The sequence below is a fragment of the Taudactylus pleione genome, unplaced genomic scaffold, assembly GCF_031769625.1.
Source record: "Taudactylus pleione unplaced genomic scaffold, aTauple2 ptg000016l, whole genome shotgun sequence".
Taxonomy (NCBI): domain Eukaryota; kingdom Metazoa; phylum Chordata; class Amphibia; order Anura; family Myobatrachidae; genus Taudactylus; species Taudactylus pleione.
In genome coordinates this window covers 27,239,748-27,383,926 of record NW_028284418.1, presented here as the reverse complement: position 1 = coordinate 27,383,926, position 144,179 = coordinate 27,239,748, and the positions used below count along the sequence as shown (strand labels likewise).

The 144,179-nt window shown below is 46.0% G+C and overlaps 3 protein-coding genes across 4 annotated transcripts; 1 reads left to right on the top strand and 2 right to left on the bottom strand.

Moving 5' to 3' along the window:
• Window positions 1-12,025: 12,025 nt before the first annotated feature.
• LOC148541897 (uncharacterized) lies at window positions 12,026-34,356 on the top strand. Of its 2 annotated transcripts, none has more exons than XM_088473352.1 (8): window positions 12,026-12,195; window positions 16,049-16,295; window positions 16,383-16,466; window positions 18,789-18,877; window positions 19,861-20,046; window positions 20,330-20,467; window positions 20,941-21,133; window positions 33,917-34,356. In XM_088473352.1, the coding sequence occupies exons 1-8, from the start codon at window positions 12,079-12,081 to the stop codon at window positions 34,189-34,191; spliced, it is 1,329 nt and encodes a 442-aa protein (XP_088329478.1). In that variant the 5' UTR covers window positions 12,026-12,078; the 3' UTR covers window positions 34,192-34,356. The 2 variants fall into 2 exon arrangements, with proteins under 2 accessions (XP_088329478.1, XP_088329479.1); XM_088473353.1 differs by having other exon boundaries at window positions 12,116-12,195; window positions 16,137-16,295.
• Window positions 34,357-41,529: 7,173 nt separating this feature from the next.
• Window positions 41,530-46,368, bottom strand: BIRC5 (baculoviral IAP repeat containing 5). Its single transcript, XM_088473351.1, has 4 exons — window positions 46,059-46,368; window positions 44,773-44,882; window positions 43,877-43,994; window positions 41,530-41,781 (listed from the first exon to the last, which is right to left on the bottom strand). The coding sequence occupies exons 1-4, from the start codon at window positions 46,209-46,211 to the stop codon at window positions 41,686-41,688; spliced, it is 477 nt and encodes a 158-aa protein (XP_088329477.1). The 5' UTR covers window positions 46,212-46,368; the 3' UTR covers window positions 41,530-41,685.
• Window positions 46,369-49,714: 3,346 nt separating this feature from the next.
• AFMID (arylformamidase) lies at window positions 49,715-118,913 on the bottom strand. Its single transcript, XM_088473350.1, has 11 exons — window positions 118,878-118,913; window positions 117,249-117,339; window positions 116,946-117,050; window positions 107,150-107,198; window positions 93,247-93,332; window positions 84,658-84,730; window positions 78,623-78,720; window positions 78,281-78,359; window positions 72,148-72,283; window positions 68,832-68,936; window positions 49,715-49,828 (listed from the first exon to the last, which is right to left on the bottom strand). Exons 1-11 carry the CDS (start codon window positions 118,911-118,913, stop codon window positions 49,781-49,783), a joined length of 906 nt encoding a protein of 301 aa, XP_088329476.1. The 3' UTR covers window positions 49,715-49,780.
• Window positions 118,914-144,179: the final 25,266 nt, after the last annotated feature.

Below are 144,179 nucleotides of genomic sequence, written 5' to 3'. Positions count from 1 at the left end.
AATTGCAATGCGGGCGAGCCGCAAAATGGCGCGCACGTGCAGCAAGGTAGCGTTGCAGAAGGTATTGCCAGCAGTTCACATGCACCACCCCCACCTTATGTGGATGGAGGTGCAAGTACAGTTATCAAAAATACCCATAAAAATGTAACAAGCAATTTGTACCCTCTCTTAAGCAACCATAAAGAAAATGTTCATGATGTGGATGATGAGCCTATTGTAATGTCTGCCATTTCCTATGCTGTACAAATGATAGATGCTACACCACGACAATCACGAGTGGTGCCGCCATCTCCATCGGTAACAGCAAGGGAAGTGCTAACACCCTCTACACCCGTAGAGGAAGTTGTTAATACCATACGTAGCAGCAACAGATTAAACCCCCCAGCAAGATAACAAGGTCAAAGGTAGCAGCGCTACCGGTCTGCATCCCATTCGGACATTAACTGTTCCGAATGGAAATGCAGATGCGAACGGTGTAGTGCCCACGAGGGAAGTGGTAATGCATTGTCCTTGGACAAGAGCAGAACTAAGGCCCTCATTCAGACCCACTCGCGAGCGGCTGTCCGCTCGCAAGTGGGTTGATGGTCTGCACTGCGCATGCTCACGACGGAGGGAGCTGACAGCACGCCCCCTTTGGTGGGCGTGCCGGGGGCGTGCCTGCCAGACGGAGGCGTTCCCAAGGGAACGCCTACCGTCTGAAGCCGGCCCCACTGACATCACTAGTGATGTCAGTGGGAGTGATTTTGGCTCTGATAAAGCCAAAATCACTCCTGGCCTTGCGGTTGAAAAACTCAACCGCATTCTCTTGCTCGCAGTTTCGATGGTCGCGATGGTCAAGACCATCGCGACCATCATCCTGCACGCTCGTATATGCTGTGGGTGGTGACCCACAGCTATACGAGCATCCAGGAGGACGTTCCATTTTAATGGATGTGGGCCCTGATTCAGAGCGAGCGCTCTGGTCAGAGCATCCGGCTCTGAATCAGGGCCTACATTCCATCATAAATGATTTCCCTGATCCCAAAAAGGAACTAGCCAAATGTCAAAGATTTTTGAGGAATTTGGGTAGTTCTCATGAGCCAACTAATAAAGAATGGCGAGTGGTGTTAAGGGTCTGTCTACCACGCAATACCGACGTGACAAAATTTATCACGGATTGTGTATTGGATGGTGACGTTCCCTTAACAGACCAAGTAAACCAAGGTAACATTTCTTGCATTGTAACTCAATTGGGTATATATTTTCTGGTAGTAGTTAACTGGAACAAATTTTCACCATAAAGCAAAAGGAGAGTGAATCTGCAGAAGAGTATTGCGACTGGGCTCTGCAGGCTATCACCCAGTACACTGGGATAGAAGATATTAAAGATAGCACTCACCACAGGGGAATGATAGTCACGGTACTCATGGATGGTCTTAAGGAAAACTTAAAGACTCAGGTTCAGACCTCACAACCTGGCTGGAGGGGAGTCACAATAAATACACTCATAGAATCTGCCATAGAACATGATAAGAACATCTCAAAGAAGAGAGAGACCCAGAGCGAAAAACTAATGGCTGTCAGTATTCAAGCTCTGGAAGGAATGACGGTAACATCACAGCCAACAGACACACTTGCATCTAAACACACACTTACACCTGAACAGTTATATGCCCTCACTAATCCCATGCAACAGCAAACACAGCTCTGTTCTACTAACCCTACACAACCACAGGTCCCACACTACTCACAAACTTCATATCCCCCACAATACCCTTATCCTCCATATCCCTACCCATATCCACCACCTTTTCCCCCTGCTCAAACCTCATAACAACCCGTGTCTTCATCCGACCCACGAATATGTTTTAATTGTAACCAGCCAACTGCAGAGTAAAAAGGGTAGGACCCCCAAACCAGAGAGTACCTGGATATCCCCATAAGGGATATGCACAGAGAACAGCAAATGTCCAGCAGGCACCAGCTCCAATTGTGTCCGTTAATGCTTTATTGGAGAATGGTAGCCAACGCTAGGGGTCAGGTCATACCTGTAGTCTACAGATAGTCAGGTTAACGGGAAGTACTAGGGAAGAACTGGTCATGATGGTTGATATAGCTGGTACTGAATATCCTTTTCTTGTAGACACAGGGGCAACCAGGTCAGTGATAAAATCTCCCGTTAATTTACAAGTGACCAACGAGACAGTACCAACAATGGGTGTAACAGGTAAAGTGGAACATTATCCTTTAACAAAGTCCACAGAGGTTACTATTGGGCCGTTGCATACCAGGCATTCTTTTCTTTTGGCTGCTGCGGCTCCTACTAACCTGCTGGGCAGAGACTTGTTATGTAAGATGGGATGTGTTATATATTGCACCCCTGATGGTGTATTTTTAGATATCCCCGAGAGAGTTGCGCACGAGGTGCGGGATATGTTGGACACTCCCCAAAGGATAATGTATCACTCTACCAGTTTAAATGAAAATCCATCCCAGATAGATCAAATGTTGTCCCAAATTCCAGATTCCCTTTGGACTAAGGATGGACAGGACACTGGATTAATGGCAAACGTAAGCCCCGTAATGGTAAATTTGAAAAGCAGTAGACAAGCTCCAAAAATTCCCCAGTACCCACTAAAACAGGAGGTAGAATTAGGAGTTTTTACAATAATTGAACGATTATTGCAACAGGGAATTTTAGTCCGTACAGCTAGTGTAGCCAACAGTCCCATCTTTCCGGTGAAAAAGAGAGGTGGGAGGGGTTAGAGGCTGGTACAAGACCTTAGAGGTGTTAATAAGGTCGTAGAGAGCCAATTCCCCGTAGTGCCAAATCCAGCTGTCATCCTGATGCAGATCCCACCAAATGCAACCCATTTCACTGTCATTGGCCTCTGTTCTGCTTTCTTCTCTGTGCCTCTCCACCCTGACTGTCAGTATCTATTTGCATTTACATACAGAGGCGTGCAATATACATGGACACGGTTGCCCCAAGGTTTCATAGACAGCCCCAGTATCTTTTCCCAGGCATTGCACGACTGTTTACAATCTTTTCAACCTGCAAATGGATCTGTTCTAATTCAATATGTGGACGATTTATTCCTGTGTTCTGATTCGTTTATGTCATGTTTGAATGATACTAAACTTTTGTTGCTTCATCTCTCGCATACAGGACACAAGGTGGCTAAGGACAAACTACAGCCGTGCCAATCCAGAGTAAAATATTTGGGACACTGCCTAACCCAGACATCTCACAAATGATAGAATCCAGGCCATACAGAACATGATACTGCCGCAGAATCAACAGCAAATTCGTACCTTCTTGGGAATGTGTGGATACTGTAGAATGTGGATCCCAGGTTTTTCTATTTTGGCCTTGCCTTTACAGGACTTAATCTCTTCCTCAAAGCCTGATCGTGTCATACACACAGAGGAATCAGAGCATGCTTTCTTTAATCTTAAGGATAGTCTGACAAAAAGCACCTGCATTGGGAATACCTGATTATGAAAAACCTTTTGATTTGTATTGTACGGAAGCCGATGGTTGTGCTGCAGGTGTCCTTACACAAAAACATGGTGATGCCAGTAGGCCCGTAGCATACTACAGTGCCCAATTGGACACTGTGGCGAGATCACTCCCCACCTGTTTGAGAAGTGTAGCAGCTACCGGTCTATTGGTGAGTAAAAGTGAGGACATAGTATTGGGTCATGATATGATTGTATACACTCTCCACGCTGTATCTGCTCTGCTGAATTCTGCTCAAACTAGACACGTCTCTTCGGCTAGGTTTACCAAATGGGAACTAGCTCTAATCACACCTGCAAACATCACTGTTAAACGTTGCAGCACGCTGAATCCAGCAACGTATTTACCATATGTACAACATGATGTACAAAGGGTGGAAGGAGACGAGCTGGCAGGGGGTGAGTTCAGCGGACATAATGATACACACGATTGTATGGAATATCTGAATCAGACCTTTACTGCTAGACCTGACATACACGACACACCTTTAGAGAATGTAGATGTGACTTTTTACACGGATGGGAGTTGTCATAGACAAACAGACACAGGTGAATTATGTACAGGTTATGCTGTTGTAAATGACACAGACATCATAGAAGCTAAACCTCTTGGTCCTTCTCACTCAGGGCCTGATTCAGAGCCGGACGCTATTTGCGCTCGCTCGTTCAGAAAAAGGGGCCGGCTATTTAAATTGAGCGCTCGCTCTTTGCGGTCTGTTGACGCCTCTATGTCGGAGCAAGCAAACGAAACATGCGCTCGCTATTTTGTAAAGACGCCCCCTGGCCGCTCGCATCATACGTCATCTCCGCTATTTATTTGATTAGTCGAGTACATCGAAAGGCGTCTGAACTGCTCGCAGTGCTTGTGGTTGGATTTTCCTACCGCAATCATGCGAACAGTTCAGGCTAAGAAACAACCAAGTGACGTGGTCGATGACGCTGCTTTGTTAATTATGCACACCCTTAAAACGCCCGTTTTGACCATTTGGCACGCCTGCATTCGGATCTCCACCCCCCGTTTTCAAGCACCTTCCCCTGTTACCACCCACAAACGCCTCATCCTGTCACTCAAATTAGCAGGCACTCGCTATTTTGCGAGCGCTCGATTTCCGACCGCAATGACTGGTTGGCGCATGCGCATTACGACCCATATGCATGCGCAGTTGTGCGAACATCGCTCGGAGCTAACGAGCGGCCGCTTACGAGCGGCTCTGAATCAGGCCCTCAGCCCAGGTGGCAGAGTTAGTAGCACTAACTAGAGCGTGTGAACTGGCAGCAGGCAAATCTGCTAACATTTACACTGATTCGAGGTACGCGTTCGGGGTGGTGCACGATTTTGGGGATCTATGGCATCTGAGTTTTATGACAGCAGCAGGCACACCAGTTGCACATTCCCGACACATAAAACCCCTTTTAGAAGCAATCCAACTGCCCAAAGCGGTGGCAGTAATCAAGTGTAAAGCCCATACATGTGAGGATGATCCGGTGTCATTGGGCAACAGCAGGGCTGATGAAGCTGCAAAATGGGCAGCAGGGTTAAAAATGTTTTCTCCAACTGAAAAAATTATGTCTTTCCAAACAATTGATATGCTGAAATTAATTGAGATGCAAAATTTGTGTTCAATTCAGTAAAAGTCCATTTGGAAGTCCAAGGGATGTCGGCAAGAGTCCTCCGGGCTCTGGAGGGACAGACAAGGTAAGCCAGTAGCCCCCAATGCATATTACCCCAGCCTGGCTGAGGCAGCACATGGTCTGACTCATCTGGGAAAGCACGGTATGTGCAAGTTGGTGAGAGCATACTGGTGCGCACCAGGTTTTTCTTCACAAGCAGAAAAGATTGCAATGTCCTGTCTGACCTGCTTGAGGAAGAACATAGGGAAAGCGATCCCTACCGAACCACATTCCACCGACTGATGGACCTTTCCAGGTGATACAAACTGATTTCATCCAATTACCACCCTGCAGGAATCTTAAGTATGTATTAGTGTGCACTGATGTATTTTCTAATTGGGTTGAGGCCTACCCAGCGGCCACTAATACTGCTGCGTTTACTGCCAAGAAAATAGTTCAGTAATTTGTATGCAGATACGGTATCCCTAAAATCATTGAGAGTGACAGGGGTACTCATTTCACAGGTGATGTTTTTCAAAATATGTGTAAGCTGATGGGTATTAATAGTCGACTTCACATCCCCTACCGACTGCAAGCCTGTGCCAAGGTAGAGAGGATGAACGGGACTATTAAAAATAAGCTAAGTAAAATCATGGCAGAGACTAGACTAGGATGACCAGAAGCGTTACCTTTGGTCCTACATAGCATAAGGACCACTCCTAGACCCCCTCTAAATCTGTCCCCATTTGAAATACTGTTCGGTAGACAACCTCATTTGATTATAAGTCCACAGGAAGACTTGAAGGGTAACAACGAGGTAACTGTAAAGTATCTTATATCAATGAGTAAGCAGTTAAAACAACAGCAGCAGAAACTGAAATTGTTGTCCAATGATATGCCTGAAACTAACTGTCATGATGTTGAACCAGGAGAATATGTTATGATCAGAAATTTCTTGCGTTCAGGTTGTTTGACTGATCGGTGGGAAGGTCCGTACCAGGTGCTGCTGACAAGTACTACATCTTTGAAGGTGGCTGAGAGAGATACCTGGGTCCATTCCACTCACTGCATAAAGGTCAACCAACCGGTGGAGAAACAAGTCGGAGAAAAGGCTGATAGCGTGGACCTGTCGCTCGTGAACTTGTTCTGGGAGTGAGATACCTGAACTAAAAGAAATCTGCAGGTCTTGTTGTGGCAATGGACGGGACTGCTGTGTTCATTTTCATGTTCTCTTTTAGAGTGTCCACCATCCTGGTCGGTTCGGGAATGCCCGGTTTCTGTGAAGGGGGACCGATTGTGGAGAGGGGAGTTGATGGCAGTGCTGATGGAGTGGAGTCAGAAGGAGTATAATGCCAATCAGGGGAGTGTCTGACCAATCTTAGTACTGTTATTGTTAAGAGAGCTGTTATTCCGGATACTCGGGGACGGTGTGGAGGTTTATCGTCTGAAGATTCCTGTATTTGTGAGCTATGTGGGTCCCTAATTGATGAGAACTGTATCCAATGGTGCCAGCCTAAATATAACCCGTACTGGGGTGGGTATCCTTTAGAGGATTATCATAGCATGGTAGGCAAAGTGTTAAATCAAACTGATTGTTGGGTGTGTTCACATGTGCCACAGGGACAGCATAATGTAGGGTTGGTGCCATTTCCACTGAATATCACGGAAATTTTAGAATTACAGAAAGGGAAAACATTGGATGGAAAATTCCTCTCATCCAAACCACCTCATTTCAAACTCTATCAATTCCAAGTAGATAGATCACTTTTGTGTTTAAACATAACCAACCCCAATAAACCCGGGAGTTGGGATGTGACAGGGAATAATCAGACGATGACCTTCTCACAAAGAGCTTATAATGAGTCCATAAACCATGATCTGCTACGCTCAATTAAATCTAGTGGGAGACATTTTAGGTACCGGTATAGACTTGCATGTACCAGATGGAAGACCCAGAAATAGGATTGTTTGCAAGGGAAATGTGCTTAATGATAATGATGCATACCATTCCTTATGTTCTCCCTGATAATGTATATTTTATATGTGGAAGAAAAGCGTATAAGTGGCTCTCCCCGAGTTCCGAAGGTTTGTGTTACCTGGGAAGAGTAGTCCCAGAAGTTATGACCCTCACACATGTTGAAATGCTTGGTATACATAAAAACACACCATCACCATATCTTCAGATGCAATATGAACACAGAGGCAAACGAAATATGATACCCGGTGACGTGCATAAAGCCACTCAGTTAATTAGTGAGACAACTGGCTTTCAAGTTTTAGTCGCATTGGATCCCACCAGGATCGCTCGGGGTACATTAAATTTTAGATATATTCAGGAACTTGCTAAATTAATAGATAATATCACCGAGATGTACGATGACATATACAGGTATACAGGGAGAGAAATGCAAGCGTACAAGAAAGAACTGGTGCAACACAGGTTAGTGTTAAATTATTTAACTGCTGTTACTGGAATTGCGTAACGTTGGCCACCCAATTTGGAGTAAAATGTTGCACCTATGTCACCAATGATACCAGCGACCCCAAGGAGGTGACAGACCGAAAGATGGATGAAATTCTGCAGCTAAAACTGGAATTTCGTAAGAACCATAATGCTTCAGTGGCTGAAGTAGGGGAGAAGATAGAAGGATGGGCTTCATGGCTGAACCCAGTGAAATGGTTCTCAGGTCTAGTGGAATGGGTCCAGGAAGTGATCACCAGCATAGGCAAATTCTTAATCCTTATACTGATTGTCATCATAATAATTGGAATATGTGTCCAGTGTGTTCCTATTGTGTTGAAGTGTGAAAAATGTAAAAATAGAGAAAAACGAAATTATGATGGTGGTCAGTATGAATACCGAGGTAAATACAGAACTGCATTACAACCCTGAACTAGGAAATACCATCATTTAATGTATTATATTTAGACCTGCATAGAATGTATTATTGAAATGTTATTTTTTTTAAAACACCTCAGATAATGTAAAGTCTCAAATTCCCCTTCAAGACTGCCTTTATAGGACTGGTGTATCCCCACACCTTTCACATGATCTTCCAAGATCCGCGGTGTGCGTATAATAGTAGTTTTATGTCCCCACTTAGAGACACATTATTGATGGATTAAGCACCACCTTGTGCCATCCCATAATAACACTAAAATAGTATATAAATGTAAGCCTAAAGATTATATTTTAAAATCAGATTGTGATAGCATGTTGTTCGCTATCAAAGGGTGGACTGTCGAAGCTGGATTATTGGCAGAGACAAGATCAGTTTAAAATTGGATCGCAGCGACGCCATATTACTATTAGCATCATGCGATTGCATCTTACACCATTTCTCATACTCACATTAATACGCACAATTGCGCAGTTAACTAGTCGCATATTAGCGAATGCATAAGATCCTGTATGAAAACGCCATATATTAGCTTCATGCACACGCATCTGCCCCAAGTTAACTAGCGTCTTTACATCAAACCCCACATACTCACACATTACATATCCACATACAAGGTTCCATAAGCTTTAAGGTATAAGATTCAAGTATGCACATTTACTATAATTGCTATGAAATAAAGATTATTTTGTAACTAAGGTTTTATATGTGATAAGTAAGCCATGTTTGGTATTGTACTGATGCGTACTCTCTCAACAGTATTCCGGTAACATCAATGTAGAGATCGCAACAGGCATTCTCAACTTATGGACCGCAGAGACTTCAAGCAACAAAATGTACATTATATGACCAACTGTTAGGATTTGCATGAGACGGGAAACCAGAGACCACCAGTTGTTAGAGCCTGGACTGTGTCTATTTGAACCAACCTGTTAGATGTCTTGTAACATATGCCCTCTCCTTTAGGACCAATGGTATTAGCAACAAACTTCTCTATTGTGTTGTCTATTTCTGGGGGGTATAAATATGTGTGCTCTGACCCTGGGTTTCTGGTCTTCGTGCTGAATGCTGATTGACGAGGGGTTTCTTGCTGATGCCTACATCTGGTCCAGAGCGCTGCGTATGTATAACTGTACTTGGGTCTGTATAATTCCTTTGCACTAAATTGTACTTATAACTAGTGTGTAACTGACTGTACTTTTACTTGAATAATACTTTGTGCTTTGGAACCACAGGTTCTAGGTCTGGAGTCTTTATTTACTGTATAACTGCGTACGCAAAATAGCGTCATCCTTAGAGGTTTATAGGCAGGATATCAGAAGGTATAGGCAGAGGTGTATAGAGGTTCAAAGGCAGTATCGTTAACATCGAGGGCCAAGCGCATCCTGCTCCATAGGGGATCTTCTAAGCACCATCTCCAGTGCTGGCTGGTAACTGGGCATTGCACCTAGAAGAGCAGCTGTGCAAAATGCCACTCAGCAAGCGAGAGATAAGCTGCTGACCAGCAATGCAGGGGTAAATCCAAGTACAATGCTCTTGTTATCATCTCTGGTGGCAAGGCTCTTCTACAGAGATCCATTGTGTACTGGTATCTATAGACAGCAAGGAGCCACTTTGGGCAGCCAGTATATAATGAAGATGAGCAGTGCCAACCCGTGGGAGATAAGAGACAATAAGAGGTCTATGACGAAAGCTGATTGGTTGGTACTTTATCGCTCCTCACTTTGGTGAAGATGTACTAAACTTTAGAGAGAGATAAAGTGGAGAGAGATAAAGTACCAATCAATCAACTCCTAACTGTCTGTACAGGCTGTGTTTGAAGAGTGACAGTTAGGAGCTGATTGGTTGGTACTCTCTCTTTCCACTTTATCTCTCTCTGAGGCTTAGTACATTTACCCCTTTATCTCTATCCAAGGTTTGATTCTTCTACCCCTCAGTGATTGAGCAACTTTATGTCAGGGCTGGCGAGGGGGTTACGGCTCCAACTACACTGACAGAATTGGAGGACTGCAATGACTGGCAAATTGGCAATCGTCTCTCTTTATTCTGAATCCATGCGGGACTTGTGCATATGTGTGCTCGCTGAAAGCGAGGTGACTGAATAGCAACCTCTGCTTTGGGGGCAGCATAAGTGGAGGAGACAACTGTGTCTCCCCACTTTTAAACTTTTGAGCTCTGGGGAAGCTTCCATATCATGTTGTCTGAAATATTCAGGTACATTAATGTTCTGCATACACTGAATGCAAGTAACATTTTGTGGGTTTCTTATATTATGTTGACAGTGATCATGTCAATATCCATATTGTCAACATGGTGATAGCATTTTGACATTAATCATGTCGATACTGATGACACGTCGAAATGATCACAATGTCGAGAATTAATTTTTATTGTATACATAACCCTAACTTCTAAACATAACGTCGACATTTTAAATGTCATTTTGTGTCAACATTCATAGAGATTGTAGACAATGTGACTGCATACCACATTTTACACATGCACCAAATCCAGATGAGGGATATCACAGGTGATAATTATTACACCGCCATAATAAAAACAGCATAAACATGATCACTTGCAGTATACCCATCCTGGTTCTAATAAACGCAGCAAATCTGTTTAAAAGATGCCTGCAGGTGAATTAAGGGAATCTTTAAATGCACGGCTCTTATATGTATCCTTAAAGATACAGGAGATGACAGTCTGCTTGAATAAAAAATAAGTTGGTAAATAGCAGTCTATTGGCTAACTCTTTCCATAAAGCTCTGTCCCTATAAAATACTTGCAAACTATTTTATGGTGATTCCGCATAAGAGTTGAACACATAAATATAAAAAAAATAATAATGTGCATAATATATCTGGAACCAATGATATGGTGCATTCGGATTCAGTATGATTTAACAAATGGCCAGCGGTTCAAATCCCGACAGCGGCATCCCGGCAGCACTGTAAATCACGATCGTCCCCAGGTAAGTATTCTCTAATCTATTCTACCCCCTAACCCTCCCTTAGGGGTGCCTAACCCTAACCCCCCCCTCCCCTAGCATAAAACCTAACCTCCGACCGGGGGGGTGCCTAACCCTAACCTCCCCCCTAGGGGCCTAACCCCCCCTCTAAGTGCCTAAACCTAACCCCCCCTTCCCTGCCACATAAACCTAACCTCCAGGGGGGTGCCTAACCCTAAGTCCCCCCCGGGAACCCTAAACCTAACCCTCCCCCCCCCCGGCTGTCCGCGCCCGTCTTACCTTTGATTGGTAAGCCGAGTGTCGGGCTCCCGCCGTAGGAAAAATAACAGGCGTCGGGATTTCGACGCTTGACATTAAACCCTTGCCGGGATTATACAGTCGGGAAGCCAGCATCCATCAGTTTCCCAGACTGTTTCCTGATGCATTCCTAGCAAATAAAACCTCACAAGTTTATTGTTAAAATAATTCCTGCACATTAGAGGAGTCTTTCATGTTTTCAAAAACATATAGGCATATTGCAGTGACCGCAGCCTTCAGGAACAAGCTCCGAAAAAGCGACACTTTTTGAAGCTTGGTATATAGGGATCAGACTGTAGTCCCCATTGATAATAATGGGGACGGTGATCTGCAATGCTAATTAGCCTTTTACAGGAGATTACTAAAAAATCTCTTGCATAGTGGTGATATAACTGCAGAAACTGTAGTTTCTGCATACTTTTGAGAAAAACGGGCTTGTTAACTATGACCCTAACACAACTTACTTTAGGTATAATAGTATGGGGTGAAAATAATAATAAATAAAACAAGTCTCAGTTGTTTTTATTTTCGTATTATTTTGTAGCTTAGGTACCTACTGCACTGTGCAACACATTCTATCCCAGCCAACATGTAACATGAGCAATACTGCTAAATATGAGCGAAGCCAGTCACTGCCTTGTTCTAGCAAATGCAATAAATAATTTGCATTGACAACAGCTGCGGCTGTGCTGTGCTCCTCACATGCTTACGGGGCATTTATTTTGTCCTGGTGCATCATGGGATATGTAGTCCTGAAGCCGGGCCGTGAGTGCCGCTGCATGATGGGAACATAAGTGGATGAAGTACACACTCTTCTTGGATTCTTGCAAATGTGCCGCCCGCTGTCCTGGCCCAAAGTCCAAATACCATGATTTCATATCTCTGTGTGCACCACTGATGATGGCAGCGCCGGGGGTGAGTGAGGCTCCATGGGGTGACACAAATCTGCCTGTGTGCAACTGTGCACCATGTAATCAGCCTTTAGTATACACATAGAGGTTTTGCACTTTGCAGATTACCAGGTAACCTTACGCTCCGGATCATTTCTCCAAAATCCAGTTCTTTCATTTTAAATACGTCATCTTATTAAAATAAGTGCAGATATACAGGTGAGATTCAGCACATATGAATAAGAATTGTATATTTCCATGCAAGGACTATTATTGTGTTTGGTTACTACTGAAAGTAAGGACAATTACTTCTGGGGACAAAATATTAAAATCTGACAGTCTCTGGAAATGAGCTAAAGCTGGCAACTATGGTTTGGACATTTGAGAAGCATATCTAATTAAGATGGATACACTCTATATACAATAATATGGCGAAAAAGCCGATTTCTGACCATTCCGCCTGAGAATCTGATAATGTGTACCCAGCACCTGAGGCCAACAGTGGGTCCAAAACCAAGTACATTGGGCCCCAATATCTGATAATGTGTACACAGCACCTAAGGTCAACAGTCGGTCCAAAACCAAGTGCGTCAGACCCCAATATCAGGAGTGCTGCACAACACTCAGCAGACCCGACAGCAAATGAATAGGCTGAATATGTAGTGTGCACTGAATTCCATACACCGGAATTCTTGCTTTAGAAAATTGCTGTCTCCACCCACAATTCCTGAGATGAGGTGTAATCATTAATTTCCTTTAGCAAGATTATTGTGGAGCATGCCAATACCTTCTATGCTTGTTAAAAGCAGGCCTTTAGGCTGGGTACACACTACACCGACAGCGGACCCACAAACCGAGCAGATGATTTTGGTAAGCATCCACACTTTCCAATCGGTTAGACAATATGTCTACCAAAACATCACAGCTGGACGGGCATTTAAATTTGCCCACCCAGTTGTGATGTCTGTGTCGGCGGTTTGTGCAGCCAGTGTACGGGTCGGCGGTGTTTTCTCCATACACACAGTCAGATGTACAGTTATATTTGTAAGATATATCGGCATCTGCCATGCTGCAGGGCCGATGAGATATGTCTGTGAACGACATTGTTCACAGACATATCGGCTGTACACAGAGCTATATTGTCCGTCAGCTGTACGAATGATATATCGCCTAGCGTATACCCAGCCATTCTGTCTTTAGGCCTGATTCAGATATGTACGTAAACCTGATGGTTTACTTACATATTCGATGTTTGGGGATTTGCGCATGTGCAGGACCTGTTCTGCCCATGTGTAGAATGCGTCCTGCAGGATAGCTCGCAGTCTTCTTTTAGCCGCAGAATAATTGACATGGCGTTTGCAGGGCAGCGACCAGGACCGATGTACAAATCGGGGACGTGTCACCCTCGTTTTATAGGCGTGCCAAGACTTCCTGGACCTGGCAGAGGGGTTCCAACAGCCAGGCTACGTAAACTTCAGCTTAGGGCAGCAATCATCGATGGTCACGATGTTGATCCGAAGCAGCATCTGCGGACGTTGCACTCAGATAACAGATGCATGCAGGAGGCTCCTATTTCCAACAGACACCACCTGCTACATTTGCATTTTAGTTGGATGGTATTGCACATCCGCTTGCTTTCTTTGCTGGTGTGTAATACCATCCACTTGTGAATCTGGCCCTTAGTACGGTAAGGTGCACAGCAGAGTAATAATCCTAAGAATATATGACTGATAATTCCTATAACTAGTGTTTCTGTAATAAATGTTCATTTCCCAGTTAAGAGTACAATGTAAAAGTAACTAGTAAAAAGCACTTGGTAGTGCCCAAGACAGTTTTTAGAGCAGGCTGTGAAGTCTCAAACTAAAGACCGTATTCAATTAGCGGCGAAAAGCCGTTATCTGCGAAAAAGTATCGCGGATTACGTCATTACGCCAGGCGGAGACTTTTCGCCGTATTCAATTGCAAAGACTTCGCGTACGCGGAAAGTCAATGCAATGTAATAGGCAAAAAAGTTTCGCCTAAGATTAGCAGGCGGAAAAAAGTGCAGAATTGCGGTTTTGGGGTGCAAAGGTGCGGAAACCACTCTGCACCCTTGGGACAGCCCCCCAAAGGATGACTGCGTAAAAAAAAAAAAAATGAACACCCCAATAAATGTCTTTGAAAATGGGGGGCGAAAAAGTACAAAGTGGGGGTACACATAAAAAGTAGCGAAATAGACGTTTGGAGGGTCTGCAAGTATGGGTGAGGTGTTTTTTCATTTGCAGGTGCTTGCTTCAGGTGCGTTTTTGACGTCACTTAAAATTTCACTTTAGCGAATTTAAACCATGCTTGCACCCATTTTCAAGTACCCCAAATTTTTCAGGGCTACTTATTTACTCGATAAAATACAGCTTAATGCAATTCTTCACCACTTGTTTAAAAACGCTATATAGAGGCAATTGAAAGCATTTAAGTACCCCAAATAGCTTCAGGAGGGCTATTCGGGGACATCTATGTTGATCCCCATTGTTAGTGCATCTTTTGGGGGTATTAGGCTGATTTCCCCATCTTTGACAGCACTTTTCGCCTGTTTGAGTTTTGCCGGGACGTGTTTTCTCGTACCCTTTGGAATTGAATACGGCAAATAGCGGGGGCGCGCCCAAAAAGTTTTCGTGTACAAAACACTCAAAGTAGGCAAAAAGTGCGGCAGGCAGACCCGGGTTTTTTGGGCAGTGGAAAAGAGGTATAACGGTCAGTGAGAAAGGTGAAATGTTGCTCTTTTTTCTGTTAAAGTAAAATGTAGATCCTTCTTGGTGCTACAATTACACAGGAATATCCCACAAACGTTTTGAGAATGTATACGGTTTAGAACCCTCTACAACAGTGTTTCCCATATCTGATCCTCGCGCACCTCCAACAGCTCATGTTTTCAGAATTTCTTTAATCGTGCGCATGTCTGTCACATTTGTATTCAATTAGCCCCGATGCACTGCTTAGCACGGGCTTGTATCTCCAGGCTTTAACTCCTAGAGCTATTCAATTACAAGCCCTTTGTTAGAGCGGTAAGCCTGTGACTAACATCTATTAACCCATAGATTCCGGGTGAAAGTGCCCGGAGCTATGGGTTACTGTGCTTGCGGTGGCTGTGGTAAGAGCAGTAGGCCTTACTTACCACTGATTTTTGTTTGCACCTCAGTAGGATGTAACAGAAATCTGCAGTAAGTGCAGGCTACAGGTAATTGAATCTGGCCAGTACACTGGGCACACATTTGTCAATGTATCATTCGTTCGATCGACGAACAAGATATCGGAAGTGCATCGGCGGGTGTGTACACCCGATATGTTTGTGAACGTAATTCACAGACATATCAGGTTGACCGTGCAGCACAGCCGATGCCGACACGTCTGTCGGTGTGTACTGGCGACCCGCCGACCACCCATACACTGGTTGCAGGGACCATCAACACTGACATTACAACTGAATGGACAAATTTAAATGTCCGCCCAGTTGTGATGCCACATATCGAGTGGCTTATTGGTAAGTGTATATAGCTTAAAATCGGCAGCTCGGACGGCTTATCAGTCTACTGACTAATCCGCTGTTTCAGTGTGTATCCAGCATTAGTCTAATTGGCCAGGTCAGCAATTATCCTACCTGTTCAGACACAGAACCAACGGTGCTGTGTTGGCCAACAGTAGGTCCAAAACCATGAGCTGTAAGGGGTGTGTGAAAACCAGATTCGGGCAACACTGCTTTTATCGGTTCTGCTCTTCCTTTCAGTCATTGGCACATTTTAGTATAACAAAAAATGTGTCGGTAAGCATATATAAAAAAATATAAATGTATATATGTTCTCCATGTCAGCAATCTCAGTTTATGTTTGTTTTGTGCTTTTTAGGTGAGACTGATTGCTAGATGTGCGCCTTGGCAATGCAGAGGTTTGGCTACTGTTTTCAGTGCTCCCTTTTGTTCCTTGCCGGCTACAGATGCCCGCTCTGTGTATACTGGGGGCAGAGGTGGTGCCAAGGTTCAGGTGGTGGATCTGCGCAGTGATACAGTAACTAAGCCCTGTGCGGAGATGAGAAGAGCAATGGCTGAGGCGGAGGTTGGAGATGACGTGTTTGGGGAAGACCCCACTCTGAATGGTAATAAGTATCCAACATAATGTCCGCATACCAATGTTAAAGGGGAAGTCCAATACTATATAAATATATTTGTTATTGTTTATGTAGAGATCCAGCATCGTGCTGCCCAGCTGCTTGGAACACAAGATGCTCTGTTTGTGACAAGTGGGACCATGGGAAATCTGGTCTCAGGCAAGTGTCCCTTTTCTTAAAGGGGTTTCTACCGACAATATATTTTAGTTTGATTATTACTAAATAAATTGCTTTCTCTCTGTCTTCCTCTGTATTTATTTTAGTTGCCATGGTATATACCACAAAACTGATCTCTTAGGTTTACTTAAGAAAGTGAAAAACAATACCACCCCCCCAGAGTAAATGTAATGCCTATATTTGGGCAAATGTCCCTACTTCTACATAACATGTTTACATTAGTTTATATTTACTGTAGTGACCATTCCCTTTTGTGGGATGAGATTTGTAAATGAGACGCAAACAACTACAGAATACTTTTATGTGTGCAATCACCTGGTTTTACATGTCCTCAGTGGTAGTCAAAACCTGGCCTTATCCTAGGCCTCCATGCTTCAGTGGGCCGCTATTTGCCCCTCCAAGGGGGCTACGGTATAATAATATGGAAAAATTAATTGCTGACTATGTAATATAAAAATGTAAAAGTATAAAAGTAATGCTGGCCATACACTAACGCAATTTCGGGCCGAATGAACGATTTTAGACGCCTCATATGACGCATTGTGTGGAAATCGTGTAGTATTTAGGTAAGAGTACAATCCTATGTGCGCTCCCGCCGTTCTTGTATCGTATGTTATGATCAAACGTGCAGCCAATATTATCCGTTGTAATCGTATGTAGATCGTGCCGTGTATTTGCGCATGCGATGCATAGTGCGTCCGACCGTCCGAGCGGCTTCATTTAAATCTATTATGATCTCATGTTATTGGTGAAGCACACGATCGATTGTATCACGACCAGGCGTATAGGGGCGAATGATAGTACGTCAGATCGTATGTACATCGGGTGTCAAAAAAGCACCAAATCGTGCGGCCGGGACTGCCAGGGAGCTGCCGGGGAGTTCAAGGGAAAACGTATGATGAATCGCATCTGATGCTGGTCGTACTAGTGTATAGCCAGCATTACACATGTAAGAAATACAGTGTTGATGTTCCCATCCCATGACTGATTTATAGCATGCTTACACCTATACACAACTCTCCTATAGATTGTAAATGTGTGAACAGGGCCCTCTGACCTTGTTGTCTGTTAATACCCAGTCTTGTTTTATTGTGTTTGCCACTAATTATAGAGTGCTATGGGAGATAATGGTGTTACTATAAATGGAGATAATATAAATGTTAATAGTAACAATAATAACTGCATGTTCAACAGAAAACATATGACTATACATATGTTACATTTTATATAGTTTGCAGACCAACATGGAGCATTGTTTTCTTTATTCAATGGTTCCACATTACAGTAAGATAGATATAGGGTAAAGTGACAAATGGCGGCAGGTGAATAGCACTACAATAGCCATACACATATTCAGCTCTCCCATTACAAAGGCATCTCCCTAACTAATGACTTAGCATATGTTATATCTACTCTGCGCTACAGTATCTGGAAAACATGAACTGTTTGGGGTCCAGTGGACAGAGGGCCTGATTCAGATACGCTCGCAAGCACTATGCGCTCACGAGCGGATCAATGTTTGGCCACTGCGCATGCGCACGCCAGAGCCGGCTCCGACATGCGCATGCGCGAGACCCTGCTAGCGACGGGCGCTCCGTCGCTCCGGGTCTCGCACCAAAAGGGTGCAGCTGTCGATTTTGATTGACAGCTTGCCCCGTTTTGGAGGCGGGCCGGGGGGGTGGCTGGCCAAACGGAGGCGTTCCTGAAGGAATGCCTGCCGTTTGGGGGCAGCCCCACTGACATCACGAGTGATGTCAGTGGGTGAACTTCCGGCTCTAATAGAACCGAAAGCTCATTGGGGCTTGCGGGAACGAGACCCTACCACAAGGCCATCACCAGGCCGCTCACACCAGAGCTATGGGAGCGGCCAGGAGGCCGCACAAAATAAAAGAAAAAAAAACGCCCTGATTCAGAGCGAGCGCTCTTTCAGAGTGTCCGGCTCTGAATCAGGCCCAGAGTTTGAGAACCTATGTAATAAATGGATGGTAGACTACTGTTGTATTTACTGTGTCCACGATGTGCGTTATCACCCTTTCCCAAAATCCTGCAAAAGATGAAGCAGACTGATTTTACAGAGTCAGTATTCTAGGCAATATGTGCACCTTGCTGATGGCAGGTCCGAGCTGTATCCAAGTGCAACTATTACTTTGATAATATAAATAAATAGCTGCGTAGCACAAAGGATGCATGAAATATAAAGCTAATTATTTAGTGAAAGTTACAGGAGGACATGTACAATGTACAATACATTTATGCTGCATATTAGCAGTAATTACAGCTTGTATTACATGTTTCTTATCATAGTTATGGGCCACTGTCGAATCAGAGGGGCAGAGGTGCTGTTTGGGGATGAATCTCACATGTACATTTATGAACAGGGGAACGTGGCACAGGTAAGAGGTGTTTTTAAGAAAATAAAAAATAAGTAATTTCATGCCGTGCTTCCATCTTTACTGCAATTACTGCTTGTACCAGCATGGGCCACATCTGTCCCATTCATTAGAGGATAATATAGTTTATCCACATCTACATAGCACAACTTGGTGACCGATGGATCACATCTAATGACACGTTTGTTTGTCATTTTCTTTTATTACTCCGTGAGGCCCATATATTAATGATGGCATTTGTAATGCCATCTGGAAGCGATATCCGCTCCCATGATCGCGTACCAGGAGGCGATCATAGCGCTTGAATGTAACAAAATGCACTCACAGGGAGAGGGGCCCTGAAAGGAGCCCGTCCCAGCGATGTGCTGGGAGTGAAATGACTGCGTCCAAAGGTTCTTCACGGCCGTGCCGGTGATCCTGCGTATGCGTGGTCTACAGACTATACATGCGCGGCAGCCATTACCGGGAGTGGGCGATTAAGGAACCCTCTCCCAGATAGTATTGCGATATGTATCCCAGGCTACAGTGGCTGTTTACTCCAGCTTTAGATGGCGCAAGCCGCGGGGACCAAGTTCCAAAATGCGTAGCATACCAGAACTTGGTAAATATAACCGCATCGCATCCCCCATAGAAACATATGGGGGTTGTGGTGCTGCCGGAAATGGAGGGGCAGCAGCATATATGGGAGATATCTGCTGCCATCCCTCCATAATACATCTGGGTGATACTTAATATTTGCAGGTATCCCCCGAAAACGAGTGTTTTCTGGTAATGCACTGCAAATATTAAATGATAAATGGTCCCTCATATGCTTTGCAAACCAAGTAAGTTTAACCTTCACACTTCTAGTTTCCATCAAGCTTTGTTAAAGTGCCTCTAGAATAGATACATTATAACCATACAGATGATAATGCCAGCTCCAGTTGCCGTAGATTGTAAAGTGAACATGCTGGTTGGATGAAACTTTAATGAGCATCTTGTCTCAGCTTGCTGGAGTTTTTGCCCGTCCCGTAAGAACACTGAAAAACGGGTGTCTGGACCTGCAAGATTTGGAAAGTAAAATCCAGCATGGATACCCTGATGTACACTATTCACAAACACGTCTCATATGCCTGGAGAATACCCACAACCGTTTGGGTGGACGTGTACTACCTTTGTCATACATGAAGGAGGTGGGTGTTGTATGCACTTTTAACTTACGCATTCTGGGGAGGATTTACGAAGCAGCACCTTCTGCAAGCCGCTGCTTCCCGACGGGTCGGAGCTCCTTTTTTAAAACGACACCCGATGTCAGTGTATAGCATGTGGTACATTACACTGACATCGGGTGCCGTTTTAAATAAGGAGCTCCAACCCGCTGGGAAGCAGAGGCTTGCAGAAGCTGCTGCTTCGTAAATCCACCCATCTGTCTGTGTAGTTCCTTACCAGCTAAATGCAGACTCTTGACCTGTGCAGGTGCGGGACATTGCAGATCGCTATGGGCTGAAAGTCCACCTGGATGGGGCACGGCTTATAAACGCTGCTCAGTCGCTGGGGGTGGAGCCAGCACAGATTGTTCATTTATGTGACTCTGTATCTCTCAGCCTTTCCAAAGTAAGTATGGTTACAAAAAGACAACTTATAAGGATAAAACTGAGTTCAGAAAATTGTAATATGTGGTGGACAGTATAGTCATGTTTTCTTTTAGGAACTACCACAGTAAATATGTACCTTTACATAGCTAGACACCGTGCATTTTGGTTTGATATAATATTTTATGTGTAATATGTCACAAGGGTTCCGTATTGCCATTCAAAGGGATCAATCTAGCAACAGGATACATAAGTACAGACTAATACAGACGGTTTATAGATTCATTTAGATACATAATTACCGTGAGCAGTCGGCATAATAAGGTAGAGAAGACAAATGGGACAGGGCTCTTCTCATATTAGTTTAAAACCTATAGGGGATAAGAGAGCAGAGACTACAGAATTAAGTTGAGGGTTGGTAAACTAGAATGAAAACCTTTTTAGAAAGCATGTTGGGCACCTGGATCAGTACAAATCTCTTGTGTTCTATTTCAGGGACTGGGAGCTCCGGTGGGTTCATTAATTGGAGGGCAGACCGACTTTATCGCTGAGGCTCGCAGGGCAAGGAAGATGCTTGGAGGGGGAATGCGTCAGGCTGGTATACTTGCAGCTGCTGGGTTGGTAGCATTGAATCGTGCACAAGAAAATGTGAAGCTGGATCACCATAATGCAAAAACCTTTGCTAAAGGTAACAAGTATGTTTGAAACTCTCCTGTTATGTAGTGGTGCTAACACCACTATTCTCCCACATCAGTGTGACAGGAGCCCGGCATCATTATCATGCTGGTTCTTCCACTGATGGTCTGTACCCTCCTTCCCCATCCTCTTACTATGACACAGCATCTGTCACATGCAGCAATGTCCACAGTTATACAGGGTCAGCACTATACCCTCTACTACAGCATCTTATGCACATTGCAATGATACCATTGGCTACAGGTTGCGTTATCCCAACACAAACCTTTACACAGGGTTCCCAATAAAATAGGAACAATAACAAAAAGGTATTAATACCAGTCACACACCTTAAAACATTTAGAATAAAGAATATATGTGAAACTACACTGAAGTGCCAAAAGTCAGGATAGCAGTATGTAAGGTAATTTATTTTTATTTATTTATTAACATTTTCTTATATAGCGCAGCATATTCCGTTGCGCTTTACAATTGGAAACATTTATAGAACAAAACAGGGTAATAACAGACAGACATAGAGGTAAGAGGGCCCTGCTTGCAAGCTTACAATATATAGGGAAATAGGCATTGATACTCAAGGACAGGTTCTACATATTGCAATTTGGTCCGGCCCAAATGCAGAGTTTCTTGGTGGGCTGCATGATTTAGTCACACAGGAATGTTGGCCAAATGTCAGGAGTATGTGAAAGAAAGACAATGTGTGAGGTTATGTGTGGACTGTGAGAGGGGATGTAATAAGACATGGAAGCTATGAAGGTTATGTGGTTGGTTCTGGAATCTGATAAGCTTGTCTGAAGAGGTGAGTTTTCAGGGAACGCTTGAAGGATTGAATACTAGAGGTAAGTCTTATTGTGCGTGGTAAGGCATTCCATAGAGTGGGTGCAGCCCGAAGAAAGTCCTGTAACCGTGAATGGAAGCAAGTAATGTGTGGGGATGAGAGACGCAGATCTTGTGCTGAGCGGAGAGGTCAGGTAGGGAGATATTTTGAGATGTGTGAAGAGATGTATGTTGGTGTGGTTCGGTTAATGGACTTATGTGTAAGTAACCAGTAATTTGTATTGAATACGGTAGAAAACCGTCAACCAATGGAGGGACTGACAGAGCGGGGCAGCAGACGATGAACTTTTGGCAAGGAAGATAAGCCTCGCAGCTGCATTCATAATGGATTGTAATGGCGATAGCCTGTTTTTGGGAAGACCAGTAAGGAGACTATTGCAATAGTCAATGCGGGAAATAATCAGTGCATGGATTAGAGTTTTTGCAGTGTCTTGTGTGATATATGGTTGAATTTTGGATATGTTTTTTAGATGTATGTAACATGATTTTGAGACAGATTGAATATGGGGAACAAAGGACAGTTCAGAGTCAAGGATGACACCAACGCAGCGAGCTTGTGGGGCTGGGTGGATTGTTGAGTTCTCAACAGTGATAAAGAGATCAGGTTGGTAACTTTTTTTGGCCGGAGGAAATATAATTAATTCTGTTTTAGAAATAGTATGTTTCAGGTGGCGAGATGACATCCAAGATGAAATGGCAGAAATTCATTCAGTGACACGGGCCAATACAGATGGTGATAAATCTGGAGAGGATAGGTAGATTGGTAACTTGTGCCACTGGACTGTGACGTCTTGAAATCTCGTGGGTCAGTTTGAACACCGTCTAGGCTGCTCATGGCAAGGAAACGTGAATTATCGAAGTTTGAACGGGACATGACAGTGGCTGCCCGACGAATGGGACATTCCATTTTCGAAACTGTGTGGACATTCAACATTCCTCTATCTACGGTGTCACGTGTGAACCTGGAACACTCCATGGATGGCATTAACACCCACCGTGGACAGCACAGTGGCCGACCACAGGTGCTTAATGATCGTGACCAGCGATGTCTGACCAGAATTGTCTGTGGTAATAGACAAGTGACACTGGCTCAAATCACATCCACATTCAATGCAGGAGGTACCAGACTCATATCCAGCAGGTCAGGACAACGTTCTTTAGCTTCCAATGGATATAGGAGCAGAAGGCCCACACAGCATCTCACCTGGGTTTGTGATGTCACTAATTGGACCCTGGTGGACGGGCAACATGTGACATGGTCCGATAAGTCATGGTTTCAGGCTGATGGTAGGGTTCAGGTTTGGTGCCGAACCCATGAGGCAATGTACCCCTGTTGTCAACAGGGCAACGTGCAGGATAGTGGTGGTTCCATAATGTTGTGGGGTGTGTTCACGTGGTATGGGTTGGGTCCGCCGTAACACGTCATTGACCACTAACCGCTACATTGCAGTGCTTGATGACAATTTACAGCCCTTCATGGACATCATGTACACCCACAACAATGGAATATTCCAGCAAAATAATGCATTGTGTCATCGGTTCCAAGTTGCCCAGAATTGGTCTGAGGAGCATTCTGGAGAGTTCCAACGATTGGTGTTCACCCAACATGGACCCAATCAAACATTTATGGGACGTGGTGGAGAGGTCCATTTGCACCAAGATCCTGCACCTACAAATATCAGGGAGCTGTGGGAAGCTATCCAGATGGCATAAGTCAACATCTCTCCAGAGGTCTTCCGTCCACTTGTGGAATCGATGCCACTTCCAGTTGTTGCATTTCGCCGGGCCATAGGGAGTCCTTGTTACTAGACACCTATCCCATGACTTTTGGCACTTCAGTGTATATGCCAACAGGAAAACCAGTGTAGACAGGGATAACAAACACAGAAACTTAAGACTTTTATGAATTCAAAAACCCACACCAAGCAAAGCATGGCATACTGAGACTTAGAAAGAACCAATAGAATGCTGTCACACTGCAGGGACTATTGATACATAAAAAATTTATATAAATTTTAATGAATCTTCTCAGACCAAAATCAATAAAAATATTAATAAAAATAGATTGATGAAGATGTATTAAAATATAATGTATTATGGATCAATAGTCCCTGCAGTGTGACAGCCCTGCTTTTCTATTGGTTCTTTCTGTTCTGACATATGAGAGAGTCAGCTCCTCTTTGACAGCAGCAGTCCCATGGGGCATATAGTTTTTTTTTTAGTTATTTGTCAATTTCTCATTATTCAAAATAATCCGTCTAGCGCCCCGTGTTGTGTTTTATGTGCAGTTATTCCATACTGAGACTTGTAGTTCCATAAAAGCTGGAGTTTCACAGGTTGCTCACTTGTGGCTTACGATAAGATCACATGATATGTTTGTTCTGTGAATGTTTCCTGTATAAGGCAGACAGTGTATGCAGTGAGTTCCCGTCACCCTCTTTGATCGATAAAGTGTATCAGTGCTAGGGCGGCTCTTGTGCTTACCCTGACTGCTACTGTATGTACTGGTAAATAGAACCCGAGTACAAAGTCCCTAGGCCTGTAATACCTAAGGCAGGTGTCATTTAAGTTTTCTGCTGACTGTAATCAGTAGCTATTTAACTTCAAATGTTAACCTTTCAGGGAAACTAGCCTAGAAATAATACATAGCGCTATCACTCTGAAACACTGGTAAAATAAGTGTTCTTCCTGGCTTTTATTTTTTTGCTGAGTGAAAGTCACTTTTGTGGCACCTGGGCTTACAGGAATACATAGAGGATTTCAGAGCACCTGTCTCTTCTACACAGTGGAGGCAGCAATGAATTTTTTTTTTTAAAACATATTTTTATTGTAAAACCGCAATAAACAATATAACATGTTGGTCAGAAAATGACAAGACATCAACAGTAATGTGCAATACAATGGATCCATGAGGAACGTAACAATACAGGAATTAAAATGGTGGTTCACCTGAAGACAAGGTTTCTTCATTATACCAGGCTGTAAGTTGAACTGCAGCTCGAAGCGTGTCTTTAACCTGAGGTGTTAATGTGTGAACATATGGAAGCCAAATATTAAAGAACTTCTCTGCTTCCTTGTCTTTATTAAGGGATAGTTCTAGCCAATCCATATTAAATAGGTGCGTAATTCTAGGTTGTAAAAGACTGAGCGTTAAAGTGTCAGTGGATATCCATTGAGATAATATTGTTTTTTTCGCAGCTGCTGCAATCTTTGCTAGTAATAGACGGGCACCTCCAGGGGCACAGGATGACCCAGATGATGGTACAATATCCCACATAGCCCACTCGGGTGTTAGTTCAAAAGCAATTCCCAACTTGGTGGATATATAGGTGTGTACCAAGGACCAGAACCTCTGTACCTCCGCACAGTGCCACATACAATGCATTAGATCCGCATCAGGTTGACCACATTTAAAACAATTTGAGTCTGTGGAAGTACCTGTGATGAGTCTTAATTTGGGGGTGAAATAGGCACGATGCAATAATTTATACTGCATTTCCGCGTATGAAGCCGAAATTAATTGCTTATTAAGTCTAACAAAAGATTTTAAAATGGTGGATAGGGGTATGGTAGGGAATGTGGAATGCCACTTGGCAAATCCCACCGTCTCCACTTCCAAATTTATTTCCCGGCGTATATAGGTGTATAGCATAGAAGTGGAAAATGACATAGAGAGGCAGCGAGACAGCACATCATCCAAACCATTTTTCCCAGGTATAATGGGAATTTTAGGGAGTAAAGTATTGACATAACTACGTATTTGGAAATATATAAATAAAGGGATTTGGATACAGGGAAATTTTTCCTGTATTTGGTTATGAGAGTAAATAGTCATTGTGGAGAGATCCAATAATTGATATATGTAACGCAATCCCTGTGTGTTCCAGGTTTTGAAAGTCTGTGTTAGAAAACCAGCATCAAACCCTGGGTTATGGCCGATAGGAAGGAACAAGGAGACATTGGGAGGGACTCTCATTTGAGTTCTGGCTCGTCGCCAAGCCAAGCATGTAGTATGTAGTAGTAGATTTTGTGCTACGTGAGGTGGAAAAGACAAGGGTCGTGTGTGTAGCAAACTAGCTAATGGCATTTCAACACTAAAAGATTGCTCTATTAGCGTGTCAGCAAATCCATTTGTTCCTCTAATCCAGTCAATTGCGTATCGGTAATTTGACGCAATAGCATAAGATTTTAAGCAAGGGAGATTAATTCCGCCTAAAGCAGGTGGTTGGCTGAGTTTGAATAATGAAATCCTGGGTTTTTTGTTCCCCCAAATGAACTTGCTGATCGCTTTGTTAATCAATTTTAAATCAGATTCTAAAGGAAGCAAGGGGAGCATCTGAAAAAAATATAAAATCCTAGGAAAAGATATCATTTTAATTAATTGACATCTACCAAGATATGAGAGTGGGAGATGTTTCCATTTTTTAAAATCTAAAAGTGTACGTTGTATTAAAGCAGGGAAATTGACTGAGTATAGGGCGGAGGGATGTGCCGGGATATTAAGGCCTAGGTATTTTAGAGTTGTTTTGGCCCATTTAAATGGGAAAGAATTTTTCCAGTTTTTTGTGACGTCCGAGTGTAGGGCCAAGGCCTCTGTTTTGTTATAATTTATCAAAAAACCAGAGATAATATGGAAGTCTTTTCAGGATATGAAGGAGTTTAGGTATGGCAGAATGTGGGTTCTCAAAATACAGTAATAAGTCATCCGCATACGCGGAGACTTTCAAAGTGTTATTCCCTGCCATTGTTGACATAGCAAAAAGGTGCGGATAAGAGGATCTATAGCCAGGTTAAATAATAAAGGGGATAGGGGACAACCCTGTCGGGTGCCCCTATGTAGTCTAAGGGATGGAGTATTCAGGCCGTTAACTGTTAGGAATGCTATAGGGGTGTGGTATATTGTTTTGAATAATGTAATAAATTCGGGACCAAAATTTTGTAGCTGGAAGATGCGCAGTAGGTGGTTCCACGACACCCTATCAAAGGCCTTGTCAGCGTCGCAGCTGACAAGGAGCGTTTGGTTATTTCTCATTTGGTGAGATTTAGTTAATCCTGCAATCAAATGTCGGACGTTGATCACTGAGTGTCGTCCTTTCATAAACCCAGTTTGTGCGGTGTGTATGAGATGTGGCAATACTAATTGTAAACGTTGAGCGATAATACCAGTGAGGATTTTAAAATCCTGGTTGAGCAGAGATATTGGCCTATATGATTGGGTCAGCGTAGGGTCTTTCTCAGGTTTCAAGAGAAGGATAATTCGGGCCTGGTTAAAGTCTGGTGGTGTTGAGGCTCCCTTCAATATTGAATTAAATAAGGAAACTAAATGAGGGGTTACAAGTGGATTTAATATTTTGTAGTACTCGGCACTAAGGCCATCTGGGCCGGGTGTCTTTCCGTTGGCCAGGGATTTGATAGTTAGAGCAACCTCCAACTCCGAAACAGGAGTTGTTAGGGAGTCGCGGGCCTCTTCAGAGAGGGAAGGTAGATTAGCCTCTTTCAAAAAGTTCATCCCCAGAACAGGGTTATCATCCTGTGCGGAGTATAAGTCTGTGTAATATTGTAAGAAAGAGGCCGCAATGTCCTCGTTGGTATGTAATGATCCTAGAGGACCTTTAAGAGAAAGAATGGGAGAGGATGTTTTCTGACTTCTCACTATATTAGCTAGCAGTTTGCCCGCTTTATTTCCCCAACGGAAATAGCGATGTTTCTGGAAATCTAGATAATATTGGGCTCTTTCAGTGCACAATGTGTCATATAAATTTTTGTTATTCAAATAATTCCGCCGTGTCTCTGTGTTGTTATTTTGCAGCATAATGGCATACGATTGTGATAGGGCTTTACTCAATTCCGTGAAACGTGTGTTAAGTTTACGGCGTTTATGGGAAACATATCCCATAATATGCCCTCTCACTACTGGTTTAGATGCGGCCCAAAACAATGATATGTCGCCAATATGAGAAGCATTATCATTATTATAATTAAGAAATTGTTGTTCTAAGTATTTTTTGAAGTCTGGAGAAGTGAATAAGTATGAGGGGAATCTCCAATTGAAGGAAGATGTTTTGGGGGTAGATAGTTGTAACGTGAACCATGTAGGCGCATGATCGGAGATGACTATGTTTTCTGTATGAGATGTTTGAATCCTATTAATTAATGAGCTTGAGACCAGCCAGAAGTCCAATCTAGCTGAGGAGTGATGGGGGTGGGAGTAAAACGTGTAATCACGTGCTAAGGGGTGGAGGTGTCTCCATGGGTCTACTAGGGCGAGGGATTCAATTAGAAGTTGTAGCGTTGGAGATGTGCTGCCCCGCCACTCACCGGATGCTCCCGTTCTGTCCAGTCTAGGAGAAAGAGTAGTGTTGAAGTCTCCTCCTATGACGAGGGCGCCTTCTGCCCAATTCTGGAGTCGGGCGTAGAGATCGGAGAAGAATGCATTGTTGTGACCTGTGGGAGCGTACAAAGTGACAAGCGTGATTAATTCACCTTCTAAATTCAGTTTAAGAAAGAGAAATCTGCCCTCGGTGTCCAGGATCGAGTCTACAACTGTGTATTTTAAAGATTTATGGAAAATCACCAGCACCCCTCTTTTTTTAGATGTGAAAGATGCAGCTGTATAATCTTTTATCCATGAGTCTCTAAGAGTATTGGGGTCACCCTGTCTCCAATGGGTCTCCTGTAGCACTGCTATGTCAGGTTTAAATTTTTTAAGTTGTTGTAGTATTTTACGCCGTTTAATCGGGGTGTTTAAACCCTCTACGTTCCAAGTTAAAAATTTTATGTTTTTTTGTGTTTTAGTGAGATCAGCAAATAGAGTGAGACATTGTGTTATCCTATACCTGTCCTGTAGATCAAAAAAGTGAACCATCGTAAAGAGACCATCACGCTCTCAGTCCCAGCATGCAGAGAGCGCCTGCAGTAAAACCTTGAAAGTGCCATTACAGAAATACACATAACACAAAAACAAAAACATGACCTGCCTTAATATATGGAATATAACAAACATAATGCAGTCTTACAATTTTTGAAAATTTTAAGAACCAAAAAATAAGGCTCTACGGGCCTATTTAAACCCAGTGAGGTATAAAAGTATCGATAATTGAAAAAAAGAAATAAAAGAAAATAAAAAAGGGGATATGAAAGAGGAGGAATGGTAAATGTGCAAAAGGAAGGGGAAAAAACAACAAACCAGAGATTATCTTGACAATTCTGCCGTTGACGTTTAGCAGTTGTTGAAATAACCAGAAATCTTGAAAACAAGCATAAGATATATATTTCCAATAACAAACTCTCCATGTTTGCGATAGGAGACGGATTTGTACAATTAAATGTATCTTCTTAAGTCACGATATCATTTTGAGTCAGTTAGAGAGTCCAGAAAAGTCTTTGCAGACGATGGAGAATCGAAAAAGTGTTGTTTGCCGTTATGTAGGACTTTCAGCTTCGCAGGGTACATTAATGCAAATCTCAGTCCCAGATCAAATAATGCTTTACAAATAGTAGAGTATTCCCTTCTTTTCATTGCTACTTGATACGAGAAGTCCTGAAACAACAACAATTTGTGCCCCTGGTAGGTGAGGCCTTCTGATTTGCGGTAGGCGTCCAGTATGCGAGTTTTGTCTAGGTAGTTCAACATTTTCATTATGACAGGCCTAGGTCTTCTCTGGTCAGAAACACGGTCAGGGCCTATGCGGTGAACTCGTTCTATGATGAGGGTACTGGAAGAAGCCGAGCAATTGAGCTCAGAGGGTAACCATTTAGAGACGAAATCCATGAGATCTCTTTGCTTAACAGATTCCGGTAGGCCTATTAACCTTAAATTGTTGCGGCGATTCCTATTCTCTAAGTCTTCCAATTTTTCCTGCATAGCAGAGATCGCTGATTCCTGTGTACGTATTACGCTTTGTGCCTCTGTTAGCTCATCTTCAACATTGGAGATACGTTGTTCTGCTTCCGTAAAGCGTCGACCATGTTCCTTAAGTTGCGAAACTGCTGATTCTATAGCTTCTTTGAGGCCGGACAGTTTTTTGTCAAGCAAGGGAGAAAGAAGCTCGGATATTTCTTGGGCTTTAGCTATTGAGGCGGTACTAAATTGAGTCGAGTTAGAGGCTCCGTCCAGGATATTGTCAGCTGGAGGTGAAGTAGGAGAGTCAGGAGATGATGATGGAGCTACATTTTTGTCTTTCCCTTTAGTAGTTTGACCTTTAGGTGCACGCTGTGGTCTGGCCACAAACTTCTCCATGGTATAGGGATGTGACGTGCGATTTAATCAGGAGCCACTAGGGGGAGCCCCAGGTGTTCAGGATATATATGACACTGGGTCTGTAAATTAGAACCTATAGTATGGCTTGTGAGCACTATCTTTGGACCAGACAAGACAAGATCACAGTATGAGGACCCAGCAACACCACCCTGCTCCCTGGTATGAGCAGCAAATAGAGAGGATTGTGAAAGGAGGTAAGCGCTGGCTGCAGCAACTTATTCAGGTCTCAAAAATGGCGGCCGCGGATGATGTGTGGCCAGCGTGGAGCTTATAACTGAGGAACGTCCCTGAAACGGTGTCCAGGCGTCCCGCTTGTTCCTCGGGTCTAATGGTAGCCCCGGTGGCTGTTGCTGGAGGTGGGGAGGGGAGAAATTATGCCCGGCCGCGATCCAAGATGGCGGCCACGGGCAGTGCCGCTTTTCCAATGCGGCTGCACTCCGGTGTTGTGGGGCAGTGCGGGGGGCCGGGGCATGCGCCGCTCTTACCCGCGTTATCCTAGAGACCTCAGGGTGGCTTTAGGTGAGGCAGTGAGTCTCTCCGGCGGCGCTATGTCTCGGCTATATGGAGCCGGCTTGGGAGCCCATTAAAAGTGCGGCCAGGTCGTTTGGTCCGCCCACCGGAAGTCCAGCAATTAATTTTTATGTTTGGCTGAATCAACATTCTTGAAAGTGCAGCCCATCAATTCCCTTGGTGCCAATAACATCACTAATACCCCTTTAATGGTGCATACACACGATCAGATTTTTTTCTTCAGATATGGACGATAACGATTTAAAAATCGTTCAGTCGTTCATATCTGAAGGAAAATCGTTCATATCTGACATGCCTGAACGATGGACGATCAACGATGCGCGTTCCCGTTTGTCAGATAACGATATCTGACATCTGATGGGTTTGCAGTCAGACTTGGACGATTCCATTCATTTTAATGCAGTCAAAAATCGTTCAATCGTTCAAAACTTTGGTCAAATCGTCCAAATCGTTTAATCATTCAGTCGTTCATCTGACAAGTCTGACAAATCTGACCGTGTGTACGCTCCATTAGACATACAACCCGGGAAATTTCCTGCTCAGACCCGGGAATTTCTCCTGTGCAAATTCCCGGGTATTTGGTCGAGACCCCCCTTTCACACTACAGTGTCTACCCGGGAAATTCCCAGGTAGACCCCTTTCAGACAAGAGCAGGGTTTTTCTGCTTACCTGCCTCTTCTCTGCCGTCTGCTCCTCCCAGCCAAAAGCCGGCCAATCGTAATGCTGTTTTTTTTTTTTTTATTATAATTTTTTTAACATTTATTTTAATTCCCTGGTGGTCCAGCGGGAGTGCGGGCGGCCCGCTGTGGCACAGCCGGCTGGTGCTGGGGGTGGTGAGCAGCAGCGCTGAGCGTCCTATAGGACGCTCTGCGCTGTCAGCTCAAACAAAGCAGCAGCGCTGAGCGTCCTACAGGACGCTCTGCGCTGTCAGCTCAAAGCAGCAGCGCTGAGATTCCTATAGGACGCTCTGCGCTGTCAGCTACATGTCAAAGCTGCTTGGTGCTGCCCGGGTAGCACCATTCAGACAGAAGCAGGGTAATTTCCCGGGACTTAAGTCCCGGGAAAAACCGTGGTCGATTGCAGGGGCGGCTACCCGGGAACATGTTCCCGGGTAGGTACCTTTCAGACAGACTCAGGTACCCGGGAATTTGGCCGAGGCAGGCCAAATTCCCGGGATTCTCGAGATGTCTGAAAGGGGTATAACTCATGAGAAATATTCTCAAGACACCAAATAACGGTAGCCTGATTTCACCAATATCACTTCAGTCCACAAAATGGCTCCATGCATCAAATACACATCTGCAATCAAAATGCGGATTGTGATAAATATTTTTCGTACAAATTCTCAATGTGAAAATAAATATTTTCACGCAAATTTACTAAGAGTCTCTTGCCAGGAGACTGGTCCTGGTGAAGAGAAGCAGTGAGATAGCATAACGCCATTTTTCGGACAAATTCTCAATGTGAAAATAAATATTTTCACGCAAATTTACTAAGAGTCTCTTGCCAGGAGACTGGTCCTGGTGAAGAGAAGCAGTATGATAGCATAACGCCATAACACCCTCTCCGAAAATATTAGCAAATTAGTAACCTATGGGGGCTACATTTGTGGACGAAAATGGCTAAAACGCGTCATATATTGGAGATGCAGTATATGCTGCGATCCCACCATAGTACATCTCAGGGATACTTAATATTTGCGGGTACCCACTGAAAACGTGTTTTCTGGAAAAATTCCACAAATATTTAATGATAGCTAGGCCCATTTATCTAGTAACACTCCTAAAAGGAACATATGCGAAATCAATAGATTCAAAAGATCCCTCGAGGGCAGAGCACACATCTTCATATATGCTAGTGCACAGGTTCTCAAACTCTGTCCTCAGGATCCCAAACAGGGCGTGTTTTCCAGGTCTCCTCACAGAATCACAAGTGAAATAAATCACTCCACCTGTGGATCTTTTAAAATGTGTCAGTGAGTTATGAATACACCTGTGCCCCTGCTGGTTGACCTGGAAAACGTGACCTGTGTGGGCGCTCGCAAGCGGGTCGATGGTGCCCTAGTGCGCATGCGCGAGACCCGAATAGCGACGGCCAAGCCGTCACTATGAGTCTCGCACAAAAGGGGGCGTGCTGTCGATGTTGATTGAATAGCACGCCCCCTTTGGTGGGCGTGCCGGGGGCGTTGCTGCCCAGACAGAGGCGTTCCCATGGGAACGCCTACCGTCTGGGGCCGGCCCCACTGACATCACTAGTGATGTCAGTGGGAGTGCTTTTGGCTCTGATAGAGCCAAAAGCACTCCTGGGCTTGCGGCAGTGAGACCCTACCGCAAGGGTCTCGTCGCAAGCCCGATGGTCGCGATGGTCTTAACCATCACGACCATCTTTTTTGCCGCTCGCATAAGCTGTGGGTGGTCACCCACTGCTATGCGAGCTTCCAGGAGGCCGCTCCAATAAGAGGTAGGAGGGCCCTGATTCAGAGCGAGCGTCCGGCTCTGAATCAGGCCCTGAGTTTGAGAACCACTGGTATAGTGTATGCCCAACATTACTCTTCTTCTCTTGCTCCATTTGTCTTTCCTCTCCTCACTATGTCCCTCTCTTAGGTTTTCCCTGCTGCCTTTGTCCTGTTCTTTCCCACTATCATAAGTCTGGCTAATATGTCAGTCCAGCTATATATCGGTATTACTGAACCATAAAGAGGGACAGGGGGGGCTGCTCCCTACATATTGTGGTGCTCCGTATAGATTTACAGGTGCCACTAGAGGTGGCTTCATATTCTTAGGGAAGGATGTGGGGTAGACTTACTATGCTATGGACAAATTATCAGTCATTGCTTCAGGTGAGAGGGAGCTAGTAGAGAGGAGGGAGGGCGGACCTGGATGGATGGATTTACAGGAGTGGCTGGTGAGAGCTGAGGGAAGGGGTAAGGCCTCGATTCTGTGAGTGTTGTAGCGGTGTTGGCCAATAATAGGGCAGTATTCCTCTAATAGAAACCTTCCTTCCCCAGCCATTGGGTGGTGCGGTAGACACACACTTATATTATAGAGATAAACTGAACTTAGTGTTCTGCTGTCAACATACCACACATCCCCACCATAAAACATTCTAATCACTTTTGACTATCTTGTGCATACTCTGTTCCTACAGCTGTGCAGGAACTGGGCTCACCAGTCTGCTCCGTGGACCCGACCATCGTGGATAGTAACATTGTTATGCTGACACTCACCGATAAACTTTCAGGGGAGGAGCTGTGTGCTCAGCTGAGTGAAGTGACCACTGCAGAGCTACAACGTGGACAAGCGGTGACTGTGAAAGCGCTAGCCTTCTCATCTCGCCTCGTGCGTCTTGTCTGGCATCGTGATATCTCTGAACAAGATACCCTGCTCGCAATAGAGAAGCTCAAATATGTGCTTCAAATATGACACCCGACAGCTGGACAGAGCCTTCCCTAGGGAAACTCAGAGCGGAATCAGTGTGTGATCTCTGTACATCATGATTTTATCTTCTGCCACGTGGATCTATTTTCATGACTATTATAAATTGTGACTAACATTTAATAAATATAACCAGTACTGGACAGCAGAGCTTTTATGCCAAGTTTGTTCTTTTTTTCTATTCTTTATGCAGACTTGACCATGGGAGTAGAACCATAGGTCGGTCTTTCAAAAACTACATTTTTTATTTCTACTTCAGGGTCCATAGGGGGTCCACAGGGTTGACCTTGGGGTATAGGTTGGGAACCAAATCCGGGCACCACGCAGTTAAAGCTTTTAGCTCCCAGGATGCACTGGGTCCACTCTCCCTATAACCCCACCCCCAAGCCAGAGGCACCTCAGTTTAAGTTGGTGCCCGGCCGGAGTCGGGTCACCGTTAGCGCAGGGGGAGCTGATTAGCAGCCCCTAAGCTTATTTTATTTTTTTAGGGACAAAGTTTTTTCCATGGACTTTGGACTCTTCAGAGCGGCAGCGTCGGACTGTCCATAGGACGTCTAAGCTGCCGCTCCGTCACCCCGCTGGCGCTGAGACGCCAGTACAGATCTGGGGATCTCAGCGGGACCCCAGAGTCTGTACTAGCCGGACTCTGTGGGCGCCCAGGACTGCTGCCGGATCCACGGGGAGCAGGTAAGGTCGCGGATCACCGCTTGCGGTGATCCGCGCATTTCAAATGCAGTCCTGTGCCTCCGGTCTCAGGGGACAGACCGGAGGCGCCGGCAGTGGCGGCGGGCCCCCCATACCCCGTGTGTCCACTAGACCACCCGGGACTTAACGATCGGTGCAGGGAGCCGGCGTCCCGGGGGTTAATAGCCGGCCAGGGGAGGCAGCCTTCCCTGTTACAGCGGCTCCTCCCCTCAGCTCAGCGCGCCTTTCAGTATCCATAGTCTGGCGTCGCTGAGCTGCTTCCTCCGCGGGCCACGCTTCTTCTGAGGTCTCCAGCGGCCATTTTATCTCTGTGGTGCAGCAGAAATCTCTGGAGATGGCAGTGAGTCCAGTCCCCCTGCGTACCTCACCATCAGGTCAGTGTACACAGCACTGTAGCCTTCCCAGACACTGAATCTGGGCAGTTGAATGCAGTGTAATAGTGCAGTATATTATATGTCATGTTTATGTATATATGTATATATCTGCATTGTATGTGACTTATGCTAGTGCTGACTGTACTTTATTCTCTCACCTGTCAGTGTATATCTATCCCTTTTCTTTATCTGCCCTAATACAGCTGTACTTAGGGTGGTTCTGAGACCTCACATTTATATACTTGTTAATATTTGTGTGGTTTGTCACATACTGTTGCGTGCTGCACGTTGCCATATTTTAGATGGAACTGTGTGTTGCATACGCTGAAGATGGGTCCCTGCAGCTAATTTTTGGCATCAGTCAGGACCAGTATAGCGCTGCTTAATATTTCCGCCAAGATTGGTCAGATATGTCTGACCAGGAGATAGAGCGTTATACTGCACCCATTTTTACTATCCTGCAAGTCATGTGCTGCAGGTGTTAGTGCGGAGGATTTGACTCATAAAGGGTTCTGTATGTGGCGTCATCTGGTGCCGGCCTCTTTCACGACCCCCTTGGGCGGTTTGTTTTCTCGGGATCCTCTCAATTGCGGATCGCCGGGCGGGCCCCATTGTTGTACCTCACTTGGGGTTACTTCACCATACTGCCCTTTTCATCTCAGGGTATCTCGCAGCTTCTTGCTCTCTTCCCCTGTGACACAGACTACCGCTCCCTGCAGGGGTTTTTCGCAGTATATGAATTCCCCCTGGTGCCACAATAGTCTGTCATTCCCCTTGCAGGGATTACCACAACAGCCACCCTGGGTGGATGTCGTTTTCTACGAAACGCTAATTGGCGTGGTTGACGCCCTGTGGTTACTTCCCAGTTGGCTCTGCCGTGAACTGGGTACTGTTCGGGGCTCTTTCCCTCTTACACGGGGGGAAGCCTATTTCAGGTATTATTATCCCTGCTTTAGGGCTGGTAACAGGTCCATTCTGGTTAGAGTGAATGTTGACCTGCACCTGTATCATACACCCTCAGTATTGCGTGCCTTCGGGTTCCCTGTTGCTGACTAGCGGGTGGATCGCATAGCGGGACTCTGGCTGTTGCCAGATAGGAGGTGTTACAACAGTGTTTGGCCTCCTGTCCCAAATTCCCTGAGGGTCATCACGAGCCCCTCCTGGGGGGGATGGGCGTGTTACTCGTCTGATTACAGACGTTACTACGCCTCCCATTCCTGCGTGGTCGGATTCTTCGGATCCGTAGGTGGTAACTCTGCCTGAAATCAGTATACTTGCTTTCAGGAGTTGTTATCCATCCTACCATGGCTATAGCATGGTTGGTTAATACTATTGCATATTGGGTTGATGCATTTGTAACGTTTTTTCCCCTCCAACACGTCGGGGGTTCAAATGTATTTGGTCGCTCACGTAATATATGCTGTTGTCATAGGTGGAAATGCCTATATTGGATACCAGTCTCCTAACTTTCAGAGTTCCGGCTGCGACTGTATCCTCCGTAATACCCTATGGCTGCGCTCTGGGAATGCAGAGGTGCAGATACCATCTTTAGGGTTGATATTGTTTGGTCCTGACCTTGACAAGATTGTAGTAACATTGGCAGTATTACTAACGACAAGTTTACCGCTTTCAGCTATGCCCACTACAAGGCCTCAGACTAAGTCTGTTAAGTCTTTTTTGTCCTCTGGGTCAGCCTAAAGGTCTGTTTCTTCGTAGACTGTCGGCATCTACAAGGGCCGACATATCCAGTACCGAGCAGGCCTGGACTGCCAGCCGATCCTGCTTCTGAACCTACGGATATCTCTTCAGCCTGACGGGACAGGCCTACAACTGGGAGATACCGATTTTCTCAGTTCGCCCGGTATTAGTGTCAAGTTGCCGCGGCTACGTGGGTAGGAGGGTACGCCCTCTTTACAAGGGCCTTACAGATCCAGAAAGCTATGCAGTTGTTGCGGTAAGCGGAGCTAATTAGGCCATCCCCACTATCTCAGTGAGGGACTGGTTGTTCTGCTTTCTTTCTGGTGCGGTGGCTGAATGGTCCTCTTTGGCCTATTCTCTGTCTCAATTCCCTGAACCAGTTCCTAAAGCTACCTGGGCTCAGGAGGAAATCCCTATGCTCCATCATACGATGTTTGGAACCTGGGGACTTTATGGTATCACTGGATATACAGGACGCGTGCCTACGGGTACTTACAGAGACCTTTCCTCAGCATGGGCTGAGGTTTGCTGTATCACAGCAACACTTACAATTTTTCGGGCTCTGCCTGTTGGGACTGTCCTCAGCCCCACAGGGGTTTACCAGCGTTCTGGATTTTCTGACAGTTCTTCTGTTCAGTATATCCCAATGCTCCTGTACCTGGACGGCCTCCTGCTCTTAGCGGGATCACCGGGGTACTTTACGGCCAGGTCAGGATGACTGTGGCTTCTTCAGGGTGCAGACGTTTAATCAACGGGGAAAAAGTCCTCCCTGCATCCCTCTCTGGGTATTCTTCATCTAGGATCCCTGCTGGATTCTCAGAATCTGAGAATTCTTCTGGCGTAAGACGGAATCTCCTCTCTTCCATTAGGAGTACATGGTTGTCTGCGCAGTCGACAGATGTCTTTACACTCTGGGATGCATGGTGGAATGGGCTCAGTTCCATTCCAGGCCTTTCCATAATTGGCTCATCTCCAGATGGAATGAGTTTTTTCTGTCGGATAACTGTTCAAACGATGATGCTCTCTCCGGAGGCAAGTCGGTCCCTGTCCGGGTGGCTATGGCCATCTCATCCAGGGTTTTCTTTGCTATGGACAGTGTCTGGATCGAATCCTTTTCAGTGCAGTTGGACGTCTGTCGATTCCACCCTGTCAATTAACTTACTCTGGCATAACTCTTGTTTCCCGGTGAACCTGAAAAGGTTCAGTCCGACAGGGTCAGGACAGTGGCTTCCTTTTTAGCAACACTGTTCGTTGGGTGGCAATGACAGGTATGTCACATATTCGGACATAGTCCGAGGGTCTCCTCCCGACCATCTCGGCAGCGTTCATTTCAGGAGCTCTCCATTGGGAAGCGGGAGTCCTCAGCCGTCACGACGTGCATCCCGGGGACTAGTCTCTTCCCCAAGAGAGGTTTCATCTCCTGGTGAGCAGGGGGGGCCCCCCTGAGGTGACCCTCATGGCCTTCTGACTTTATCACACTATGGTGTTACAGTTCAGCTTTGGGGATTCTGAAGCAACCTTCAGCGACTCTTTGTCGGTGAAGTGGTCCTTCCACTTTGTGTACCTGTGTTCTCCGGTCTCCCTTCTTCCTCAAGGTCTTTGGAAGTGTTTTCAATCGAGACGGAGATGCTTTCCTGCTGGTGGCTCCTGATTGCCCCAGATGTCAGGGGTACTTGGATCTTCGGAGTCTCTACATCGATACTCCATCCCTGATGCTTCACTGCCCGGACCTGTTGTCTCAGGGTCTTTGGTTTTGCCTTGGACCTGGGTCGTTTGTCTTTGACTGTGTCCTTACAGTGGTCTTACGGCTTCCCTGGCTTTGTCATCGTTGGAATGATTAGAGCACATGGATCAGCTTTTGCTGGGACCTACCACAAACTGTGGCAGCCATAAATCTTATGGTATTGTACCTGTCGATACAATCCTCCGGTGTCCAGGATTTCCAGATATTCTGGCATTCCTTCCGGCTGGCTTGGGTTTCACACTTGGCCTGGTCTTCCTGACAGTGCGGATCTCTACACTGTCAGTATGGTTAAGATATGGAATTGCTCCACTCTGGTATCCAGTTCATCCTTTGGAGTGTTTTCTTGATTATGCCTCCATTTGTCCTCCCTAGGGACTCCTGGGGAGTAAGTAGTGGTTCTTCGTTACCTCCGGGGACAGTCAATGGAACCGCTGGTTGTGATAGCCATTACATGGTCTATTGCTTAGGCTCTCTCTTTCTCTCAGGGTGTTTATATCAACCAGGAGAGTGTCTGAATTGGGAGCGTTCTCATGTGGCTCCCTCTTCTGGAGGGCATCATGTCAGGGTGGGAGTTGCTCTCGCCCTGTGTTGCTTCTTAGTGGTTTTCAGGTTCCATATTATTCTGGAACTTATGGTACGGCCATTCTGTCCCCAGTCCTCTCGGCTGGTGTGGCCTCATTGACTGTGGTCTGGCCTCTTTGGATTTTTGTGATCCGTTCAGGTTCCTTACGGAAATCGGACTCCTTATTGGTGGTCTGAGATTTCTGGTTTTCACAGGAAAGGATGGCCGGCCTATAACCAAATGTTGGCTGGATGGCCTCGTAGGTCTTCCTCAGGGGCCTACCCATGGGTAGGCCTTCCTGTTGTTGATGCTTGTTTTTTCTCGGGCCATGTGTGCGGCTCGCTGTGGCGCCTCGGCTGTTTTACCTTACTAGGTGGCCACGTGGTCTTCTGTCCACACCTTTTTAAGGTTCTAGGCATTGGTTTCCTTTGCCTCTCAGGATGCTTCCTTTTTGGCGACGGATTCTCCTCTCAGCACAGGAGCGTCCCCACCCTTGGTTGAACTGCTTTGGGACATCCCCAAGGTCAACCCTGTGGACCCCCTATGGACCCTGAAGTAGAAAACAAGAGATATGGTAAGAACTTACCTTTGTTATCTCTGTTTCTACGAAGTCCATAGGGTCCACAGGGCGCCCGCCCTGACGCACCTGGCTTCATATGGGCTGTGTGGCTGGTCACCGGTTTTCCGTCTCCCATTTCGGTGAGTATGGTTATTGAGTGTTCCAGTTTTCTCTCTCTTTTTCTCTCCTCCTCCGGCTACTTACAAACTGAGGTGCCTCTGGCTTGGGGGTGGGGTTATAGGGAGAGTGGACCCAGTGCATCCTGGGAGCTAAAAGCTTTAACTGCGTGGTGCCCGGATTTGGTTCCCAACCTATACCCCAAGGTCAACCCTGTGGACCCTATGGACTTCGTAGAAACAGAGATAACAAAGGTAAGTTCTTACCATATCTCTTGTTATTTTGGAGAAATGATTCCATTAACTCAGGGCTAGGCTTCAAACTACATTTTAAACAAAGTTTTTCAAAGATGTGGAACCGTTTACAGTAATAACACAAATAATTAAAATGTAGATAAGACTGCATAGTTCCAGTTGTCACATTTTACCGAATTACACTAGTGAAAGAACATTGCGTTACATTTGCGCCATTTCTTAAAATATGTTCACTTTTGGAGAACACCAATTTCACCCCTAGTTACTTTACATGTATTGAACCAATCCTCCGGTCACACAATCATCATGAGGAACCACAGCAGTTCTGCTGGGTACACGCTAGTCGATATGTTGTCTGATCCGGGCGGATCAGACAACATATCGGGCACACCGTCTAGTGTGTACCCGCTATGTCGCTGACAATGCGTGAGACATCAGCTGCATCGCCTATCAGGTCCGAGAGCATGGTCCCCACCGTCACTGGCAAGTGTGTATGCACAGATCGATAGACATATCCCTGTTCAGGGTCTTTTCTGATCTTCATGTCCTTATCTAGTTTTATGGGATCTATGTTGCACATATCATCCCCCCCCACCCCATTACATTTAATAGATCACTTTTCTATAGAATATCTTGGCTAACCATGCTCATTTTCAATATCTTGTATTGATTTTTTTTTTTTAATGACTCGTACATTTTGCTGTCATTGAGTCTGGTCTCTATTCCATTTTCAACTGAACTTTTTTTTTTTACAGATTCAATAATTATTTTTTTCAACTTCAAAGTAGAGGTGCAATCGAGGGAGCGCCCTTTCAATACTATAGCATAGCAGTAGGGGACTTGATTTAACCACCTGTGCTCAACCATTGACAAAACCTGTACTTGAGGACCGCATATGTACTTAGGCCTGGAGAGAGACATAAAAGGGGATGGCGATAAAGTGCCAACCAATCAGAATACTAACTCACTTTAAACGATGTGTTTGAAAAAAATGACAGGAGCCGATTGGTGGATACTTTAGCTCTACCCACTCTCCAAGGCTTAGTACATAGACCCCTTAGGAACATCCTTGTTTAAAACAGAAGACTCCTCCTCTGTCAAACGTGTTGACCTATTATTACTTATTGCTCATAATACAACACCATATACTTCAGAAAGCATCAGGAAGTCCGAGATGAGGTGGTTCTAATACGATGAATGTGTGCTGCATAAAAACATTGAAGTTGAAAACTGATCAGCCAAAATAGACTCAGAAGTGAATGGGATAAGTTACACTACTTTGCATTATGAAAGCTGCAAGAGCTTGATGGACAACAATTTAAAAAAAGCAATGCTTTATTTAATAAGATGTTATTTCAAAGAACAATTCAGGATAACTTTCCTGTAGTTATACTTGCTGCAATAAACTAAAATATTAACAATATATACACTAACAAAGTGAAGGCCTGTAATCACAGATCAAATAAAAATCACTGTGCTTCGTCTTTATCCAGCTTCTCCAAGGATTCTCTCACAGTCTTGGCTGCTGCCTGGAACTTCTCAATGTGCTGGTTCATCACTTTTTGCTGGAAAACAAACAATTTGTACATAGATCCCTCTAGTGGTGCAAGCAGGAAGTTGTTCCCCCAGTAATGCTGTAGGTTTTGTATAGCTTGCACTGTAATGTTGGCAAATCACTTTTTCACAGCCAAAACAACTCCTTGCGACATCATAAAACTGGAAGACTCCAGCAATGGCATAGTGTTGAATTGGTAATGAAAGTTATTTACTGGCTATAAAAGGATTGGTATAAATGGACAGTAAACATCTTGTAACTCAGTATAATTTACATTAGATGATACATCACCGCCATATAATTAAACATTGGCAGAAGCTACATGTAACAATTTTTAAAATATACAGTCAGGTGCATAAATATTGGGACATTGACAGAATTTTCATATTTTGGCCACTATTCACCACCACAATGGCTTTGAAATGAAACAAACAAGATGTGCTTTAACTGCAGACTTTCAGATTTAATTTGAGGGTAATTACATCTAAATCAGGTGAACGGTGTAGGAATTACAACGGTTTCTATATGTGCCTCCCACTTTTTAAAGGGGCCAAAAGTAATGGGACAAACTAAACAATCCTAAATCTAACTTTCACTTCTTAATACTTTGCTGCAAATCCTTTGCAGGCAATTACAGCCTGAAGTCTGGAACGCATAGACATCACCAGACATTGGGTTTCATCCCTGGTGATGCTCTGCCAGGCCTCTACTGCAAATGTCTTCAGTTCCTGCTTGTTCTTGGGGCATTTTCCCTTCAGTTTTGTCTTCATCCAGTGAAATGCATGCTCAATCGGATTCAGGTCAGGGGATTGACTTGGCCATTGCATAACATTCCACTTTTTAGCCTTAAAAAAACTCTTTGCTTTTGCAGTATGCTTCGGGTCATTGTCCATCTGCACTGTGAAGGCGCCGTCCAGTGAGTTCTGAAGCATTTGACTGAATAGGAGCATATAATATTGCCCGAAACACTTCAGAACTCATTCTGCTGCTTTTGTCAGCAGTCACATCATCAATAAATACAAGGGAACCAGTTCCATTGGCAGCCATACATGCCCACGCCATGACACTACCACCACCATGCTTCATTGATGAGGTGGTATGTTTTGGATCATGAGCAGTTCCTTTCCTTCTCCATACTCTTCCCATCACTCTGGTACAAGTTGATCTTTGTCTCATCTGTCCATAGGATGTTGTTCCAGAACTGTAATGGCTTTTTTAGATGTTGTTTGGCAAACTCTAATCTGGTCTTCCTGTTTTTGTGGCTCACCAATAGTTTACATCTTGTGGTGAACCCTCTATATTCACTCTTGTGAAGTCTTCTCTTGATTGTTGACTTTGACACATATACACCTACTACCTCCTGGAGAGTGTTCTTGATTTGGCCAAATGTTGTGAAGGGGTTTTTCTTCACCAGGGAAATAATTCTTCTGTCATCCACCACAGTTGTTTTCCGTGGTCTTCTGGTGTTGCTGAGCTCTCCGATGCGTTCTCTCTTTTTAAGAATGTTCCAAACAGTTGATTTGGCCACACCTAAAGTTTTTGCTATCTCTCTGATGGTTTGTTTTGATTTTTCAGCCTAATGATGGCTTGCTTCACTGATAGTGACAGCTCTTTGGATCTCATATTGAGAGTCGACAGCAACTGATTCCAAATGCAAATATCACACCTAGACCTTTTACCAGCTTAATTGATAATGAAATAATGAGGGAATAGTCCACACCTGTCCATGAAATAGCTTTTGAGTTGATATTTCCATTACTTTTGTCCCTTAAAAAGTGGTAGGCACATATAGAAACCGTTGCAATTCCTACACCGTTCACCTGATTTGGATGTAATTACCCTCAAATTAAATCTTGAAAGTCTGCAGTTAAAGCACATCTTGTTTGTTTCATTTAAAAGCCATTGTGGTGGTGAATAGAGGCCAAAATATGAAAATTCTGTCAATGTTCCAATATTTATGCACCTGACTGTATGTGACAAATTGCTTTTAATGGTAATTGTTTGTTTCTCAGTGCAGAGAATTGTAGACTGGAGGCTCAGATTTGGTTTGTAACTCAAACCGCAAAGAGATAACTACATGTTTACTATGAAACAATTTTTCTCACCATTTTAAGTTTCACTCTCTCTTTATCCAGCTTAAGGAATTCACCGAGTGTCAGCTCCTCTGCTTTCTTCTTCAGACTGATAAATAAGCAGCTAGGGGCGTGCTTCTTGTGCTCCTCCCTGTGAAATTAGAATGGGAATATATTAGTTGTTGCTAAAAAGTTTAACGTAGTATCCCAGGGTTAATCTTCTATTGACGCAAATCCCCAACAAAGGAAAAAGCTTCATAAGATGGCTCCAACTTTTGATTTACTGTCTGAGTAAAACAAGCTGTTCCCACTGCTTAGGAGGTTAGTGTAGGCAGCTCACCTTCCATTACAATCTTCCAGTGTTGTTTCCCATTACACAAATAACCACCCACAATGCTGTTATTCCATGAAATAAGTGTTATATGGTTGGGGGAAACATGCTATTCGTGGTTCTGATCTTGGAACCAAAAGCAAACTGAAGCATTTTTATTTCCATAAAGGAGCAATGACCTCTCATTAGGCTACAACACTAATGGCGGATACACACTAGACTATAGGTCATCTAATCCAGCGGATCGGACAACATATCGGGTACATTGGCCAGTGTGTACTCACTATGTTGCAGACGATGCGCGACATTGCAATATCATCAGTGAGGGCCATGCTGCATTGTGTATGCACTTGCTGATGCTGGCACCACTGCCGGGTTGAGTCACGAATGACATCGTGCTGGGTACACATCATTTAGTGTGTACCCAGCATAACTCCTAGTCTATGGTTGTATTTTAAATACACCTCACAATGTTAAGGTTGTTATTTCACATTATACGATTTATATCACCCATCTCTTAGTCATAGCCAACCAACACCATGTCATTTTTCCAAAGGACCATGCACAAAGGATCATGTTTAGGCAAGTTAACACTTACATAGGGTCATCATCTGGTTCCCATCCTTCCAGCTCTTTTAGGCAGAAAAAACACTGCGCAACGTCTGGGCTGTTCCCAGTAGGACAATGGATGAAGCCAGCGGCAGCCATCTGTCAACAAGGAAAGAAGCCAGTAAGGTGAGGGATGAATTTCTCACTGCCCAGGACCCACAATCTCACTCACAACATAATAATAGATGTCAACCAGACTAATACCTAAGAAGTGACAGCTGGCCTTATATTACCTCTGCCAAAATACCAGCTTCCATGCTAATGCAAGTGTGCAGAACACACAATCCCTTTATAGCTCAGTGATATATCAGAAGTTTAGACTATACTTTAGGACCTACCATGATTTCTCATTATACTCATGAGTGGGTCAAAATGAAATGCATTCAGTCTAAACCATATGGAACCACATGCCATCTACATGACTGTATACGCACGTCAGAGCCATACAACGGTGTATGGCGATTATTTTCTACCATTAATGGAAAGTACAACACATGTAGGCAGTCACACACATGGATAGCTTCACCTAATCAGCTTTGGGACAAACATAGCCCTGGCTTAAAAGTGGTCAAACAATGTAGTGTTGTGTGGAGACTGCTGTACACATAAGGTCATCTTCCAACACCTCTGATAACTGCTGTGATCCCTCCATTTCCAATAGCAGATTTACCCAGCGCTGGAATATGAAGCATTACGGAGTTTGGCCCTGGCTACTAACACTAAATGAAGATGGCATTAGCCGCTGTAGCCTATGGACTACATTCCGCAAAATTTACTAGGAGAGCGTTCCTACAGGATTCTCCCCGGCAATGGCTGCTGCTCACGTGTGGTCTGCACAATGCACAGAAGCGCTGCAGGGACCCAATATAGAATGGAAATAATCACAATCACTTCTTACACATCACAGGGGTGATCTCCTTTCCAAGCCCCTGTCCCTGCATGTGGGTATGCTCATTTCTTACTGTCTAAAACCTGGTAATATGCCCCATATCAGTGTCTGTTTGGCCAGCACTGCAATCCTAACAAATGATTTTATACATAGGGATTTTGAATCCACTTGTTAGTACAGATCAGATAGGAAATAACTTGAATATACCAAAACACATAGCTAGTGGCATCCTGCTCTCTGTAGTCCAATCAGAAACCCCAGCTGCCAGCCTCACCCTTCTCTAACACCCGCTGCCTGGCACATAGCTAGTGGCATCCTGCTCTCTGTAGTAGAATCAGAAACACACACACAGGGAACCCTGTACCCTAGTAGCCGAGTCCCCTCACCTTTGCCGGGGTACAGGCGCAGCCCTCCGTAAACGGCCAGTTGGTGAAGGTCCGGATGCGGGTGTCCAGCTGGTAGAGCCGCCATTCGTCCGGTAACTTGGGCTCCCCGGGCTGGGCAGGCGGTAGAACGAACTTAGATCCGTTTAATAACATAGCCGCGGCGCTGAATTCAAACGCTGCCCCGCTCTGACGTCACGCAGCAAAGCACCACGGGAATATGACGTTAACATCCTCGTAGGAGACTTCCGTCCGGACATGGACTACACTACCCGGCATGCAGTGCCGAACGGAACTACAAGTCCCAGCATAGTCTGCTTCTAAACCCAACAACTTCATCAGCAGTTATAAAATCTGTAGCCACAGGGTATGCTGGAACTTGTAGTTGTAAATCCTGGGTTACTCCTGGGTTACTTACCCCCTCGGCCAGAACAGCAGCCGCCCGCAGGTTATTACAGGTGTGTGCTTAGTTAGAACAACTAGTCATAATAATACATACAGCTGGCAGCTGAGGCGTCCATTTGCCACAGCTGGCGAATACATTCCCAGCAACAACTACTAGTGAGGACTGCTATATCAGAAGGCAACCACCTGGCTGAGTATCTCCGAATACAATAGGCCCCTCCTGGATGTTCTTATTATGGTGACATATAAATGCTGGCACTTAACTTACCTGCACCCTCCAATGTAGCACCTAGTGGCTGGGGTGTCATGCCTTGTTACCTGAAGGAGTAACCACATATCAGTGTATTTCCACAGTGCAAGAGGATAAGGATGGCCATCCGCAGAGAACCATAGATTAGTAGTGGTATTGCCACCATAGCAACATGGTTAGGTCTAGACTATACAAGGCTGATGGACCTGTGACGTCACACCCACGTGACCCGGCCTGAAAGGGGAGGGGTGGGGATGCTAACGAGGGACCAAGAGTGTCCCCTCCCGGGCTCGCAACACTTCGGGCACGGTGGCTCGCCACAAATATTTATTCCCCCTCTATGCCTTAGTGGATGGTAACGCAGGAGCGTGGATACGTCACAGAGGTCCTTTAGCCACATAGGAAATAGCAGCAACCATAGCAACATGTCTTTTGATGGCATGTAGCTATCGCATGGTAACCAGTCAAAGGTTTCTTCATCGATGGTATGGTGGTGCACTGGTGTACAGTGGGCAGCCGAAGTTTGCATGTGTGTAAAGGATCTTTGCTGCAATCATACTGAGTTTCTCCTTCCTGCAGGAGTTACATCCGTAGCCATAAGAAAGAAGCATGGATGGAATATGGGAACCATCCCATATTGATTTGACACTGAAATGATTCGAAAAATAATTTTCCATAGGATCAGGAACATCGATGGTTGCCAACCATCGGTTTCCCATGGCCATCCCTAAAGAGGACTCGGTATATCTAGCACCTAGAAGCACTATATTCAGCTGTATGGTACTGATTCAGCGTGTACTGCTGAAGCTGAATGCAGATTCCCAATGGTCGGGAATGTGGGCAGGCGCATGTGCAGAACGGGTCTGCGATCACACACATGCAGACTGGCAGCAGACTGTCATTGATTGACAGTCTGCTGCTGTTTGTGGACGGGGAGGGGGAGGTGACGGCCTCCAATTTCCAAAACGGAAGCGTGTCACCGCCATTGGGGGGGAGGGTAGAGACCAGGATGGCTGATGGAGATTTCCTGGTCTCTTTCTATCATCTCCGGTGGCCGGCAATAAAAATAAATGCTAAACAAGCCTGGTTTAACATTTATTTCTGTTCCTGCTTCAAAGCTATCAGGCAAAGCATCCGATTATCAACGGCTTTGAAAAAAAGCGCAATAATAAACCTTCATTACATTATATTGTGAACAAATAGGGTAATCAAAGATTTATCTTTATTCCTGTTCCTGAAAATGCATCAAACCTTAAATTAGGCCTAAAGTGATGGTTAGTGAGTGCAAGCTCTAATATTTCTCACCCTTTTAAGAAGGATCTTTGGACAATGACTGTTTACCTGGTTTCATAATGCCTTTTTCATATATGCCCTGGATGAAAACAGCTCCATAAATAATAAATAACTATTTTCTAACAGGTAATTTCACCTGGTGCAGAACAAATATGCATAAGCTCTGACAGCAATAGTCCAATGATATAATACCTTTACAAATAGTCATTAATGGAAATAGACACAATTTTGCGTAATTGTGGGCATTGATCTATATGTTCCTCAACAATGACAAAAACAGTTATGTTTGACATCAATCCAAATTCTGGTTTTTATGTATCCTGCATTAAACTTAGTTACTTTTACAGTAAAATGTTAGCATTCTGACACCATAAGTATGGTTCCCGTATATATAGTGTTTATCTGTATTTCTTTAAGGTGCTTCAGGTTTCTTCTCTCAGTCCAAAAGCATATGTGTAGGTTATTTGGCTTCTGGCAAAACTGACCCTGGTGTGTATATGTTTTGACTGTTAGCCCCAAGGGACTGTGGATGCATTCTCTGTAAAGAGCTGCACAGAATGTTAGCGCTATGTAAATAGAGGCTAATAATAATATTACTGGCACTGTGCTAGAGATTCATGTGCCGGAAGGGCACACCCTTCTAATCCTTTGTCAAACATTAACCCTGTTAATAATTTCCAGTATAATACTCCTATTCCAATAAAGGAGATGGCCAAAGGGAGTTGCAGATTTCTGCACCAGCTGTCTGTTGTCTATAAACAGATGGGCTGGTCTCTTTACTGAATGATAATAAGGTTTTGTAACTGAGGTAAACAGAATATTGATCTTCACTATTTAAATTTAAGGTAATATATACTGTAGGTTTATTTTCATTGCATACTACTACATATATGTTTAAAAAAAAAAAAAAGATTAATCCATTGGGTACCTACATAATACATCTCTATTTTCAATAAATATCAATGTTTATTATTCTTTACTACTCATTTTTGTGACAAGTTTTATTAGTTGATTGCTATTTTTATGTACACTCGTATTAAGATTTTGGCTGTGCTGCTCCCTACCTCTGGAATTCTCTCCCTCTCAGACTGTCCACCTCTACTAAACTTCAAAAGAGCTCTAAAAACTCACTACTTCATCAAAGCCATCCAGCTCTCATTTTAACCCTTTGCTCATTGCTCCTTTCTCAATGTCTACCCCATCTGTGTAATGCCTGTCTGTCCTCCCCTTCCCTTTAGATTGTAAGCTCTCATGAGCAGGGCCTTATCCCTCATGTGCTTCTCCTTTCTCTTACTTAAGCTGGGTACACACTGGAGCGATGTGTGTCCAGACTATATGGCGGCCGACGGGCCGAAATATCTTATCCGCGGTACACATCAGAACGATCCCTCGTTCCGTCCTTCATTACCCTGTACGGCGCAGCATGCGATATCGTCCAGTTGCCCGTGTAGCATGGCCGATTGATATCGCCAATGACCGTGGGAGCACGCAGATTGGGCGTATACACTGAATATGTCATTCCGATTCGGGCGGAAACGATATATCGGGCCGATATCGCTCCAGTGTGTACCCAGCTTTACACTACATTATACTTACTACAACAGCATTTAACCTTTGGTTGCTGCCACCCTGCTACTTATTTGAGTGTTACGATCACAGATTCAGCAATATTTATATAAACCATGACACTATGAGAAAATGTTAGCCTTTATTGTATAAAATCTGTTCCCAGCTGTACACCAGGAGTTTCCGCCAAGCTAGCGCCTCACAAACAAACTCACGGTTCCAGTTTGCTGCACTTTTTCAAGATCATCTTTCGGATGAGCTGTAAATAAAAGAAGTGTATTGTCAGACAACAATAGAGCATAGGAGATTTACCATAACTACCATATTTCTAAAATGCCAGACATAATGTGGCTAATGCTGAGTTAGGGGTATCTCTATTTGTTTAGTGTAAAATATACATATTTGTACTGAACTCTTTAAGCTCAGAGGGCTTTATTTAGGAAGCAGCAGCATTTGTAAGCCGCTGCTTCCTGGCAGGTTGCAGGTGGAAATTTGAAACGGCACTCATAGTCAGTGTAGTGCCCGGCATGCTTTACACTGATTACATCTGGCGTTTTTCATTTCTACCTGCAACCTGCCGAGCAGCAGCTTACAAACGCTGCCGCTTCCTAAATAAAGCCCAGAGAGTGTAAAGGGGCAGCCAGTAAGGGTGTGTTCACTTGATAGCAACTGAGGCAGATCCATGTGGAGACACAAATTCCTCCGTCAGTAAGTGTATCATTGGTGTTGCTGCAAATACATATTGATAATGATGGTTACCAGCACTAGCCAGATGCTTCTCTTCAGCAAATTGCAGAATGACCTCTGAAGCTGACAGCATCACTTCAGCACATCACATGTACTGGAAGGGTTGCTATTAGATCCTTTGTGGAGAAAGGATCACTGTGACGTTGCAGTCACGTGACTGCTGCAGTTGGGCCAGATCGCTCCTGTGTTACCATCCAAGTGGACATAGAGGGGGAATACATTTTTGTTGCGAGCCACCGTGCCCGAAGCATAGCGAGCCCATGAGGGGACACTTTTGGTCCCCCCGTTATAATCCTTGCCCCTCCCCCTTTGATGATAGGTTACATGGGTGTGATGTCACATGTGCCTTGGAGCTGTGTATTCTAGACCTAACTGGAAGATTCCTGTAACAACAAAGCTTAAGTACATAACTGTATACAGACTGACAACACACCAACATATTACATAACAGTGCCATACATAGGTGAGTATGTGTGATAGTGTGCGTGTGTGTGTGCGTGCATGTATGTTTTAATAAACTTTTACTTTCACGGCGTGCAGTTTTAATATTTATTTTGCAGTGGAACTACAGGTACCAGTGGGCTCGTAATGCCCCGCATGCTGGTACTTGTGGTTCTCCAAGTACCAGCATGTGGGGGAGGCTTGCTGGTACCTGTAGTTCCACTGCAAAAGATAATATTTTTACTTCTATCAATCACACCACACATAATCAACTCGGCACCCACCGCTCCAGGGGTGCTGGGGGTAACCCCGGGATATCAGCCTAGGCCTGGTGTGCCCCAACTCCCCTGGAATGACTAGCAGTCAGGAGTAATGCTTTGGCCGGGGGATCCGGTGAAAGGGTATCCCTGGCTGTGGCATTACCCCCCCCCACTAGAAAAAGTTATGTACTGGTTATGGCAAATACAGGGGACCCCTACACTTTTTGTCCCCTGTATTTCCATAACCAGGACCAGATCAGAGCCCAGTGCTGGTTGCGCTAAATACAGGGGACCCCTACATTGTTTGTCTCCTGTATTTTGGCAACCAGGGCTGGCTCTGAATAGCCCTGTGCTGGTTGTGCTTAATACAGGGGACACCTGTGTCGTTTGTCCCCTGTATTTACCACAACCAGTACTGGGTCTCCAAAGCTATGGGCTGGTTGTGAGTTGTTTTTTTTTTTATTATTATTTTTACACTGTTTTACATCTTTTTTTTACACAGAAGCACAGACGGATCTCACTGATGCATCTGTGTCTGACTTTTACACAGAGATGCATTCATCACAGATCTCCCAGACATGACATTGTTCATCGTGCCTACAGACAAAATGATGTCTGGCAATCGTGAAAGGTCGTGAGCTTTCTGCATGTTGAAGAGATCACCGACCACGACCAGTGGGAGCACGCATCGTTATCGTCCCTACACACGGCACTTTTTAAACTATATGTCATACCAATCGGTCGAAAATGGCAACATCGTTTAAGAAATCGTACCGTGTGTGGGGGCCTTTAATCTCAGTCTGTTGTAATATCCCAACACTGGGATATCCCAACGCAAGGGAGAGAACGCATGCACTTGGCCGATGTTTTTGCACTGCGCATGTGTATGCATCGCACTGCGCATGTGTATGCATCGCACTGCACGTACTAGCCAGTGCGTTTGTGGGTGTGATGGGGGGTGGTCAGGCGAACTCAGGCATTATAACGCCGTTATAGGGGCGTGCATAATTAAGGCAGTGCGGCGGCATACGCAGCCATTCCATAAGCTGTACACAGGAAGCAGCCAGGTCAGGTCAACCACTATTGTGCATATGGGTTCGATGGTTCTCAATGTTACCAATTTTTACGCTATCTTGCGTGCTGATCAGGCTGTGAGTAAAGGGAGATGGGCGGCTTAATATAGGGCTGGGCGTCTGCATCTTGTGCTGCGGTCTCCGTACGTATGCATTGATTAGCATATTCTCGCAGTAGACAGGTGCTTGTGTCTGCTTGCGTGCGTTCCTTGCTGTATCAGGCCCTGTGTGTCTCTGTGTGCTTAATCTAACCAGTTGTGTTGCAGTTTCAAAATGATACAGGTGTTCTTCTGCTTTGGCTGTGGCCAATACATTCTGGATAATGCACATATTATCTTGGAATCTCACAGTAAGTCCTTTAGCCACCAAGCACCTTACAGACAATAGTGTGCCTTCCAATCTGGGAACATATAATACATCTTTTACTGGTATTGGTAAATTACTGCTGTTTGCATTGGAGCATATGAGCAGACCGTACCCTATATACCAACTATTGGTCAGATGAGTTGTTGTCGCCCTAAAAGTTCCATTCAACTTTTTTGTGCATATGACTGAGAGTGTATTTATAACTCTCTCCTTGGACCCTTTCAAAGATAGAGGACCTCATTCAGAGCCGCTCGCAAAAAGCAAGCGCTCGCTCTGAATGAGGGCGGCCGCTTTTTATCTAACAGCAGGAAGCTCCCTACTGACATCACTGGTAATGTCAGTAGGGCCACCTACAAACGGCAGGCGTTCCTTCAGGAACGCCTCCGTTTGTCCGGCCACCCCCCCACCCCGCCTATAAAATGGGGCGAGCTGTCGATCAACATCGACAGCTGCCCTTTTTGTAGCGAGCCCCGGAGTGAGTGCATTTGTCACTCGTTCTGGGGCTTGCGCAGTGCGAGCGCTGCGCGTGTGCAGGCCCTCACCATCGACCCGCTTGCGAGCAGGTCTGAATGAGGTCCAGAGTCTGCTGCTCAGTTTTCCATATTGAGCAGTTTTTCTTTAAATGTCCAATTTTCTTACATTGAAAACATGCTCTTGTTTCCTTATTATGCAACTGGGTCATTTCTTAGCAGGAATAATTTACTGTTTAAACTGGATCATTCATGTAGTCTCTGCAGTGCGTCCCACATACCCTTAGCGGTATTCTCATGTCTTATATGAATTAGCTGATCACCTTCAACTAATAAGCTTATGGTTGCATGTGCCTGTCTGTTTCTGTTATCCCATTCCTGATTATTAATCTCTGGTCTGTCAGTAATTATAGATTCCCACAAATCATCTTTAGGCAACAGCATTTCAACATTAAGTTTCCATAGTTGACCGTTATCATTAGACAGCTCTGTTACTGCCAGCCTTGGATCTGTGCTACTTGTCATCTCTTCCCTGTATGTATGTCACTAGTCCCTCTGAGGTAAAATTCTGGGTCACTTACTGCTGCTGTGCAGACTATTTCCTCAGAGATGTTCCTTGTGCATGGGTACTTGTAACTGGGTCACTGGTTACTCGGTTCTGTGGTAATTATTGTCTGGGTTCATTATGCTTATGACTGGGTCTGGGGGTGCCTGGGCCCATAACCTCTTAGCAGAGATTGGTATTTAGCAGATCAAATCTCACCTACATACACTGTCAGTAGGCACACTAGGAAGCAGCTCTTTGTGGTAAAATGATTTGTAATAATAAAGTAGTTTGGTGTAACAGCATACAGACATGACATGACAGATTAACAACTGCATTACTTCAACACATCACAACTACTGGAAGATTCAAGTACATAATTGTATACAGACTGGCAACACACCAACACATTAAGGGATCAGTTGATCAGGTCACAGTGCAGTATGGAAGACCAGCTGACCAGATCCACGGAGGACATCACCGGAGCACCGATGACCTGATCGGAGGTAAGTGAATTGAATGGAAGAGCTGCGGGGGGTGGGTTGGCAGTCACGGGGGTAGCAGCAGCTCGTGGCACCTCGTCACCGTATTTTTTCTGAAAAATACAGTGATAAGGCTGCAGAGGGGATTTGCAGGGACAGAGCTTTATCGCAAGCTCTGTCCCTGCAAGGGATTTTTAATAATTCCCTGTGATATTGTTTGAATTCACAATGCGAATTCAGTCGATAATATCACACTACAACCGCATTTTAAATGCGGATTGTAGTAAATAGAGCCCTAAGTAACAGCACCCCCTGCTGTCCCTCCACATTAAGTCTTGGGACCTCATTCAGAGCAAAATGCGAGCGCTCGCTCTGAATGAGGGTGGCCGCTTCTATGTTTCGAGACGGCCTCCTGGCCGCTCGCTAGGCTGTGGGTGACCACCCACAGCTTTAGTAAGCGGCCTGGTTGATGGTCGCGATGGTCAAAATCATTGCGTACATCGGGGCTTACGATGAGACCCTTGTGGTAGGGTCTCATCTACCGCAAGCCTCAGTGATCTTTCGGCTCTATTAGTGATGTCAGTGGGGCCGCCCCCAAACGGCAGGCGTTCCGTCAGGAACGCCTCCGTTTGTGTAGCCACCCCCCGCCCCGCCTACAAAACGGGGCGAGCTGTCGATCACCAGCGACAGCCGCCCCTTTTGTAGTGAGCCCCGGAGCGAGAGAATTTCTCTCTCGCTCCGGGGCTTGCGCACGCGCAGTGCGGCTGCTGCACGTGTGCAGGGCCTCAACATCGACCCGCTTGCGAGCACATAGGCGCTTGCGAGCGGGTCTGAATGAGACCCTCAGTCTGTTGTAATATCCCAACACTTTTTTTATTCACACTTGTTGTTACTGGTAGTATCGCAAAGATAGGACAATAATTAAATCTACTCAGGGCTGGATTAAAGTTTGTGAGGGTCCTTGGGCAACAAACTTGTGGGGGCCCCTAATAATATAAGGAAAGAGGTGGGGTGGAGGTGGACATGGCGGTCTGCATCCTCCTTTGGCGGGGTTGGCTAGGAGCAGTGAGCTGCACTGTGATGTAGCTAATAAGTCGTGTTGCACTGACAGCGCTGTGCGACTTTTGACAGGGAAATTTTTGCCAGGTGGACCGCTGAGAAATATAGCATGGGGAAAAAGCTTTATATGTCTGTATGTGTGTGTTACAATTTTGGGACAATTTATTTAATCTGTATATCAGTGTACGTGTGTGTGGTGTGTGTGTCTCAATGGAGCTATGCGCTCGCAAGCGGGTCTGAATCAGGCCCTTAGCCCACAGTTTACAAGCCAAGATCTCTCATGATTCTACACCTAAAACACCAAAGAAGAATAAAAGCATTGTCCTGTTTGGTTTATAGTTAGATGCAGATTTGGACACCATTCTTCTTGGGCCATCTGCAAGGTCAATAATAAAAATATTAAAATGTTATTTTTGTTTAATTTCATAATTTGATTTTATAACATGCATTTTGCTACATACTAAGGAATTATGGAATTTTATTCCGTAGCATATAATCTAAGTCTCTGAACATCATTTACTATGGCTCTCGCATGGAGTTTACAGCACCTTTTAAATGCTGCATGAATTTATTATTGATGAGCAGGTTCGGTTCTCAGAGAACCGTACCCACCCGAATTTCGGGGATCCAGGGCGATCCGAGCCAGGCTCAGATCCAGCAACCAGGAAGTACACAGTCATCCTGGTATCGGAGCAACAGAAGCTCTTGGCCATGTTTACACTGTACATCTGACAAATTTTGAATGCTTCTATCCCCGAAGTTTGCTTTACACTGTTACAGGTCCTACTTCCTTTGAAGACCTTAGGACTGTGGATGGGGAAGTTTGTCACACTTTTCGTGAGGCCTGCCTAAGGAGAGGTTTGTTGGAGGATGATGTGTAAACAAACATTCTTAAAATCCCGGGCAGTGGCGGGTACTCCAGCTAGTACAGTATAAAATTAAATCTCAAATCACAAATTCAATTTGTAGTAATCTCTAGAAAGAGGGGGGCTGATTGGTTTCCCTCTCCTCTGAGTTACTGGTTCTTGTTCCTGACATCTGTACATGAGAAAAAAGGTCATCCAGCTGTGTGTAATAACAGATTTTGGGCTACAGTTTAAGGCAAGAGTGTAAATGCTCAAAGCTTAAAAAAAATACCAAATCAGGCCCCTTAAATTCCTTTGGTAATTGGGTTATCTCAGGAAAGCTATATTTTTGGGCCAAACAGGAGCAGCTAGGCTAAAGTTGAAAAACAAAGCAACCAAGACGCAGGCAGATGCCATACATTCTGAAATGTTACATATAGCAGTCATGTTTGCTCTATAAAGAACAAGGAGCTTAGGACCTTTTGTTTGTATGCAATATTTTGTCTGTAGATGCTAAGAAGCTAATTTGAAAGAATTTTGTGGAAGCTCATCTGTATTTGCACAAACTTACTTGAAATAAAATAGCTGTAAAATATCCTGCCTAACAGAAACATTTTGTTAATTTTACCTGTAGACCAATATTATTGGAGTTTGATCCATCATTTCAGCAGAAAAAGCAATTGCATAAGTTGTTCTTCTCTGTAGCTTCTGCTTTTTACTTGAAAGAAACTAACATTGCATAATATTTCTGCATATCATATTGTATTTAAGCATTGTGAATATTTTATGATATTGAACATAATTTAATAAGTTTCAGTCCCTGTGTTATTATCAAATTAATTTGCAGCCAATAACTGTAACATGGACTATTATTTGGCTAATGATAATTGGGTTTGATTTAAAGTAAATCCTGATTCTGTGTCGCATGCTATGCAGGGTTGCCTACCCTCCCGATTCGGTCGGGAGCCTCCCGATAAACGGGTGCAGCTCCCGCCCCCCCGGAAAGGCAGGCAAGCCTCCTGCCTGCCGCCGATCCCCCGGCCCCCCCTCCCCATTACCTGACAAACCCCCGCAGCGGGGGGCCGCTGACGCGATTCACGTCATTTTGGCCCCGCCCCCTGCTTCGCAATACCCTTTTTCTGCATTGTGTAGTGGGGGCGGGGCTAAAATGACGCGATCGCGTGGCCCCGCCCGCAAACCAACCTCCACTCATTTGGACAGCCCCCTTTTGCCGGCCACGCCCCCTGTTCTGCCGATCTGGCTGCTCCCTCCCGGAAGGAGCAGCCAGATTGTCGGCAAGTATGATGCTATGTAGATGTCGGATGGAATATTTTTATACTGTGCATGCATCTAGGCCGCACTACAAATGCATCCTGCTTGTGTTCGTACAGAGTTGCAGTTGCGATTTCAGATGCATGGACAGAGAAATGTATTCTAAATGTGCTGGACGTTCCTGGATGGTGGCTATTCAGATGCTCGGGGATGGTCCATCTTATGGGCGTGTTATGGGAGTGTCATGGGTGTCACTGAATTAGTTGTGTACACAGACGCTTAATTGATTACATTGGAGGCCATTTTCAGATGAAAAATCTGTACCTAGCATGGGGCTGGTGCATGTTTTGATGATGGGACCGATGGTGGCGCCTACAGACGCACTAAGGCATTACAGCATCTACACACGCTCAAAGTGGACGTCCCAGTCCTGGCACATTCAGACGCACAGATGTACACCAGGGGAAGGGATGATACTAGCATTATAATATATTTGCAGACATGACTTCAGCAAAAGACGCTAAAGCGGTTGCAGCAGCGTGCGACTCAGAATCAGCGCCTAAGTGTAGTAAGAGACAGGTAGTAATCAAGACTCCCTGTTAAATTTCAGCTCTTTAAATAAAATTGCTAACAGAATAAATTGGGAAATAAATGTGAGGGCAACATGACAGGGATTTTTATCATTTTCATACAAACCAGGGGGTTTTATGTCTTTCTAGTTTTCCTTTGTCATACCCACGTAACACAGGAGTGTTGATTTGACACAGGAGTGTTGATTTGTGACAGGGCCGATAATATTTAATTTTGTGAGCATATTTTAGATTTCTTTTTTTTTTACCTACTTGGGTGTAAGTTTATCCGATTTATCCCCTATATAAACTTAGTGCATAGGCTACTGATGCAGATCTAGATGCATCTTTAAATTAGACGGACTCATCACATAGGTGTTAATAACTTGTTATAACTTTTGTTTGAGCCCCATTGTGTGGCAGACTAGATAAAAGACATGGATGGACTGCTGCAACAAGTTGGTAATGATGGAAAGACTGGGGTATTGGAGAGTGGAAGTGAATTACACATCTGGGGCTACAGACCTAGAGATGCCTTAAAGATTTACATTGGAAACCTGAATGAGAAAATGATGTTATGAGAAAGAAGAAAAGACCATGTGAGAGCAGAGAAAGTGGTTCTGTCCCACTGAAATCGGGATGCTTGGGACGCATGAACTTGGCAGGGACCAAGTGATCACACAGGACTGAGCCATCTCAGAAGTGTCATGGGAGTGCCTTGGGCATGCAAGTCAACTTCTGTGCTTGTTTTGTAGATTGCGGAGGGAGATGGCTCGCTGCACCCAGCTTATAGTGGATGCAAGTCCCTATACTAATGATGATGGCTGCTGCCGTGGATGGAAAAACAATTGGCGGGATACCGTCTGCACGCATATGCATGGATAATCTGCATACACGGCGGATACTCACCTTAGCAGGTAGGTAGTAATCCGGCTGCCATGGCCGTGCAGAAAACCAGCCACAGATGCATTTGACTCAGAATCATCCCCGGAGTCTGAATATATTTGTGGCCTGAAGTGGTTGGGCATGTGCAAAAATGTGCTCAGCAGATGGTAATGTTGGTCTGTGTGTAGTAATTTGACAACCGGAATGCATGGAGCAATGAGAAAAGTCACCAAATGAGCAGTCTGTGCAGTCTGAGGGGGGAATGTAATATGTTGGGAGATTAAGGCTAACTCTGCAATGTGTCTGCGATGTGTGGCGGGTTATGAAGCTGGCATTCCAATGTGTTTCTAATGTGTTTGCTGGAAAAAAACGTAGGGTCCGCATCATCAAAACATAACCACCACTAACACTTGTGAGGACCCCAATCCCGGGTACAAACAGTCCTAGTGCCAGTAGCAAAAGGGCTCACCTCTGTACCCCCGGGCTTTGGGTATGGAAGTTATATTTCAAATTAAATAGGGTTTTTTTACAGGTGCACTACTGGCACTAGCAAGGTTGCCTGGGCATGATGGCACTTGGAGAACGACAAGTACCTTCATGCCCCTGCATCAAGGGCCTGCTGGCACCTGTTGGCCGACTGTAAAAACATCAAATAAAGACAGGACCCACACCGTAGAAAAAGGTATTTTATTAAATAATCACTTTCCCACATAGACAATTACTCCGCCGCTAATGAGAGGTCACTCACGTACACTCTGCATAAGAATTGCTAGGGCTGTGTTGATTGGTCAGAGCGTGTCAGTTTGCACACTCTGGGCCTGATTCAGAGCCTCTAGTAAGCGGCCGCTCGTTTGCTCAAAGCGATGTTCGCACATCTGCGCATGCGTATGGGTCGTAATGCGCATGCACCAACCAGTCAGTGCGGTCGGAAATGGTGTGTTCGCAAAATAGCAGCGTCATCGGCCACGTCACTTGGTTGTCTGTTAGCCTTAACTGTTCGCATGATTGCGGTAGGAAAATCCAACCACAAGCACTGCGAGCAGTTCAGACGCCTTTCGATGTACTCGATTAATCTAATAAATAGCGGAGATGATGTATGATGCGAACGGCCAGGGGGCGTCTTTACAAAATAGCGAGCGCATATTTAGTTCGCTCGCTCGCTCAGACATAGATGCGTCCACAGACCGCAAAGAGCGAGCGCTCTATTAAAATATCCGGCCCCTTTTTCTGAACGAGCGAGCGCAAATAGCGTCCGGCTCTGAATCAGGCCCTCTGACCAATCAGTGTGGCCCTATTCATTCTCGAGTATCCGTGAGTGACCTATGAAAAGCATTTTAAAAGTGTTCGTATTAAAACTTTATGCATGATGCTTTACCATCATTTTTAAAGTTATAATGCCAAATTGTATAAATACTTTAACTAGCATTACAACTATGGGCCTTACTCAGTAAGGATCGCAACTGTGATTACACACGCAATCGGCCGATTGTTGCGTTCTGCGCATGCTTATGCATCGCAGTGCGCGAACACTCCACTACAATCGGGACTGTGATCACAGTGACTACACAGAGCCATTGCAGAGTGATTGACAGGAAGTACCGTTTGGGGGAGGTGACGGGGGGGGTCAGCGAAACACAGACGTGCCAGTGCATTTGAACACCGTTGCAGGGGCGTGCATAAATTAGCCATTGCAATGCCCTACGCAGTTTATGAGGTTAGCAATTCTTGAGTTAGGTTAGACCTTGTGCAAGTGTGTGTGAGGCTGCGATGGTACTCAATGTTACTGATGGTTTTGCAGTCTAAGTATTACGGATGTGGGCGTCCTTATGTTAGGCTGCGTATGACATAGCAATTGCAATCATTAGCATACAATATCTTCACAGTAAGGCTGCGTGTGTAAGCGCTATTGCGAACCTTACTGAATCAGACCCCATGTCAGTAAAATGCAGCCAGCATTCTCCGATCAGCATATTCACTATCGACATATTGATCCGCAATAAAATGTATGTATTCCCATGTGAGCACTTCAGGTCACATAAAGAGGCTGATGCTGAGATAAACGTATGCCCGTTTGCGAAGCGTATCTTGTGCGAATTTGCTGCGCACACAAATATGAGAATGCACTCTGACTGCATCTAAACTAATGACAAGAGAGAGAGAACAGGGAAGGAAGGGGCATTCTCACTTAGGCTAAGCACAGTAAGGGTGCGTTCACACAAATGCGACCCATGCAGGTATATACGCATGACAGGAGGCGTATCTTACTATATTGCAGGTGCAAGTACACACTGATCATGATAATTACTTGTAGCAAACCAGGCGCATATAATGCGGATGCAGATGCCAGGGCCGTAATTAGGGTGGTTTGCCCATGGCACAGGGCAGTGGGCGCTGTTTAGACCTGTTTATTATCATTCTCACTTGTAGCATCCTCTTCTTTTATCCCCAGCATCTCCTGGCCTCCCCTATCTCTTCCCTGGCCCTTCCCCATGAGGCCATGGCCCTTTTTCGAGGTGCTCAATCTAATGTCCCCTTTTAAAAAATGGGGGGGCGCCAATGCTCTTTCTGGCACAGGGCATCAAAAAGTCTAGCTACGGCTCTGGCAGATGCATTAAGAGACGTGTATAATGCTGCACATGTAAGATAATACCCTATTTTTCAGTGCTCATTACCAGGGCTGGATTTCCCGCTAGGCATCCTACCAGGGCTGGATTTCCTGCTAGGCATCCTAGGCGCTCGCCTAGGGCCGGCGGGACCCAAGGGGACGGGCCCCTTTGCTCTTAGAAATGAAACAATCACATAGCACCCAGAGGAGCACTGCGCAAGTACCGTCTAGGAGAGAGAGACTCTACGCGGCCCAGCCGCCTGCCTGTGGCTGCCTGAGGGAAGAAGCCAGATGTGCGTGTATGCACACTGCACAGTGACTCACCGGGTCTGCGGCCTGCCCGCCGCACTGTCCCTCGCAGCTGATGATCCATCATCACCCATCTAGCTGGGCCCCACCGCAGCCCGCCCCAGCAGCCACTCTGCCAGCCTTAAAGGGCCAACAAGCAGCACCCAGCTAGGCCAGACAGGTAGGGCCCCTGATGAGCTGCCTGCAATAAAAACACAAATAAATATATATATATATATATATATACAGTGTATAGGATATGAAAATGTATATCTCAATGGGAGTATGTATATATATATATATATTTTTTTTTTTTTTCATCTAGTGAAATTGTAAAAACTGCATATATCCAGTAGGTGTCACTAGGTCAGGACTTGACCAGGTGACATTACTGGATTTATGCACAGTTTTTACAATGTCACTAGTTTTGTATAATTTGCTAAGGTACTACCTATTGTGTAGGTGTTTTTTCATCTTGTTTTCTGCTCCCTCATTTTCTCCCATCTCCCTCTGATCTTCCCCCTTTCCTCCCGTCTCCCTCTGTTCTTCCCCCTTTCCTCCCGTCTCCCTCTGTTCTTCCCCCTTTCCTCCCGTCTCCCTCTGTTCTTCCCCCTTTCATCCCGTCTCCCTCTGTTCTTCCCCCTTTCCTCCCGTCTCCCTCTGTTCTTCCCCCTTTCCTTCCGTCTCCCTCTGTTATTCCCTTTCCTCCCGTCTCCCTCTGTTCTTCCCCCTTTCCTCCCATCTCCCTCTGTTCTTCCCCCTTTCCTCCCGTCTCCCTCTGTTCTTCCCCCTTTCCACCCATCTCCCTCTGTTCTTCCCCCTTTCCTCCCGTCTCCCTCTGTTCTTCCCCCTTTCCTTCTGTCTCCCTCTGTTCTTCCCTTTCCTCCCGTCTCCCTCTGTTCTCCCTTTCCTTCCGTCTCCCTCTGTTCTTCCCCCTTTCCTCCCGTCTCCCTCTGTTCTTCCCCCTTTCCTCCCGTCTCCCTCTGTTCTTCCCCCTTTCTTCCCGTCTCCCTCTGTTCTTCCCCCTTTCTTCCCGTCTCCCTCTGTTCTTCCCTTTCCTTCCGTCTCCCTCTGTTCTTCCCCCTTTCCTCCCGTCTCCCTCTGTTCTTCCCCCTTTCCTCCCGTCTCCCTCTGTTCTTCCACCTTTCCTCCCGTCTCCCTCTGTTCTTCCCCCTTTCCTCCCGTCTCCCTCTGTTCTTCCCCCTTCCCTCCCGTCTACCTCTCTTCTTCCCCCTTTCCTCCCGTCTCCCTCTGATCTTCCCCCTTTCCTCCCGTCTCCTCCCGTCTCCCTCTGTTCTTCCCCCTTTCCTCCCGTCTCCCTCTGTTCTTCCCCCTTTCCTCCCGTCTCCCTCTGTTCTTCCCCCTTTCCTCCCGTCTCCTTCTGTTCTTCCCCCTTTCCTCCGATCTCCCTGTTTCCTCGCGTCTCCCTCTGTTCTTCCCCGTTTCCTCCCGTCTCCCTCTGTTCTTCCCCCTTTCCTCCCGTCTCCCTCTGTTCTTCCCCCTTTCCTCCCGTCTCCCTCTGTTCTTCCCCCTTTCCTCCCGTCTCCCTCTGTTCTTCCCCCTTTCCTCCCATCTCCCTCTGTTCTTCCCCCTTTCCTCCCGTCTCCCTCTGTTCTTCCCTTTCCTCCCGTCTCCCTCTGTTCTTCCCCCTTTCCTCCCATCTCCCTCTGTTCTTCCCCCTTTCCTCCCATCTCCCTCTGTTCTTCCCCCTTTCCTCCCATCTCCCTATGTTCTTCCCCCTTTCCTCCCGTCTCCCTCTGTTCTTCCCCCTTTCCTCCCGTCTCCCTCTGTTCTTCCCCCTTCCCTCCCGTCTCCCTCTGTTCTTCCCCCTTCCCTCCTGTCTCCCTCTGTTCTTCCCCCTTTCCTCCCGTCTCCCTCTGTTCTTCCCCCTTTCCTCCCGTCTCCCTCTGTTCTTCCCCCTTTCCTCCCGTCTCCTTCTGTTCTTCCCCCTTTCCTCCCGTCTCCCTGTTTCCTCGCGTCTCCCTCTGTTCTTCCCCCTTTCCTCCTGTCTCCCTCTGTTTCCTCCCGTCTCCCTCTGTTCTTCCCCCTTTCCTCCCGTCTCCTTCTGTTCGTCCCCCTTTCCTCCCGTCTCCCTCTGTTCTTCCCCCTTTCCTCCCATCTCCCTCTGTTCTTCCCTTTCCTCCCGTCTCCCTCTGTTCTTCCCCCTTTCCTCCCGTCTCCCTCTGTTCTTCCCCCTTTCCTCCCGTCTCCCTCTGTTCTTCCCCCTTTCCTCCCGTCTCCCTCTGTTCTTCCCCCTTTCCTCCCATCTCCCTCTGTTCTTCCCCCTTTCCTCCCGTCTCCCTCTGTTCTTCCCCCTTTCCTCCCGTCTCCCTCTGTTCTTCCCCCTTTCCTCCCGTCTCCCTCTGTTCTTCCACCTTTCCTCCCGTCTCCCTCTGTTCTTCCCCCTTTCCTCCCGTCTCCCTCTGTTCTTCCCCCTTTCCTCCCGTCTCCCTCTGTTCTTCCCTCTGTTTCCTCCCGTCTCCCTCTGTTCTTCCCCCTTTCCTCCCGTCTCCTTCTGTTCTTCCCCCTTTCCTCCCGTCTCCCTGTTTCCTCGCATCTCCCTCTGTTCTTCCCCCTTTCCTCCCGTCTCCCTCTGTTTCCTCCCGTCTCCCTCTGTTCTTCCCCCTTTCCTCCCGTCTCTTTCTGTTCGTCCCCCTTTCCTCCCGTCTCCCTCTCTTCTTCCCCCTTTCTTCCCGTCTCCCTCTGTTCTTCCCCCTTTCCTCCCGTCTCCCTCTGTTTCCTCCCGTCTCCCTGTTCTTCCCCCTTTCCTCCCGTCTCTTTCTGTTCGTCCCCCTTTCCTCCCGTCTCCCTCTGTTCTTCCCCCTTTCCTCCCGTCTCCCTCTGTTTCCTCCCGTCTCCCTCTGTTCTTCCCCCTTTCCTCCCGTCTCCTTCTGTTCGTCCCCCTTTCCTCCCGTCTCCCTCTGTTCTTCCCCCTTTCCTCCCATCTCCCTCTGTTCTTCCCTTTCCTCCCGTCTCCCTCTGTTCTTCCCCCTTTCCTCCCGTCTCCCTCTGTTCTTCCCCCTTTCCTCCCGTCTCCCTCTGTTCTTCCCCCTTTCCTCCCGTCTCCCTCTGTTCTTCCCCCTTTCCTCCCATCTCCCTCTGTTCTTCCCCCTTTCCTCCCGTCTCCCTCTGTTCTTCCCCCTTTCCTCCCGTCTCCCTCTGTTCTTCCCCCTTTCCTCCCGTCTCCCTCTGTTCTTCCACCTTTCCTCCCGTCTCCCTCTGTTCTTCCCCCTTTCCTCCCGTCTCCCTCTGTTCTTCCCCCTTTCCTCCCGTCTCCCTCTGTTCTTCCCTCTGTTTCCTCCCGTCTCCCTCTGTTCTTCCCCCTTTCCTCCCGTCTCCTTCTGTTCTTCCCCCTTTCCTCCCGTCTCCCTGTTTCCTCGCATCTCCCTCTGTTCTTCCCCCTTTCCTCCCGTCTCCCTCTGTTTCCTCCCGTCTCCCTCTGTTCTTCCCCCTTTCCTCCCGTCTCTTTCTGTTCGTCCCCCTTTCCTCCCGTCTCCCTCTGTTCTTCCCCCTTTCTTCCCGTCTCCCTCTGTTCTTCCCCCTTTCCTCCCGTCTCCCTCTGTTTCCTCCCGTCTCCCTCTGTTCTTCCCCCTTTCCTCCCGTCTCTTTCTGTTCGTCCCCCTTTCCTCCCGTCTCCCTCTGTTCTTCCCCCTTTCTTCCCGTCTCCCTCTGTTCTCCCCCCTTTCCTCCCATCTCCCTCTGTTCTTCCAAAATCCTCCCGTCTCCCTCTGTTCTTCCCCCTTTCCTCCCGTCTCCCTCTGTTCTTCCATCTTTCCTACAGTCTCACACTATTTTTCCTCCTGTCATCCTCTGTTCATTTGACCTCCTTTCATCCTATCTCGCCTATCACACTGTGTATGTATGTATGTATGTATGTATACTCATACATGCACACTCCTTTCATGTATATATTTGTTACAGGATGATATGTATCTATCTAGATAGATATAAAAAAAAATAAAAAAAATTATATATATATATATATATATATATATTCAAAAACGGGAACCAGCACATCAATTTATAAATGCAAAAACTTCTTTATCAAATCAGAGAAATTAGCAGCATCAATGTATACAGGTGCGTTTACTCACGTAACCCAGTGACAGGGAGACTGTGCCATATAGAGGACCAGGGTGGTAACAATTGCCAGTAAAGTCATCCCATGGGGGAACGCACTAAACACAGCCATATATATATATATATATATATATATATATAAAAAAATGTGATCTAGGAAGACTGTAGTAACTGTGCATATAGTACAGTAGGTGTCACTGGAGCAAGATAAGGAAAACCTGGCCCTCCCCGTGTGTAAAAAATAGGCGCCATTCTTTTGTCTCCAAAAAAAGTGTATTGATTACCGATGGATTAAACAGTCAACGTTTCAAGGTCCTAAGACCTTTTAGGCAGGATTCAAAAGTGACACCTATTCCTTTCCACAGAGCGGACAGGTTTCATTTGGAGAAATGTGTATATATGTATATATATATAATATATATATTTATATTATGATGCATGTATATAATATGATGCATGTATATAATTTGATGTGTGTGTTTGCTCCAGTGACACCTACTAATATATGCACAGGATTGTTTGAGGGAAGGGGCTCCTAAACAATGTCTTGCCTAGGGCCCTGTGAGGTCTAAATCCAGCTCGAGTCATTACTTTTGAGTAATTTATGCCTATTTTACAACTCACCATAAGCCCCAAATGTGAACTTTGATTGGAGAACTTTTAACTACATTTGTACCCCAGGTCTAAGGAGTGGCAAGCATCAGGCAATTTCAACAAAGGCTAAGCCTGCCGGGACCTGCTTTGTTTCAGACATCCTTCCAGCTTCACCCATATAATTATGTACTATATATTGTACACATAAGCTGTATATTATTCTTACAATAGTATTGTCTGTAAAAAACCTGGGTAAGACAAACCCTGCCGAATTGAAAACAAGTGCATCCTGCTCCATAGGTGATCTAAGCACCATCTCCTGCGCTGGCTGGTAACTGGGCATTGCACCTAGAAGAGCAGCTGTGCAAAAAGTGCCACTCAGCAAGAGAGAGATAAGCTGCTGACCAACAGTGGCAATGCAGGGGTAAATCCAGGGACAATGGTCATGTTATTATCATCTCCGGTGGCAAGGCTCTTCTACAGATATCCATTGTGTACTGGTATCTATAGACAGCAAAGAGCCACTTTGGGCAGCCAGTATAAAATGAAGATGTGCAGTGCCAACCCATGGGAGATAAAATACACTAATTAGGTAACTGTAGAAATGCATAATCCAGCCTTGACAGATAAGGTCTTCCATTCGGCATTGGAAGAATGTCAGGAGGATGGAATGAGACTCAGTGATTGTGCAGCTGTATGTCAGGGCTGGCGAAGGAGTTACGGCTCCCACTACACTGACAGAAGAATTGGAGGCTACATTGAAAAACTACGAGGGCTGGCAATCTTCTTCATCCTGAATCCATGCGAGTCTTGTGCATCTGTGTGCGAGGTGACTGAAATGTGACTACTGCTTTCAGGGCAGCGTGACCCCCCCGGAAATCTAATAAGACCTGTGGTGCAGTGAAGTTCTATCCTACCAGGGTCTTGCTCCTTCTGTATGTTTCGGAGAGGTAAGGAAGTAGTTGCAGACAAAGGTTGTTGACAGATTTGCTTCAAATAATAATTATGAATTAATTGGAAGTAACTTTCCATCAATTAAATAGTTTCTACAAAGAGCTTCTATCAATACATCAGAATACAATACATTTTCCGATTTAAAGCTAATGAAACACACTTTAACTGGACAAGATATTTTATTATCCAGGATCACTGGCACAGTAGTAGATCCTCGATAAGCTATGAATAAATTGGTTAGATGAATGGACACAAACAGTTGCCCAATTTCATAAGAGAGTTTATAATTAAACTACTTTCACCTAACAGGCGTTAGAATTCAGCAATATTTTACAAATACATTAAACCATTTACCACATTGAGGTTAAACTCAATTCACTTTCGATGAATTCCCCAAGGTTCTAGCTGCATGCATGTCAATGACAGTTTTACACTGTCCAGTTGCACTCTCTAAAGGTGGTGCACTTGCTGTAGATGTATTCCTAATCCTGATCTGGAATTGCAATTATCAACTATTTCTAAACAATGCTTATAAATCGTTGCCTGGGGTAATAGTGGAAATTGCAGCTCCGGGAACACTATCTCCTTGTTCATTGAAGCTTTCTGTATCTGTGTAACAGGTTGTGTAACACTTTTTCATTTGGTTACATAAACGAGAACTGTTATGGTGCGTACACACATGGTACGATAAAACTGCACAATATGAACGATAACGATCATATCGTTATCATTCATATTGTGCATTTTTCGGTGCCTCCAACCCACCAACGACTTGCGATGTGCAGGCACATATGGACGATAAAGATATCGTTCGTTGACCATGCATGCAGGCCAACCTGGTTACTATAGGGACCCACGATCGTTGATCTGGGGTCGCTGGCCATCGTTGGTGGTGTCCTGGATGATCGAAATTGATCATCCAGCACACTGGGAAGGTGCAGGGAGATCGTTCAGTGATATCGTTATCGCTGACGATCGTCCCGTGTGTATGCACCATTAGAAGGGTAATAAAGTTGGCAACAAAATGGCTCTTGAAATACTACTTAAGGGTTCAATTGTTAGACGTAGCTATGCCTTATTTTCTCTTAATTTATGATTGTCGTCACCTATGTTGAACTAGATGGCAGCAATCATAAATTAAGTGAGAAGTGCAGGAACAGAGCACTTTGTCCCTCCTGGAATGGGTCATGTTAGGAAATATGTGATGCGGGTGCATTCACAAACATTTTACCTGGGTCAACCCTCAGGGAGTGTATCCAGGGTTAACCACCAAAGATTCCTGTACTGTGCAAATGGGAACATATTTTCCACCCAACAAATATCAACAGGGCCATATTAGAAGGGCGGTCCCAGGGGCAGTTGCACCAGGTGCCCCACAAAGGGTTGATCTGACCCACCATACCCGACAGCACCTGTTCCTGGATTGTCACAGAGCTGCTGTGCTGCTGCTTCTGAATGCATACTGCGGACAGAGAGCGGCCGGAGGCGACACGGACACTGCCCCACCTCGTCATGGTGCTGCCCAGTGTGCTAAAGTGTGGCCCACCACAATAGATAATATGCACGTGGTGCGCACAGCTTTACCCTTGGCTACCCTACTCCGCTTATCGGCATGTTTTGAGGTATGGCTATTGTGACACAGTTTATGCATCTAGATACCACAAGCAACATTACTCAGATGCACAAACCTAAACATGATTCATATTCCCTAAGGTTCCGGTAACTTACCTGAGTCAGGATATAATCTTCCTGGGTTAACCTTTCAATGACATCAAAGTGATCAGTACCATCTACCTGTTTATATGAGACACAAAGACCTAATTCCTTCAGACTCTAAAATGAAAGAGGAGAAGAGGAGAGTGGTGTCAGCTTTCTGTGCAGTGTATAGCATTTAATAATACTTGACATAAAATTCCAAAGAAGAACGATAAACTCATTACCTAGAGATAGCTGTGTTTCCTCTTGGTGCCTACACATCACTGGTTGTCCTTGGCACATTAATTGGAGGATAGATCCACTTATTCCTATCCAAAGTATATTACTATGTTTGTAGCATATATATTATAGCTATATACCTAGAATAGGATTTGAGGATAAATCTTTTACCTAATATATGAAAACTAATTTCTGAATTTCTTTCCCTGCCAGATTACAGGGAACATACATACGTACTAACAAATACTGATAAGTACACAGGGCAATAGGATAGAAAAGCTGAGTATCTGTGTCACTCTGGAACGTGATGGGTACAGGAAACCAGCGGGCAAAATCTTGACATCGGTATCCCGACAGGGTTAGAATACAGACATTTGTCGGTCAGTATACTAACCCTTCCCCTCTCCCTAACCCTCCCTCCCCAGTGCCTGAACCTAACCTACCAGACTAGTGCCTAAATCTAACCTCCCCCCTAGTGCCTAAAACGAAACCTCCCCCGACTGCCTAAACCCCCCCCCCCCCTCCCACAACCCAGCTACTTACCTTCGGGATGCCGGCACCTGCATTCTAAGCGCTGGCATCCCGTGTCGGGATACTGAACATATCCCACTTGAACATATAGCCTAGTCCAAAATAGAACACAGTTTGCTTTATTTTGATACCAAATAGAGTAATAGAGTGATATAATGTTATACACACTGCGGGCCATAATTACCTACTTTCCCGGAACCTGCAGGAGATTCCCATATATTTGGGTAGTGCCCCGGGCACTACCCAAGTAGGCGGTCCTCCAGCATCCTACCCACATCCTAGTGAAGTGAGCAGGACGAGAGGATATTACCGGGAATTGCGGTCTATGAGAATGTGCCAAAAATGACACAATTTTTTGATAATTGCATCAATTTGGCCCCGCCCCCTCATCAGAGGGGCCTAATGATGCAAACTGTACGACCCACTCACACAGCTGTCACCTGCCTGTGGATCCATGCGAATCAGCATATGGACTTAAATATGTATGCATGAAACATAATTACACATTATTAAGCATATCATCCTATTGATTTTCAAGTCATCATCTATACTTCTACATTTTTTAGAAGTTATTTTTTTCATAGTGCATGCGTGCTTAATTTAATTTTCACAGGTGCACTACAGGTTCCAGCTAGACCCAGCATGTTCTGGAAGCTATTGTTTTACCTAAGGAGGCTATTGTTATGCTGGTATTTCTAGTTGTACAAGGGACAACATACCCAAAGAGTTTAGGTATGTCATGTCTTGCTGGGACACGTAGTGTACCAATAAAATGATTTGTAACCATTTAGACTTTATCACTCTACACTGCCCCATAGTGGTGCTAGAAAGAGCCCTAAACCTTTCAGTATGGTGCCATTTTATTCTGCGAGTGGTCCAATTCCCCTAGGGACTTTTTCTTTTGTGGGGGAGAGGGTGGGCAATGCTGTTTGTTCCCCAGTTTTGCCGCTACCAGCATATAATACCAGCTTAGACTGTGAGTAGTGGTGCTGACAACATTTGGAGGGCTGGAGGCTGATTTATTTATTTCATATTTTTTACACACTGCAAAGGTCCATGTGTGCTGATGTTCATTGGTGTATCTGCGTGTTCCTGCAGGTCTGCATTTGCATGAACACACCCTTGTGTCTTTCAGGCTGCTTTTGCACACCCCTTCCTTTCCCATTCTGCCTAACTAGAAGTAATGAGGCACATGACACCCACTCTGCATTTGCGCATATATTTTGCGCATATATGGGCGTTGCCTTTGTGAGCATGCACAGTACAAGTTTGTACCATTTATGCTACACCGTGTAAATTCAACTCAGCATCATGTTCATTGTGATCATTCTAGAGCATCAGGAGTTAAGCTGGGTACATACTGGAGTGATGTCGGGCCGATATGTTGTTTTGTAACGACATATCGCCTACATCGCTCAATGTGTACGCAAGTTTGCACGCTCCCGCAGTCAATAGCGATGGTCGCCAGGTTTTGATGTGCTGCACATCAAACCTAGCGATATCGGTAGTGGTCAGTGTATTGTTAAAGAATGACGTAACAGTGATCATTAAGTCGTTCATTAAAGTCGTCCAGTGTGGATGCACAATCACTGTAGAAGGGCACTTATTCTGATGTCAGAACGAATGCCCGTCGCTCCAGTGTGTACCTATCTTAAATCCTGAAAATAATTACCACAATTTAGGCATTTCAATTGGTAAAACTGGGACTATCTAAATAATACCTCTTTTCCACCAAAACCCCGGATCCGACCTGGGTTTTCAGACATGGTTCCAACCCAGGTCAGACACCGTTTACACAGCACCATCGATCTGGGTTATTCTCAGGTCAGCCCGTTCACATTGAACCTGGGTCTGCCCTGCTAAACTTGTGAGGTCATAAAAAGTGGGAGGTGACTGCTCCACAACTACCAATCAGCTCATTTTAGGCATGACCCAGGTCGGATAACCAGGGTTGCGCTGTTTACACTGCACCGTTACCCAGGTCCATCCTGGGTCGGACCCTGGTAGCTACCCTGGGTTGGATTGCCGGGTTACTTGACCTGGGTTATTTTTCAGGGACCCTTTTACACTGAACTGTGACCTGGGTAGACCCAGCAAAAACCCAGGTTTTTGCTCTGGTGTAAAAGGGGTATACGTAGCTGGAAACAGAACAAAATGTACCTGGAATGCTACAGCTTATACCCCTTTCAGACTAGCATCAAAATCCCGGGATAGTGCAGCGTGAATGGGGCAGCAACTAGGGATTTTGCTTAGTCTGAAAGGGTCCTTAAAAAAAAACGGGGTCGAGCGACCTGGCATTTCAACCCAAGCGGATACAAGTCTACTTGGGTCACGGTGCAGTGTAAACGGGTATCCTGGGTCATCCGGCCCAGGACCCATTTACAGCATAGGTAGAGCCGGCACATAGAGATTATCTCATATCCAAGCTCCGGCACTTCACCGATGTGGATAACTCGGGAATAAGTTGCCTGTTTAAAATGGGTCTCAGCTGGGCCGCATCCGAGTTGAACCCGCGTTCAAAATCCCAGGTGCGATCTGGCATTTTGATCTAAAAGGAGTATTACATACAAGAAGTTACCTGAAAATAGTCCTGTGATTGTCTGTGGAACTCTGGAGAATCATGCTCTGCTACCACAATGAGCACGTGACAGGCTTCCGGGCTGCTCTTTATCTGTGTCACACATTGTATGGGGCTGTTCCTTAGGGCCACCTCCCTGTGAAATCATGCAAACATAACAGCCAATCAGACTCCTGCTTTTATTAGTGTTAAACTGATTTGCCAACACTAGCATACAGCAGACCATATTGGCGTAACATAAGGGGAATACAGGTGATTGTGCTATTCTATCAGAAACTGACTGAAAAGGGCATAGAATCTGGTCAGTACTTTCATACACCAAAGTGTGTCATTGCCCAAACAAACAGCATGGTAGATCTTAAATGTCCCTCTTGTTACATTTTCAAATTTGGAAAACCTGTATTTCTGTGTGTAAGCAAACTGGTAATTTGAGTTGAATTACCAAATCACAACATTGTTGACCCTATTTACCTGTAATTGATCAAACTTTAGCTTGCGATTAAAGGCCCCCATACACTAGGTAATGGATTGCCCGATCCTGCGTTTGGATTGGAAATGCCGACCGGCGCCATTGATGTTCCGCGATCCGTCGAAGGTTCGGTGAAATTTCACCGATTTGCAAATCATGATCATATTTTGATTGTCATCGGCAAATCAGTGAAATCCAAAATGTTGGACTTCACCGATCCTGCAACCCGGCATCTCTGCATCGTAGGGTCGTGGCGATCCGTCGCTGGTGTATGGGCCCCTTAACAAAACATCTAATTTATTTGCAAGAAGAAACACCCAGCACTTGTGAACCAATTATTCCAATTAAATGATTGATTTGTTCACCTGCAGCAATTCTGATTAAGGGATAACTTGCAAAACACAAACAAGAAGTAACAAAGTGGACAATGCACTAGTGAACATATAGACTGGGCCACACTATTATTTTAAAAAGTTTTAAGTAGTCACTTACACATGTAATATTCTCAATATACATAATAAAAAATATCCTTATACACTCAAGACGTGATTCTATTAGAGCTAAAATATTATATTGCAACAATATTGGTATAAATAACTACAAGTTCCTTAACTGAAACAAATATTTAGTTGTGATATTGTATCAATAGTAGCTGTTGTGGTAATGGATCCTTGAATTAGATAAACAGTGCTCTGACCATAGCAGCCACTTTTCTTAGCTTAATTCAAAAATGTCCAGCAGGCTGAATGTTGATGGCCGCCGTAGTGTAATAAAACGAGATATGTGCTGGTTCGGTTCCCAGAGAACCAAAAACAACCGAGTTGAACAGTATCCCAGTTCTGAATAACTTTGGGGTACTGAGTCGAACAGAGGGCCTGATTCAGAGCCGGACGCTCTGACAGAGCGCTCGCTCTGAATCAGGGCGTCTTTTTTTTTTTTATGGAGCGACCTCCTGGCCGCTCGCATTGCTGTGGGTTGCCACCCACAGCTAATGCGAGCGGCCAGGATGATGGTCGCGATGGTCAAGACTATCGCGACCATCAGGCTTGCGACGAGACCCTTGTGGTAGGGTCTCGTGGCCGCAAGCCCCAGAGAGTTTTCGGCTCAAACAGAGCCGAAAGCTCTCCCACTGACATCACTTGTGATGTCAGTGGGGCCACCCCCAAACGGTAGGCGTTCACATGGGAACGCCTCCATCTGGGCAGCCACCCCCCTGGCCCGCCCACCAAAGGGGGCGTGCTGTCACTCAACATCAACAGCACGCTTCCTTTGATGCGAGACCCGGAGTTACGGATTGCCCGTCGCTATCTGGGTCTCGCGCATGCGCATGATGGAGCCGGCTCCGTCGTGCGCATGTGCTCTGGGCCACCATCGACCCGGTTGCGAGTGCTCAGCGCTTGCGACCGGGTCTGAATCAGGCCCAGAGACCCAGTTCGTATCTCCATGCGTTTTGGAACTCGGATTTTAAAACCGAACCCGGGTTTTGAAAAAATACAGATCCAAAACCAAAACACGTGAGGCTGATTTAGCAAAACCAAAACACGAAGATGAATCCGGATCCAAAACCAAAATATGTGGGTCAACGCACATCTCTAACTAAAATGCAAATATAAACAATGGCCAAACCATAATATGTTATATGTCTCTTTAAGGAACCATTTTCTAAACATTTGTTGCCTGAAAAACAGTGGGCATTGTACAGCTTAGCTTCATGAGTGAAATTTCTTGAGTACTTTGGTCGCATTTCCTTCATCTATAAGGTCTGATTCTGAGTCATACGAGTCTGCCTCTTTTACCGTAGTCACATCTGCGACAATATGCTAATGCTGCTCACAAAGTCCTTCCCTGGTGTACATTTGTGCGTCGGAATGTGCAAGGACAGAGATGCTCATTTTGAGGGTCTCTAGACGCTCAAATACCCCTTGATGTGTCTTTAGATGCCACCATTAGTCGCACCATCGAAACTTTACCCAGCCTTATGCTAGGTGCCAGTGCCATAAGTATGGGTGTGCGAGCGGTGCTGCCACTTAACCAAAGCCCCTGCATCTGCCTGGAACTGTACCCAGCAGCCAGAGTCGCTGCTTCAGTGCAGAGCTGTAATCGCCATCATGCTCCCAGGGGCGTGGCCGGCACAGGGTGCAGAAAAGCCCTGTTAGGGCCATCCTAGGAGCAGTACCTTCAATGGGAATTATGAAGTGTCTTTGTATGCAACCACTTTCAGCGATACGCTCGTAACATTCCCATAAACCACAGTATCTCCGAGCATCTGATTGGCCCCCTGCCCAGGAATACATTTCTATTACATTTCAGTTATTGTGCATCTGAATCAGTACTGTGACTCTGGACCTCATTCAGAGTCGGTCGAAGCGTCCGCTCTGTCGTACGGGAAAAGGGGCCGTATATGCAAATGATTCCCTCGCAAGTTGCGTCCCTAAGTTCGGTTCGGTAGCTGGCCGACCAAGGGGAGGAAGCGGTCGGAAGACAAAAAAAACGCCCCCTTCTCGTACGCATTACACGTCATCTCCGGGCATATAAGGATTAATCGAGACCATCGGGAACCATCGGAACTGGTCGTAGAGCTTAAGGTTGACCATACCCTCTTTTAAGCTCTACGATCATGTCAGTGTAAAAACCTCCCATGTCACATGTGCCATGACGCTACTTTGTTAATTATGCACTCCCATAAACCGTATGCACTCCCACAAAACGCCGTTCGCATAATTAGGCACGCCTGCGTTCGGATCTCCACTCCCCCGTTTTCAAGCACCTTCCCCTGTTACCACCCACAAACGCCTCAATCTGTCACTCAAACTACCAACCTGGCTGTGTTCAAGGAGAGAGAAATTTCTGATCGTAGCGGCTAGTTTGCGCACGCGCATTGCGAACTTTACGCATGCGCAGTATAGCGAACATCGGTGGCGTACGACCGTGTGGCCGCTTCAACCGACTCTGAATGAGGTCCTCTGTGTGCATCCAAAGACGCAGCGTCTGTGTAAAAACATTCATCCCTGAATCAGGCCCAGAGACGTTGATGGCCACTGCAGACTGGCAGCTATAAGGACCTACTGTTTGCTATACTTTCGGACCCACATTTATCAATACCATATTTGATGAGTATATTTGACTCGTTTGAATTGATATCGGGATTTAAAATCAACTGCACAAAAACTGTAGCTTTGGCTTTTTTTCTGGAGGCTAAATTAGGCTGGGGAGACCAATTTCCTTTTAAATGGGCTACCGATGATTGCATCACATATCTGCGAATTAGGATACCACTACACCCCACTAAACTATATGATATAAATTTCTCTCCCCCTTTATCGCGGACCATATCGGATTTTGATAGGTGGTCACATCTTCCTTTATCTTACCTGGGCAGATGTCATCTGTACAAAATGATTTGTTTTCCTAGATTTCTCTATGTTTTACAAATGCTCCCGGTAATACCATCCAAATCACACCTAGTAATCTTAAACAGAGCTCTGACAAAATTTATATGGGCAGATAAATGCCCGAGGGTATCGTTGTTCAGGTTACAGCAAGGACAGGACCTGGGGGTATTAATCTGCCATGTCTCCATACCTATGCTTTGGCGGCGAACTATAGAGTAGCACTTGATTGGATAGGTGGCTCTGATGTTTATACGAAACGACATGTAGAACAGGCCTTTATCCCTGATTGTAACCTAATCTCCTTGTTGCACACCCCTCCACTATCTTTCCCAGCTTCAATTAAGGAAAACATCCTAATACAGTCCACATGTATGGCGTGGAGATTGACTAGGTCTAGCTTGCAGGTATCAAAATCTAACTCATTATTCTTACCACTGTGGGGTAACCCAAACTTTATTCCAAATGTAACCTCATCAATCTTTAAAGTATGGCATGCTGCAGGATTATGCTATGTATATCAGTTCCTAAACACGGATGATCTTTCACCTATTTCTTGCTCGCAGCTACAAGATAAATTCCCTCTTCTTCCAATACCACTATTTCCCTTCTTACAAGCCGTGAGTTATGCTCAAAAAGTATCACAAGGCTTGAAGTTAGATCTACTTTGCTCCCTAGACAGAATGTTATTATTTAAACCTAAAGACCCCCTCTCCACCTCATCCATTTATGCACATTCACGTTCTACTCTAAATTTAGAATCCGGTTCGACGGGATTACTAAAATGGAAAATAGATTTCCCGGACCTTTCTATGAAAACTATTCTAGAGGCCTATACAAAACTCAATAAAATTTTGTCCTCATCTTCCTACACCGAAATGCACCAGAAAATCCTACATAGAGCATACCTCACTCCAAAATTAAAATATATTATTGGAAATGCAGAAAATTCTAACTGTTACAAATGTGGTGCTCCAGAGGCAGATATTTTGCATTGCTTTTGGCATTGCCCCCAGGTTCAAGTGTTTTGGAAGTTCCTTCAGAACTATATCGTTAATTGTTTGAAGATTAGATTTGAATTAACTAAAGAATGGTTATTTTGGGGTATTTATTCTAACAGAAGTGGTGATGGTCTGACCGGGGGCAACCGCATCTTACTCATTAAACTGGCAGCAGCTGCTAAAAAAGTAATTTTATCACAATGGATCTCAACTGATACACTTCCCATACATTTATTCTACACCAAATTTTCCTTTTTATTTTTTATGGATTGGACAGAAGCTTCTTTACATAAAGAAAAACAGACGAAAACCTTTTTTTGAAACATGGCTCCCCTATGTTCATACAGTTTCAGATGTATTAAAAGAAGCATTAAGAAAATGTTTTGGTTTAACGGAATGGTATCAATCGGAAATCCTAAGTTCAGGAATACCTTTTTAATTGATGCGGTTGGCCCTTTTGACCAAATTTCTTATATGGGATTTATATATGTGTTTTACATCCCTTTTCTGATATATATTTTATTTACATTTGTTTGTATGTTATTGGATATTTTATATCAAATATCTGTACCTGCCATTGTATTTTGTTCTTTTTTGGCAATCTGTCAATAAAAATTGTTTGAAGAATAAGGACCTACTGTAGGTTTCGATATGTGTAGCCAATTGCATGTTTGTAAAATTGATTGGCATGTTAGATAGCCCATAGTGGTTGCCCCGGCTGTTTAGGTGATTGACAGCTATAAGGGCCTCTCGTGGGTCTCGGTGCGTGTAGCCAGTCACATTGCTATATTATGTATTGACGTGTTTAGTAGACCTATGTGCAGTGTCCAGCAGTGTAGTTAGTTACCAAGTCATTAATAGGTGTGTGTCATGGTATCATTAATTGACAAATATAAGCCTGTTATGTGTCTCCGGAGGCGTGGTTAGCGATGCTATCACTGCTGATAATTTGGTCTGTAAGATATACAATCTGTCGGCATATAAAATCGTCTAAAATGACTTTAGACAAGCATATTGAGTAATTAAGATGTTCATGGCCACAGGTATTAGACATAGAGCTTTTAAAAAAACGCAACATTTATTCTATGAATAAGTAATATATTCACTTTGTGTCAGTACTGCAAAAAAGTAAAATGAGTGATAATCATGTTGTACAAGGGTTGAAAATGGCCTCAGCAGGGAATGGATTAGTGGCACAGGACAATAACTCTCACTGAGATAGTAATAACTCTCACAGTTTAGTGTAAAGTGTGTCTGAGAGCAGCCAGACTTACTGTGACATCTTTATGGCATCATTGACATATGTATGTGTGATAGGAAGTAGGTCATACACTCCACTGACCAATATTGCTCCTGCAAAGAAGAGAGAGAGAGAAACAGGAGCATAACCAAAGCCTAATTCTAGACCTCATATTCTGAAGCTGTGGAATGTGTACCCCAAGGGGACAATATAGTTCCCAGGGGTGCTTCACTTTATTACATGCAAGATTACATTTATTAGTTAATAATTAAACATATATCAAACTAGTAAGAATGGGTAATCTTCAAACATTAACAATGCATAAGTGGTTAATAAGGTTAATGTTAGATCACTAACTGTTCCTATAAGCACTGACCTTTAATGTTTGGCGTCACCCCATATTCTGACCAGTCAGTGCAGAGGGTCATGGCTGCAAGATGAGCTCCAGCAGAATGACCACATAGATAAACCTCACTGTAGAGAGCAATGTATCACATTGACACATTAGAACACAGAAGGCATTTTATTTATTTGCAATACACATAGGGGTCTAGCCATCAACACTTCATACATCAGGCTCTGAAAATAGGATATTTTCGGAGATTGACTGCGGGAACTTCGTTATCAGACCACAGCTCCTTCCTATGGGACGGAGTCACGGGTCACGCATGCACAGTAGCACTGCCAAGTCAGACTCTGCAGTTCTAATTGTCAACGCTAGTAAAGTAGCAGTGATAGGGATTGTGGAGACACCTGATCTTCGGATCAGCTATCTCTGCAATGGAGTAATGGGGAATTGCCCCAGAAATCTTGAATCCACCACTGATGATCGTAGGAAGTTGGTTAATTAATTATTGGGGACCGCCCGGCCCCTTATATTTAATATTATGAATGGACCCCACAATAACATACCTACAATTTTTTGTGTGAGATATACTTAAAATTGGGTGGCACAAAACAGCTCTTATATACTTACTCTGCAATTGTTATTGTGTATATATAGTGCTCACGTCTTCCTCATTGCTGTACATAGGCATCAGAAACGGGAGGACAAGTCCGCGGCGGCGCAGATGGTCAGGGGCTGAGCTGTTTAGCAATAGGCTGCACAGCACGGAGGAGGAGGTGTAATGTGCGGTCTTTAAGTTAAAAGACAGTACATTATACCTCCTCCTCCGTGCCGTGCTATAAAGCACAGCCCCCGACAGCCTACGCGCCCAGCAACAGGTATGTTAGAGGGAGGGGGTAGGAGGCGTCGGAATGATTATATGTCCCCCCCCCGCCCCAAATAAAATCGTTTTGACGCCCCTGGTGCTGCACATACAGTGCAGTATGACAATGATTTGATTTTAGCATTTACACAACATAAGAACCCTGCTCAAACAGCATATATTAAACTCAAAAAGAAAAAGGATAGAAACTTGTAATTTGGCAAAGTGTGTATATAAACATGTAAAAAGATCTAACAAATCAGGTGGTGTGAAGCAGGTTATGGGCTTGTCTAATGAGAACAATTCTCAGGCAACATTTGAAAGACTCCCACACTACAGATGAAATAATGATGCATAAAGTACAGATCTATCATTCGCAAGCTCCATGGTTCATTGGTTGCCTACCAATATGCCTGGAATGGGATGTAGTCGCCATCCCAGCATGCGGGATGCTGACGGTCTGAATACCGGTGCTGAAATCCCAACACGTCGGGATCCCGGCACCAGTATCCCGACCGGCGGCATCCCAAAAGTAAGTATTGGGGTGTTAAGGGGAGGTTAGGATTAGGTAGCGGGGTTAGGGTTAGGCATTAGGGAGCGGCTTAGGCAACGGGGGTGGGGGGTGTTAGGTTTAGGCACTAGGGGCGTAGGTTAGGTTTAGGCACTGGGGAGGGGGTGTGAGGTTTAGGGTACGGGGAGGTTAGGCTTAGGCACTAGGGGGGAGGTTAGGGTTTAGGAAAATACTTACGTTCGTTCCTATGGGTGTCAGGATTCTGGCTGTCGGGATGCTGCTCCTGGTATTCTGACTAGCGGCATCCCGACAATTGCACCATTGTGCTGCCCAATGTTTGGTTAGACCTTCAGAGTCCGGCAGGGACGTGCAATGAGCAGTGACGTGCAATGAGGGGTCAATTGCTGGCAAGGCACACATGGAGTTGGGGCTGAGTGCTGGGAGCCTGTCTCAATGCCCTACTCACTGTAACTCTCCTTTCACTATACTAAGCTTCATTGTCTATTGATTCTTTACCTGCATCACTGTGTCTTTTCTTGCTGCTGCTGATTGAGTTCCGACCTCTAGACCCTGCAGTGCACTTCCTGGTCGCATGACACATCCAAGGTGCCCAACATTGCTGAAGGCACCCAAACTCAGAGGCATGCCTCAATTAGCTATCTTTCTGTTTAGCTTACTGCCTGTGGTGTGGCCCTGCCCCCACCTATGCAAGCAGTGTCTGACAATACAGAAGCTAGGCTGAGCTGTTGCTGCCTCATCTCTCATCTGCCTACAGTCCCAGGAAGCTCCACAAAGCTGGTGAGTTAACTATAAAAATTATTACAATAAAGAAAGATGTTTATACGTTATAAATAAATTCTTTGTATTATTGTAATAATTTTTATATCAAATCTCAGGAGTATGACAGGGGAGGCTAGGCCTCCCCTGCCTACCTTGACTGCATGTCCCTAGAGTCCGGGTCCTCTGCATACTTAGCGGTACTCTGGGTATCCACTAGACGATAAAGTTGAACGATAATGATAAAATCGTTCGATAATCGTTTAAACATCGTTTGCAAATCGTGCAGTAATTATTTCTAACGATGTACGATGCGCGCTCCTGCTGGTCGTTTGATCGTCTCCTCCATTGACTGAACATGCAGGTCAATTTCACTTGATTGCTTACAAATCGTTTACACATCGTTTACACATCGTTCACGCTGAACGATCAAACGATGAACCACTGTCTGCCCACTATAGCTGAAAGCTCTCAATCACAGATTAAAACAACATAGTTTATTGTTAGATCTTTTGCAAATCGTTTGCAAATCTTTTGCAAATTGTTCAGAGTGGAAGATCATATTTCAAAGGAAACTTCAAGGGAAAATCGTTAAGAGGTTGGACAGGGATAAAATCGTCTAGTGGATGCCCCCCATTATTACACTTTACTATTATTATTTATTGATCAAGTCTGTAATTGTCACGCTGAATGACAATGATATTGTTGATATACTCTTCTATTCCTTCTTTTATCATGTATCCCCTCCCAGATGTCTTTGTTTGAAACAGACATCATCAAGAAGTGTTTTAAAACAAAATAAAAAGGATGTTACTGTACAAAAAAGAAACAAAAAAGTGGAAGAGTTTTTTTTGGTGCTTAAACTGGTTAGTACACACCTTGTCCTCCTACTTTACATTTACTGTTGGTTTCCAATCACAATTTTTTCATCATTACATTTTTATTGAATATATGCAAAACCATATTATAGGGGAACAGAAAAAAGAATAGGGGAAAACAAAAACATAAAATTGGGGAATAAGGGAGACAGGTCATCCACAGGCATTAGTAAACAAATAATCCAAAAATAACAAAATATATTGATAAATCGTCTGAATCTGCCATCGGACTTTCATTTGAATTAATAGTCAGGATGGGGGTCTGAGGAGTAACGTGCAGGGGGGCACACTTACCATCTGTAACATATATATGCCATGGAGGCCACTTCATAATAGGAGAAGAAGGGGCTGTAGAATAAGAACCTCTTTAGTCTCCATTTCAAAATGGAATTGAGTCTTAGAAATAACTTTTGCAAATGGCGGAAGGCAAGGGGATTTCCAATGTTGGGCTGTGGTGGCCCTAGCCAATACTAGAATGTGGCCAAGGACATAGCGGGCAGATTTAGGAACAGTGGAAGAATACCAATGTAGGAGGGCTAAGGAGGGGTCTGGGGTCAAAGTAAGATATAATATTGGTTTCCAATTACATCTTAAGCCGTCAACCATGCGCCTTTATTTAGCCATGGAACTCTTTGGTGACTTGCACTATTATGATCTACAGCAGTGGCGTCCCTACCTCATCTGACACCCGGTGCGGGGAGTAGTGATGGCTGGGTTCGCAGCGGGGAGAAGGGGGCGTGGCCTCACAGGAGGGACGTGCCCTTATGGTCCAAGCTCCGTTTTTTGTCACACGGGGGTGCTGGAGGTGGGAGCTGCCCCGGAGACCAGCCTATCTGAAGTGCTGGCTCTCTCACTGTGTCAGGAGCTGAGTGCTGCATGTAAATCTACAGTGCAGCACCCTGCTCCTGTCACCGAGGGGGAGTCTGCACCTTGGTGCCACCCAGGGCCAGCGCTTCCATTAGGCAGCTGCCTTGGGGCACCGGGACCTGAGGGGCGGCAAGCTGAGACTTCCTGGGCCACTGGCATTGAAAGAGGGTACTTGTTGGGGGAGATCCGGCGGAGCCGCGAGTAAAGGGGAACAACAATGGAATCAAAGTGGCGGGTGCGGGAAGCAGCAGAAATGGAAGTGTACAGCGGTGCTGAGCACTGACAGCCGCAGCCTTCACTGCTTCCTCAGGAAGGACTACGCTCGCTGCCTGCTGATGGACTGCCACCCCTACCTGCCGTCCAGAGCCTTTGTAGCTTCATCAAAGTCCCCCTGCACTTTTTGCTGCTGCGCTGGTCGCAAGGGGGAGCTGCTCCCCTGCACTTTGTCGTTCTGGAAGAGGAGGCCCGCAGTCGGCTGAGAGACAACCAACGGCTGAGAGACAACCAAGTGTCCGGGTGAGGTGACAGAAACTTGAGGAGAGCCCAAATCGTAATCAACACCCTTACGAGCCTGCTTGGGAGCACCTGCATCTGCTTCCTCTGGGGTGAAAGTGAGTACTGACTCCACCCAGGTATATATATGGAGGGAGAGAGAGAGATCCTGCTGTATCCCACCCGACACTACCTGGGGGTACACTACAATACGGGGTACTTGCAAATGGAGCACATAGTGGTTTTTTACATATTTTTTTTCTGGGCCATATTTTAATTTGACAGCAGCAGCTGTAGAACTTCTAAGAAGCCACCTCCACATTTTCACCTGAGGGGCTGTAAAGTGAGTATAGTGGGAGGGGGGAGTGGGGGGCAGTAGGCAAAAGTTTTGCCTAGGGTGCAGAGAAACCTTGCCAAGAGGGGGGGAGCGGGTACAATTTACCCAGGCCCGGGCTTCCAGAGGGGCCCGGCGGGGGCACGGGCCAAGCGCCACCCCACCTCCCTTCCTCCCTCGCAGCAGCCCAGCACACACTGGGATGCAGTGGTAGATTGCTGTGGCTGCTAAGCAGCAGCCACAGCAATCTAGTATGCCTGATGGGGGGAGCGATCACACTGATCATGCTCCCCCTGGCTTTGCGTCGGGCTGAGGGTCTCACAGCGCCCCCTCCCAGGCACGTGGCGCTGCAAAAGTATGTTTTTTGTATTTTTTTTTTCAAGATGGCGTGATCACGCCTCCCGCAATAGGCCACGCCCCCTCTTTACCGGGGCACTCTCTACGCACCTGGGTGTCACACCTCACGCGGGTGACACCCGGGTGCGGCGCGCACCCCCATTGTGACGCCACTGATCTACAGTACAGGATACATAATCCTCAGTATATCAGTACTTTAGTAAAACCTGGGCCCACTACCAATATAGACAAGCAGAATCAATTGACTTATAGAATATGACCACTTCTTTTCAAATCAAAATTAATTTCTTCACAAAGCTGTTTCTTCCAAAAGGCATTTTCATACAGCTTTCAACATATTGCAAACAATTGACGAACACAGAAAAACAAGTTAGCACACAGCCAGCCCTAGTGTGACCCACTTCCCTTTGTATACCACACAAAAACGGATGTGGAGAAGGCATGTTGTTCACCAGATATCGCTTTATTGAGAACAGGTACAGTAGCACTATATTAATGTTATTGTAGGACGCTGCAATTATATTCTTTTTTGTAGGCCTACAGAAAGACAATTGTTTGCGCTGGATTCACGAGCAGGGAGAAATATATGTACGAGAAATTATTGTAATTTTGGGTAGAGATGTGGCCTATAATGTGTCTGGAACACCTGGCTTCCTACCATGGACAAAGCCAGGGATACAGAGATATCTTGCATAAAGCTGATTCAAGCATACAGCTCTTGTGTAGGGTTTGGAGATATTATATAATCTGTCACAATAAAAGGAAATGGTAGAACAAGGCTATGAAGGCACAGGAAATGAAACCAGAAACAATAATGTAGGTTCCATCTGTAACAATTCAGGCTTAAAAAAGATCATTTTCACTAGCAGAACGCTTTCTGGTTCAGAGTTCTAGATTTTATAAACAGTTCAAATCTATCATAGACATTTTTAGGGCTTCATGACTATGGCCCTATATAAGGTCATGACACCAAAAATTTGGACTTACGTGATCTGTGGACACTGTGCAACAGCCATGGCAATGCTGCGTCTCACCTGCGACACAATGAGGTCCATATTACCTAAAAAGAATGAGATACCATTACTCTAATTACCCAGTTTTGTACCTTTTCTCTATTCGGCGCTGCAGAACTTTATGGCGCCTCACAAATAAAGGCTAATAATAGTAATAGCCAGCTTGTCTAATTATTTATTGACCAGGGTTATTTCACAGCTCAACCCCTCCAAAGCCACAACATTTTACATTATCGCTATATCTTAGTTAAGCAGGGAATGCTTTCAACAATAACTCATTTGTATATCATTGTGATGTTCAAACTTTTTATAAAGAAAACCATTTTGTCTATCAAAATAAATATCTTTGAGATTTATTGACCACTAAATATAAAATTATTTTCTACATCAGGGTCCATAGGGTATCCACAGGATACCTTGGGGTATAGGTGATGACGTCAGGCATCGGGCACCATAGAGTTAAGTTTTCAGCCTCCCAGGATGCACTAGGGTCCCCCTCCTATACCCCGCCCCCGAGCCAAGGCATCTCAGTTTCGTTGGTGCCCGGCTCGGAGTCAGAGCACCTGTTTAGAAGTTTCTTCAAGGCAGCTGTGGCTGCCCATCTGGGAGTACAGCATGGACAGTCACTGCTGACGTCCATGCCGTCTCCCCTACACCCCGCCGGTACCAGAACACCGGTACTGATCTGGGGATGCTGGTAAGTATCTGGGGTCACGGCTAGCAGTGACCCCAGATGCTTCAGACCATGGCCGGAATCAAGGGGAGCAGGTAAGCAGCGGGGGTCCCATGGTAGGTCCCTGCTGAGCACATGGTCCACAGTCCCCAGGCAGGGGGCTCCCTGGGGACTGGTTGCAGCGTGGAGCCAGGTACTAACCTGCGCTTCCACTACCCCCCTGGGACAGCGGGCCACAGCTGAGCGGCAAACGCTGCGGCGTCCTAGGGGTTAATTGCATGCCAGGGGAGCACGCCTTCCCTGTATACAGCCGGCGCCTCCCCCGCTGCACACAGCCCTCTCTGCGCTGCCGATTGGCCTTGTGGCAGCGCTCCTCCCCCAGGCCGGCCTCCTCTCTGCTCCTCGGTGGCCATCTTTGTATGGTGAACGCCAGAGCCGTAACTAGACTTTTTGGTGCCCTGTGCCAGAAAGATCATTGGTGCCCCCCTCAATTTTCAAAGGGACATAATGCACCCAAAAATGGGCCATGGCTTCATGGGGAAGGGCCAAGGAACAGATAGGAGAGGTCAGGAGATGCTGGGGATGAAATAAGAGGAAGCTACAACCAAGAATGATAATAAACAGAAATTTGACAGGCCCAAACAGCGCCCCCTGACCTGTGGTGCCCTGTGTGGTGGCACCGGCCGCACTACCCTAGCTACGGCCCTGGTGAACGCTACTGGAGCTGCTGATCGGTGGCATCGCGGTCTGGGTCCCCCGGCATACCTCTCCTCCGTTGACTACAGGTCTGTGTATGCAGCGCTGTGTCCTACCAGACTCTGTGTAGTTGAGAAACAGTGCTGATAGTGCAGGGATTGATTTCTTCTGCATTGTATGTGACTTCTGCTAGCGTCTGCTGCCTGTACTTTCGCTTACTACTGTCAGCCATTTTACTGTCCCTGCTCTTACTCTGCTAAAGCCCTTGCGGTGTGGTGCTTGCAGGGTGGTTCTCCCACTACACTAACGCGTATCAGTGAGAGGGGTCACATACTTACCATCATGTCTGAGAGTGAATCTCCTCTCCAGCTTATGTGTACTAAGTGCAATGTACCAATAGCGGAGGGTGAGGGTAACGCGGAGGGGCTATGTCGGCAGTGTTATTTATTGGCGCGGCCAATTACTGTCACGGCTCCAGTACAGGAACCTCCTTGAGCTTGTTTCGCTAAGGCGCTTACAACCCTAGTGGGCCAGTTAGCTCCGCCACCTGCGTTTTCCCAGATGGGATTGTCCCAGCAGTCAGCGGTGTCGTCACCCAAGCAGGGGTTCCCGAGACAACTGATGGTACCCCACAGTCTCCCTATTTCCCCTCACCAGGTTTCCCAGGAGCCTGCGTGGGTTAATTCACTGACAAATTCTGTACAACAGGAAGTGTTACAAGGGGAGTCTGTGTTGCGGCCGCATAAGCGGCCTGTGGCGTCTCTGTCTGCTCCTTATGAGGATGACGACGTGACATCCGATGATGGGGAGATTCTGGATCTATCTGACCAAGAACCTCTCCGTACTAAAGAGTCGGACGCTAAGTCAAAAGTTTATATTCCTGGCCTTATACGGGCAGTCCGCACGGCTTTAGTCATTGAGGACTGCCCGTATAAGGCCATTCCGGTGTCCAAGTCCAAATATGCCTTTTTCAAGGATATTAAGGGTGACGCCACAGTGTTTCCTCTTTTGGGTCAGTTAGTAGACCATTTAGAGGAGGCGTGGAAACATCCCGGAAAACGGTATCAGCCTCAGCGGCGCTTTGTCCTCCTTGAAGGATGCTACGGATCGCAAGGTGGAAATCTGCCTAAAGTCCATTTATTCCCTTGCGGGGGGGGGCGTCCAGACCGGCTATGGTCGTGTGTTGGGTAGCCAGAGCTATGGAGCGCTGGGCTGATAGTTTAGAGGTGTCTTTGGACTCTGACTGTTCGGCTGAACAGGCCGAGTTGGTGGGCAATCTCCGGGATTCGGCCACTTACATCAATGAAGCGACATTAGATATCAGTATCCTCACCTCTAGGATTTCTTCTGCAGCTATTGCGGCTCGTCGCACCTTATGGTTGCGATCTTGGAAAGCGGACGCTGATTCCAAAAAGGGCTTAGAAGCTTTGCCTTGTCCTATTTGGTCAAGGCAAAGCTATGAAGCTATGCCTTGTCCGGATTCAATTTGGTCCGGATCTGAACAAAATTGTAGCTACGCTGGCAGCAGCCAAATCGGCATGCCTCCCGTCTGCTGCGGTCCCTTCAAGTTCTGGTACGTCGTCCTTTCGGCCTTACAGGGCCCAGGGTAGGCCTAAAGCACAGTCTTTTCCCCGTCAGGCTGGGCCCAAGATATCGGCCAAGCCCAGGAAACAGGCCTGGAGTACCAGACGTCCGGCCCCTAAGTCAGATGACAAACCTGCGGCCTGACGGTCCGGGCCTCCCTTTGGGGGATCCCAAAGTGGGAGGTCGCCTGCTTCTGTTCGCCCAGTGTTGGTCGATGACCACGACAGACAGTTGGGTTCACGAGGTGGTTTCTCACGGGTATGCCCTCTCCTTTCGGCACAGGCCTCCATCCCGGTTCTTCACCACAGGCCTTCCATTAGACCAGAACAAAGCCTTGGAATTGCAGAAGGTTTTGCACACTATGCTCCAGGCTGGAGTTATAGTGCCTGTTCCATTCTCCCAGAGGGGCCAGGGTTTCTATTCCAATCTCTTTTTGGTGCAGAAACCCAATGGCTCGTACCGTCCTATACTCAACCTCAAGGCCCTCAACAACTCCTTGAGGGTGCCTCGGTTTCAGATGGAGACCCTACGGTCCATCATTCTGGCACTGGAACCTGGGGATTACATGGTGTCATTGGACATACAGGACACTTACCTGCATGTCCCTATTCTTTTGCGCCATCAGCAGTTCCTCAGGTTTGCAATCCGCAACGATCACTTCCAGTTCCGGGCGTTACCTTTTGGCCTGGCGACAGCACCACGAGTGTTCACCAAGGTCATGGCGGCTTACCTGCGGATGCAGGGAGTCCGCATGTTGCCGTATCTGGACGACCTTCTGTTGGTGGCAGGATCTCCAGAGCTCCTTCGCCATTTGGACCTGACGATTGCAGTACTGCAACGTCACGGCTGGTTGATATACTGGCGAAAGTCCACCCTGATCCCGTCTCAGAGGATTCTGCGCCTCGGAGCCTTGTTGGACTCCAGACAGCAGCGGATCTTTGTGATGGGCGAAAAGATCTCTGCCTTGCAGTTGAGGGTGCGCAGTTGTCTACAGTGTCGCCGAGTGTCTCTGCATTCGGCGATGAGATTCCTGGGCTCCATGGTGTCAGTATTCGACATGGTGGAATATGCCCAGTTTCACTCCAGACCTCTGCAGCAATTGATCCTGTCCAAATGGAATGGACTACCTCAGAGTCTAAAGTCCCAGACAATGGTGCTCACTCCGAAGGTTCGCCTGTCTCTAGCCTGGTGGTTGCAGACGACCCACCTCAACAAGGGTCGCCCATTTTGGGTGGCGAACTGGGTCCTGTTAACAACGGACGCCAGTCATCGGGACTGGGGAGCTGTCACGGGTCCACACTTGTTCCAGGGCAGGTGGACTCAGGGAGAAAAGGAGCTTCCAATAAACATCTTGGAACTCCGCGCGGTTAACAATGCTCTCCAGCAGGCACATCGGGTTCTCCGAGGTCACCCCGTGCAGGTCCAGTTGGACAACGCCACCACCGTAGCCTACATAAATCGACAAGGAGGAACCCGAAGTCGGGCGGCACTCGCAGAGGTGTCCCACATTCGGCAGAGTAGTCTTTGCACCAGAACGTTTTTCAACTTCTGGTGGACAGGTGGGGTCTTCCAGAGATAGACCTCATGGCGTCACGGCACAACAACAAGTTGCCGGTGTACGGGTCTCGAACAAGAGACGAAAAGGCGTCTCTGGTGGATGCTCTGTCCGTCCAGTGGACGTTCCGGTTTGCTTATCTCTTTCCTCCGTTTTCCCTTCTTCCGCGGGTAATCCGGAAATTCAAACAGGAAGGGGGTACACTCCTGTTGATAGCTCCCGAGTGGCCCAGACGGCACTGGTTCTCGGACCTTCAGAGTCTGTCCGTGGACATTCCTCTGCGGTTGCCGCTACGACCGGACCTGCTATCACAGGGTCCTTGTCTTCACCCGGACCTGGCTCGGCTGTCTTTGACAGCATGGCTGTTGAGACGGCCATGTTAAGGTCCAGGGGTTTTTCCAGCTCTGTGGTGCAAACCATGCTAAGAGCTCGGAAGCCTTCCTCTGCAAGGATATACCATCGTGTGTGGCATACGTTCTTCCAGTGGTGTCGACCGAGAGGTTATGCCCCTCGGGAGTTCCGTCTGTCTAGACTGTTGGCTTTCCTACAGGCGGGGCTAGACCATGGGATTCGCCTTGCTTCCCTGAAAGTGCAGGTGTCTGCCCTGTCAGTCTGGTTCCATCGTAGGATTGCTGCGCTCCCTGATGTGCGCACCTTTATGCAGGGTGTTCTTCGCATTCAGCCACCTTTTGTTCCACCGGTGGCTCCTTGAGATTTGGCTGTGGTTCTGAGAGCTCTCCAGGGACCGCTGTTTGACCACTGGGCTCAGTGGACCTCAAATGGTTTACAGCTAAAATAATATTCCTTCTGGCCATTGCTTCGGCCAGGCATGTTTCTGACTTAGGGGCTCTCTCCTGTAGACCCCCTTTTCTGATTTTTCATAGGAAAAGGGCGGTGCTGCGCACTCGTCCTGGATTCCTTCCGAAAGTTGTTCCACATCAACGAAGAAATCGTTGTGCCGACTTTTAACTCACCTGATCTTTCTGTGGGTGAGGCCACTTTGGATGTTGTGCGGGCCTTAAGGATTTATGTTGACCGCAGTTCTTCTTTTAGGAAGTCGGGCGCCTTGTTTGTCCTCTATGGCTTCCGTAAGAAGGGTTGGCCTGCTTCAAAGCAAACTTTGGCAGGTTGGATTCGTATGGCTATTTCAGAAGCTTATCTTCATGAAGACCTTCTGGTTCCTTCCTCTGTGAGGGCACATTCCACTAGGTCTGTGGGTCCTTCGTGGGTGGTTCGATGTGGTGCATCTGCAGTCCAGAGCTGCAAGGCTGCCACGTGGTCCTCTGTCCATACCTTTGTGAGGTATTACGCATTTGACACCTTTGTCTCTTAGGATGCTTCCTTCGGGCGGTGGATTCTCCTTTCAGCACAGGAGCGTCCCCACCCTTAAAGGATACTGCTTTGGGACATCCCAAAGGTATCCTGTGGATACCCTATGGACCCTGATGTAGAAAATATGAGATATGGTAAGAACTTACCTTTGTTATCTCTATTTCTACGAAGTCCATAGGGTTCCACAGGACTCCAGCCCTGTCGCACCTGTGCTGCAGATGGGCTTTACTCTGGTCACCGTTTTTTTTACGTCTCCCTCTGGTGAGAATGTGATTCTTGTGTGTGTCCAGATCTTTCTTCTCTCTCTTCCTTCTCCTCCTCCGGCCTATGGCTTGGTACGTAACTTGCCTTGGCTTGGGGGCTGGGTATAGGAGGGGGACCCTAGTGCATCCTGGGAGGCTAAAAACTTAACTCTATGGTGCCCGATGCCTGACGTCATCACCTATACCCCAAGGTATCCTGTGGAACCCTAGAACCCTATGGACATCATAGAAATAGAGATAACAAAGGTAAGTTCTTACCATATCTCATATTATTTATTCCAAACCTCTCTTTAAGCTGCATACACACGGTACGATCTGTACCACCAACGACATGAAAGATATCTTTGAAAGATATCTTTCAGTGAGTCATCCTGCCACATCTCTCAACATGCAAAGTTGACATTATCGTCCAGATTGGCCTGCATGTATGGATGATCATAGATATCGTTATCGTTCATGCGGGAACGCGCATCGTTGGTCGTTCACTGAATAAAAATGAATGATATGACCGAAATATCATTGAATGATATCGTTATCGTTCATATCGTAACGATATATCTGTCCGTGTGACCTTTAGTCTATCAGACCCAGGGATGATAAATGTTTTAAAATATATTTTTTATGTTTGTTTGTTTATTTTTACAGCAGTGGCAGATTCACTAAAGCCCTTAGCTGTAGTGAAAGGCGGTATGTGCATGTGCTTCAAATATGGTGTCCAGCACCTAGTAAATATATAAATAATGAGCTTTTCATCCGCATGGGATACTGTGCAGAGTGTCTTCATATTCTCTTCTATGTAGATGTCTGGAGTGGCATTTGCATCTGAGCCAAGATTCTGCAGGGTTGGTATAGAGGAAGAGGAGTCGGTATGTGCAGGCCACTGTAGGAAGTCAGGGTGGGCAGAATAATACAGAGAAGATATTTATAACTTATAAACATATTCTTTTTTTATTGCTTTGTGGAATTCCCTGGGACTTCAGGGACACAAGAGATGAGGCAGCAACAGCTAAGCCTCGCTTCTGTACAGCCAGACACTGCTTGCAGAGCTGGGGGCGGGGCCACACCACAGGCAGTGAGCTGCACAGAAAGAGCTAATAGAGGCATGCCTCTGAGTATGGAGGGTGTACCTTGAGCACTGATGGACACCTTTGATGTGTAATTTGACCAGGAAATGCACGATTTAGAGATTGGAGCTCAAGTCAGCAGCAGCAAGAGAAGATAAAATGATGCAGGTAGGAGAATCAATGGACACTGAAGCTTTGTGTAGTGAGGGGAGTGTCACAGTGAGTAGGGGGTGAGATAGGCTCCCAGCACTCAGACAGAACATCAAGGTACTCTGCTCAGTGCGCCACAGTGATGAAAATATTTACTAGATTCTACAGCAGCCGGTTTTCACCGCTTGGCAGAAAGGCATGAATTTCATATGTTGTAATGCCATTTCTGTGCTGGGCCCTGGATAAAGTGCATCACGTTGCTTTTTATTAGCCTTAGCATTCTCTATACAAGTGCTTACAAGAAAACACATTTCCTTTTTAGATGATATAGCTGGCATTTCATATTTAGCATACATTAAAATGAGACAAAATGGGGCTAATGCAGAGTTGAATGCACATCAGCCATAATGGCTCCTGCATTGCATGCATGGAACCAAATGCGTCTTCTCACCTGTATGCAAAATTGTTTCCATCTCTGATCCTGGGCTGCCCTCATCCCTGTGCTTAGTTTCCTAGCCGCCATCATTGCCACCATGGCACACTTTCACCAGATATGTCTGAGAGCAGGCGCATTTACCCTTCCTAATAACTCTACATGCATAACAAAATTGAAGCTGCTTACATCAATTTGGCAATACTCAGGTGCATGAAAGGGAGGGGTCATACTAAACAAACAAAAAACAAAACAAAACAGAAAGAGGGGTGTCTCGCAGATGTCAGCACAATAAATTGTACCTGCAACAATAATTGAAATCTGCATGGTAATATAAATTCAGAGATATTTGTAGCATGCATTTGCAAATACATGGTAAGCCACCAGGCCAACATCACGGCTTCTCTGATACTGGTGGTCCCTGCACTGCATGATAACAGTGCCCACTGTGGTCCATGTAATTGTGTATTGTAAGGCCTCATGGTAACACTCATGTGACACTTTCCTCTCTATTTATTTAATAACTCGGCATAGCCTGCATATCCTCACTGGACTTTGCTTACATGAGAACACCCTGTAACAGCCCAGTTATGCCTCTTCGGTCACAAATGGAGATATACCTGTAATGCATACAACTGTACGTTGCCCGTTCTTGGTTCTGCAGTATAAGCAGTGCAAAAACATTCATTATGCGCTCCGTAAATTGGGATATGTTCAACTCTGCATATGTCCCAGTGTCTTCTAGTCGCCTGCAATCTATGTGCTGATACACCAGTATTGATCAGGAGTTAATGAGAATGTGTACATGCCAACCTCTTGGAGCAATGTCATAGTCCATCACCATCACAGAAATACCACAAGAAACAAGGGCAGGAACCATGAAGCCATTCTCGTCTTTACTGGAAAAACAATGACAACAGTAATATGATATAAATTCTGTGATGCAAATCATGTCAAGCGCCTGTCATGCACTGAGCGGCCATGGGCACAATGAGGCAAATTACACCATTATGTCACACCAGCCTCTTTTCATTTTTGCCCTCCATATTTCCTGAACGACAGACGTGAAAAGTATGCAAAGCATGAGCTTATGACTATAAATACGCTTTGCTGGAAGCAGAAATGAATGGAATATTCACAGCTAAGTACACTTTAAATTACATTTAGGATCCCATACAATTTACCACTTATCTCTACATAAAATAAACTACACATAAAAATAGCATACTTACACCCATAGGGGTATATTTACTAAAGTGAGAGTTTGTAGAAGTGGAGATGTTGCCCATAGCAACCAATCTGATTGCTATTGGCAACATCTCCACTTCTAAGAACTCTCACTTTAGTAAATATACCCCATAGCCTGATGTACAGTGTATGCATGGCAAGATGCATCCATACCTAGCTAAGCGTCAGCAGCATATGTGCCAGGTTTATGGAAAAGCAGGCACACTCCCACATACATTTACATACAACAAGGTCATAAGCATAAGAGTGTTCTAACAATGTTGTTATTAGCGATAATTGCATTCAACATTAGGTTTTATTTAATAAAAAAATATCTCCTATGATGCAGCAGATACAACATCCCTTCTCCTGTAGCAATGAAAGTAGCAAATAAATTATTTTTAAAATACTCACAAAAAAATAAATCATATAATTTCTGCTCTATCAAAGAAGACAGCCACTATCAGCTACAGAGGTCAATTCACAACCAGTCAATAACACGTGTATATCCAGAGCTGACTCTTGTCATCAATATCAGCATGTACAGTATTTCACCAGCAGTCAGTTGATGATACTGCTACTGACAGTCGTATATACACGTCTCTGCAGGGACGGACTGGGGCTGTAGATCAGCCCTGTGGCCCTGAGTCAGACCCGGACGCTCTGAAAGAGCGCTCGCTCTGAATCAGGGCATTTTTTTCTGAATCCTGGCCGCTCGCATAGTTGTGGGTGACCACCCACAGCTATTGCGAGTGGCCAGGTGATGGTCGCGATGGTCTCGACCATCGGGGCTTGCGGTAGGGTCTCGTTCCCGCAAGCCCCAGTGAGCTTCTGGCTCTTAATAGAGCCGGAAGCTCACCACTGACATCACTCGTGATGTCAGTGGGGCCGCGCCCAAATGGCAGGTGTTCCGTTGGGAACGCCTCCGTTTGGCCAGCCACCCCCCCGCCTGCCTCCAAAACGGTGCGAGCTGTCGATCAAAATCGACAGCCGTCCCCTTTTGGTGCGAAACCCGGAGCGACGGAGCGCCCGTCGCTAGCCGGGTCTCTCGCATGCGCACGTCGGAGCCGGCTCCGGAGTGCACATGCACAGTGGTATGCGCTCGCGAGCGGGTCTGAATCAGGCCCTGTGTGCGCACCATACGTGCGCTCGCTCGCGAAGGGGGCTTGCCGCGAGTCACGAGGGCCTGGCCCCACAGGCACGCCCCTGTCTCTTCTCGACCGAGCACAGCGCACTGGCCAAACACTGCCGCCACCCCTTCAGTCTCCCTGACCTCACATAGTGAATCTGTAGGCAGGGGGTGGATGGCAGGGACACTTCTCGAACCAGCCCTTAGGCTATTGGCCCTTCTGGCACTTGCCAGAAGTGCCCGATGGCTATTCCGGCCCTGCGGGTCTGATCGTGAAGTTGACCTTAGTGTATTTGGTGTACTTAAGACAGCCCCTTCTCCCGCCTATTCATTTGCAAGCAGATGCAATTGTCAGACACAAGTAAATCTACATCCAGGGGTATGTGTGCAGCTTTTTGTTGGCATGCGCAGTGAAAATTTGTGGATTTTATCCTATGCACATAGGGGTACATCCAACTCCATTTCAGGCCCATTGCGTGTTATTGGGTGTGGTATTTTAGGTCAACATACATCATGTCTATACTGATGACATTTCGACATGATAGAATGTCGACTTATTGTCCCTGGTGGCTCAGCAGTCACCTGGTCACAGTGGCTCCAGCGTCTTCTTCCGGTTTCCAGGGGCCCTGTGATGTGTAGTCACAGCGCAGACGTCTGAGGAGCGGCATTCGGTAAGTATTCTGTCGCTAACCTTAATCCCTAACCATAACCCTCTCCCGAGTGCCTTACCCTAACCCCAACCCCCCTGCAGCCTAACCCTAACCTTCTCCAGCAGGCAACACTCCAAGTGACACCTAATCCTAATCGTTAGCATCCTGGGAATGTCAGCATTTCACATGGAGACATTTCAGATGTCAACATTGCAAGCATATTAAAATGGTGCCTGTCAACACATTGGACCATGAATGTCGACATGGTCAGTTGGTGTCACAGGGTTTATACAAGCCGTCACTATCCTGCATGTTTAAGGCCCGAAATTTTAAAGGGCAAACACATGGGGTGTTTTGACATTAAATGCATTGCCATTTTAAATTTTGAGTTTAAAGACACAGCGGTGGTTTTTACAAGAGCTACTTGTAAATAAACCCCCCACACACAGGAACCATCCTTTCGCCTACTCAACAGCATACAAAAACCCTAAGTGATAAACCAAAAGATCTCAAATTTTGATTGATGAATCCAGACGATCTTCTTCCATTCTTAAGTATTCTAGTAGTGCTCCATGGCCCAGACAAGCCTCTTTTTCATTGCTGCGGATCAGCTGTAATTTCGTAAACCCATTACTTGCTCAATGAAAAAGGCTTTTTCTATAACTCTGACACATACTTACTTACTTTCCTGGAACCTGCAGGAGATTCCAGATTTTTCAAGGAGTCCCCTGAGTTCCCAGAAGAGTAGGTAGTCCTTCCACATCCTGCCCACTTCCTATTGGAATCATGGTCTATGGGGGAGGGAGGGGGCAGGGCCAATATGATGCTATTATATAATAAATTTGATCGAGACTGCCATTTCCCGAATGACCCGGCAGTTGGAAGGTATTCATCACTGCTCTGTGATTAGGAAAAGGGGCAATTGGAAAGCACAGGAGGGGGATAAAGGGAGGCCTAGCTTTTCTCTGTGCTGGCCATGCCGTGGGGGGTGGCCACATCACCTCTGTGTCACAGGCATACACCTATAGTACATGGCGTAACAATGCCCCCTGTCCTGATCCTCTCACATAGAATATTGGGAAGTATGAGTTTTCTTATGCAGCCCATGTACCATTTTAGTTGTCTTTTCCTGAACTTCTATTTTATTAATGTCTTTTGAAGCTATGGCCTCCAGAACTGTAAATAGTACTTAAAGCGAGATCTTACCACTGACCTATAAAATTGAAAACAACTTCATCCTACTTAACCAAACATTCTACTGGTCTCTTCCACTATGTGACTACACTGCTTCCTTACCTGGGGTTAAATTGAGACGGAACAAGGCGGATCTGCGTTCTGTCAGTTCCATTTGGAGTTGGAACCAGTTCCACTTCCTTCGGGACACCTTACTCGGCCAGTCAGCACTGACTCAGCCCGGCGCCCCTGGGAGGCTCCATTTGCTGGACGCCCGCTGAGATTTTGTTATTTTGATCTCTTCCCCGCAGCGGCAGCTGGAGGCTGGAGCTCACTCCTGAGCTCCGGCAGCCCCCACGGACACTATGGGAGAGACGTCATAACATGACATTTCTCTCCAATAGTTCAGCAGAGCAGTCGGACCAGACGATAGCTGACGCAAGAGCAGGGCTTAAAGTAAGTATTGTATTTGTATTTTTAATAGTATTTTTGTTTGTGTAACAGTACTAAATGGCGCTCTGTGCTTGGGTGCATGATGTCATTGCAGAGGGAGGGGCCATCAACACTGATAAGCGCAGCACTGATTGGAATGTCCTGAGGACGCTCCAATCAGTGGCGCAGAGCGCCTGCCAAGAGCATCTAAAAGGCGCCACAGCAGTGATTCTGCAAGGGAGAAGCCATGGGACGTTAATGGTTCTTCTGAGAACAGTGGGCCTGATTCAGAGCCGGACGCTCTGACCAGAGCGCTCGCTCTGAATCAGGGCCCTCCTACCTAAACTTGGAGCGGCCTCCTGGCCGCTTGCATAGCTGTGGGTGACCACCCACAGCTTATGCGAGCGGCCAAAAAGACCATCGCGACCATCGAGCTTGCGACGAGACCCTGCGGTAGTCTCGCTGCCGCAAGCCCAGGAGTGCTTTTGGCTCTATCAGAGCCAAAAGCACTCCCACTGACATCACTAGTGATGTCAGTGGGGCCGGACCCAGACAGTAGGCGTTCCCATGGGAACGCCTCTGTCTGGGCAGCAACGCCCCTGGCACGCCCACCAAAGGGGGCGTGCTGTCACTCACCATCGACAGCACGCCCCCTTTGGTGCGGGTCTCGCGCATGCGCACGACAGAGCTCCCTCCGTCGTGCACATGCGCACTAGGGCACCATGGACCCGCTTGCGAGCGCTCAGCGCTCGCGAGCGGGTCTGAATCAGGCCCAGAACCTGTTCCCAGGATGCTGGAGTAGCTTCATAAGAGTATTCCTTAAATTTTGCTATGGGGCCCATCAATGCATTGTATTTCGCCCTGCCAGTGAGCCTACTCCATAGGAACACCATGGTTATGCCAACTTCTCCCATCAGCCAGAGCAAGCTTCTACTTCATGGACGCAGCACTTTCACAGACGCAGAGATCTAGGTGCTCCAGCACAAACACAATGGTACATGGCATCAAAAAGGATTTCTGCTCTGCACCTTGGACATTTTGCACTTCATAAATGCAGGAAACAAAAGGAAACGATAGAAAATCTATAAACATGTTGTTTCTCCAGCACTGCCCCAACTTCATTCATGTATCGCATCACCATACTGTAGTATGGTGACCGCCATTCATGAAGCAGGAGAAAAGTAAAAGGTCACAGACACGGTAATGATTCACCTTTTCAGGTGTAATCATTTCCCTAAGATGCAAAGGAGCAGAAAAAGCACTCACCCATGGCTGTTAGTAATCCCCAGTGATGGCTCCGCCCCCCGGCCCATAGCCGCCTGCATCCCACACTGAGCTTCACCCGCCTCCGGAGTCTCCCGGGCCCCGCAGTGTCTAAGTACAGAGCCATTGCCGCTGGCTGGACGTTAGGGTCCCGGCCGGACGTTCGGGGTCCTGCCAAAGAGAGAGGAGGGGCCGCTTTCCTTCCTCCCCTCTCATCTATAGTGCTATTGACTAGTCCCGCCCCCAGCCACAGACTTACTGCTCCAAAGTTACAAACTGTGCTGAAGTGCTGGGGGGGCACTGGGCTGAGCCTGAGGGGTCTATTTATCAAAAAGTGAAAAGTGTGGAGAAGTGAACCAGTGGAGAAGTTGCCCGTAGCAACCAATCAGCAAGTAACATTTCTCAAGTACAGTCTATAAAATAATAGGTAGGAGCTGATTGGTTGCTATGGGCAACTTCTCCACTGGGCCATTTCCACCCCCTTTCCACTGCTTGATAATTAAACACCACAGTGACGTGAATGGGCCAGCTCCCCCTCCAGCCTTAGCACTGCAGTCGGAGTCCTGTTGCCTTGAACGGCCCAGCCGAAGGGGGAGGAGGCCGTCAGAAGTGGTTTCTCTTTCAGCCCCTCCCCTCTCCTGCTTAAATTCCGTCCCTCCATTCCCGGCTTCTTTCCATCATACCAATCATAGTGCGGCTGCGCTGGCTGATGTTATTGGGCGCCGGGGATGTGACATGGTCACGTCGCAATCTCGTGACCGTCCCCGGCGCCTTCTATGGGTGGAAGGAGCTGGAGGATCAGAGGAACAGAGGCAGCCATTTCCCTGCACAGCAGTAAAACTAGCAAAAAAAAAGTTTAACAAAGCTGTTTTTCTTGCATAATATACTGTATGTGCTTTATTTAGGATGCTGCTGCAGCAGCAGTGACCATTGCTGCATGATATATAGAGACTGTCTAGTCACTGCACCCTAGAGTTTCAGAATATTTTTCATAGCACCCCTAGGCCAAAATTTTCTTACTGAAAAATTCAGAGAAATACTAAGTAAACTGTGCTTATGATATTTTCAATAAGAAAGTTTTCGCCTAGGGGTGCTATGAAAAATATTCTGAAACTCTAGGGTGCATCCTTAGGGCCAGTTATGTGGTGAGACAGGTTTCACTTTTGTTTGTCCACAGATTTTCTGATTGGAACCCACAAGCACTGGTTTTGCCTATTACATTTACCATAAATAATTTTATTTATTTATGGTACCGATATCACCCTGTAAAGTTTACAGCAGCAGAGAGTATATAAGTAGAAGAGTGATGTGTTAGTGAAGGCAGGGCTGCATGTGACAGGGCCGGTGACAGGGTCGGACTGGCCCAAAGGGGTAACATGGGTACAAGGTAGGTTGTGACAGGGGCGGGGCCTGACGGTTTGCGTCATTAAGCCCCACCACCTTCATGGTAAATTGGCGCAAAATTAAATAGTGGGTGGGGCTAGATGACAACAGTCATGAATCGCATCATTAAGTCCTGCCCCCTACATGGGGACCTGCGATCGCCGAGGAAATTCTCCCCATTCTGCCCGCTTCACTAGGAAGTGGGCAGAAAGCGGGAGAAGTGCCTACCCTTCCGGGGGTGCGGGGGATTGAGCTTCCCGCGAATTCCGGGAGGGTAGGCTTGTATGGGGAAATCCCCAGTGTACCCCACTGCCTAGGGGCTTACTCCCCTCCTCTAGGGATCAGGATCCAGACTGTGTCCTTGAATTATATTTTATACGTATCTGATATTATACTGCAAAGGACTAGGGAGTATATTCTACAGTGTATTGCTGTTATTATTCTGGTACTTTATCATGTACTAGAAGTATTTATTATATATATTTATCAAGGGGCCCAGACCATGCACTCGGTAATGGTTCGCCAAGCTTCTAAACATGGGCCCCTACCACTGCATTCCCCCTCTAGGCCCTTCATGCCCCAGTCTGACACTGCGGGTGCGTGGTGCGAGGAATGGGGGGGCCCACTGCATATTTTTGCACCTGGGCTCACCGCTCTCTAGTTTCGCCACTGGACCCGGGATATGCCGGGTCACTTCAGACTGGTGCCCAAACCCCCACCGCCGCGCTGCCATATGTATTGCGAAGTGACTCGGCATATGCCGGGTCACTTCAGACGATGAGACGCAAGCTGAATAGGCTTAAGACTATATAAGAGTCCTTCATTTTTTGTAATTGTAGGATTTTGGTCAACTGTTGCTAGGTAGAGTAGTTGAGGGGTTTTATTTGGTTGGTTAGTTCTAGGGGTGAGCGGGTTCGGATTTCTGAAATCCGAACCCCCCCGAGCCCCCCCGATCCGAGTCCGATCCGAGTCAGGCTCGACTTTTCCCGCCTGACTCGGATCTGAAATCGAGGCAAAACGTCATCATCCCGCCTTCCGAGTCTCGCGGGTTTTGGATCCTATATAAGGTACCTGCGTCGGCGCCATTTTCTCACTCGGCTGTGGACAGTGAAGAGGGAGGGTGGGAGTTAGGGCTGTGTAGTGTAGTGTAGTGCTGCTGTTGTCCACTACTTCAAAGTCCATAGGGGCTGGCTGTGTTGTGCTGTGCTGCTGTTGTTAATAGGGGCTGTGTCCACTACTTCAAAGTCCATAGGGGCTGGCTGGACTGTGTTGTGCAGTCAGTTCTCCATAGGGGCTGTGTCCACTCCAAAGTCCTGTGCAGTGTCCCAGTCCTAAAGGAGTGCTGTAGTGTTGTCCAGGGGGTGCTCTGTCCATCAGGGGTGCTCCCCCCAAGTGCTAAAAAAATAATATATTTTCTGTGTTTGTGAATTGTGTGCGCAGTAGCCGCACGTGCATCAACAAAGTAGTGCCAAGCGTGCGCCTGTGTCATAAGTAAAGGGCCGGCTGGCTTGACCGTTAAAGGGTGCTGTAACCCCCGAAAGTACACTCCAGTCCAAACCAAAAAAAAATTATTTTCTGTGTTTGTGAATTGTGTGCGCAGTAGCCGCACGTGCATCAACAAAGTAGTGCCAAGCGTGCGCCTGTGTCATAAGTAAAGGGCCGGCTGGCTTGACCGTTAAGGGTGCTGTAACCCCCGAAAGTACACTCCAGTCCAAACCAAAAAAAAAATTATTTTCTGTGTTTGTGAATTGTGTGCGCAGTAGCCGCACGTGCATCAACAAAGTAGTGCCAAGCGTGCGCCTGTGTCATAAGTAAAGGGCCGGCTGGCTTGACCGTTAAGGGTGCTGTAACCCCCGAAAGTACACTCCAGTCCAAACCAAAAAAAAAATTATTTTCTGTGTTTGTGAATTGTGTGCGCAGTAGCCGCACGTGCATCAACAAAGTAGTGCCAAGCGTGCGCCTGTGTCATAAGTAAAGGGCCGGCTGGCTTGACCGTTAAGGGTGCTGTAACCCCCGAGAGTACACTCCAGTCCAAACCAAAAAAAAAATTATTTTCTGTGTTTGTGAATTGTGTGCGCAGTAGCCGCACGTGCATCAACAAAGTAGTGCCAAGCGTGCGCCTGTGTCATAAGTAAAGGGCCGGCTGGCTTGACCGTTAAGGGTGCTGTAACCCCCGAAAGTACACTCCAGTCCAAACCTAAAAAAAAATTATTTTCTGTGTTTGTGAATTGTGTGCGCAGTAGCCGCACGTGCATCAACAAAGTAGTGCCAAGCGTGCGCCTGTGTCATAAGTAAAGGGCCGGCTGGCTTGACCGTTAAAGGGTGCTGTAACCCCCAAAGTACACTCCAGTCCAAACCAAAAAAAAAATTATTTTCTGTGTTTGTGAATTGTGTGCGCAGTAGCCGCACGTGCATCAACAAAGTAGTGCCAAGAGTGCGCCTGTGTCATAAGTAAAGGGCCGGCTGGCTTGACCGTTAAAGGGTGCTGTAACCCCCAAAGTACACTCCAGTCCAAACCAAAAAAAAAATTATTTTCTGTGTTTAGCCGCACGTATATATCAAATCGATATAACATAAATGGAGGACCAAACTTTCTCCGATAAAAATAAAATAGAGAAAGATCAAGAACCACTTCCTCCTAGTGCTGAAGCTGCTGCCACTAGTCATGACATAGACGATAACATGCCATCAACGTCGTCTGCCAAGGCCGATGCCCAATGTCATAGTAGAGGGCACATACAATCCCAAATGGCAAAGTTCAGGAAAATGACCTTGAAAAAGACATTTAAATCAGCTGAAGAGAAACGTAAACTTGCCAATATGCCATTTACGACACGGAGTGGCAAGGAACGGCTAAGGTCGATCCCTAGTATGTTCATGACTAGTGGTTCAGCTTCACATGACGATGGAAGCCCTCCTCCCACTAAAAAAATCAAAAGAGTTAAGCTGGCAAAAGCACAGCGAAGAACTGTGCTTTCTAAGAAGATATCACAAATCCCCAAGGAGAGTCCAAGTGTGGTGGTGGTTGCGATGCCTGACCTTCCCAGCACTGGACGGGAAGAGGTGGCTCTTTCCACCATTTGCACGCCCCCTGCAAGTGCTGAAAGGAGCACCCACAGTCCACTTGCTGATATGCAAATTGAAGATGTCACTGTTGAAGTACAACAGGATGAGGATACTGGTGTAGCTGGCGCTGAGGAGGAAGTTGGCGAGGAGGATTCTGATGGTGATGTGGTTTGTTTAAATCAGGCTCCGGGGGAGACAGTTGTTGTCCGTGGGATGAAAAAGCCCATCACGGTCATGCCTGGGCAGAAGACCAAACATTCCACCTCTTTGGTCTGGCAATATTTCTATCCAAATCCGGACAACAACTGTCTTGCCATATGTACCATATGTAAAGGTGAAATAAGTAGGGGTAGGGACGTCAACCACCTAGGAACATCCTCCCTTATACGGCACCTGCAGCGCGTTCATAAAAAGTTACTGTCAAGTTCAGAAACTTTGGCTAAGACCGTAAGCAGTCCAGGGACACCTAAATCCCGTTGTCCTGTTGTATCCAAGCGCCTGCAAACCACACCGTCAACTCCCTCCTCGTCAATTTCCTCCTTAGTCAGGATCGGAAGTAGTCCTGCAGGCCATGTCACTGGCATGACTGACTCTCCTATCCGGGATTCCTCTGGAGGATCCTGCATTGCTACGCCTACTGCTGCCGCTGCTGCTGTTGCTGCTGCTGGGAGTCGTTCATCATCCCAGAGAGGAAGTAGGAACACCACTACTTTTACTAAACAATTGACCCTCCAACAGTCCTTAGCGAGGAGGATGAAGTACGACAGCAGTCATCCTGAAGCAAAACGTATAACTGAGGCCTTGACTGCTATGTTGGTGTTAGACGTGCGTCCGGTATCCGCCATTAGTGCAGTGGGATTTAGACAATTGATGGAGGTAGTGTGTCCCCGGTTCCAAATCCCGTCTAGATTCCACTTCACTAGGCAGGCGATACCGAGACTGTACAGAAACGTCAGAAAAAGTGTCCTCAGTGTCCTGAAAAATGCCGTTGTACACAATGTCCACTTAACCACGGACATGTGGACAAGTGGAACAGGGCAGACTAAGGACTATATGACTGTGACAGCCCACTGGGTAGATGTATCACCTTACGCAGCAACAGCAGCAGCGTCACCAGTAGCAGCATCTCAGAAACGCCAGCTCGTTACAAGGCAGGCTACGCTGTGTATCACCGGTTTCAGTAAGAGGCACACCGCCGACAACCTCTTAGAGAAACTGAGGGAAATCATCGCCCAGTGGCTTACCCCACTTAGACTCTCCTGGGGATTTGTGATATCTGACAACGCCACCAATATTGTGCGGGCATTACATCTGGGCAAATTCCAGCACGTCCCATGTTTTGCTCACACAATAAACTTGGTGGTGCAGAATTTTCTGAAAAGCGACAGGGGCGTGCAGGAGACGCTTTGGGTGGCCCGAAAAATTTCTGGCCACTTTCGCCATTCAGCGACTGCGTGCCGAAGACTGGAGCGCCAGCAAACACTCTTGAACCTGCCCCGCCATCACCTGAAGCAAGAGGTTGTGACGCGGTGGAACTCAACCCTCTATATGCTTCAGAGGATGGAGGAGCAGCAAAAGGCCATACAAGCCTATACATCCACCTATGACATAGGCAAAGGAGGGGGTATGCACCTGACTCAAGCGCAGTGGAGAATGATTTCCGTGTTGTGCAAGGTTCTCCAGCCCTTCGAACTTGCCACACGTGAAGTCAGTTCAGACACAGCCAGCTTGAGTCAGGTCATTCCCCTCATCAGGCTTTTGCAGAAGCAGCTGGAGAAAGTGAAGGAGGAGCTAAGACGGAGCGATTCCGCTCGGCATGTGGGACTTGTGGATGAAGCCCTTCATTCGCTTTGCCAGGATTCCAGGGTGGTCAATCTGTTGAAATCAGACCACTACATTTTGGCCACCGTGCTTGATCCTAGGTTTAAAGCCTATGTGGTGTCTCTCTTTCCGGCTGACACAAGCCTGCAGAGGTGCAAAGACCTGCTGGTGAACACACTGTCAGCTGAAGCGGAACGTGACACGTCAACGGCTCCTTCTTCATTTTCTCCCGCAACTGGGGCTGCCAGGAAAAAACTTAGGTATCCTAAGCAACCCGCTGGCGGTGATGCAGGGCAGGCAGGACCAAGTTTGGACATCTGGTCCGGACTGAAGGACCTGGCAACAATTTCTGACATGTCTACTGTCACTGCATATGATACTGTCACCATTGACAGAATGGTGGAGGATTACATCGGTGACAGCATCCAAGTAGGCATGTCAGACAGTCCATACCTGTACTGGCAGGAAAAAGAGGCAATTTGGAGGCCCCTGTACAAGCTGGCTCTATTTTACCTGAGTTGCCCCCCCTCCAGTGTGTACTCCGAAAGAGTGTTTAGTGCAGCCGGGAACCTTGTCAGCGAAAGGCGTAGGAGGTTGCTTCTACAGAATGTGGAGAAGATGATGTTCATCAAAATGAATTATCAGCTCTTCCAGGGAGACCAGCCTCCAGAAGGTACAGAGGGACCTGTGGTGGTGGATTCAAGTGGGGACGAGTTAATACTTTGTGAGGATGAGGATGTACACACTGAAGAGGGTGAGGAATCGGTGGATGAGGAGGATGAGGATGACATCTTGCCTCCGTAGAGCCAGTTTGTGCAGGGACACATTAATTGCCAGCTTGTTTTGTGGGGGCCCAAACGAACCAATCATTTCAGCCACAGTTGTGTGGCAGACCCTGGCGCTGAAATGATTGATTTGTTAAAGTGTGCATGTCCTGTTTATACAACATAAGGGTGGGTGGGAGGGCCCAAGGACAATTCCATCTTGCACTTCTTTTTTTTCTTTGCATTATGTACAGTTTGGGGCCTAGTTTTTCTAACTGCCATCCTGTCTGCCACTGCAGTGTCACTCCTAGATGGGTCACGTGTTTGTGCCGCCCACTCGTGTCGCTTAGCATAGTCATCCAGCTACCTCGGTGCAACCTTTTGGACATGAAAACACTATTGTGAGGTGTGAGGTGTTCAGAATAGACTGGAAATGAGTGGAAATTAAGGTTATTGAGGTTAATAATAGCATAGGAGCAGAGAAACCAACAAATTCTGTGATTTTAGCTGTTTTTATGCTTTTTAAAAAAAAAATACAGATCCAAAACACAAAACCCAGAACCCAAAACACGGAAGGGTGGTTTTGGCAAAACCAATCCAGATCCAAAACACGAAGAAAGATCCAGATCCAAAACCAAAACACAAAACACGAAAAGTGGCCGGTGCACACCCCTAGTTAGTTCTGACCATGTGTGAGCTTGTGGGAGTGGCTTATGTGGACTTTTTAAGGCTGGTGTACACCCAGCAACTTCCTTTCTGGACGGTGCTTGTCCCTCCCTCCCTCCCCTATCTATTTCTTATGCTCTTTATTGTTGTGTTCTTACTAACACTATGTTATATTATCATGTTGGGCGGGAAGGTGCTACAAAACAGCGGCCATGTAAGGTGTAAGAAAAAGCTGTGGAGCACATTTCCTTTGAAGGGTCATAGTATGGCCTACCTCTGTGGGAGGACTTTGGGCGTCCGTCTCTGCGGACACACTCATACTATGCAGTATTATAGGGGGTTGTGAGTCTTCACAGCTCAGCTTACAATGACCACAGGGGGGGGGGCGTTTCAGTCGCTGCCTAATATTGGTTAAGTAACGCTCAGCTTGCAATGACCACAAGGGGGGCGTTTCAGTCGCTCCCTAATATTGGTTAAGTAACGCTCAGCTTACAATGACCACGGGGGGGGGCGTTTCAGTCGCTCCCTAATATTGGTTAAGTAACGCTCAGCTTACAATGACCCCATGGGGGTCGTTTCAGTCGCATATGGCTGGAGCTGAGTGTTTGTAGCATCCTTCTTTGCCTCCCAAAAGTAAATTAAAAGCTCAAGTGGTCATACCTTCAATAAAAGAAAGTTATGACCATTTAACCAAAGCAGTCTGTGTCCGTGTCTTTATTTTAGCGTAAGTTAGTTGGAAGTTGTTATATTGATTTTAATTGCAATAAATTTATGGACGCCTTATACTTCCCGCTGCCCTCAACTTTCTCAGCCCCCTCCTGATCACCCGTCCGTTGCTGCCTCCCCGCTGCCCCTAACAAGCTCGGCCCCCCCATCCCTGTTCTGCTTCCGCAGGCAGACACTGCCGACGCATGCGCACAAGAGACCCAGGATGCGACCGCAGCTGAAGGGTGGATCATCGCTGGTGTAGTAGATTTCGCATCGCTTCGCAGGAGAGGTAAGTATATATGAGTTGCTACTTAACACAGCTATATATCACATCGAAGCGATGCAAAATATAGTGAAAAGTAACAATTCATATAACAAGTTCTACATGAATAGACCCCATAATAACCACTGCTAATGATCTCTTATACTTTTACCTCAGAAACTGCCAATATCCTCCATGGATGTACACCAACAATAGGCAGCCTGTAATGGAAAGAGAGCACATGAGTAATTCAGTTTGTAGCTTAGGCCTCAAGCATTTCCAAGTGGCCTGACCACATTAAGAGCGCTTCATTGAATAACTGTACATAACAAAAACAAACAAAAAAAATGCAATCCTAGTTTTAAGTTTAACATCTGTAAACATAAAAATAAATCACTATTTATGCTCCTCAGTGGTTTCTTGGCATACAGCCATCTTGCGCTGCAAATTTTTCACATGGCTGTCTGTTGTAGCATCAGTTTAAAGTCCTCCTACATTTCTGACTTCTCCTCTGCCTATCTGTACTGGTTTTCACTTTGGAAATGTAACCTAGTTGTAAGCAGCTGTAGCTACTGCTTAGCTCTTTCTTGGACCTATTCATCATCACTCAATTTTTACAAAAGCAGGTGAACATTAACATCTTCACCTGCAATTGTAAAAATTAAGGGCCCGATTCAGAGCCGCTCGTAAGCGGCCGCTCGTTCGTTCCGAGCGATGTTTGCCCAACTGCGCATGCGTACGGATCGTAATATGCATGCGCGAACCAGTGTGGCCGAAAATCGTTTGTTCGCTAAATAGTGAATGCCTGCTAATATGAGTGACAGGAGGAGGCGTATGTGGGTGGTAACAGGGGAAGGTGCTTGAAAACGGGGAGTGGAGATCAGAACGCAGGCATGCTTAAAGGTCAAAACGGGCGTTTTATGGGTGTGCATAATTAATACAGCAGCAACACTGACCACGTCACTGGGTTATTTTAGAGCCAGGACTGCTCGCAAATTTGTGGTAGGAAAAACCAACCACAAGAATAGCGAGCAGTTCATACGCTGGTCGATGTACTCGATTAATCTAATAAATAGCGGACATGACGTAGGATGCGAGCGGCCAGGGGGCGTAGTTATCCAAAAAACGACCGCAAGTTTTGTTCGCTCGTTCAGACATAGAGGCGTGAACAGACCGCAAAGAGCGAACGGTTCATTTGAATAGCCACCCCTTTTTTTGGAACGCACGACCGCAAATAGCGACCGGCTCTAAATCAGGGCCTAAGTGTTTTGGGCCATTCATCAAGAAGGTAAAGCAGGAGACATCACAGATATCCCCTGCTTACCTTCCTCTGGCAGAATGGCCCACTGTCCCCATTCACTAGTATGGGGGGGGACAGAATTCATCAAACTCCAAAAATATAATATTGTGTGGGAGCATTTACCATCTTCAGATGCCGTTTGCTCCCGCTCTGGGTTCGCAACCCGCTCCTTTCCGATGGGAAGGAGTACCGGGTTGCGAAGAGGGATCCTTTTGGATCCCTCCGCCCCTGTCCAGCTCCTTCCGCCGGACGTCGGGGCTCTTGTGTGCATGTGTGACCTGTCGGTCACGCATGCGAGCAGTGAAGTCGCTTGCAGGGACAGCTGATTTCGCATCAGATGTCTCCGCGCCAGAACAATGATGAATTGCTTCGGTGTCCTTTATCAGGAAACTAACATGGCAACCTCGGCTTTTATATGTGCCCATACAGTATGCATAAATGCAAACATAGGAGCGCATTCAGACCCGCTCGCTAAAATGCACACGCTCGCTGCTGCCGATGGTATGCAGTGTGTATGCAGTGTATATGCATTGTGCGCATGCATCGCAGTGCACGTGCGCATACCTTTACGAAAGTTCACAATGCATTCGCTCGCTGCGCATAGACAGCCCAGCAGAGTGAGTGACAGGGGAAGCCGTTTATAGGTGGTAACAGGGGCTGGCCATTAAAAATGGGGGAGTGGAGGTGCAAATGTAGGCGTGCCAGAGCATCTCAACAGCATTTTAGAGGTGTGCATAATTATAAGACAGCATCATAGTTAGGGGTGTGCACCGGCCACTTTTCGTGTTTTGTGTTTTGGTTTTGGATCTGGATCTTTCTTCGTGTTTTGGATCTGGATTGGTTTTGCCAAAACCACCCTTCCGTGTTTTGGGTTCTGGGTTTTGTGTTTTGGATCTGTATTTTTTTTTTAAAAAGCATAAAAACAGCTAAAATCACAGAATTTGTTGGTTTCTCTGCTCCTATGCTAATATTAACCTCAATAACCTTAATTTCCACTCATTTCCAGTCTATTCTGAACACCTCACAATAGTGTTTTCATGTCCAAACGGTTGCACCGAGGTAGCTGGATGACTATGCTAAGCGACACGAGTGGGCGGCACAAACACGTGACCCATCTAGGAGTGACACTGCAGTGGCAGACAGGATGGCAGTTAGAAAAACTAGGCCCCAAACTGTACATAATGCAAAGAAAAAAAAGAAGTGCAAGATGGAATTGTCCTTGGGCCCTCCCACCCACCCTTATGTTGTATAAACAGGACATGCACACTTTAACAAATCAATCATTTCAGCGCCAGGGTCTGCCACACAACTGTGGCTGAAATGATTGGTTCGTTTGGGCCCCCACAAAACAAGCTGGCAATTAATGTGTCCCTGCACAAACTGGCTCTACGGAGGCAAGATGTCATCCTCATCCTCCTCATCCACCGATTCCTCACCCTCTTCAGTGTGTACATCCTCATCCTCACAGAGTATTAATTCGTCCCTGCTGGAACCACAGGTCCCTCTGTACGTTCTGGAGGCTGGTCTCCCTGGAAGAGTTGATAATTCATTTTATGAACATCATCTTCTCCACATTTTGTGGAAGCAACCTCCTACGCCTTTCGCTGACAAGGTTCCCGGCTGCACTAAACACTCTTTCGGAGTACACACTGGAGGGGGGGCAACTCAGGTAAAATAGAGCCAGTTTGTACAGGGACCTCCAAATTGCTTCTTTTTCCTGCCAGTACAGGTAGGGACTGTCTGACATGCCTACTTGGATGCTGTCACCGATGTAATCCTTTAACAGACAGACGCACGCTTGTCGCTGCTGCTTTGAGGATTCAAGTGCGGCTACAGCCCACACAAATCACAAAGACAGAAAAAAAAAAAGAATATTTTTATTGTTTGTGGAGCACACTTTGAGGGTTACACCACCCTTTAACAGACAGACGCACGCTTGTCGCTGCTGCTTTGAGGATGCAAGTGCGGCTACAGCCCACACAATTCACAAAGACAGAAAAAAGAAGAAGAATATTTTAATTGTTTGTGTAGAACACTTTGAGGTGTCACCACCCTTTAACAGACAGACGCACGCTTGTCGCTGCTGCTTTAAGGATGCAGGTGCGGCTACAGCCCACACATTTCACAAAGACCGAAAAAAAAAGAACAATATTTTAATTGTTTGTGTAGAACACTTTGAGGTGTCACCACCCTTTAACAGACAGACGCACGCTTGTCGCTGCTGCTTTAAGGATGCAGGTGCGGCTACAGCCCACACAATTCACATAGACAGAAAAAAAAAGAACAATATTTTAATTGTTTCTGTAGCACACTTTGAGGGTGTCACCACCCTTTAACAGACAGACGCACGCTTGTCGCTGCTGCTTTGAGGATGCAAGTGTGGCTACATCGCACACAAGTCACAAACACATTAAAAAAATAGTTTTTTATTTTTTGGAACACTTTGAGAGTTACACCACCCTTTAACAGACAGACGCACGCTTGTCGCTGCTGCTTTAAGGATGCAGGTGCGGCTACAGCCCACACATTTCACAAAGACCGAAAAAAAAAGAACAATATTTTAATTGTTTGTGTAGAACACTTTGAGGGTGTCACCACCCTTTAACAGACAGACGCACGCTTGTCGCTGCTGCTTTAAGGATGCAGGTGCGGCTACAGCCCACACATTTCACAAAGACCAAAAAAAAAAGAACAATATTTTAATTGTTTGTGTAGCACACTTTGAGGGTGTCACCACCCTTTAACAGACAGACGCACGCTTGTCGCTGCTGCTTTAAGGATGCAGGTGCGGCTACAGCCCACACAATTCACAAAGACAGAAAAAAGAACAATATTTTAATTGTTTGTGTAGCACACTTTGAGGGTGTCACCACCCTTTAACAGACAGACGCACGCTTGTCGCTGCTGCTTTAAGGATGCAGGTGCGGCTACAGCCCACACAATTCACAAAGACAGAAAAAAGAACAATATTTTAATTGTTTGTGTAGCACACTTTGAGGGTGTCACCACCCTTTAACAGACAGACGCACGCTTGTCGCTGCTGCTTTAAGGATGCAGGTGCGGCTACAGCCCACACAATTCACAAAGACAGAAAAAAAAAGAACAATATTTTAATTGTTTGTGTAGCACACTTTGAGGGTGTCACCACCCTTTAACAGACAGACGCACGCTTGTCGCTGCTGCTTTGAGGATGCAGGTGGAATCTAGACGGGATTTGGAACCGAGGACACACTACCTCCATCAATTGTCTAAATCCCACTGCACTAATGTCGGATACCGGACGCACGTCTAACACCAACATAGCAGTCAAGGCCTCAGTTATACGTTTTGCTTCAGGATGACTGCTGTCGTACTTCATCCTCATCGCTAGGGACTGTTGGAGGGTCAATTGTTTAGTAAAAGTAGTGATGTTCCTACTTCCTCTCTGGGATGATGAACAACTCCCAGCAGCAGCAACAGCACTAGGAGGAAGAGGTTCTTGATCTTTCCCTATTTTATTTTTATCGGAGAAAGTTTGGTCCTCCATTTATGTTATATTGATATATATACGTGCGGCTAAAGCGCACACAAACACAGAAAATATTATTTTATTTTTGCTGGAGAGTAGTGCACTTTGTGGGTTACACCACCCTTTAAGAAATGAGCCAGCCGGCTCTTTACTTATGGGACACAGGCGCACGCTTGGCACTGCTCCTTTGTTGATGCACGTGCAGCCACAGTGCACACAATTCACAAACACAGAAAATAATTTTTTTTTTGGTTTGGACTGGAGTGTACTTTCGGGGGTTACAGCACCCTTAACGGTCAAGCCAGCCGGCCCTTTACTTATGACACAGGCGCACGCTTGGCACTACTTTGTTGATGCACGTGCGGCTACTGCGCACACAATTCACAAACACAGAAAATAATTTTTTTTTAGGTTTGGACTGGAGTGTACTTTCGGGGGTTACAGCACCCTTAACGGTCAAGCCAGCCGGCCCTTTACTTATGACACAGGCGCACGCTTGGCACTACTTTGTTGATGCACGTGCAGCTACTGCGCACACAATTCACAAACACAGAAAATATTTTTTTTTTTGGTTTGGACTGGAGTGTACTTTCGGGGGTTACAGCACCCTTAACGGTCAAGCCAGCCGGCCCTTTACTTATGACACAGGCGCACGCTTGGCACTACTTTGTTGATGCACGTGCGGCTACTGCGCACACAATTCACAAACACAGAAAATAATTTTTTTTTTGGTTTGGACTGGAGTGTACTTTCGGGGGTTACAGCACCCTTAACGGTCAAGCCAGCCGGCCCTTTACTTATGACACAGGCGCACGCTTGGCACTACTTTGTTGATGCACGTGCGGCTACTGCGCACACAATTCACAAACACAGAAAATAATTTTTTTTTGGTTTGGACTGGAGTGTACTTTCGGGGGTTACAGCACCCTTTAACGGTCAAGCCAGCCGGCCCTTTACTTATGACACAGGCGCACGCTTGGCACTACTTTGTTGATGCACGTGCGGCTACTGCGCACACAATTCACAAACACAGAAAATATATTATTTTTTTAGCACTTGGGGGGAGCACCCCTGATGGACAGAGCACCCCCTGGACAACACTACAGCACTCCTTTAGGACTGGGACACTGCACAGGACTTTGGAGTGGACACAGCCCCTATGGAGAACTGACTGCACAACACAGTCCAGCCAGCCCCTATGGACTTTGAAGTAGTGGACACAGCCCCTATTAACAACAGCAGCACAGCACAACACAGCCAGCCCCTATGGACTTTGAAGTAGTGGACAACAGCAGCACTACACTACACTACACTACACAGCCCTAACTCCCACCCTCCCTCTTCACTGTCCACAGCCGAGTGAGAAAATGGCGCCGACGCGGGTACCTTATATAGGATCCAAAACCCGCGAGACTCGGAAGGCGGGATGATGACGTTTTGCCTCGATTTCAGATCCGAGTCAGGCGGGAAAAGTCGAGCCTGACTCGGATCGGACTCGGATCGGGGGGGCTCGGGGGGGTTCGGATTTCAGAAATCCGAACCCGCTCACCCCTAATCATAGTACACGTCACCTGGCTGGGTTTTACACTGAAGTGCTCACAGTGCTTGCGACAGGGTATGGTCAACCTCAAGTGCTGCGATCGCATCCGATGTACCGATGGTTGCATACACTTGTGATGTGCACAAGTGGGCTTCTTAAGACAGGCTGGTGGGTGTCTGCATACACTATGTGATCGCTCTCTAAGAAATACTGGGCGTGCTAATGCATTGCACTGCCTACACAATTTGCATGCACATCATGCGAGCGATCGGCTCTGAATCAGCTCCATATTGCGATTGTATGTTTTCTATGACTTAACCAATTGACGACAATTATATAAAATGTGACAAGTGTCCTGAATGAGTGAACATCTCATAAACAGCGATATAATGGGGTAAATTTATTAAAGGGAGATTTGGGGTTTTTTAGTTGATTTTTCTATTTCATCAGACCAACAATCAATACTTTTTTAAATTAGCTAAGAGTCAGTCCACTATTATCCGGTCAGCAAACGCTGTAATAGAAACCACCCGTTGATTGGCTGAGAGCGGTCTGACTCTTAGCCAATCAGGCCTATAGTGCAGGAAACCACTTTGAACCTGTCATTCAGGTTCACTATACTGTATACAGTATAATGTGTCCATGAGCTTGGAAGATCGCAATTTTTTGTTTTAAGAAGACATTGGAGTTTTACCTGGAGAAGGGGACTGACCACCTCCAGGGAGATGGTTAGTATGTAGTCTGAGAGTGAGTGAGTGTGTAATAAAGGTTTAAATCATTTGTTGTGTGTGTGCTGTTTTTTTTCTTTAGATTTTTTGTACAGAGGGAGTACAGGTGCCAGCAGACACTTACTGTCCATGTCTGCAAGCATTTGTGGTTCTCCAAGTGCCCGCATGCTGGGGCAGGCTTGCTGGGACCTGTAGTCCTACTGTAAAGAACAATATTATTTCTATCTTTGACACATTAACCCTGCACCCACCGCTGCCAGGGGTGAAAGGAATAACCTTGGGTCTCGGAAGGAAGAATCCCATTTTTTTGTGTGGTCTTCACTTTCAGAGGATTGCCAGCCTTGGCCTGACCTGTTTGGGGCTAGTTTTACATTATGGCAGGGGGACCCCACGCTGTGTCACTCCCTGCTTAGTGTTATCCCCCGGCCTGTTCAGCCTGGTGCTGGTTATAGGAAAATAGGTGGAACCCCCACGTCAGTTGTCCCCCCAATTTTCCTGTGCCAGGCCAAGCCGAAAGGTCTAGGGCTGGTTATGAATTTAGTAAAGGGGGGGGGGGGGGAGTCCATGCAGTTTTTATTTTATTTTAACTATTTCATATCATAGTGATCTTTGCTGTGCTTCTTTTTTAGACGGGTTTGCCATTGGGTTTAAACTTCTATTGGCTGTTGATTCTGAACGGAAAGTTCAAAACCGATGGCATTGAGAAGTCCAAAATCCGACTGACATAGAAGCCGGGTTTCAATTGAAGTTGAAACCCGATAGATGATAAATATGCTGATTTTGCCATCTGGAATGCTATCGATGTCAGTCAGTTTTAAATCGATTTAAAATCGATCTTTAGTATATTTACACCAAAGATTATATCACTAAGTAATGCACAGCAATAATTAATAAAACAATAAACAATGTCACACATCAGACTATTTGGGGTCAATCCTATTATGTGTGAATGGTGTGAGTTGCCGTTGCAACGGCGTTAAAACGCCGGCAACAGACCAGCACCTCGCACCCTTTGCGCTCGAATTCGCAGAATTTTGCTTGATGGGGTTGCGAGCAAAATTCAGCGAATCCAGGCTGCCATAAAGTGCGGCCACTGCCGCGATGACTTGCGCCGGCGAGATCACTGCGGCTAATAGGATTGACCCCTTTATCTTCTGGTTGTGTAAACACCAAGATTTATTCCTGGGAATCATCCACATTGTGTTTATGTAATAGCTTCAACATTGCTCCTTTTTACATTCCGCAGAGTGGTGAGTAGCTATGTTGTAAATTGCTGTCATTCTGAAAGGAGGAATAAACCCTGAAAACTGTAAAAATAATATCACTGATTGCTACACAATGTTTTTTCTTTTCTTTCATTTGTAGCAGGTTTTATTACATTGCATAGAAAACTTGCCACCCACGCTGCAATCTGGCTATTTGCTGTGTCTGCTAAACCGCGTGTAGACAGTTTGCCCACACAAATGGAAAATGAAGTCAGTCAGTGAATGGGCGGAACAGCTGGATTGTAAAGGGCACAATGTTACCTGTCCTGACTACTTACAGGCCTGATTCTGAATCGCACTTATTGCCGATATTCATGGAATTTTGCTACTGCGCATGGGAAAAAATTCCTAAGAACGTGTACAGTGCATGCGTTACACTATGAGTAAGCACAGAGTCACAGGACTGATTGGCACGCTCAGTGTACTGCCTTATGGGCATGAGATGGGAGTGTCGCTGAAGTTGTGGCAAACTCAGACACTTAGGGCCGTATTTAATTAGACGCGAAAAGCTGAGATCCGTGGAAGAGTAACGCCGATCTTGGCTTTTCGTGTGGAGGAAACTTATCTTCGTATTCAATTCCACTCGCTTTTCGGATACGTGGAAAGTCAATGCAATGTAATAGGCAAAAAAGATTTGCCTCTGAATAGCAGGAGAAAAGAAGTGCAACATTTTTATTTGGGGGTGCAAAGGTGGGGAAACCACTCAGAGCCCTGGGGACAGCCCCCCAATGGACAACTGTGCAAAAAAATTCCCCAAAAAAGTTAAGAACACCCCAAAAAAGTATTTTAATTTTGGGCCAAAAAAGTAAAAAGTGGGGGGACAAGCATAAAAACTAGCGAAATAGACTTTTTGGGGGTCTTCAAGGATGGATCAGGTGTTTTTGGGATTGCAGGTGCATGCAACAGGTGCGTTTTTCACTTTTTTTTTTACTTCACTTTAGAGACTTTAAAATATGCTAGCACCCATTTTCAAGTACCCCAAATTTGACAGGACTACTTATTTTCACCAAAAAATACTGCTTTATGCCATTCTTCACCACTTGTGCAAAGACACTAATATGAAGCAATTGAAACAACTTAAGTACCCAAACAGTTTTATTAGGGCTATTCGGGCACATCTACATTGCTCCCCAGTGTTAGTGCATCTTTTTGGGAGGTTCAGGATGATTCCCCATTTCTGACAGCACATTCCGCCTGTTCCGACTTCGTGGCTTACAGTTTTCACGTGGTTTGGAATTGAATAGGGCGAATAGCATGGCCTCCGATGATGAAGTATTGAACTCGCTGCGAGGGATACTTTAGTATCCAACTTGCAGCAGGGGAAGCCTGACATCGGAGCAATTCATCATTGCTCTGGCGAGGGGACAACTGCTCCGAAAAGCAGTTGTCACCGTGGGAAGTATTGCAGCTACTTCTGTTACCTGCTCCCCGTCTTCCCAGCAACGCATGCTTAACCTCGGGTCACACATGCGCAAAGCCGCTGGGGGGGGGTCCTATCGGACCCCTAATAATGAATGACCCGGTAACTTAAATATGCGGAAACTAGCATTTCCACATGGTTACCGGGCCATTTATCGGTTGATGAACAGACCCCTAAGTCTTTACTTATGCCACCAGAACGTCTTACCTGTCGGTTCTCCATCAGGTAGATACATGTCCATTTTCTCACTGTCTCTGTCCCCATATTGTATGTTCAGTATTGACTGTGTTGTTGACCGAGATTTGTTTGTACCTGCCATGATCAGGATGATTACAATTTACAATCTGACAATGTGACACCGTGATAAAATAAGGCAATTAGCAGAATTAATTATGTGCATTATACCATAAAATATCAGAATATGTGCTGAGTGACCATGAAGGCACTAGTTATGAATACAACATCACAATGATATTATTGTCACGATTTATTGCATGGTTTATTTAGTACCTTCTGTAATTTCCCTCAAATGTGACTCTATCACTGCATCCTTGTCCATACGAGGTGACCAGTGACTTGGGGAGTACTGGTGCTCCAGCTCCTGAAAAGACAAAATATGGTGCCACTTAATGATGTTTCACCAATTTTGAAAATTATTTTCTTTTTAAATTTATGAATTACATCTATCGTTATTGCTTGTCATTAACAAAACATATTCAAAGGAACTTCCAGTTGAAGATAAGAGTTAAAGCTGCATACACACACAACGATTTTTTGAGCGATTATCGTTTAACGATAATCGTTTGGAAAAATCGTTCACTTTCTAAGTCAAAAGAGGAACGATTATCGTTCGCGCGCATTCACGTTTGTAGTTTGTAGTTCAGTCAGACTTGTCAACTCAACGATTTTCATTAAGTTAATATTTCAATAGTTCAAAAAAATCGTTCATTACACTTTAAAAAATCTGACAGATAAGGTGCGTACACACTACACGATATGCTCCCTGAGCGATATCGTGTAGTGTGTCCCCGGCAGGCTGTGCTCAATGTCGTTCATGACATTGAGCACAGCCGCTGAACGATATCATTAACGATATCGTTCAGCGCCGGGCTCTCTTCCCCCATTCCCGAACATGCAGCAACCTGACGACATCGTCAGATTGTGCTGCATGTTCAGGCGATGGACAATGTCGGAAACGACCAGCGGGAGTGCGCATCGCTGGTCGTTTCCAACATAAGAGTGCACGATTTGTGCACGATTACTGAGCGATTGCACGATTACGATGTCATAATCGAGCAGTCGCTCAGTAATATCGCCCAGTGTGTACCCACCAATAATCTGACTGAAAATCGTTAATAAAATCGTTGGTAACAAAATCGTTGTGTGTGTATGCAGCTTAAGGCATAAATAACTTATTTGTGGACCAAATAATTGACACAATTGATAAGGGTTTTTTTGGTACACAATTTAAAATGCACATGTTACCTGCAAACAATGGAAGCAGCCATTTTTAGATGAATCAATACACATAAGAATGGAGTCTATAGGCCGGATCCAATTAGCCTTGCTAATTAACCTCGCTGGGAAAGGGGTGATAGCCTCACATTTGCGCCCGAGGCTATTCAATTAAAAGCCCGTTTCCACGTGCATTAACCTGTATATTCCGGGATAAGTACCCGGAGCTATGGGTGTTTGCAGAAAGCCCTATTTAACGCAAATTTCTGTTCGAGCCTCAGGAGGGATTGAACTGAAATCCATGTTAAGTGGCTGCCGCCATCTGTAACTGTATAGTTCCTGGCATTGCATCACGGGTAATTTGAGGCTATGGGGGAATCCAAATAGCCCTTGCAGCTAATTACCCACGCCGGGAGATTCAGTTAGTGAGGTTTACCCCCACATTAATCCACAGAGGTGGATTTTTTCTGCAAGGAAAAGTCCGCAAGAAAAAGCACCCTCTGGGGGTTAATGTGCAGGGAAAACCCTTTGTTTTTTGGGGAGGTACTGAGCTGCAAGATTACAATCATCTCTACCAGCTGAAAGGCAGATTAATGTTATAATAATAACTGTATTTTCAGTCATTGTCATGTAACTAACATTCTATTGAGCTGTAGCGCCATAGAGTGTATTCTCTCAACGCACCTTTATCACTAGCGTTCTCCAGCTGCCTCTCTCCATGCTCTTGTCACATGGACTCTGACCTGTGAATGCAGATTTCGACACAGTGCAATTCACATAAGCACAGGACATATCTAGGAGCTCCTCCCCGAGACCGACTGAACATATTTAAGCACTGCTTGTTTATATATGATACAACCACCTCTGTAGACACACACGGACTATGGGCCTGATTCATTATGGATCGCAAGTGTGATTACGCACGCAGACAGCCGATTGTTGCGTACTGCGCATGCATCGAAGTGCGCAAAGGATCCACTGTGATTGGACTGCGATCGCAGAGACTACGCAGACCCATCACAGAGTGATTGAAGTGAGCGTTTGGGGGTGTTGACGGGGGAGGGGTTGGAGAAGCGCAGGCATGCCAGTGCATTTGAACGCTGTTGCAGGGACGTGCATAAATTATCCACTGTGATGCCATACGCAGCTTGTGTACTCACTGCGTGCGATGAGGTTAGCAATTCCTGAGTAAGGTCAGACCTTGTGCAATTGTGCGAGAGGCTCCGATTTTACTTGATGTTACCGATGGTTTCGCAGACTTGCAAATTATTACGGATGTGTGTAAGAGGAAGTGGGCGTCCTTATGTGGCCTGTGACGGCATAGCGATCACAGACATTAGGATATTTTTGCAGCGGGACTGTACGTAATCGCAGCTGCAATCACATTTGCGATCCGTAATGAATCAGGCCCTATATACCATATATTTTTTATTCATGATACAGTAGGATGGAAAGACACCCCTAAAGGTTTTGCTTAATTAATGAAAGACTGTGGCCTGATTCAGCAGTGGACGCAATGCCGATGTTTATTCAATTCAAGCAATTATTTCACATTGCACATGAGTGTAAGTCGTGCTGTGCAAGCATCGCAATTAGTTATGCAGAGAGGATACATTTGCAAAGTGAGTGTCATGTGGTCAGCGTTTGGGGGAGGTAACAGAGGGGCGGGAGGTAACGGGGGTGGTTAGGTAAACGCAGGCGTGTCTGATCATTTCAACGCCGTTTCACGGGCGTGCATAATTTAGCCATAACCGATTGCATTCGCAGCATGAGAGCTCTCTGCATGTGAGGAGAGCTGCAGTGTTTGCAGCTGGTCAGACCTGCCGTACATGCTGCGTGACTGCTTGATGTGTGCCGATGGTATCGATGTTTACGTAGGAGAGCGACATTGGACGAATATGTGAAGGCAGCAGTGGGCGTCTTTATGTTGTTTGTGCTTTTGCAGGCATTAGCATATATTAGTAGCTGCGATCCGTAAGTGATTACAGTAGCGATTGCATTTGCGTCCACTGCTGAATCAGATCCTTTGTACTTCTACTCAATTCTGATCTAAATTTACTCTGAAAGGTTCAGTATACCTGGTGTAATAGATATTGTATATATCTTTTCCTGACGAGTAAAGCAAAGCTACCTAAATGTCTTTATTCGGAATGCTTGCCAGTTACTGGCCATTGAAGTGCGCTTCTGCTATAATTATGATGCACTTGAGCCTAAAACCCTATGATCTGCCGAATGCCAGCTAAAACGCTGTTAACAACCCGAATATCGAATGAGTTCGATGTGTTTTCACTAGAATACTTTAATCAAACAGCAGTAGGTATGAGGCCTAACTCCTGGCACTGGCTGTTTTTACTTGGGTGACTTAAGTTGAATTCAGATGAACTCCGCAATAAATACTATTGATACAGTGGTGTATCTATAATGGGTGCAGTGTGTGAGGGGCACACGGGCCCCCACGTCCAGGGGGGGCCCCACACCGCACACCCTGCACCCATATTATTTTAAAGTTACCTGTCCGTGGTCCCGCGGCGTGTGTCAGCGTTGCTCAGAACACCGGAAAATGGCCGCCGTGGCCATTTTTCCGGTGTTCTGCGCATGCGCAGTAGACTCCGGGCACACTCTAATGCCCGGAGTCTACTAATGTTCTGGTGGCTGGCCAGCCGCTTCAGTCGGCTGCCGGCCACCGGGGGAGAGAGGAGGTGGCCCCGCACGGGTAGTGCACACAGGCCCCCTCCTCTCTTAAGTAGGGGTGTGCACCGGCCACTTTTCGTGTTTTGTGTTTTGGTTTTGGATCTGGATCTTTCTTCGTGTTTTGGATCTGGATTGGTTTTGCCAAAACCACCCTTCCGTGTTTTGGGTTCTGGGTTTTGTGTTTTGGATCTGTATTTTTTTTTAAAAAAGCATAAAAACAGCTAAAATCACAGAATTTGTTGGTTTCTCTGCTCCTATGCTATTATTAACCTCAATAACCTTAATTTCCACTCATTTCCAGTCTATTCTGAACACCTCACACCTCACAATAGTGTTTTCATGTCCAAAAGGTTGCACCGAGGTAGCTGGATGACTATGCTAAGCGACACGAGTGGGCGGCACAAACACGTGACCCATCTAGGAGTGACACTGCAGTGGCAGACAGGATGGCAGTTAGAAAAACTAGGCCCCAAACTGTACATAATGCAAAGAAAAAAAAGAAGTGCAAGATGGAATTGTCCTTGGGCCCTCCCACCCACCCTTATGTTGTATAAACAGGACATGCACACTTTAACAAATCAATCATTTCAGCGCCAGGGTCTGCCACACAACTGTGGCTGAAATGATTGGTTCGTTTGGGCCCCCACAAAACAAGCTGGCAATTAATGTGTCCCTGCACAAACTGGCTCTACGGAGGCAAGATGTCATCCTCATCCTCCTCATCCACCGATTCCTCACCCTCTTCAGTGTGTACATCCTCATCCTCACAGAGTATTAATTCGTCCCTGCTGGAACCACAGGTCCCTCTGTACGTTCTGGAGGCTGGTCTCCCTGGAAGAGTTGATAATTCATTTTATGAACATCATCTTCTCCACATTTTGTGGAAGCAACCTCCTACGCCTTTCGCTGACAAGGTTCCCGGCTGCACTAAACACTCTTTCGGAGTACACACTGGAGGGGGGGCAACTCAGGTAAAATAGAGCCAGTTTGTACAGGGACCTCCAAATTGCTTCTTTTTCCTGCCAGTACAGGTACGGACTGTCTGACATGCCTACTTGGATGCTGTCACCGATGTAATCCTTTAACAGACAGACGCACGCTTGTCGCTGCTGCTTTGAGGATTCAAGTGCGGCTACAGCCCACACAATTCACAAAGACAGAAAAAAAAAAAGAATATTTTTATTGTTTGTGGAGCACACTTTGAGGGTTACACCACCCTTTAACAGACAGACGCACGCTTGTCGCTGCTGCTTTGAGGATGCAAGTGCGGCTACAGCCCACACAATTCACAAAGACAGAACAAAGAAGAAGAATATTTTAATTGTTTGTGTAGAACACTTTGAGGTGTCACCACCCTTTAACAGACAGACGCACGCTTGTCGCTGCTGCTTTAAGGATGCAGGTGCGGCTACAGCCCACACATTTCACAAAGACCGAAAAAAAAAAGAACAATATTTTAATTGTTTGTGTAGAACACTTTGAGGTGTCATCACCCTTTAACAGACAGACGCACGCTTGTCGCTGCTGCTTTAAGGATGCAGGTGCGGCTACAGCCCACACAATTCACATAGACAGAAAAAAAAAGAACAATATTTTAATTGTTTCTGTAGCACACTTTGAGGGTGTCACCACCCTTTAACAGACAGACGCACGCTTGTCGCTGCTGCTTTGAGGATGCAAGTGTGGCTACATCGCACACAAGTCACAAACACATTAAAAAAATAGTTTTTTATTTTTTGGAACACTTTGAGAGTTACACCACCCTTTAACAGACAGACGCACGCTTGTCGCTGCTGCTTTAAGGATGCAGGTGCGGCTACAGCCCACACATTTCACAAAGACAGAAAAAAGAACAATATTTTAATTGTTTGTGTAGCACACTTTGAGGGTGTCACCACCCTTTAACAGACAGACGCACGCTTGTCGCTGCTGCTTTAAGGATGCAGGTGCGGCTACAGCCCACACAATTCACAAAGACAGAAAAAAGAACAATATTTTAATTGTTTGTGTAGCACACTTTGAGGGTGTCACCACCCTTTAACAGACAGACGCACGCTTGTCGCTGCTGCTTTAAGGATGCAGGTGTGGCTACAGCCCACACATTTCACAAAGACCAAAAAAAAAAGAACAATATTTTAATTGTTTGTGTAGCACACTTTGAGGGTGTCACCACCCTTTAACAGACAGACGCACGCTTGTCGCTGCTGCTTTGAGGATGCAAGTGTGGCTACATCGCACACAAGTCACAAACACATTAAAAAAATAGTTTTTTATTTTTTGGAACACTTTGAGAGTTACACCACCCTTTAACAGACAGACGCACGCTTGTCGCTGCTGCTTTAAGGATGCAGGTGAGGCTACAGCCCACACATTTCACAAAGACCGAAAAAAAAAGAACAATATTTTAATTGTTTGTGTAGAACACTTTGAGGGTGTCACCACCCTTTAACAGACAGACGCACGCTTGTCGCTGCTGCTTTGAGGATGCAGGTGGAATCTAGACGGGATTTGGAACCGAGGACACACTACCTCCATCAATTGTCTAAATCCCACTGCACTAATGTCGGATACCGGACGCACGTCTAACACCAACATAGCAGTCAAGGCCTCAGTTATACGTTTTGCTTCAGGATGACTGCTGTCGTACTTCATCCTCATCGCTAGGGACTGTTGGAGGGTCAATTGTTTAGTAAAAGTAGTGATGTTCCTACTTCCTCTCTGGGATGATGAACAACTCCCAGCAGCAGCAACAGCACTAGGAGGAAGAGGTTCTTGATCTTTCCCTATTTTATTTTTATCGGAGAAAGTTTGGTCCTCCATTTATGTTATATTGATATATATACGTGCGGCTAAAGCGCACACAAACACAGAAAATATTATTTTATTTTTGCTGGAGAGTAGTGCACTTTGTGGGTTACACCACCCTTTAAGAAATGAGCCAGCCGGCTCTTTACTTATGGGACACAGGCGCACGCTTGGCGCTGCTCCTTTGTTGATGCACGTGCAGCCACAGTGCACACAATTCACAAACACAGAAAATAATTTTTTTTTTTGTTTGGACTGGAGTGTACTTTCGGGGGTTACAGCACCCTTAACGGTCAAGCCAGCCGGCCCTTTACTTATGACACAGGCGCACGCTTGGCACTACTTTGTTGATGCACGTGCGGCTACTGCGCACACAATTCACAAACACAGAAAATAATTTTTTTTTTGGTTTGGACTGGAGTGTACTTTCGGGGGTTACAGCACCCTTAACGGTCAAGCCAGCCGGCCCTTTACTTATGACACAGGCGCACGCTTGGCACTACTTTGTTGATGCACGTGCGGCTACTGCGCACACAATTCACAAACATAGAAAATAATTTTTTTTTTGGTTTGGACTGGAGTGTACTTTCGGGGGTTACAGCACCCTTAACGGTCAAGCCAGCCGGCCCTTTACTTATGACACAGGCGCACGCTTGGCACTACTTTGTTGATGCACGTGCGGCTACTGCGCACACAATTCACAAACACAGAAAATAATTTTTTTTTTGGTTTGGACTGGAGTGTACTTTCGGGGGTTACAGCACCCTTAACGGTCAAGCCAGCCGGCCCTTTACTTATGACACAGGCGCACGCTTGGCACTACTTTGTTGATGCACGTGCGGCTACTGCGCACACAATTCACAAACACAGAAAATAATTTTTTTTTAGGTTTGGACTGGAGTGTACTTTCGGGGGTTACAGCACCCTTAACGGTCAAGCCAGCCGGCCCTTTACTTATGACACAGGCGCACGCTTGGCACTACTTTGTTGATGCACGTGCGGCTACTGCGCACACAATTCACAAACACAGAAAATAATTTTTTTTTTGGTTTGGACTGGAGTGTACTTTCGGGGGTTACAGCACCCTTAACGGTCAAGCCAGCCGGCCCTTTACTTATGACACAGGCGCACGCTTGGCACTACTTTGTTGATGCACGTGCGGCTACTGCGCACACAATTCACAAACACAGAAAATAATTTTTTTTTTGGTTTGGACTGGAGTGTACTTTCGGGGGTTACAGCACCCTTAACGGTCAAGCCAGCCGGCCCTTTACTTATGACACAGGCGCACGCTTGGCACTACTTTGTTGATGCACGTGCGGCTACTGCGCACACAATTCACAAACACAGAAAATAATTTTTTTTTTGGTTTGGACTGGAGTGTACTTTCGGGGGTTACAGCACCCTTAACGGTCAAGCCAGCCGGCCCTTTACTTATGACACAGGCGCACGCTTGGCACTACTTTGTTGATGCACGTGCGGCTACTGCGCACACAATTCACAAACACAGAAAATAATTTTTTTTTTGGTTTGGACTGGAGTGTACTTTCGGGGGTTACAGCACCCTTAACGGTCAAGCCAGCCGGCCCTTTACTTATGACACAGGCGCACGCTTGGCACTACTTTGTTGATGCACGTGCGGCTACTGCGCACACAATTCACAAACACAGAAAATAATTTTTTTTTGGTTTGGACTGGAGTGTACTTTCGGGGGTTACAGCACCCTTTAACGGTCAAGCCAGCCGGCCCTTTACTTATGACACAGGCGCACGCTTGGCACTACTTTGTTGATGCACGTGCGGCTACTGCGCACACAATTCACAAACACAGAAAATAATTTTTTTTTAGGTTTGGACTGGAGTGTACTTTCGGGGGTTACAGCACCCTTAACGGTCAAGCCAGCCGGCCCTTTACTTATGACACAGGCGCACGCTTGGCACTACTTTGTTGATGCACGTGCGGCTACTGCGCACACAATTCACAAACACAGAAAATAATTTTTTTTTTGGTTTGGACTGGAGTGTACTTTCGGGGGTTACAGCACCCTTAACGGTCAAGCCAGCCGGCCCTTTACTTATGACACAGGCGCACGCTTGGCACTACTTTGTTGATGCACGTGCGGCTACTGCGCACACAATTCACAAACACAGAAAATAATTTTTTTTTTGGTTTGGACTGGAGTGTACTTTCGGGGGTTACAGCACCCTTAACGGTCAAGCCAGCCGGCCCTTTACTTATGACACAGGCGCACGCTTGGCACTACTTTGTTGATGCACGTGCGGCTACTGCGCACACAATTCACAAACACAGAAAATAATTTTTTTTTTGGTTTGGACTGGAGTGTACTTTCGGGGGTTACAGCACCCTTAACGGTCAAGCCAGCCGGCCCTTTACTTATGACACAGGCGCACGCTTGGCACTACTTTGTTGATGCACGTGCGGCTACTGCGCACACAATTCACAAACAGAAAATAATTTTTTTTTTGGTTTGGACTGGAGTGTACTTTCGGGGGTTACAGCACCCTTAACGGTCAAGCCAGCCGGCCCTTTACTTATGACACAGGCGCACGCTTGGCACTACTTTGTTGATGCACGTGCGGCTACTGCGCACACAATTCACAAACACAGAAAATAATTTTTTTTTTGGTTTGGACTGGAGTGTACTTTCGGGGGTTACAGCACCCTTAACGGTCAAGCCAGCCGGCCCTTTACTTATGACACAGGCGCACGCTTGGCACTACTTTGTTGATGCACGTGCGGCTACTGCGCACACAATTCACAAACACAGAAAATAATTTTTTTTTTGGTTTGGACTGGAGTGTACTTTCGGGGGTTACAGCACCCTTAACGGTCAAGCCAGCCGGCCCTTTACTTATGACACAGGCGCACGCTTGGCACTACTTTGTTGATGCACGTGCGGCTACTGCGCACACAATTCACAAACACAGAAAATAATTTTTTTTTTGGTTTGGACTGGAGTGTACTTTCGGGGGTTACAGCACCCTTAACGGTCAAGCCAGCCGGCCCTTTACTTATGACACAGGCGCACGCTTGGCACTACTTTGTTGATGCACGTGCGGCTACTGCGCACACAATTCACAAACACAGAAAATAATTTTTTTTTTGGTTTGGACTGGAGTGTACTTTCGGGGGTTACAGCACCCTTAACGGTCAAGCCAGCCGGCCCTTTACTTATGACACAGGCGCACGCTTGGCACTACTTTGTTGATGCACGTGCGGCTACTGCGCACACAATTCACAAACACAGAAAATAATTTTTTTTTTGGTTTGGACTGGAGTGTACTTTCGGGGGTTACAGCACCCTTAACGGTCAAGCCAGCCGGCCCTTTACTTATGACACAGGCGCACGCTTGGCACTACTTTGTTGATGCACGTGCGGCTACTGCGCACACAATTCACAAACACAGAAAATATATTATTTTTTTAGCACTTGGGGGGAGCACCCCTGATGGATAGAGCACCCCCTGGACAACACTACAGCACTCCTTTAGGACTGGGACACTGCACAGGACTTTGGAGTGGACACAGCCCCTATGGAGAACTGACTGCACAACACAGTCCAGCCAGCCCCTATGGACTTTGAAGTAGTGGACACAGCCCCTATTAACAACAGCAGCACAGCACAACACAGCCAGCCCCTATGGACTTTGAAGTAGTGGACAACAGCAGCACTACACTACACTACACAGCCCTAACTCCCACCCTCCCTCTTCACTGTCCACAGCCGAGTGAGAAAATGGCGCCGACGTGTGTACCTTATATAGGATCCAAAACCCGCGAGACTCGGAAGGCGGGATGATGACGTTTTGCCTCGATTTCAGATCCGAGTCAGGCGGGAAAAGTCGAGCCTGACTCGGATCGGACTCGGATCGGGGGGGCTCGGGGGGGTTCGGATTTCAGAAATCCGAACCCGCTCACCCCTACTCTTAAGACGCCCCTGTATTGATAATTCATCGCTTTGAGTTTTTTAACATGGCCTGCATGAAGGCTGGGATGTATATTTTCGCTACTGTAGGCTTTGCCATGTGTCATCTGTTTTAAATTATAATAAAACTATTTCACCTCGCAACTAAAAAGATCTGATGCTAAAAAACAAACCTCCTACATGGACATAAGATATTGACAACACATTAAAGTAGGGAGCGCCTGGCCACCACTGCAGTCCTGATGGCGTAGAGCCTGGAGAACCTCCATGTGAAATTTGTTCATGGGCATAGTTACCAGGAATGTAATGATTACGATACTTAGCAGCCACAAGCCTATGCCAATCTGCCACCACTCCAATCCTAGGGCAGGTGTGTTGCCAGTTTCTAAAAAAAAAAAAATCTGTTCGAGCTCCACATTCAAATTCCCTTCTACCAAACAAATGGTAGAAAGTTACCGGTGAGATTGATAACTTAAGAAATACCTGTTTATTATAGTTATACTGGAAGCCAGACAATGGTATATAAAATAAAATAGATTTTAATCAATAAAAAAGGTTGACTCCACCCCTGTTATTAGGTTAGACTGATAGCTACGCTAGCACAGGGTAACAAGCTAAATATAAGATGTCACATCCTCATGTAAAGTTAACATGAATGTCCTGATTCAGAGAAGGGTGCAATGTCCATGTTTTCGCAAATGGCCAATGTTTTTCCCACTGAAAATGCATTGGAGATGCAATGTTCAAGTGCAGCGATGTTCTGGCAATGGCAGTCGCAGAGAGAATCTATTCGCAGTTACTGACAGGCGGGATCTGGCGTTGCAGTTCCGACAGCCATTTACCACGGCTACAGGATTTCCCAGAACTTCGATAAGTGATTGAATAATTGATTGCTCTGCATCCGATAATGCGTCTTTTTCCGCAATTGGTTGGATTTGCGAAGCCACCAGTGGGTGTCTCAATACAAGTCCAGGAGGCTGCAACATTTGCATATTTTTGCACAGTCGCTGCATACAAAATACGCAGTTGCAGCAGGATTTGCGTCCATCTCTTAAACAGGCCCTAAGTCGTTACTCTGCTAACTCTTTAACTTTGCTACCCTAAAACTGCTGCTGCCAATACAAGTCACTAAAGATAATGGGCGGGATGCATGCCACATCACATTCGGGATGCGATGAATCCTGCCACCCTTCTCATACATGCTGGCGTTAGTTACGCCGATATGCCTGAACAAAATCACAAAGGACAGCTCTCTCGGTAAGAGCTGCTCTTTGCGAATGAGGGACTTCCGGGACTATGACCCAGAACTCCCTCAACACCCTCCACGTGCCGATTGGATCCCTCTCACAGCACTCTCCGAATAGAAGCCCATAGGCTCATATAGGGTAACGCCATCAGAAGAGGACATTACCCAACGCATCCAAGCTTGGTGCATATGAGAAATGCGGTCAAACCTGCAATTTCGAGGGTCTGACCGCATTTATCCCGCCCTATGACAGCAGATACTTGCGTATAAAGCTTCTTCAAATGGTTGGATTGTGGCTTAGGGGTATATTTATCATTAAAATTTTGTGGCATATTCCCCGAAAACACCCGTATTCGCAAATATTTAGTATCCCTCAGATGTATCATGGATGGAGGAACAATGCAATGGCAATGGCTGCAGTGCATGCGAGGTCTGAAATTCAAATGTATATATTTTCCTGCCACTAGTCAAAATAAATAATATTACTGTGGGGTATTTTACAACATAAACATTTATTAAAACAAGGCAATCATGCAATAATTAATTTCCAGGGACGTGCAGTCAGGGCATACTTGCCTACTTTTAAAAAAGGAGGGTAGGCAGGGGAGGCAGAGCCTGGGACTGCAGGGAAATGAAAGATGAGGCAGCAACAGCTCAGCCTCACTTCTGTATAGACAGACACAGCTTGCAGAACTAGGAGCAGGACCACACCTTGGGCAAGAAGGTGCACAGAAAGAAAGCTAATAGAGGTATGTATGAGTCTGAGTATGGGGAGCGTGCCTTGAGTACTGATGGACACCTTGGAAGTCTTTCGAGATCAGAGCTCGGTCAGCAGCAAGACAAGACACAATGATGCAGGTAGGAGAGTCAATGGACACTGAAGCTTAGTGTAGTGCGGAGAGAGTTACAGTGAGTAGGGGGTGAGACAGGCTCCCAGCACTCAGGGCTTCATTCAGAGGCGGCCGTACGGTCTACGACCGCACGGCCGCCTCGATGTTTGTCCAGTGCGCATGCATACGAGGGAGCCGGCTCCTTCGTGCGCATGCGTGAGACCCGCTACGACCGACAGCACCGGTCATAGCGGGTCTCTTTCCAAAGGGGGCGAGCTGTCGATGTTGATTGACAGCTCGCCCCGTTTGGAAGGCGGGCCGGGGGGGTGGCAGCCCAAACGGAGGCGTTCCTATGGGAATGCCTGCCGTTTGGGGGAGGCCCCACTGACATCACTGTCATCACTAGGTGATGTCAGTGGAGAGCTTCCGGCTCTGACAGAGCCAGAAGCTCTCCGGGGCTTACGACAAGTGAGACCCTACCCTAGGGTCTCGTCGTAAGCCCCGATGGTCGCGATGGTCTATGACCATCGCAACCATCACCCTAACGACCGAAACAGAGGCGGCCGGTCAGGTTGCAAGCGGCCGCCCAGTTTCTGAGCGACCGCTTGCATCCTCCGACCGCCTCTGAATGAGGACCTCAGACCCATCTCCATGTGTGCCTCGCCAGCCAATCACCTCACCACACGTCACAGGTTCTTATATCGTGTAAGGAAAACTGTTTTTCATATATTGTGCAGCCTTAATTGTAGTCTTTGGCAAATCTGCAGTAGCTTCTTGCTGCCTGAGGTTTAAATGAACTGCCTTTCTTTGAAGGTGCGAAAAGAGGGCCTGATTCAGAGCTGAACGCTCTGACCAGAGCGCTCGCTCTGAATCAGGGCCCTCCTACCTTTTTTTGGAGCGTCCTCATGGACGCTCGCATAGCTGTGGGTTACCACCCACAGCTATAGCGAGCGTCCATGATGATGGTCGCGATGGTCAAGACAATCGCGACCATCGGGCTTGCGACGAGACCCTGCGGTAGGGTCTCGCTGGCGCAAGCCCTGGAGTGATTTTGGCTCTATCAGAGCCAAAATCACTCCCACTGACATCACTAGTGATGTCAGTGGGGCTGGCTTGAGACGGTAGGCATTCCCATGGGAACACCTCCGTCTGGCCGGCACGCCCACCAAAGGGGGCATGCTGTCAATCAGCATCGACAGCACGCCCCCTTTGGTGCGAGACCCGGAGCGATGGAGAGCCCGTCGCTCGCCGAGTCTCGCGCTTGTGCACGACGGAGCTCCCTCCGTCGTGCGCATGCGCAGTAGGGGAACATCGACCCGCTTGCGAGCGTACTGCCGCTCACGAGCGGGTCTGAATGACCCCCAGAGATCTTTGTTCATTAATTTCAAACTTTTATAATTTTATATAAATTAATGAACAAAGATCTCTTTTTGCACCATTTTTCTGGTGATTTCGACTGCTCTGCTGCAGGACTCTGAGGTAACTATAAATATATGGGTGCAGGGTGAGTTCACCTGGAGCCAGGGGCTTGTGTACACTGAACACTCTGTACCCATGATAGATACGCCAATGTAAATGCTATTGAGCTGATCTTTAACAGATCTCGACAGTGGATGGATGTGAGAAAGCAGCAGTGGGCGTCTTTATGATGGCGGTGCTTTGTCAAGCAATAGCATATTTTCGCACCTGGGTCACGTGTGACTTTACAGCTGCGATCGCTGCTGAATCAGGCCCTAAGATGGAATACTGGATAGATCATGAATATATTAATTACTTCAATGTTTTGCAAAAGGTATTTCGTAATGATCTCCAGTTAATTGTAATAACTGAGCTTTTCAAATAGAGATAATGGGGTATATTTACTATTGAGTGGTTTGTCAAAGCCACTGATGATTGGCGGTTTTGACCAATAATTTTAAAACGGCCACAGAAATAAACGCTAAATCAGACTAGTTTAGCACTTATTTCTGTGGCCACTTTAAAACTATTGGTTAAACCACCGATCATCGGCGACTTTAACAAAGCACCTAATAGTAAACATACCACAATGTCTCTGAATCTGTCAGTGTTTAAAATTGTAGAGCTTACCATATTATGCACAGTGCAATGTTTCAGTCATGGGGCTCTATTTATTAACATTATTTTGACTAAAATAAAGTGAAAAGGGGTGTTTTCACACCCTTTTCACATTATTTTAGTATCACCTATAGTTATTACAGGGCAATTGGAGTAGAATTCGTAAAATTCTACTCCAATCCCTAAGTATCACTTATTTTTAGTAAAGCAGATCGCATTTCCCATAATTGTAATGGGAAATGTGATCCGACCAAAGTTAATAAAAATAAATTGTAAAAAAATATCGGGGAAAACCCTGTGATAATAACGCCACCTGGAGGTGGCATTATGCAGGGTCTCCCCCGGTTACTGGTCTCCTGCCCTGCTCTAATGGGGAGAGTAGAGCCGGGAGCCGGTCCTAGTAATCAGCTGTGTGGTCTAAACAGACCGCAAGCTGATTACTGTAAAAAAAAAAAAAAAAATTGAAAACATTTTTTTACTTACCTGACTCCAGGGAGCGGTGATCGGGCCTCCAGTGATGACTCCCCTCCGGTCAGCTGGTCTCCCATAGTGCACTGCTGCCCGGTCATCAGGTGATCGGGCCCCAGTGCAGTATGGGAGATCACCTGACCGGAGGCATGGAGAACATCACCGGAGGCCGGATCACGCAGGTAAGTGTAATTAAGGGAGGGGAATTCGCGGGGGGTCCACGATCACGGGGGCGGGGCTTAGCACCGGGGAGTAGCAGCGGCGGTCTGCGCATGCGCGGGCACTTAGCCACAGTATTTTTTTGCGAAAATACTGTGATAAGGCTCCGAAGGGGATTTGCAGGGACAGAGCTTTATCGCAAGCTCTGTCCCTGCAAGGGATTTGTAGTAAATCCCTGTGATATTGCCTGAATTCGCAATGCAAATTCAGTCGTTAATATCACACTACAATCTGCATTCAATATGCGGATTGTAGTAAATAGAGCCCATGGAAGTATGTACCGGAGTGTATGGCTCTTACTCATGCTCCTCTGGCAATCTCGTCAGCAGGTGTTACCAGACACAAATGTGTAGCTTTGTCTCAAAGCAGGAGGCGTTGTTTGCCGGAGGTGTGTATAATGGTATTATCTCTCTGTCAGCAACAGTTGTAATATATGCCATCTCCTTGTAATAAGGGGGACTATTCGGCATTCCCATTTTAACTTGCACTATCCAATAAAAGTCCAAATGTGTATTGGCGGGCTCTGGGGCCATTTTGGCAACCTTTGTCCCTATATACACTCTAAGTCTCCGTAAATATGAAGCACAGTCCAGCACTATAGATGGTAATAATTTATTTTTACAGCAAATTCAGGCTCATTTTGGGGGGTGAATTTACTAAAGGTCGATTTCTGGTTGATTTTGATGTATTTATAGGTGATTTTCATTTGATTTTGCAAACCGTGGATTCCCAATTTGCAAATCCTGATGAAAATAGAACATTAACCAAGCATCAATACTGTTACATAGACCACTACAGGATGGCCACATTTACTAACAGTTGAATAGGAAATTGAATTAAAAAAAATCAACTTCAATCCAACTTTCAAACCACCCAAACAATAGACCTGCTTGAGGCAGTCGAGTTTGGGAGAAGCATTCACAGATCACTATGATCTGTGTATGCTTCTTAGTGTAAATGGGGGTCCCCCCTAAATCCATAACCAGCCCTGGACCTTTTAACCTGGTCTGATCATGGAAAATGGAGGAAAAACCAGAGTATGGTTTCCATTAACCGGCACCGGGTTGAACCAGGGGCTGTAATGCCACAGGAGGAGGACACAGCGTGGGGTCTTCCTGCCAAAGCATTAAACAGCCCCAAACTGGTCAGTACAGGGCTGGCAATCCTCAGAAAGTGGGGACCCTTAAAAAACTTTGGTCTCCCCTCCCGAGCGTCAACCAGTCCTGGGCTCTTCCCTGCACCCCTGGTGGCGGAGGGTGCAGGGGTAATGGGTTAAATTGAGCTTTGTTCTTATTGTTCAGTGACGTAACTAGGGGGGGGGGGCAGGCATGTGGCAGGCCCAGCAGAGGGTGCCACCATTGCGTCCTGACTGAAGACTTGTCACTCAATAATGTGATGAGCAGGCAACTATGCCTGCTGGTGCTGACTGTAGGGAGAGCTGCAGCAGAAGCGCGCAGCCCCTCTCAGGCAGTCACTCCCATTCTGAGAGCTGCCGGGTGACAGAGTGACTTCCTTCTCCAGCGCTCTCTCTTCTCTGGAACAGCCAGGTAGAATATTATTTTTTTTGCGGGGAGGGAAGGGGGCGGTTGGGTTAGGTTATGGAGCATGGAAGGGAGGGGGGCCGGACTACCGCCAGGAGTGACTTTTAAAAACAATTGATATCAGCTATGTATTTATTTGGCTGGCTACATTTGTGTGAAAGAGGTGTGTGTGTGTCTGTGTCAATGTGTGTGTGTCTGTGATGGTGTGCTGTGGGACGACACGGGGGTAGGAGATGGTATGGCTGAGAGATGACACAGTGGGGGAGGCGATGGTATGGCTAAGATACGATGCAGGGGGGAGGCGATGGTGTGCTAAGAGACGACGCAGGGGGGAGGCGATGATGTGCTGAGAGACGTGGTGGGGAGGTGATGGTATGTTGAGAGTTGATGCAGGGGGAGAGGCAATGGGGTGGCTGAGAGATGATGCAGGGGGGGAGGTGATGGTGTGCTGAGAGACGACGCAGGGGGAGATTGTGTGGCTGAGAGACACAGGGGGAAGGAAGTTACACAGAGGGAACGAGTTGATTGAACAGCTGTTGTATTAAGATGACCTTCTTAGTATTCCTACATAAACAGGCATCTTCCGGACGATGTGACCTACATGAATAGTGAATACCGACTGAAGTCGCCGTCGTCCCAGGGAGGATGTATTTCTTCAGAGGTTCCACATTGTGAAACCACCATATAGGTAAGGTGCATATGGAATGGAAAGGAATGTTCCCAGAGTGACGAGAAATGGGTGGCGTGTCATGTTGACACGACACATTTTCAGTGACCATGTTCCTTTGTTATGTGACCATGTGTGTGTGTGGGGTGAGGGGCGCCGTTCTTCAATGTACCATGGGCTCCAAAGACCCTAGTTACGCCACTGGTGTACACTATACAATGTATTCACATACATCAATCCTACGAGCGCTGCAAGTTGCGCCACACATAACGCGGAAGCTCTGTCTGACTCAGTAGCACCGAGCATCTTTTCATGCACCTTTCTACCTTCAAATGTGTCTTATTCGCACAGTGATGTGAATAGATAGCACAAGCAGCTTCTGCTGATTAAAATTTTATGCAGTATGCCTTTGTTATGTGTGCGACTGTGGGTGTATCTGCATGTGAAATGCTACATTACAGTGTTACAGACACTGACACTGTAACTTGGCATTTTGCATGCAGATACACTTGCAGTCGCACACAGAACATAGGCATGCTGCATGTCATTTTAATCAGCAGAAGTTGCTTGTGCTATCTATGTGCATTGGTGTGCAAATAAGACGCATTGAAGGGCTATATAATTGGGGCATTCACATTGTGGATATAATGTGAACTGGGGCCTACACAGAGGAGCTAATTCAGACCAGCTCGCAAGTTGCGGCCGCTCGCTGGCAAAAAGGGGCCGGATATTTAAATGAAGTACTCGCACTGCATTGCGTAAGGAAGCCCACCATGTTGTAGCGAGCTACGGCAAAGTGGGCTCGCAAGTGTATAAAGAAGCCCCCTTGCCACTCGCAACACACGTCATCTCTGGGAAATGTAGGATTAATCGGGACCATCGAGAGCCATCAGAGCTGCTCGCAGCCCTTGAGGTTACCTGAACCCCGCCGCAAGCACAACGATCATTGCGGGCTGAAATACGTGCAGCTGACGTGTACAATGACGCTACTTTGCTAATTATGCACGCCCTTTAAACAGCGTTTTGGCAGCCTGACACGCCTGCGTCTGCAACACCACTCCCCCATTTACAAACACCCTCCCCAGTTACCACCCACAAATGGCACTATCTGTCACTCAAAGTAGCGATCTGATAGTGGCTTACGAGCAACCAAAGACAGATCGCAAAGACTTGCGAACGCGCATTGCGATTTATACTCATGCGCAGACGGGTAAAAATCGCTCAGAGCGAGCACAACTTAGCGACCGGTTCCGAATCAGGTCCAGAGTGTCAAATAATGTGAATTGACAGCATGCACAGTGTGGCATATGATATGAACATTTTCAGGGTCTGACATTTCTCAGCTGAGTAATTTCACAATATCATAATCAAATTATATTTAAAACCACCTCAATGTTTCAGAAACAGATAAAACTAAACAGTGAGATGTGAACGCTGATAGAAATAAATATGACATATATATATATATATATATATAAATATATATTGATATGAAATAAATTTGTAAATGTGAACGCTGATGGTATGATCTAGAGAGAGTAATGTCCCTTAATATAACGTAAATATCCCATTTTCTACCGTGTAATAGGGACCACCAAATTATAATGGGTTGTTAGCCTTATTAATTTGCCCAGGGTCATAAGGGTTAAATGTTTGTGTATTATTGAACTACACGACTGGTTTGTCGATATCAAAAGGAAGCAAACTCCCTTTTACATCCAGTGTTCACATACTGTGTTTACTTATGTAAATGAGATGTGATGCGCCGCACTAGGATTGGTTCCCATTCCTGTTAAATCTTGATGAGTTCGTTGGTGCAGCCAGTCCTCTAACGAAGTAATATACGAAATGCGTTAGGCGCGACTACACCGACGTCCGTTACCTGTACCCCGGTGGTCCGCGTGTCCGTGACGTGGAGGACCGGAAATCCGGCGCACTGTGGTCTCTGGCAGCCGCCGGAGACACGTGGTGGCGGGGTCGGAGGAGTCAAATGCTGACAGACGGAGCCTGCCATGGGGAATACAGTAATTATACCATGTGGCACCCAGCCCACAGAGCTTTTATTATAGGTACAGGCAATATTTTGCTTACACCAGGGGGTAAATTTACTAAAGAGAGAGTTTTTAGAAGTGAGTTTTAAAAGTGATGTTGCCCATAGCAACCAATCAAATTCTAGCTATTATCTTCTAGAAGGTGCTAGTTAAATGTTAAGTAGAATCAGATTGGTTGCTATGGGCAACATCACTTTTAAAACTCACTTCTAAAAACTCTCATTTTAGTACATTTACCCCCTGGAGTGTTTTATTTCCATTTTAAATAAATACTATTCATGCATGATTAGGCGCCTCCTGCTTTGTTTATTCACAATGTCTTCAATACCCGTGAATCCCGGGTATATTAGGAGGGGAGCTGTGGTACGAATATTTCCCTGGATCAGAGTGCCATACTACTCAAATGAAACGGGACTTTTTTATAGGGACTTACATACTGGGACTGTCCCTTTGGTAAAACAATAATATCTAGCGCACTGGTATTGTTGTGGATAATATATATATATATATATATATATATATATATATATATATATAGTAAACCAATCCGGCGGCACTCTGACTAAAACTTCAAACAACACAGGAATGAATTTCCGACGTTTCGGTTAAAACTTAAACAAAAGGAGCAGACTTTCATTACCACGGTTTAACACTGAGTGATTATTTTAAACAAAAGCGTATCCCCAGTTGATTCCGGGTTAGGAATTGTCCTACCATTGGCAGACATAATACCAACTTTTGCAAAAGATGGATAGCAATATTGAACAAATGCAGTTACGATTTGATCCTGCTTGTCATTGAGGAGGCCACTCGTGAGCTCACAGTTGTGAGAGAGAAGCTATCCATCTTTGAAGCAGAACACAAAACAGCATTTGAACTTGACACCAGCACACCATGGCTAGAAAAATGGAATACTCAAATAACAGCATATAAGCATGAATTTATCCAATTCAAGAAAACTAAGATGGCGAAAGTCGCCTCGGATTATGAACAAAATCGCGTTTATAATTGGATTAATAATGGACAGAGTACACAACGCCAACAGGGGAGACGTGGATTCCGTTATATTCAAGGGAATTCTGATTCATCCCAGCAAAATACAAGCGATTCAGATGTTGGTTCTAATGCTAGATCCAATTCGGTGGGCCCTTTAGGGAGAGGTATCCCGCTTTCAGTGCCCCTAAGAGGTGGCGGAAATTCACCCGGAGGGGCAGACAGTGGACGCGGTCGTGAGCGAAGAAAAGTGGGGAGACCCCCATTATACCGCAATCGTCGATAATCAATATCTCTTCGCGGACACTGTCTGAAACTGAGACTAAAGTATTAAACCGTGGTTTATCATATGTTCCAACCACCTCCTTTGATCCCATGCAATGGGAAATAGAGAGATATAAACTCAACAGACAGTTGAAACTACATGAGTATTTCAATGGTGTGAAGGCAACATTACAAGTACCTCAGGAAGTTAAGGATGATATCCCTAAATCTATTAGAGAACTTCAACCTAAGTCCAATTTTGATCCACTATCAAACAATGCTGCGATAAAAACTTTTTCAAGATTGCTAGATCAGGGTGTGAAGGAACTTGCACATAAACGTTCCCAGTTACAGGAAAGGAACAATTTATCTAGTGGAGAATGGAAGGCTCTTCGTGAATTATCTAGATATAATGATGTGGTATTTCGCCCTGCTGACAAGGGTGGGGCAATTGTGATCCAGGATACTACTGATTATTTACGAGAGATTGACAACTGTCAGATACATCAATTTATAAATTATTACCGAGTGATCCCGCTGTGATGTTTTCTAAACAACTATCTGATAGATTAGATCTTGCGGTGTCAGATGGTTACATTACTAGTCAACTGAGGGATGCCTTGGTCCCTAAAAAATCCTATCAAGGCTCTTCTCTATACACTGCCTAAAATACACAAATGCCTGGACAACCCCCCTGGTCGATCTATTATATCGGCCAGGGGGTCATTGCTCCAGGCAGTTTCAGTGTATTTGGATGGTCTCCTACAGCCGTGTATAAAAGAACATCCTAGATACCTGTTAGACACTACCTCTTTTTTGAATAAGGTTTATAGTTTACCTATGATTCCAGAAGGTAGTTTTTTGTGCAGCATAGACATAACGAGTCTGTACACAGTGGTTCCCAATACAGATGGCCTAGTGGCCGTAAAAAAACTCATTATGGAAAGTGCTGTGTACACAGGCCCAGATGTGGATCTTGTACTTGACTTATTAGAGATGATTCTCACTAAAAAAAATTTCCTGCATAATAACAAATTATATTTACAGCTCATTGGCGTAGCGATGGGGTCGAATGTGGCCCCATCCTACGCCAATGCATATATGTTTTTGGCAGAGGAGGAAATATTTTTCCATGATGACTATGTATCTGGCAGGATTTTCTTCTATGCCAGGTACATAGACGACATTTTTCTTATATGGACAGGATCTGAACAGGAGTTTGTGTGTTTCATTGAGAAGCACAATCTGTCTAGGAGTCCTATTAAGTTTACGTTTAACATCGATGCATCGGATGTTAACTATTTGGATGTACAGTTGAGATTAGAGGAAGGTAGATTAATCACTCAACTTTTTAGTAAAGACACTGACAAGAGCATGACTTTTCATTTTGGTAGTTTTCACCCTGGTTCATTAAAATATGGGTTGCCCTACTCGCAGTTTCTGCGGGCCCGTAGAATTTGTAGTGAGGAGGCAACAGCTTTAAAGCATATTGAGCGGATGTTTAATAAGTTTAGGGAATGTGGGTATCCTAGTGACTTATTGATTCAAGCTAAGGACAAGGCTCTTGCACTACCATGAGGTGACTGTTGAAATCTAAAGTAACTGCTGCTAGTGGTGAGTGTAAATTTCCATGGGTGAATCATTACCATCCTTATAGTAAAAATGTCAGCAGCATGGCAAAAAGCCTGTGGCCAATTGTGGGTTCAGACCCGGATTTGAAATTACATGATGTACGCCTTATGCCTTGTTATACCAGAGGCCGGAATATTCGTAGTTGTATTGTTAAATCTGACATCAGTAGATTAGAACAGGACAGTCGTGAGGGTTTTTTACAACCCAAATTAGGATGCTTTAAATGTCTCAATTGTCTAACATGTCGCTCTTTGACGACGGGTCAGACCTTTTGTCATCCCTATAGTGGCAAGAGATATACTATACGCCTTAGAGTCACTTGCACCACGATGTATATAGTATATATAATTACATGCCCATGTGGGCTCATATACGTGGGCAAGACGGATAGAACATTACGTGAACGTATGGCATTACATCGTTCAGCTGTACGGGCTGCCATTTTGACAGGGGCTAGCGAACAGCCGGTGGCTCGTCATTTTTTTGCCAGGGGTCACGGTCTATCCACATTAAGATATATGATTATAGACCATGTTCCTCCCCCACCTCGTGGTGGTGATAGATCTTGTCTACTGTTGCAATGTGAATCCAGGTGGATCTTCAGGTTGGATGCTTTGACACCTAGGGGACTTAATGAGAACCTGGGTCTACATTGCTTCCTATAAATTGATTCAAGGGTTACCAGTCATATGATATATAATGTTGATGTTGATCATTTTCTTATAAATGTTCAGAGTTTACATGTTCTCTCTGGCCTTATGACAATATCTTCAGCTTCGATTATTATTTAGTAAATTGTGGGTTAGATTAATAGAAGAGGTGACATGGGGTCATTGTGATTTATATATGTAGTTTAAGCCTGATTCGATACGAGTTTAAATTTCTTCTGTGTATTATATATGTGCTATTTCATCTGTTCACCTATGGTGATTTTATATGTTTGGGGGATGAGGATAACTTTAACATTAAGGAATTTGGTGGTTATATTGTTTATATAATGATATTTGTGTATTTGTTTTATCTGTAGTGACAGGGTTGTGCGTTGCTATGGCTACCGGGGCGTGGTCCCATCGTGTCCAGTCTCCGCCCCTGGGGGGGTGCGTCATGGCTGTGCGCCGTCTCTGTGCAGGAGGAGGGTGACGTCATTGGAACAAGCCCCGGCGCCTGGTACCGGACAACGCTGGACACATGTGGGGGCTATGTGAGTATATGTATGTGTGTCATTTGTTCTTTATCTTTTATACCTTGAGGACGGGGCATTAAAGGGAGCTCCGAAACGTCGGAAATTCATTCCTGTGTTGTTTGAAGTTTTTGTCAGAGTGCCGCCGGATTGGTTTACTACATTTGGTCGGACTAAGGTTTGACCGTATTGGAAGGCACCTGCGCTGTGATCTATATATTGGGAATGCCAACCACGGAGAGTATATATATATATATATACCTGGGGACCCAGTTTTAAAAACTGATCGGGTCCCGCAGGATGCGCTGGCGCTGTGTGTGCTGCAGCTGTCTCACCTGCCAATCCCTGCATGGCGGCATCCCCTCCGGCCAATCCCCGCGCGGCGTCCCCTCCGGCCAATCTCCGCACGGTGTCCCCTCCGGCCAATCACTGCGCGGCAGACACCACGCCATATCACTGCACCCAGCCAGACATTGTGGATAAGAAGATACTGCCCGAGAGCAGATACTTAATGTACCATTCCTACATAGGGGCAGTAGGAGGGTGCATTCGGAGGACTGATAGCTGCATCAATTGTACCCCATGTGCTGTATATCCTTACCCCCTCCCTACCCTCAGTTCTACCCCAGCTGCAATGCTAACCCCTCCCTAATCCAAGTAATGCCCCCAGTATTACCTTCCCCTAACCCCTCCTTGCCCCCTAGTACTGCCCTAGTTATCTACCCTTACCCCACCCTAACCCCAGTATTGCCTGCCCCCTGACCTCTTTCTTGTCCCCAGTACTGCCCTAGCTGCTAACAACTCTTTCCCCCCTCTACCTCCCATACTGCCCAAGCTGCTATCTACACTTGCCCCCTCTCTAGCCCCAGTGCTGTCCCAGCTGCTATCCTGACCCAACACTTCCCCTAACCCCCTCTTTGCCCCCCCAAGGTACTGTCCTAGCTGCTATCTACCCTTGCCACCTCCCTACACCCAGCACTGCCTGTCCCTAACCTTCTCCTTGCCCCCCAGCACTGTCTCAACAACTGTGTGCATTTATCCCTCCCTGGCCCCAGCCCTGCATGCCCTTACTCCCCTCTAGCTGCAGCTCTACCCCAACTTCTCCCTGCCTTTACCCCCAGCTTTAAACCAACCCCCTCTACCTCAACTGCTACATACCCCCCAGCACTGTTTCAACTCCTGCCTATTCTCAACCCCAATAATATGTGACGGGACCCAGTAAAAGTGGTGTGGGACCCCAATTTTTCAAAGTGAGGGGTCCCTGGGACACACAATTTTTTTCACTCAGCGCGAACACTGATATATATATATATATATATATATATATGTAGGATTGGCAACCGGGATAGCGATAGCCCGTTGATGAACAACACAGACAGCACCCCTTTTTTATGGACAACAAAGCACCCCTGTCGATGGGGACAGACTACCTGCAGAGTCACAAATACGTGGATGATAAACTGTGGCAGTGTCACCAAACAATAATAGCTCAGCTAAGTTGCCAATGCACACACACAAAAAAAAAGAAAAAAGTACTTTTACTTTTTTACACTGGGGAAGAGCACCCCTAATTGACAGAGCACCCCCCCTGGACAACATAGCAACCCTTTATGGACTGCAGCCCTAGCATGATGGACAGGACAACAACACAGCAGCAGCCACAGTTAATTGACAGGACAAGTGACACAGCAGCCGCAACACCCACTGAAGGAAGCCCCCCTTTATATACTGCAACCTAAGCCCCTTTATGGACAACACAGCAGCAGCCTTCAGCCCAAGAACCTGACTGGACACACACACACTGAGTGACTGACTACACGTCTGCTAGCTTCTCTCTCCACAGCGGAGTGAAAATGGCACCGATCGCGGTGACCTTTATATAATCCAAAACCCAAGAGAATCTGACAGTGGGAGGATGACGTGTTTTGCCTCATTTTCGGATCTGAGCCAGGTTTGAAATCCCGAGCCGGACTCCGATCTCGCCTCAGTACACGAGGTTCGGGTGGGTCCGGTTCTCTGAGAACCAGACCTGCTCATCTCTACTGTGTGTATGTATATACACATATATACATACACTTATACAGCGGGTAAAATAAGTATTGAACACACCAACATGAAAACAAAGCTGCTAGAATGGCCCAGCCAATCACCTGACTTGAATCCAATTGAAAATCTATGGAAAGAACTAAAGAGCAGAGGCCCTGATTCAGAGCCGGATGCTCTGACAGAGCGCTCGCTCTGAATCAGGGCCGTCCCTGCTCCTTTTTGGAGCGGCCTCCTGGCCGCTCGCATAGCTGTGGGTGACCACCCACAGCTATAGCGAGCGGCCAAAATGATGGTTGCGATGGTCAAGACCATCGGGCTTGCGACGAGAACCTGCGGTAGGGTCTCGCTGCCGCAAGTCCAGGAGTGCTTTTGGCTCTCAGAGCCAAAAGCACTCCCACTGACATCACTAGTGATGTCAGTGGGGCCGGACCCAGACGGTAGGCGTTCCCATGGGAACGCCTCCGTCTGGGCAGCCACACCCCCGGTTTGCCCACCAAAGGGGGCGTGCTGTCAATCACCATCAACAGCACGCCCCCTTTGGTGCGAGACCCTTAACGACGGCTTGGCCGCCGTTATTCGGGTCTCGCACATGCGCATGATGGAGGAGCCTCCGTCGTGCGCATGCGCGCTTGGGCACCATCGTCCCGCTTGCGAGCGCTCAGCGCTCGCGAGCGGGTCAGAATCAGGCCCAGAGTTCATAGAAGAGGCCCACGGAACCTTCAAGATTTGAAGACTGTTTGTGTGGGAGAATGGGCCAAAATCACACCTGAGCAATGCATGTGATTAGTTTCTCCATACAGGAGGCGTCTTGAAGTTGTCATTAGTAATAAAGGCTTTTGTACGAAGTATTAAATAACTTTCAGTAAGCGTGTTCAATACTTTTTCCCTGTGTCATTTCACATTATTACACATAACTTAATTTATGGACATCTATGGTTTGATTAAGTTGCATGTGTGGATTGCATGGGTTGTTGCTGACAGTTGGTGAAAATTTCATTACAATAGCCCAATTACAAATATATTTACTGAGAAAAATGTTGATGTGTTCAATACTTATGTGTGTATATATATATATATATATATATATATATGTATATATATATATATATATAGGAATCAGCAGGTCAGCGGTATTCGTTGCAATAAAAATGACTCTGCAGGCAAGATTAGTTTGTCAACGTTTCAATCCTTGATGTATTTTCGTCAGGGTGCAAGACAACAAAAACAGCAAGCTTACCAACTTAAATCCCCTTGCAGACTGTCCATTGCGCCAAAATTACTTACTCACTCTCAAAAGAAATTATTTAATGTTCAATGATGCCTAATTTTTA

What these genes read in the sequence shown, in the direction of transcription:
- LOC148541897 (XM_088473352.1), top strand. Translation starts at nt 12,079, where the DNA reads ATGAAGTACACACTCTTCTTGGATTCTTGCAAATGTGCCGCCCGCTGT. An exon ending in CTTTGTCATACATGAAGGAG is followed by an intron (nt 20,047 to 20,329) that starts GTGGGTGTTGTA and finishes TGACCTGTGCAG; the next exon opens with GTGCGGGACATTGCAGATCG. An exon ending in TATCTCTCAGCCTTTCCAAA is followed by an intron (nt 20,468 to 20,940) that starts GTAAGTATGGTT and finishes GTTCTATTTCAG; the next exon opens with GGACTGGGAGCTCCGGTGGG.
- AFMID (XM_088473350.1), bottom strand. Translation starts at nt 118,913, where the DNA reads ATGGAGAGAGGCAGCTGGAGAACGCTAGTGATAAAG. An exon ending in GCACAGTGTCCACAGATCAC is followed by an intron (nt 78,721 to 84,657) that starts GTAAGTCCAAAT and finishes TGCTCTCTACAG; the next exon opens with TGAGGTTTATCTATGTGGTC. An exon ending in AATCACAGGACTATTTTCAG is followed by an intron (nt 68,937 to 72,147) that starts GTAACTTCTTGT and finishes CTTTCATTTTAG; the next exon opens with AGTCTGAAGGAATTAGGTCT.
- BIRC5 (XM_088473351.1), bottom strand. Translation starts at nt 46,211, where the DNA reads ATGTTATTAAACGGATCTAAGTTCGTTCTACCGCCTGCCCAGCCCGGG. An exon ending in GAACCAGATGATGACCCTAT is followed by an intron (nt 43,995 to 44,772) that starts GTAAGTGTTAAC and finishes CTAATTTCACAG; the next exon opens with GGAGGAGCACAAGAAGCACG. An exon ending in AGAGAGTGAAACTTAAAATG is followed by an intron (nt 41,782 to 43,876) that starts GTGAGAAAAATT and finishes TTTGTTTTCCAG; the next exon opens with CAAAAAGTGATGAACCAGCA.